At 34.1% G+C, this 144,179-nt stretch overlaps 6 protein-coding genes and 2 pseudogenes across 6 annotated transcripts; 6 read left to right on the top strand and 2 right to left on the bottom strand.

The window, feature by feature from the left end:
* The first annotated feature begins 13,060 nt into the window (after positions 1–13,060).
* Positions 13,061–13,999, top strand: LOC141542764 (olfactory receptor 6C2-like). The gene has a single exon (XM_074267349.1). It carries the CDS (start codon positions 13,061–13,063, stop codon positions 13,997–13,999), a length of 939 nt encoding a protein of 312 aa, XP_074123450.1.
* A 15,267-nt stretch (positions 14,000–29,266) lies between these two features.
* Positions 29,267–143,233, bottom strand: LOC141542762 (olfactory receptor 6C2-like). Its single transcript, XM_074267347.1, has 10 exons — positions 143,111–143,233; positions 142,371–142,700; positions 42,931–43,220; positions 40,207–40,632; positions 39,656–39,733; positions 37,270–37,395; positions 36,274–36,327; positions 32,254–32,374; positions 30,576–30,656; positions 29,267–30,230 (listed from the first exon to the last, which is right to left on the bottom strand). Exon 10 carries the CDS (start codon positions 30,203–30,205, stop codon positions 29,267–29,269), a length of 939 nt encoding a protein of 312 aa, XP_074123448.1. The 5' UTR covers positions 30,206–30,230; positions 30,576–30,656; positions 32,254–32,374; positions 36,274–36,327; positions 37,270–37,395; positions 39,656–39,733; positions 40,207–40,632; positions 42,931–43,220; positions 142,371–142,700; positions 143,111–143,233.
* Positions 39,767–40,704, top strand: LOC141542763 (olfactory receptor 6C2-like; annotated as a pseudogene).
* On the top strand, positions 42,534–43,837 carry CLPTM1 (CLPTM1 regulator of GABA type A receptor forward trafficking). The gene is given in 7 exon segments (XM_074269610.1): positions 42,534–42,672; positions 42,675–42,698; positions 42,701–43,000; positions 43,003–43,532; positions 43,535–43,608; positions 43,610–43,662; positions 43,665–43,837. Coding segments are annotated over 7 exon segments (1,293 nt in total).
* Positions 62,120–63,058, top strand: LOC141542761 (olfactory receptor 6C2-like). The gene has a single exon (XM_074267346.1). It carries the CDS (start codon positions 62,120–62,122, stop codon positions 63,056–63,058), a length of 939 nt encoding a protein of 312 aa, XP_074123447.1.
* LOC141543949 (olfactory receptor 6C2-like) lies at positions 77,942–88,158 on the top strand (annotated as a pseudogene).
* LOC141542760 (olfactory receptor 6C2-like) lies at positions 92,506–93,444 on the bottom strand. The gene has a single exon (XM_074267345.1). The coding sequence runs from the start codon at positions 93,442–93,444 to the stop codon at positions 92,506–92,508; it is 939 nt and encodes a 312-aa protein (XP_074123446.1).
* On the top strand, positions 128,251–129,177 carry LOC141542759 (olfactory receptor 2AP1-like). The gene has a single exon (XM_074267344.1). It carries the CDS (start codon positions 128,251–128,253, stop codon positions 129,175–129,177), a length of 927 nt encoding a protein of 308 aa, XP_074123445.1.
* Positions 143,234–144,179: the final 946 nt, after the last annotated feature.

Below are 144,179 nucleotides of genomic sequence, written 5' to 3'. Positions count from 1 at the left end.
CCAGGAGAAAATAGACCAAAAAATAATTGGAAATTAAATAATCTTATACTAAAGAATGATTGGGTAAAACAGCAAATCATAGACATAATTAATAACTTCACCCAAGAAAATGACAATAATGAGACTTCATACCAAAATGTGTGGGATACAGCCAAAGCAGTAATAAGGGGAAGTTTTATATCTCCAGAGGCCTACTTGCATAAAATAGAGAAAGAGACGGTCAACAAAGTGGGTTACAACTAAAATTGCTAGAAAAAGAACAAATTAAAAAACCCCAGACAAACACGAAACTTGAAATTCTAAAAATAAAAGGTGAGATTAATAAAATTGAAAGTCAAAAAACTATTGAATTAATTAATAAAACTAAGAGTTGGTTCTATGAAAAAAACAACAAAATAGACAAACCCTTAGTAAAACTGATTAAAAAAAGGAAAGAGAAAAAGCAAATTGTTAGTCTTGAAAATGAAAAGGGAGAACTCACCACTAATGAAGAGGAAATTAGAACAATAGTCAGGAGCTACTTTGCTCAACTTTATGCCAATAAATTCGATAACTTAAATGAAATGGAAGAATACCTTCAAAAATATAGCTTGCCCAGATTAACAGAGGAAGAAGTAAGTAGTCTAAAGAGTCCCATCTCAGAAAAAAAAAAAAATAGAACAAGCTATTAACCAACTCCCTAAGAAAAAATCCCCAGGACCAGATGGATTTACATGTGAATTCTACCAAAATTTAAAGAACAACTAATTCCAATGCAATATAAACTATTTGAAAAAATAGGGATTGAAGGAGTCCTACTAAATTCCTTTTATGACACAGACATGGTACTAATACCTAAACCAGGTAGATTGAAAACTGAGAAAGAAAACTATAGACCAATCTCCTTAATGAATATTGATGCTAAAATCTTAAATAAGATATTAGCAAAAAGGCTTCAGAAAATCATCCCCAGGATAATACACTATGATCAAGTGGGATTTATACCAGGAATGCAGGGCTGGTTTAATATTATAAAAACTATTTGTATAATTGACCATATTAATAATCAAATTAATAAAAACCATATGATCATCTCAATAGATGCAGAAAAAGTATTTGATAAAATCCAACATCCATTCCTACTAAAAACACTTGAGAGTATAGGAATAAATGGACTAATCCTTAAAATAATAAGGGGCATATGTTTAAAACCGTCAGTAAACATCATATGTAATGGCGATAAACTGGAACCTTTCCCTGTAAGATCAGGAGTGAAACAAGGTTGCCCACTATCACCATTACTATTCAATATTGTACTAGAAACTCTAACCTCGGCAATAAGAGCCGAGAAAGAGATTCAAGGAATTAGAGAAGGAAATGAGGAAATCAAACTATCACTCTTTGCAGATGACATGATGGTATACTTAGACAACCCAAAAGACTCTGCTAAAAAGCTATTAGAAATAATTCAGAACTTTAGCAAAGTTGCAGGATACAAAATAAATCCATATAAATCCTCAGCATTTTTATACATTACCAACACAATCCAACAGCAAGAGCTACAAAGAGAAATTCCATTCAAAATAATGGTCGATAGTATAAAATATGTGGGAATATATCTACCAAAGGAAAGTCAGGAATTATATGAGCAAAATTACAAAACACTTGCCACAAAAATAAAGTCAGAATTAAATAATTGGAAAGACACTAAGTGCTCTTGGATAGGCTGAGCAAATATTCCCTAAACTAATCTATTTATTTAGTGCTATACCAGTCAGACTTCCAAGAAACTATTTTAATGACCTAGAAAAAATAACAATAAAATTCATATGGAAGAACAAATGGTCGAGAATTTCAAGGGAAGTAATGAAAAAAAAATAAAATGAAAGTGGCCTAGCTGTACCTGATCTAGAACTATATTATAAAGCAGCAGTTACCAAAACCATTTGGTATTGGCTAAAAAAATAGACTAGTTGATCAGTGGAAGTTGATCAGAGCAAGACAGTGAATAAAAACAGCAATCTAGTGTTTGACAAACCCAAAGATCCCAAATTTTGGGATAAGAATTCATTATTTGACAAAAACTGCTGGGAAAACTGGAAACTAAGCATGGACCCACATTTAACACCACATACTAAGATAACATCAAAATGGGCCCATGATTTAGGCATAAATAAGGAGATCATAAATAAATTATAGGAACATAGGATAGTTTTCTGATAAAGGCCTCATGTCCAAAATATACAGAGAATTGACTCTAATTTATTAGAAATCAAGCCATTCTCTAATTGATAAATGGCCAAAAGATATGAACAGACAATTTTCAGATGATGAAATTGAAACTATTTCCACTCATATGAAAGAATGTTCCAAATCACTATTGATCAGAGAAATGACAGGAACAAATAATGATGAATGTTGGAGGATGTTGGGATTACTAGGTGAGAACTCAGGTTGTCTGGACAATTACAAGGTGAGAACTCAGGTTGACTTGACAGTTCTCTGGCTCAGACCTTTGGTTTGGGCCTTTAAAGGGAGTTTACACCTTAGGAATTCTAAGAGGAGCAAGCTCATTGGTTGGAGTACTTCTTCCCAGAAGCCCTTGTATGATCCCATGCCCATACTCTGGGAGGATAAAAGAGGCAACATTGAGCCTGGAGAGCAGTCTGGATTGGGGAAGGACAAGAGCTGGAGGAGATTCAGAGCCAGGATTCAGGAAGAAGAAGAGGCTGGCTGGAGGCTCCAGAAGCCTCCCAAGAAACCTGCTCATAGAGGAAAAGATTATACAGAAAAAAAAACCTCCTCCTCCCAGAGAAGGATTACAATTGAGAGACGACCAGACCCTCACAATTCAGAACATTACAGGAGGGGATGTGGAAAAACTGGGACACTGATGCATTGGTGGTGGAGTTGTGAAAGATTCCAACCATTCTGGAGAGCAATCTGGAATTATGCCCAAAAAGTTATCAAAATGTGCATACCCTTTGACCCAGCAGTGCTACTACTGGGCTTATATCCCAAGGAAATACTAAATAAGGGAAAGAGACCTGTATGTGCCAAAATGTTTGTTGCAGCCCTTTTTGTAATGGCTACAAACTGGAAAATGAATGGATGGCCATCAATTAGAGAATGCTTGGGTAAATTATGGTATATAAATGTTATGGAATATTATTGTTCTGTAAGAAATGACCAACAGGTATTAGGATTATATCCCAAAGAAATACTAAAGAGTAGAAAGGGACCTGTATGTGCCAAAATGTTTGTGGCAGCTCTTTTTGTTGTAGCTAGAAACTGGAAGTTGAATGGATGTCCATCAATTGGAGAATGGTTGGGTAAATTGTGGTATATGAAGGTTATGGAATATTATTGCTCTGTAAGAAATGACCAGCAGGAGGAATACAGAGAGGCTTGGAGAGACATCAACTGATGCTGAGTGAAACAAGCAGAACTAGGAGATCATTATACACTTCAACAATGATACTGTATGAGGATGTATTCTGATGGAAGTGTATATCTTCAACATAGAGAAGAGCTAATCCAATTCCAATTGATCAATGATGGACAGAATCAGCTACACCCAGAAAAGGAACACTGGGAAATGAGTGCAAACTATTAGCATTTTTTGTTTTTCTCCCCAGATTATTTTTGCCTTCCAAATCCAATTCTTCCTTTGCAACAACAACAACAACAACAAAATTCGGCTCTTCATATATATATATATATATATATATATATATATATATATATATATATATATATATATATATATATATATATATATATATATATATATATATATATATATATATATATATATATATATGTATTGTACCTAGGATATACTGTAACATATTTAATATGTATGGAAATGCCTGCCATCTAGGGGAGAGGGTGGAGGGAAGGAGGGGGAAAATTCAGAACAAAAGGGAGTACAAGGGATAATGTTGTAAAAAATTACCTATGCATATGTAGTCAAAAAATATTATAATTATAAAATTAATTTTAAAAGGGGTGGGGAAAGGAATTAAATTGTAATTCCATATCCCCTGGAATCCACTTTCCTCAGGAAGAGTACAGAGAATGAATCAAACTTTGAAACAACAGATCTTTAAACTGGGCATTGAAACAAGATTACCTAGGATGAAATGTTTGCCCCTAGCACTTCTCAGAGTCAGAACAGCCCCTAGGTGCGCTATAGGATTACCATCCTTTGAAATGTTATATGGATTGCCTTTGGGGGGAGAGGGAAAGGAACAGGGCAAGGAGAGGTCACATCCTTTCAGAGGAAGGATAAGTTTCTAAAAGACTATATACTGGAAGTATCCACTTGTCTTTCAGAACTTTAATTGAAAAGTCTCCTTGCTCAGGCTACAACTCTTAAATTCACAACTGGGACTGGCCATTCCAGATTCTGCTAACCAATGAATCTGCTTTAAATAGTGTTGAATTAGGTTGGACTCATTACATCAAAATTCTGAACCAGAAGAATCAGAGGAAATAAAGGAAAACAAAAAACAAATTGTAACTGGGAGGTAATTCCCATAGGAAACCCTCTACAGGTAAGACTAAGAAGGAAGATTTAAAACAGAAAACCTGACTCAAGAACTTCCTTGGATGAATATGTTATTGTTATTAATTTAATATTGTAGTCAATACTTGTTTAGGATATGTGATTCTTGAGAGCTAAATTCACCTGAAGTTTTGATTAATGAGACTTTCTATTTCAGATAAAATCTTTTGGGACTGTAGCTGATATTATTTAGAGGTTTGGATTCAAGTATGATTGTCTAACAAAATCATCAAGGCAGTAATCTACTTTCTGAAAGAAATATGCCACAAACTATTCAGAGGAATGTGATCCTGGATTGTTACAGGTGAATGTTAGTATCTGGGTAAGAGCTAGGATAACAACTTTGATCTCCACTTAAGATGAGATCCTTCTAACTCAGTCTCCCAGTTGAATAAGATTTACCTGATTATTCTTGAGTGGCTGGCTATAAGATGGAATTGTTACTGCATAAATGATTGACAACTGTAAAACAGAGCTAAGGATCCTTTATCCTGTCATGTCTGTTTTTTTCTTCTTATATCAAGCTTCTATAATTAGAGAAAGTGATCAAAAGAAACCATACACATCAAGTATGTAAGATCTTGCAGTCTGCAATCTGAAAATATGTGGTGATTACATCCTAAATAAGTAGGTAATTGAATATTTGGCCTAGTTAATCTGTCTGTTGCTAAATGCATAAATTGGTATGAAATAAAGTCCTTAAGAGTTTATCTTATAGGATGACTCAACTCTACACTCCTTTTCAGTTTGAAGTAGTCATGATTCCTATGGAAGATTAAGATCTCTGGCCTTTGTCCCCAGGATTCCATCTCCCCAAAAGGAATAATGGAGAAGGAGATGGTGAATCTTAGCTGAGGATCTACTCAGAACTATGTACCTATCTAAGGAATGGGGAACATATTATTGTTTATTATCCTCTTATTTGGACCAAGTTTATTATATTCTGTAGAGGCCAGCAACAAACAGATCTCCTAAAAAGCTATGCAGGGGTTAACATACTCTCTGTGCAGCTGTGAATTAATTTGCAATAGGCCCACCACACTTCCATAACCAAAGTTGAGAATAGGACATTCTCATTGCTGGCTGGCTGCTAGCACAAGAATATAATAAATCTGAAAATCACCTATATGAACATGTATGCATCAGGAAAAATGATTTTTTTCTTTGTTTATTATTATCACTATATATTTTTATTGACAAAACATATGCCTGGGTAATTTTCCAACATTTACCCTTGCAAAACCTTCTGTTCCAACTTTTCCCTTCCTTTCCCAAACTCCCTCCCCTAGATGGCAGGTAGTCCCATACATGTTAAATATGTTAAAGTATATATGTATACATATTTATACATTTGTCTTACTGCACAAGAATAATTGGATTTAGAAAGAAGGAAAAAAATAACTGAATTCAGGTATACATATTTATACAGTTGTCTTGCTACACTAGAAAGATCGGATTTAGAAAGAAGGTAAAAAATAACCTGGGAACAAAAACAAAAATGCAAGCAAACAATAACATAAAGAGTCTAATTGATATGTTGTGATCCACTCTCATTTCCCAGTATTCTTTTGCTGGGTATTCTTTTGCTGGGTATACCTTGTTCTGTTCATTACTGATCAATTGGAACTGATTTGGATCCTTTCATTGTTGAAGATAGCCACTTCCATCAGAATTGATCCTCCTTTAGTATTGTTGTTGAAGTGTATAATTATTTCCTGTTTCTGCACACTTCACTTAGCATCAGTTCATGTAAGTCTCTCCAGGCCTTTCTGAAATCATCCTGTTGGTCATTTCTTACAGAACAATAATACTCCATAACATTCATATACTACAATTTACCCAACCATTCTCCAATTGATGGGCATCCATTCAATTTCCAATTTCTAGCTACTACAAAAAGGGCTGCCACAAACATTTTTGCACATACAGGTCCCTTTCCTTTCTCTTTTTTAAGATCTCTTTGGGATATAAGCCCAGTAGTAACACTGCTGGATCAAAGGATATGCACAGTTTGACAACTTTTTAGTATAGTTCCAAATTACTCTCCAGAATGGTTGGATCTGTTCACAACTCCACCAACAATGTATCAGTGTCCCAGTTTCCCCACAACCCCTCCAACATTAGTCATTATTTTCTGTCATTTTAGCCAATCTGAGAGGTATGCAGTGGTATCTCAGAGTTATCTTAATTTGTATTTCTCTGATCAATAATAATTTGGAACACCTTTTCATATAGGTAGAAATAGTTTCAATTTCTTCATCTGAAAATTGTCTGTTCATATCCTTTGACCATTTATCAATTGGAGAATGGCTTGATTTCTTATAAATTTGAGTTAGTTCTCTATATATTTTGGAAATGAGGCCTTTATCAGAACCTTTAACTGTAAAGATAAGGAAAACATGTTTTTAAAGTAACCTTGGTAAGGAATGCATGTAACAGGAACAAGGCATCATAAACTAAACAATTTATGACCATATTGCAGTAAACAGATTGTTATTGCTAGTTATTGCTTAATGTTAATATCTAGTAACAATGTAACCATAGGATATACACTAAGTAACTTAGACATCTGATGTTATTGCAACACTAACATGAAAAGTATATAAACACTTTCTCTAAAATCAGTAAATGACCTTCATTGCCAAAGTATCCACCTGTCCTACAGCATACTTTCTCCTAGGTGAGGCCTTTAAGCTGGTCTCAGTATTCCTTTGTTAGTCTTATTCCTTTCAAGTTACAAGTTTTTAGTTTAAAAAGAAATGTTAAATGAAAATGGCTACTTTTGAGAAAGATCAAAATATAGATGAGGAATGAGAGATGATATTAAAAAGGTTTGAAGAGGCAATAAAAAGATGCAAAAACCAAATCCTTATTAAAAAGGAAATGGGGAAATTGTGAGAAATGCTGAAAAGTTGGGTTTCCACAATGTTAAAAGATTCGAGGTAGTGTGGGATAGTGGGTACCACTGACTAAGAGGTGTAGTGTCCAGACTAGATCTCTGGAAGATCTCTGTATGAGCCTTGGTATTAGGTGGATAAGTGATGAAGGCAGGAGAGTCACCACGAGGATCTCTGTTCTTCTGTCAACTTCTTCTGTGTCTGAGTCCTCTGTGTCTTCTCTATGTCTGTGTCTGTGTCTGAGTCTGAATCTGAATCTGACCTAGACTCCCAGTGTGCAGACTCAGATAACAGTAAATGCACAAATTTACTGACCACGCTGGGGGGGGGGGAGATAATCCATAAACAAAAAATTGGAAATTGTTAAGGACCCTGCCTAGGTGAAGGGGCAGGTCAATTCTCCAAGAGCCTTTACAGCTGTATATCATAACATCTGAAGGAGTTGCAAAGCAATCTTTACTGACACAGGTATTTGCTTGTGGACTGGGAATGAAATAAATTGGAGGCAGAGGGAAGAAGAGAGAGGTCAGAAAACAGCAACTGCCTCTTGGTCTCCTTGTATCATCATCCTCTCACATGAAGATATCCATTCTACAGGTTTCTGAGTTAGACCTCCAGCAGTCACTGGCAGGTGGCTTATTGCAACAAAGAAGTTTTCAGAATGTGAAAGGTTCAGAAAGGTTAAAATTCCATAGAACAAATAAGTGATCAATAGAAGCTTTCAACAAACAAGGATTTGGAGAGTCAGGAAGGCACAAGTGGATTGAGCCAATCAGCAAGAGTCTTGTGTGTTTGAGAGTTTAAGATACCAGCCAATCCAGCTCAAACTGTTTGGAGTTAGTGACTTGACTTGGCCAAATCATTGTTATGCCTGCTTAATAGATTAATTAAATATTAAATAATATACCCTGTAGAAGTTTTCCACCATTTTTAACATAAGATGTATGATGAGGGAAGGGGACATATTTAGGGAAAATCATATAGTGGGCATATCAGAAAGATTGTAACCTTGAAGGAACAGACCAATCTGTTTTCTGAGGGGAAGGGCTGTGCCAGACTAACAACAATAAAGCTTCTCTCACTTCTGTGCTCAGATCTCTCTCTTCCCAAAGAGGAGTGGGGATTACTTCTGGCCAGAAATATTAAGACAATTCCTTAAGAATCTTCCTTAATAAATTTTCTTTGATATCTAATTTTCTGAGTTGAGTATATTTCTAACAACATGTCAGGGGAATTCCCTTTCAGAAGAGATTATGATCATTCAGAACCTTTCTTTGCATCTGTGGTTGCCTAGAGAAATGATTGATCATCAATTTATTAGCTAGCCTAATAAATAAATTGATTGTTAATTACCTAGAAACTGTAGGTTTGGGGTTTTCAAATCATAGAAGATGAGAGGGTATAGGAAAGGTCACAGTTTGCACTATGTGGAATGAGTTAGAGATGCATTGAAATACATACATTGTAGTATGAAGTGGTCTTCAGGGAGAAAGACTGTCTACAACAGAAGATAATGACATATCCCAGAATCTCATGAGACATAGAAAGATTAAGATTCCTCTGAAATCTGTCCTGCTCTAGGGAATTGCAACAGCTTTTCATATACTTTTGGACTAAGAACACCCAAAAACATATGGAAGAATGATGAAATCAAAAGGCTGCAGGACTATATACTTATTGTGGTTGAGCACTATATCTGATGCTATTATGTCACCCTCTGGTGTCTATGGGTATCCACCAAGGCTGATTACATAGGAAGTTCATTATTGCTGTTTAAATCCAAATCCCTAGAGACCATTTTGTTTGTGCACTCATGTTATCCTCATGAGCCTATAACAGGTTAAACAGATAAAACAAATGTTATTGGTTGTCATTCACATTAAATTTATATGGAAACTAGTTTCTCTACCCAAACAAATCAGACTTTCTATTCAGAAATACCAAAAAAAGGATTATGTTATTACCATTTTCTGTGTATGCTTGACTATCTTCCTTTCAGGTATAAGGAATGCAGAGAAATATGATTCACTATTAAAGAGGAAGAGAATATTGGTGTGAATCAGTAAGGGAAGAAATTGGACTAGGAGTCTCGGTTGTTCTGGGAAATGGCTCAGAGTGGTCTTCAATGTAACATTCTGAGTTCTAGAGAAAAAGCAGGGTTGGAAGTTTACATGACATTAGGATTTTAGGATTAATAAAAATTTAGGAATAAAATGCATAGATTATCTCATCTAAACCTTTCAATTATATATAAGGAAACAGGGGTTCATTAAAAGTAAACAACTCAAACAAAGTAACACATCATAAATAGTAGAACTGGGACTCAAAGGTTGCAAAACTACTCATTTTCTCATTACACCATGCTTATACACCGTTACTCAGCATTGAGTCATACTAGGAACCTTTGGGGCTACTCTACCTAATGAAGTTCAAGGACTATCAAAAAAAAAGTAAGTATGGAAATGATTTTACATATCACAAATTTTCATTTCAGATTTGTAAAGATGGAAAGTGTGGAACTGTGTTTGCAAAAATCCCAATATTTAGACAAAAATTATGAATATTTCAGAGAAAGATTCAACAATCATTTCTGAGACTCCACTTTTCCACTGAATAACTTACTATTTGAATTTCACCATCTAATCAAGGGGAATGAGTCAGTTTTAAGGGAATAATGTATTATATTGTATTATACACTTCTATTAAGCAGAAACAACACATAGCTATAAAGTTAAATATAAATTCAAAAATAATTTTTGAGGGCAGGGCACTAGTAACTGAGACATAAAGAGAAGCTTTCTATAGGAGCTGGCAGTGGAGCAGAACTTTGAAAGAATTCAGGGATACCACAGGGTGTAGGAGAGGGGGGAGGGAATTACAGGCAATCTATTCAAAGTCAAAAAATAGCAGCTTGAAATCCATGTATAAGCAAAAGCAAACAGACCTATTTTTCTGGGAAAGAAATAATATGAAAAATAATATACAATAAGCAACTGAGGCCAGATTGGGAAGGACTTTAAAAGCCAAATAGAAGAGACAATATTTTATCCTAAATGCAAAAGAGCGTTACTATATCTTGTTAAGCAGCAAAGTGAGATGGCTCAATGTTTGTTTGATAAATATTATTTTGATAGCTGCATAGAGAATGGATTGAAAATTTGAAGCAATTAAGCCCAAATAGGCTATTGCAATATTCAGTGTCAAAGATGGGAATCTGAATTGGTATTATAGTTAGTTAAGTGGGTGAAATAAAGGGAATAACTATGGCATATAATGGTGATGAAATAAATAAGGGTTAGAAATCTTTTGGGGGGGTTGAGGAGTGGAATGAATTGTGAGGAGTTGATTTATGGATCAAAGAATAGAACAAAAGACCTTCCATAGACAACATCCATGCAAACTGAAACAATTATATATCAATAAAACAATATCAAACAAAGGGCTAAAACATTTGTTTACAGAAAGAGTAGTTCGTATATATGATACAAAATCAGATCATTGCAACTAAAAGCAACAAAAAACAATACTTTTTCTTAATAAATCCAAACTAACTGATCAACACAGACTTGCAAAAAAATAATAAATGGTGGAAACTATAATTCATAACTTCAGGTTGCAAAAATGGAATATCCATTGAATAACCAAAAACAAATTTTCATATGACCAAAATTACACATCTGTCTAAGCTTCACTGAAAATATGGATCTAAGAACAAAATGGTAATAATAAAAACAAGAGCCTGCATTTATCCAGGGAAACTCAAAAGCCTGAGTGTAATTTTAATCTTTTAAATGTTGTGGGGTCCTTTAAATTATGATTGTTATGATTCATCTCATGTTTGGTTTGTGGTTTCTATCTCTTTTTTTCCCCTGAGGCATTTGGGGTTAAGTAACTTGCCCAGGGTCACAAAACTAGGAAATGTTAAGTGTCTGAGACCATATTTGAACTCAGATCCTCCCAACTTCAGAGCTGATGCTCTATCCCCTGCACCAACTAGCTGCCCCTATCTCTCTTTCTTTTGATGCATATAGGATATATTTGCTGCTTAGCATTTTTCAACTGCAAGAGTGGATGAATCATTGAGTCTGAATCATTAGGATCTGAGTCCAAATTTGATTTCAGACACTTGCTAGCTGCATTACCCTGTGAAAACCAGCCTCTGTTTATCTCAGTTTCCTCACCTACAAAATTAGGATAATAATAGCAATCAAATGAGATAACATTGGTATATATTTGTTAAAAATGTTAAAACAGTGCCTGGCATATAGTAGGTGCTGCATAGACATTTATTCACATGCACCTGTACACATACACATGCGTATATCATTTTAATTGCTTATTTATTGCTTTTTTTTTACCTCCTGGAACTAACCAAGAAGATATCCTGATGTTTTCCCAATTAAAACTGCATGAGTCTATTTATCCTATAATATATGAACTCATAGATAAAAGCCTCTAGTTCCTCCTTAAGTTACCTTGAGTAAACTGGGAAACATTCCAATCTCATTCTATTTCATTCCCCTCAATGAATACTATCCCAAAGGTCTCAAAACATATTGTGTATTTAGAGGAAGCAGATCATTCCTTTTATCCCATTAGGCATCCTCCTGAAATCCGGACAAAGAAGGGAACATATCTAACCCAAGTCAAAGATGGGATTTTTTCCTATACAGAAAGGAATTGGTAGGAAATTTTTGATATAAATTGCCACACCATTACATTAATTACCATCTGTACACAGTGGACTCATCTTTGCACACATATGTATGTATAAACATATGCACATTACATGTATGTATGTGTGTGCTATATACAATATTTTTCATATATATACACACACATATATGTAATTCATTAATACATCTCTTTTCTAAAAGTCTCGTGCATTAATATCCACTCTCTCTTCTCTAATGTAGATGCTGAGTTATCACATAATCCATCATTTGGAATTATATTTACCAGTAAGTGAACTAATCTAAATAAGTGAGAGAAACTGACCATGTCACCTCTTTTTAAAATTCCTTAAACTGATCCAGTGAGCATGGCTTTCAACTGTATAATGAGTGACTCTTTAAGTTTTATAAAGTATTTTACTCACAATAATTCTAGGAAGTAAACAATTTAAATATCCCTAACCTCATTTTGCAGATAAGAAAAAAAAAAGCTCCAAGATTGTTCACAATTAAAGAAATAAGCATTTGAATTAGGAATGTGAAACAAGATACACTGACATCATGGGTATGTGGTTAAGGAAAAGAGGGGTGATTAGGTTTTGAGTGAAAGTTAATTAAAATATTTTAAAGGGGGATTGAAATGGAAAATATTACACACACACACACACACACACACACACACACACACACATAGACATAGAGTATAGACAAAGGTGGTATAGAACACTAGTTAAAAAAAAAAACCCTTATTCTCCCTAAAACATAGCTGAGATATGCTCAGGTCAACACTTCAGTGATATTGTTCTGATCAAATAAAATGAAGGTCCAATAATAACTTGTTTGGTTTTTTCTTCAGATTCCCAAGGATAATACATTTCATCACTCTCTCCTCAGATTTAATCTCTCTTTCTTTTTACACACAGGTCCATCAGAAATCAGGGATGAGAAACTATACAGGGATAACATTATTTATCCTTCGAGGACTAACAGATGATCCCCAACTAAAGATTCTGATTTTCATCTTTCTCTTTTCCACATATCTTTCAAGTATAATTGGGAATCTGATTATAATCAGCCTTACTTTGATGGATGCACAACTTAAGACACCCATGTATTTTTTCCTCCGAAATTTTTCTGTTTTAGAAGTGGCATTCACAACTGCCTATATTCCCAGATATCTCTATAGCTTGTCAACTGGGGATAATACTATCACCTATAATGCTTGTATTGCCCAAATATTTTTTGTCATCCTTCTTGGGGCAACAGAATTTTTTCTTCTGGCCACCATGTCCTATGATCGTTATGTGGCTATCTGCAAACCTCTCCACTACACTACTATCATGAACAGCAAAGTCTGTAACCATCTGCTACTGAGTTCTTGGTTGACTGGGTTTATGATCATCCTCCCACCAATTAGTCTGGGCCTTCAGCTGGAATTTTGTGACTCAAATGTCATTGATCATTTTGGCTGTGATGCATTTCCCATGTTAAAGATTGCATGCTCAGACACACAATTCATAGAGAAGATTGTTTTGATCTTTGCTGTGTTGACACTCATTATTACCTTATTCTTAGTGTTTTTGTCCTATGCATACATTATCAAGACAGTTCTCAGATTCCCCTCAGCTCAGCAAAGGAAAAAAGCTTTTTCTACTTGTTCCTCCCATCTGATTGTTGTTTCCATTACTTATGGAAGCTGCATCTTCATCTATATCAAAACATCTGCAAAAGAAGGAGTGGCTTTGAATAAGATAGTATCAGTGCTCACAACTTCAGTTGCCCCTGTTATGAACCCCTTAATTTATGCCCTAAGAAACAAACAAGTGATACAAGCTTTTAAGAATTCAGTCAAAAAGATTTTCTTTCTCTCAAAGCAATAAACAATTATTTACTTAAAGATGTCAAATGCCAAGAAAAATTTTAAATAAAACTTTATCTATCCTGAATTCATTACCCTTTCATTTTTCTTGCTAATCACTCTATAACCATAGTCCAGTCATTGATACCTTCTCAAAATTCCTTTCATTTGAATTGAGAATTCTTCCAAACTCCAGATAATAAAGGTTTCTTTTGCTTCACATCCTCTATTGTCAGATTCTTTTCTAAAATATCACCAGGCTCTTTATTCCAAACTACAAAACCACCATCCTCCCCCTCCAATCTGCAGACATTAAAGCCAATGATTTCCCCTTTCCAACATCAAATATGGGGAGCTTTTATTTGGTAAAATTGTGTAATTACTATTCCCTATTACTTTTGAAAGATCTTTATTAGTCATCTTATATCATACCTTTGGCACTATATCAACTTTCATTCTTCTTGCTATACACCTATAGCCAATATTCTTTATGTCTCTTCTGTTTCTTCATTTTTTGCCCTAATACATAATTCTGTGTTTCCATTCTCTATATATACTTCTTCTTGGTCATATCTAGCCAGTTTTCTGGCCAGGAAGGAGGCCAACATGAGTTTCCAAAATGATCATTAGCCAATTTGAAATTGCTCTTCTAGAACAGCTCAGTGGATAGAGCACCAGCCCTGAAGTCAGGTAGACTTGAGTTCAAATCTGACCTCAGACACTTAACACTTCCTAGCTGTGTAACCCTGGGAAAGTCACTTAACCCCAAATGCCTCAGCAAAAAAAAGAAATTACTCTTCAGATCTCCTATAATTCTGCAATTGTACCTTCCTTATGCAATTAAGTACTCATTTTGTTCTGCCCTTTTCTCCACAATATGATTGGAACCTGGTGAAGGGCAAGGCCTAGGTATTATTCATCTGCAACACAGTGCTTGGTACATGGTAAGTGATTAAAACATTTTGTTGAATTTTATTGGTGAGTGGGAGAAAAGGCTCTCATTTTCATGGATTAGGTAAGAATATAAGACATTCAGAAACAGGAAAGACTAAATGAATAAAAAGTAGTATGTAGGAGATGATACTAGAAAAAGAAATCAGTGATCTCTATTCAGTTGGAGAATTTCAATAACCATAATTCAAAAGCATAAGTTCTGACTTAAAGAAAAATTAAGGAGGAGGAGACTTAATATAAAAGTGTTATATTACTGAAAAGACAAATTAAAAAGCTGTAACTTTACATGTGAGTGGATTATACTTGTGAAACTAATGAGAAATTTATATAAAAAATAAAACCCAGCAATTTAATGAATATAATAAATATTTAAAATAAGGAATGAGAATTAGAAAAAAAGTTTTTGTAATGCAATGTAATTCCAAAATTTCAGCACTTGCATTTATGACTTCAGATTAGATAGCAATAAAAGTTCAGGAAGTCAAGAGAGATAAACTAGAAAATGAAATTATGTCTTAAAACATCTTAATGAAAATTTTTGATTAAATATATGTACCAAGTGGCATGGCATGGACTTCATTAATTAAAATATAACTCAATTGAAAAAAGATACAATTTGTAACACAGTAATTGTAGATGTTAATTTTTTTCTTTAAGAATTGGCTAACAAAAAAAGAAGAAAATAGCTAAATAAAAACATACTTGAAAGACTCATTTTTTCTGAAAAGAATATTAATGATGCCTATTAATGGGTATCACATATGAAATTTCATCAAATAAAAATTATTCTCATAAAAAACAGAATGTATTTTTATACCAAAGTAAATTAAAATAATAATTAATTCATATAACAAATAATAAAAATCTCACAATATCCTAAATAATGAATGGATGATAAAAACAAAATTCACTATGCTTTTATAAAAAAAAAAATTTATAACAATAAAAAAACAAACAAAAAGTTGGAATTCGTAACTAAACTGGATCCAAAAAAAAATTAACTTCATCAATAAATCAATCAGTAAGAATTTATTGAACTCAACAGCCATTTATTAGTCGACTACAACATATCAGATAGCATAGGAGGTACTGTGGACAGAAAGACAAAAATGGAACACTCACTATTCTCAAGAAGCTTACATTCCACATGGGCAAAAAACATTTTCACAGAAAAGCAAATGCAAAATATTTCTTTTAAAAGTATAATTTAGTGGGGTGTTAGGGAGTTCTAACAATTGAGGGAATCAGAAAAGGTTTCTTTCAAGGAAGTAAGCTAAGGTTGAATGGACTATGGGGTCTCTGGAGTCAGATGTAAAAGCAGAGAGCCTTCCAGACATAGGTTTCAGTTTGTATAAAGTTATGAAGTTAGAAGATAGAATGTCATGTATAGAAAATAAAATGCAGATAAGTTTGGCTCTTACATAGAACAGATGGGGGAAAATATGTTTACTTATGCTAGAGAGATAGTTGGAGCTAGATTATATAATACTTTATATGCCAAAAAGAGAAGTTTGTTTGTTTTTTCTATCTTAGCAGTAATAGGGAAACACGGAGTTTTCTACATTAAGAGAATAATATGGTTAAACCTGTGTAATTTTAATTTGGCAGCTATGTATATAATGGATTAGAAAGTAAGGAGGCAGCATACAAGGAGACCAATGGATGGACTATTGAAATAGATCAGGTGAGAGGTAAGAAGGTGCATTAATGTGATATAAATTTATAGAAAAAGGAGGAGGGAAAATATGGAAGTAAAAACTGACAAGGATTGACAACTGAGTCACTATGAGGAATAAGCAAAAGTGGAAAAGTGGACAATTAAGATGTCTCCTAGACTATAAAATTGGGTTTAAAAAAGTGAAGTTGGAAAGAGTGGCTTTGTAATGAAAATTAATAACATCTGTTTTGGAGTTTGTGGTATCTTTAGAACATCCAACTGGAGATGTGAAGCATGCATTTGGACATGTAGAATTTCAAGGTCAAATGAAACATAATGGCTAGATGTGTGTAGAGATGAGAACTTGTAAATCATATATAGCTGATGAGATTACCAGAAGACATACTACAGTATTTAAAAAGAAGAGATTTGGGGGGGGAACATGGGGTATACTTTGGCATTAAGAATAAAATTTGGATGATAATCTTCATAAGGAAAACTAAAAACTAGACATAAACTCAGTGATCATTTCTATGCAACTGATTTTTCAATCCTAACTGCTCTCCTGACTCCTTTCTCATTTGGCCGGAAGTCTCACAGACATCTTAAATTCAACATATCCAGAATTAAACATTACTTTTTCCACCAAACTCTTCCCTCTTCCTAACTTTCCTATTATTGGTGAAGACATTATCATCCTCCCAATCAACCAGTCTTACCTCCTAGATTTCATCCTCCTATACTCATTCTTTCCCACCCATTTAACCTATTGCTAAATCTTGTCCTACTTTCACATTTCTCCTAGCTTCTCTCCTCTGATACTACCAACACTCTAGTGCAGGTGTTCATCATCTTGATTGCTGCAAGAACTGTGGGGTAAGTGTTTCAAGGATGACTAGTACCTCTGTTATGAGGGCTACTGAGCCCTTTTAAAGGGTACTATTCACATTCAATGACTGCCTAATTCACACAATTCTCACCTTTGGCTCCAAGAAACTAGCATTTATAGCAGCCATACCCAAGGAAATCATTTCAGCAGATGGGTTAACCCAAATTGAGGGTAACTGAAGAGTCTCAAACCTTTCAATGATCTAGGAAGATGACTTCCCCTGGTCATGACAATTTTTTCTAATGGCTATGAAGGCCACTTAAGCACTGTGGAGCAATTAGAGCTTGGGTAGGCAAAAAAGACACCAAAGTCATCCACCGCATCCTGAACTATCATCACCCCTTTGGAGTTTGTCTTGTCACAGGACTTTGATGACCCTGAAAGACAGAATGAGGCTTTTCACAATTCTGCCTCATGTAAATCCACTTTATACATAAGTCAAAAAACATCACACATACTATTTTACCATATTTATCTATCTTAAAGTCCTGTGATGACAAGCAAGTGATAAAGCAAAAGATATACTAGGAACTATAGTCACAACCCAGCACAGAGATCATCTGAGCTATAAAGTTATAATCCCACTAGAAGCAGTGGTAGGATTTGGTAGCTCCCTGGTATCTAAATAGACTTTTTAAAGGACCATACTATTCATCTCCTGGGGTGAGGAAAGGCCTAGAAAAGGAACTATAAAATTGTCTGCTTCATCAAATTTTGTTCTGCTTAGTATGGCAGATAGAGCTATCACCCACTGTTTGAAACACACACATACAAAAAATCTGCGAGAACTTTTGTAAGGATGATTCTACTCACCATTGACACTCAGAATGTATGAGTACTTATGGACAACATGAAATCCAGCTCTTGTGAGAGAACTCAACAGTTATTACATTTAAACAAGCTTGGCAAATTAAGGTCAACTTACAAAAGCAAGAGATGGACATATATATTTTTTGGAGTGTTTGCCATTGTTAGGATCTACTGAAGTTAGCATAAATTTTGCAATCAAAACTAAGTCAGGTTTGAGTGCCTATTAAAAAGAGTAAACAACAGAACAAGGTTGCCTCCATTGTCGGTCTCTATAAAAGTAAAGACGATAGATTGTTCCATGACAATCATGAGTGAGTGTTTCTTATCATTGCTGGCAAGTTTCTTGTCAAACTCCTCAATAAAAGGCTAATCCTTCACCTAGAAGCTAGTCAACTTCTAAAGTGACTTTAGAAAGGGCTGAGGAGCTGTTGATATGGTGTTTGCTATACAACAACTCCAGAAGAAGTGTTAGGAGCAAAACAAAGGTCTGCATACAACATTAATAAGGTTGTAATATTTTCAATCATGAGGACTTGTGGAAAATTGTATCAAAATTTAGTTGCCCAGTGAAGTTCCTCATTATTGTACATCAGTTTCATGATGGTGTGCTTCCCCAAGATCTGGATAATAAGAAATGGTCTTGCATTTTCCCATTAACTAGGGGATTGTATGCATGTTCCCATGCTTTTTAGAATGTGTTCTACAATGCCATCAGACACATTTAGTGAGGACAAAAAAAGGCATTAAGGTTAACTATCACATTGACAATAAATTATTTAACTTTAATAGGCTACATGCCAAGACTAAAATAGAGGGACAATTGGAACATGATTTTTTGTTAACTAGTAATTGTGCATTCAGTTTAGCTTCTAAAACTCAGATGCAACAAAATACAGATTGATTCTCCTCTGCTTGTGCTAAATTTGGACTAAAAATACCAGATTCTTCACTAGCCAGTACTACACCACCCATAAGTGTAATAGCAAATGGAGAAATTTTGAGTACTATGGATAAGTTCACTTACCTTGACAGCATACTTTCCACTTCCATCCATTAACTAAGGGATGTCCACTTAGATGATGAAATTGACAAATGCACACATTGCCAGAGCTAGCTCAGTGCTTGAGAGACTTTGTAGAAAAATGTGGGAGAGAAGAGGCATTAGACTGCCTACCAAACTGAATATCTGTAACTATATGCCTATGAAACCTGACAAGTCTACCAGCATCCATGCCAGGAAACTGAATTGCTTCCATTTGAACTGTCTTAGGAAGATTCTGAAGATCTCCCATCAAAATAAGGTGCTAGATACTGTCTTTTCTTGAGCTAAAATGCTAAGTATTCACACTTCTGTATAGTATCCAACTCTGATGGGCTGTGCATATTATTTAAATACCAAATGTACTTTTGCCTAAGAGACTATTTTTTGGAGAACTCAGACAAGGCAGGTATTCACGTGGTTGTCCGAAGTGATATAAGGACACTGTCAGGGTCTCTCTGAAGAATTTTGGAATCAATTTCATGTCATGGGAGACATTGACAAAGGATAACTCAGCATGACATGCCCAAATAAAAGAAGACCTTGTGCTCTATGAGTGACGCAGAATTGTAATCACTCAAAAGAAACATAAGATGAACCAATTTTGAGCCCTATTTATTCCAAATGTTCACATGGCCTATTTGTGCCGGGATGCTCTCAAAAGTTATGAAGATAGAATATAATTGCTTTAATGAGTTCATTGGCCTTTTTTCATCATGATTTATTTCAGTGCTTCCATGGAAGTGAGATTATCATATATACAAAGTTATCCTATCTTAACATTTCCTCTTCCCTATTATCAACCAAACAAATTCTTAATTTTAGCATGCCTCCAATTTTGACAGCCTTGAGGAGGATCACCTGGAATTACATTCATGGCAGTCAAATACACACAAATAATACACACTCAGCCTTCTAGTTGGGCTCATGTAAATCCCAATTCAGAGGTTTTTTTTCCAATTTCTGTACTTGACCCTCATTTCAGCTGTCCATAAAACTTTTACTGCCTTGCTGCTTTATCCTTTAAATAGCCTATCAAACTTGACCAAATAAAATTTAATGTTATATTATCCCCATGTAATAGGAGTTGGAGGTCCAAATTTGTAACATCTTGTTATTCTATTTTTTTCTTTTCTTTTCTTTTTTTGCTGAGGCAATTGGAGTAAAGTGACTTGCCCAGGCTCACAGCTAGGAACTGTTAAGTGATATTTGAACTCAGGTCCTCCTGACTTCAAGACTGGTGCTCTATCTACTGCACCTCCTAGCTGCCCCCTACATCCTGTCCTTCTGTTTTTCTCTAAATTTTTTCTAAATAGAATACTTTCCAGAAGAACAATCTAGTTTCTAGTTTTGAAATTGTTTTCATTTATTGCTCTTTTTTCAAATTGGAGTTCTAATAAAATGTTTTTTTTTAATTTGCTTTGCTTTAGTTTCCCATATGAGTCATTTCCTCTCATATGAATATAAGTATTTAAATTCATAAAATATGTGCATACAGTTATGTATTATATACAATACTGGTATCCATTGATTATCTATGATCCTTCTTTTTCAATTTTTTGATTCTTTCAAAGGCATTTCTTATTGCTCCATTTGTCTTTAATTTTGTGTTGAATTGTTTCATTTTTGTGCTTGGCCCATTGAATATGGTTTCTCATTTTATTATCTATTTGAGATCTTTGTTTTCTAAGGCTCCTTGCCATTCTTTCTTCACTAGATATTTCATTTGATAGCTTTTGCTAGGATCCTATAGGAAATTATTGTGATGACTTTAATAAGTATCCTTAAAACATTACACTTAAAATGCAATGTAAAAATCTGATACAAGAAATGTATGATCAGAAATGGAAGTCAGAGAATTATAGAGAAAAATGTGGGAGTACAAGATGGACAACTGAGTCTAGGGAGATTAAGGTAACCTCTGTTAATAAGAAATGCCAGGCCCACCTGTGCTGCTGAGACATATCCCTGCTTGAAAATGAATTACCACACTCCCTGTGAGTGCAGAAGTAGTGGGGCAGGGAAGATGCTGGCTGCAGGCACTTACAGGAGGGCTAAGTTCTTGGTTTGGGATTCCATATCAGTGGGGAGAACTGTAGTGAAACTAGAGGAAATAGCTCCCCACACACACCCCAAATTAGAGGTGATTACACTAAACAGCTCTTCTCTAAAATAAAATATGAGCAGGTAAAGTAAAAAAAAAAAAAAAAAACCCAGCTATAAAAAATTACTATGGAAATACAGAAGACTGAAGTTCATCTTCAGAGAAGGATGCTGAAGTATAAAAAAGTCTCTGATACCCCAAAAAGTGACATTAAAAGATTACCTAACCTCAAAAGAATTTATAAAAGAATTCAAAAAAGATTTTAAAAATCAAATGAGAAGGACTGAGGAAAAACTAGGCAGACGTATAGATGGATATATAGACAGACAGACGGATGGACAGACAGACAGACAGACAGATAGATAGATAGACAGACAGACAGAGAGACTCTCTGAATATTAGAATTGGGCAAAGGAAAGCCAATAAAGTTATAAAAGACCAAGAAATAATAGGACAAAATATAAAGAATAAAAATAAAGAAGAGAATAAGAAAAACAACAGATCTTGAGAACAAATCAAAAAGAAAATTATTAGACTACCTGAAAGCTATGATAAAAAAAAAAAACCTTAACAATAATACAAGAAATAATTAAAGAAAATTGTACTGAACTGATAGAATAAGAGAATAAAGTAGAAATAGAAAAAAAAATCTACCAATCACTAACTGAAAGAGATCCTACAAGAAAAACTACAGAAACATCATTGTAAAATTTCAAAGTCCTTAGATTAAAAAACAAATTTTTACAAGCAGTAACAACAATAGCAAATCCAAATATGCTAAACCTACATTTATAATCACACAAAACCTGGCAGAGGCTACAATAAGAGAATGTAGAACCTAGAATACTATATATCAACAATCAAAAGAATTAGTGTTGTAACCAAAAATATTGCATCCAGTAACATTAGGTATAATTCTGAATGGAAAAAAAATGGACATTAATTGTACTGTAAGAGTTTCAGGATTTTGCTGCAGACAAAACTGAACTCAATTAACATATAGGAACCGATACCAAAACTACTTTCAAGGAACTCAGAAAATAACTGTTTATGTTTTATACATGGAAGTATAAACCATATGTCTAAGATGTCATGAGCAATGGGATATTCAAAAAAAAAAAAAAAAAAAAGATTGGAGAAAAGCTGTGTATGATATATCTAAAAAGCAAAAACATGTAGGAATTATGTATATGAATGAGGTTCAAGAGCAAGAACTGATAGAGGAATTAGATGGGGAAGAAGGGTTGGTACTTCTGGAATCCTACTCACATTATGACTGGTTAAAGAGAAACAAATGTATTCATTTGTATGCCTAGATTACACTCTCCAAAATCTATGGAGAAATAAGACAGGAAGGGAATACAATAAGGCAAGATATTCTAAAAGTGTATAAATTAAAGGGAGTGGGAGAAGGTATGTAAATTAATATGAAAGGGATAAAGAAGGAGGGAGAAAATATGAGAAGAGTCCTTGGGGCAAGGGTGGGAGAGAAAGGTAAGTAATAACAAGGCAAGCAACAGGTTTAACATAAGAAGAGTCTATTCCCAATAGAATAAGGGATCCAAAGTATGTAATGAAAGGAAATTCTGGATGATTACAGAATAAGGAAAAAACTTAGAACAGGAATACAGGAGACCTTTTGTTTGAAAGAAACAAGTACTATAGTATAACTAAACTGAAGAATATTTAGGATGGGAGTAACAAGCTAAAAAGAAAGCACTGGATTATAAAAGATTATAAAAATACAAAGAAAAGATTTTAATATTTGATTTTTGAAGCAATAGGGAACTTTTCCCTTAAGTTTACTCAAGTCAGTAAAATAGAAGAGTTAGGAGGAATAGGAGACAAGAGAAAATTAGTATGCATGTATGTGTAGGTGTGTGTATACACTCAATAGAATAGCATAGAACTCAATAGAAAAATTAACATATGAAAGCCAATATCAAAACTACTTTCAAGGAACTCAAAAAAGAACAAAGTGTTTGTGTTTTACAACTGGAAGTGTAAACCATATGTCTAAGATGTCATTGGTAATGGGGTATTCAAAAAAATACATACATACATATATATGTATGTGTACATATATACACATATAATACATACATATATTGTGTGTATACATATATATATACATACACATACATAAATATATCTGCTCTTAACTGTAGCCTGCTATGGGGCCAGGGAGGAATAAAGGGATAAAAATAACTAACAAAGTAAAAAGTGCACAACAGAGAACAAAAGAAAATCTACAAGGAAACAAAGATGGACATTCTTGAATACAATGTGTTCTATTAATATATACAGTTACTTGAAATGAAAAATTGTTACATTATTTGAAAACACTCATGTTCTGCTGGGCACATGAAAGTGGGGGGTTCTGGTTCCTTTTTTTAAATTTTCTATTTAAGGTTTAAATTTTTAAAATTTTTAACTAAAAAATAATCATAGAAGATGAAAAGCATGGAAAGTCATGATCTGTGGACAATAGGGAAGCACTGTCCCTACCAAAGAGTTAGAGATCCTTGAAGGACTCATTATTGCATCATGATGTCAGGGGAAAAACTATAATAGAAGATAATGACATATCTCAGAATCCTGTAGGACATAGAATGATTGAGATTTTTCTAATATCTGTCCTGGCCCAGAGAATTCCCAGCAGTTTCTCTCTTGCTTTTTGACTAAGAATCCCTCTGATAACATTCAAAGAAGAGTAATAGTATAAAAGCCCTGTTTTATTGTGTGTTTATCATTGTTGAGCATTATATTCCATATTATTATTTTATTCTCTGGTCTCTGTGGTCACCAGACAAAGTTGATTACATGGAAGATTAATTAGTGCTGCTTAACCCTGAATCCCTTAGGATTGCTTTGCTTGTACATTCATGGCATCCTCATGCATTTATAGAAGAGTAAGCAGATAAAACTAATGTTTGTTATTGTTCATGTTAAATTTATAAAGAAATTTTTAACCACCCAGAAAGATCAGAATCTCTATTCTGAAACACAAAGAAACAAATTTTGATATTACTTTTTTTTACACAAAGCTTTTCTTCCTTTCAGGTACAAAGAATAAAGAGAAATATGTCCCACTGTCAAAAGTAGAAATGAATCTGTGGGGTAATATTCACTTAGAATAAATGAGGGGGACAATTGGGCCAGGAATCTTGTAAGTTCTAAGAAATGGGAAATATTCACAAAGCAGCTTATAAATGTAAACAATCTGGGTTCTAGGAACAAAGTGTGGTCAGAAATGCCCTTATTGTTAAAAATTTAGGATTAAAACTAGAAAAGAACTCAGAGATAATCTCACCCAAATCTTTCACCTACAAATAAGGAAACTGGGGCTCATTGAAGAAAAGCAGTTTGCCCAAGGAAACACATTAGGAGCAAAGCTGGGCCTCAGATTCCACATTTATTTATTTCTTTTGTAATGCCATGCTGTCTCTTCTCACACATGGTTTTCAGCATTGAGCTCAGGACCTTTTGATTGCTACTCTCCCCAGTGAAGTCCAACTATCAGAAAAGTAAGTTTGGGAATGGTTTTTTCCATGTCATAAATTTTCATTTTGGATTTATGAGAATAGATAGTCATCTGAAACTATTGCAGAGAGGACATAAATATAATAACAACAAACCAGAAAATTCAGTTAAATTAAGCAGATCCCTATGTTACTATAGGGAGATCTCCTTTCAGGTGTGTATACTATGAAATATGCATGGCTTTTGCAGAAACAAAATAATATTATCTTTTCTCTCTTGCAAAACAAAGAGCAAGATCATTTAATTATGTTGCATATTTTTGGTGTCTTTGGTTACAAACTTCCTTGTGCCTCTGAGGGAAAAATAAACATAATTCAGTATCTTCAAAAACAAAGAAATTGAGTTCAAGAAAGAGATATCATTTTGGTTTGGACTTTCATCAGAGTTATATCTACCTTATGCATAAAAAAATTAGCCATAATTTTGCGATTTTAGGAGTTCTACCCATACCACTATATTTACCTTATTCTCAAATAATGTCAATTCACATCCCAAATATTTATATAAAAGCACTCCATCATTTCTTAAGTATTCCTATTGGAGGATGGAGCCAAGATGGTAGAGAGTACACATGCCTCTTTCTGAGCTTTCCTGATACCCTCAAGCTATTTATAAAAACTCAGCCTCTGAATTAGTGTTGGACTGTCAGAATCCATGAATATTGGGAGTGCAACACATTACCAACAGAAGATAATTTTGAGGATCACCAGAAAAGGTCTGTTTTGATCCCAGGGGAGGAAGCCAGGCACCAGCATGGGCAGGCAGGCGAGCACATGCTGAGCAGACCAAGCGGAGTGTGATCTCTAAGGGTGGAAAATCTATGGGGAGGGCTCTACCACAGTATTGGCTACTTTGCTCTGGTTGCAAGTCAATAGATTGCAGAGTAGTTGTAAAATTTCCAACATAAACAGAGAGGGTAAAGAGTGAACCACAAAGTGCCAGAGTCTCACAGATTGAAATCCCAGCGCAGCCACTGTCACTTTATTGCCACTTCCTGTTGCCTGTTGAGGAAGCTTGAAAAGCCCTCATTGCCCCAAAAGCAGACCTCAATATTTTGTTTTTAAAAAATTAGTAAGAAATGCAAATTAAGACAACTCTGAGATACCACTACACACCTGTCAGATTCGCTAAGATGAATAATGATGAATGTTGGAGGGGATATGGGAAAACTGGGACACTGATGCATTGTTGGTGGAGTTGTGAAAGAATCTAACCATTCTGGAGAGCAATCTGGAATTATGCCCAAAAAGTTATCAAACTGTGCATACCCTTTGATCCAGCAGTTCTACTACTGGGCTTATATCCCAAGGAAATACTAAAGAAGGGAAAGAGACCTGTATGTGCCAAAATGTTTGTGGCAGCCCTTTTTGTAGTGGCTACAAACTGGAAAATGAATGGATGCCCATCAATTGGAGAATGGTTGGGTAAATTATGGTATATGAATGTTATGGAATATTATTGTTCTGTAAGAAATGACCAGCAGGATGAATACAGAGAGGCTTGGAGAGACTTACATCAACTGATGCTGAGTGAAATGAGCAGAACCAGGAGATCATTATACACTTCAACAACAATACTATATGAGGATGTATTCTGATGGAAGTGGATATCTTCAACATAGAGAAGCGTTAATCCAATTCCAATTGATCAATGATGGACAGAATCAGCTATACCCAGAGAAAGAACACTGGGAAATGAGTGTAAACTGTTAGCATTTTTTGTTTTTCTCCCCAGGTTATTTTTACCTTCCGAATCCAATTCTTCCTTTGCAACAAGAACAACAACAACAAAATTCAGTTCTGCACATATATATTGTACCTAGGATATACTATAATATATTTAATATGTATGGAAATGCCTGCCATCTAGGGGAGGGGGTGGAGGGAAGGAGGCAAAAAAATTGGAACAGAAGGGAGTACAAGGGATAATGTTGTAAAAAAAAAATTACCTATGCATATGTACTGTCAAAAAAATGTTATAATTATAAAATTAATAAAAAAATTTTTTAATAATTAGTAAAAAGGCAAAGCGGGCTCTAACTATAGATAGCTTCTATAGTGAAAGAGAACAGATTTCAAACTCTGAGGAGACTAAAAGCAGATTTTTCTCTAGATGAAGCCCCAAAGGGGGATATAATCTGGTCCCCTCCATGCAAGATTCTCCTAGAAGAAATTTTAAAAGATCTTTAAAAACAGCTAGAAGAAGAATGGGGTAAGGAAAGGAAAACTCTGTAAGAGTGTTTGGAAAATGAATATAACTCATTAAAAGAAAGATTTGTTAAAGTGGGAAAAGAAAATAACTCCATGAAATATGAAACAGAAAAGGTAAAGAACTCCCAGGAAAACTGAATTTGTGAATTTCAAAAAGAAAATAACTTGTTATTTAAAAATGGTTAAATTCTTACCGTGCAACAAGAAATTTGGTTTTACACACATATATTGTATCTAGGATATACTGTAACACATTTATTATATATGGGATTGCCTGTCATCGAAGGGAGGGAGTAGAGGGAGGCAGGGGAAAATTTGGAAAAGTGAATACAAGGGATAATGTTGTAAATTAATTTTTTTTAATTGGTTAAATGGAAAAAAAATCCATAGAGCAAAACAACTCATTTAAAAACTCAAATGGACAAAAACAAAAAGAAATAAAGTAAATGAAGAAAATAATTCACTAAAAATCAGAACTGAACAAATAGAAATGAATGACTAAATGAGACATCAGTCAAGCAGTGAAAAAAATGAAAAAATAGAAAAAATTGTTAAATCTAGCTTGAAAACATTGGTGTGAGGATGCTCTTCCCTCCACTAGTTCACAAGCCACATGCTATTGCAGTTTTTGAGGCAAAACTGACATCCACTGTCTGGAGTAAGGTTGCCTCCTCTTTTAAATTTCTTGTATATAGGCCTTAACAAAATCATGAAAGGCAACTGATGCAAGGAAACCACCACTTTCATGAGCATACCAGTGGTGGGATGTTAGCTCCTTTTTACACTTGCTGCAGAAACATCTTTGGTGTCAGACCAGCCACAAGGCAAATTGAAGGAAAAGTAAATGCCTTCTTGCCTTTAATTAGGCTCTACTCTGTGAGGGTGAAATAAGAAGTCCTGTTACAATTGACCCAATAAGACCTCTCACATGCTACCAATCCTTACATAGTTCTTTGTTGCTTAGCATTGCCCTATAAGTGAAACAGTAAAACTGTTTCTTGCTTCATTCATGTCTATTTTAGGTACCCTTTTTTCCTCCCCTACCCCAGTCATTCTGGATAACTAACCAGGAGGGTCCTTTAGATAGAGCCCATCATAAATTTGTTCATCATGAATATCAAGACAGGTGTAAAATTATAACAATAGAAGCCTGGTTTCCCTATAGGCAACCTCTGAAGAATGAAAAATACCCCAAATGTATGTTTCCTGTGCTTTGTGTACTCAATGCTTATACACAATACAGGTATCTATAGCTCCTATTTCATGAATAGTTTAAATTTTTTCAGTGTGGAATGTTATACTTTCATCAATATGTCATGTTAGTGTATCTGTTTTCACAAGATTCCCCTCACACTACTTTATTATCTTTATTAACTTGGTAGATATGTCATGACTTCACAGTCATATGAAATTACATTTGTTTTATTATTTGTGAACTGGAGTTCAATGGTTTTTGTTCAGCTGCATTTCTATTCCTCATCCCAGGGTTTCTATTGGCAACCTCAGAATTTGGCTCTTGTTTTGTCATTTAGAGAAAAAGAAAAGGAATCCCTCTTCTATCATTCAAATACAAACAAGCTAAATACATTTTTAAAAAAGAGAGAGTTTCTATTCTATTACACAGAAAACACGGGTCAATAAAAAAGCAAGATAATTCTCATGTCCACTCTACTTTTCTCAGGTAAAGGAAATGGATTTAAGATATATGGAAGGATAAAGTCTCATTCTTCAAATAATACTATATCCCTGCAGAAACAGGTACAAAATAATAGATTTGAAGCTTCATAGGTTAAGAAGTGGAAGAAACATTATAAGCCAGTTAGTCCACCCATTTCCATTTTGTAGGTAGTAAAGATCCTCCAAAAGAATGACATATTTGGGATTTTTATCAAAGTCCTATATAGACTGCATAACTCCCTATATTATCAGCAGGGGAGAAGGAGGCTACTGCCTGAACAGCAAAATGAGTTAGCATAAAATTAAACTTTGCTGATTATAGCAAAGGATAATAAGCAAGAAAAATTACAATGAGTTGTAGAATAATAGGCCACCTTTCTTTTGACATTTGACAATCTTCCATCTTTTAGTGCTTTATGAAAATTGCAATCTTTTTAACTAATTCCTTAAAGGCTTGTTTGACCTGTTTATTTCTCAAAGTATAAATAAAGGGGTTCATCACAGGGGCAACAGATGTCATGAGAACTGATACCACCTTGTTCAAAGCAACCATTTCATTTGCAGAAGATTTGACATACATGAAGATGCAGCTTCCATAAGAGATAGAGACAACAATCATGTGGGATGAACAAGTGGAAAAGGCCTTTTGCCTTTGCTGGGCAGAGGGGAATTTCAGAATAGTTCTGACAATGGAGGCATAAGACCAAATCACAAACAGTAAGGTGATGATGAGTGTTAATATTGCGTCAATCAAAGCTATCTTCTCTATGAACTTTGTATCTGTGCATGAAATCTCTAGCACAGGAAATGCATCACAGGCAAAATGGTCAATAATATTTGAGTCACAGAAATCCAATTGGAGACCCAAGCTTAGTGGAGGGAGAATAATCATTAATCCAGACAGCCAAGAACTCAGCAGGAGCTGATTACACACTTTGTTATTCATGATAGTAGTATAATGTAAAGGTTTACAAATGGCCACATAACGGTCATAGGACATGGTAGCTAAAAGGAAGAACTCTGCTGCTCCAAGAAAAATTACAGAAAATAGTTGCATGGCACAAGCATTATAAGAAATTGTGTTGTCCCCAGTTGATATGCTGTAGAGGTATCTGGGAATACAAGAAGTTGTGAATGAGACTTCTAAGAAGGAAAAGTTTCTAAGGAAAAAATACATAGGAGTTTTTAGGTGAGGATCCACCAAGGTGAGAGTGATGATAGTCAGGTTCCCAATTATACTCAACATATAATTGAGGAACAGAAATATAAAAAGCAAAACCTGCAGTTGTGGGTCATCTGTCAGTCCCCGCAGGATGAATAAAGTTATTCCTGTGTGATTTCTCATTCCTTATTTCTGAATTCTGATGGATCTGCACATGAAAAAGAAGAATGTTGGCCACAAAATGAGGATAGTGATGGGAGGTGGTGAGAAAAGAAACATAAGTAATTTCTACCCTTCTAGCAAATCTCTCTGCCAACCTTTCAATATCTCTTGGGAATTAATATATTTTGCACTCCCTTATATGGTCTTCTGTCAAAATTTTCTATGTTATCCATATTCACACAAAGCCCTTCCTTCAGTCTTTTTTTCCTTGACATTCTAAAGCACTGAACATGGAATCAGGATAATAATGAATAATGGTTATAATTATTATAACCATATTATAATTATTATTATAATAATTAAAAAACAATAGCTAACATTTATGTAATACCTGTAGCTATGTGGCAAGTGGAAGTCATTCAACTCCTCTTCTGCTAAACGAAGTATTTTCAAGACTTACTGCCTCACCCTGCTGTGAAGAAAGTACACACTGAATTTTGTATGTTAGCCATGCTTATTTTAATTATGATTCAATGCTAATTGGAATTCCCTCTTCTGCTTCCCACATCTCGACTTTGCCTATCCATCTATGCTCTCCAGTATTTATTTTCCCCAGTTATCTTTTTCTAGGAGACTACTTCAAGGAAGAGTTAGGAACATCTGATTTCAGAGGATAAGCAGGGCTGGCCACATGAGAAATATTGTGCAGAAGAAACAGATTGTCTTTGGTATGCTTCTGCTTCCCTCTCCATGTACATTTCACTGTTGTTTCATGTTTCCAATTCTTTCAATCTCCTGAGGTTTTCTCCTTTCTGTCCTAGGCCTCAAAAGATCTTGGATGTAGAAAGACCTTTGCCCAATTTTTCTGATAAAATTTTTGGAAGCTGAATTTCTGCAAGAATCTACTCTCTGGGAGCTAAAATTTCTGGAAAGATCTCCATTACAAACCAGAAAACTGTTTCAAAATCAGTCTCTGCTCCTTAAAAATTATTACCTTATACAAGGCATTGTATCTGGAACAGTCTCAGTTTCTTTGTCTATTAAATGGGGTGATTGTTCTCTAAATGATTCCTAAATTCCTTTCTAACATTAAACCCTTTAATCCTTTGACAAGTGAACTGACAATAAGATCTGAATAGCTGAATAGTGGGTTCTTTCTAGGGATATTTTTATGTTGGCTTGTGAATGACATGATAATCTTCATGGAAGATGCTGGAACTCTTTCTCTCAACACATGAATGTGTTGAGTTATTTTATGGTATACTGAATATATTTTCATAAAGTGTCTTGCTTTTGTGATTTAAGTCACTTATTATGTTTCCATTTTTCCCTCTCTTGAATAGTCACATTAGTTCTTTTTTCCTCAAACACAAGTTTTACAATGAGTTCATTTTGTTGTGTAATTTGCTTCAAAGTAGGAGTTCTCAAAATCTTTGTGTCTTGTATACCTTTGGAAGTTTGGTGAATCCATCTCAGAGTAATGTTTTTAAATACATATGACTGCACAGACAATTAAATTTTAGTATTGAAATAATTATCAAAATTATCAAATTATCAAAATAATCAAAATATTTTTTTCTTAATTGACATTCACTTTAAAAATCCCATCATATAGGATTAACCTCAAAGTTCTATGCTTTTTTCTTGCTTTTTTCATCCCAAAATGGAATTACCTTACAACTGTGGGATTCTGGCAGTATTTATGAATGGTTTCTTTCCTAAGAGGTGTTTTCCCAATTTTCTGCAGATCACATAAGGGAACACATAATACACTCTTCCTAAAGTTATACTCATGACCTCACTAGGACAAGAATGTAAAATGTAAGCAAATACTCATTTTCTAAAAGTTGGGACATCTCATATATAACTATTGGTTCTGTCTCTGAAATTTTTAAAGTAATTTCATCAGGGATTTTTGAGGGTTTTTCCTAATTTAACTTTTTTTTTTTACATTTGGAGTAGACTGATTGATCACTATGCTCTTGTATGGAGGAAATAGACAAGCAAATAGGATCTTCATAGAAACAAAATAAGAAAATGTGTGATATGAAAGCTATTTTCATACTTACTTTTCTGACAGTGATTCATAGAGATCAGTGGATAGAATAACCCCAAAGACACTTGATCACATACAGGTAGGTGACAGGACAGGCAGTACAGGCAGGTGGCAGAAACATTGTGAACTATTGCCTAAATCAAAACATCCCATGGAATGGTTAACCTATGAATTAAGTCTGTCAGGAAAATCACACTGAGTCCCTAGGAAGCTCAACTAGAATTAAATTATAGCCATTGCTTATAATCTTACTTCAAGATCCCAATTCTTTGGATATATGAGGACACACCCTAAATCTGGTTTCTAGAATCTCAAATTTAAAAGTATTTCTGTGATTGATTTCCATCTCCAAAGCTACTTAGTGGTACTAGGCCACCATTCTATCTCCTAACTTCTGACTAAAACTTAGAAATCTTGCCCTAGAACTAAAAGGAATCTAGGATTCTGGGAATAGAAAGCAATATACACACATCTGTTTTTGTAAAGTTTTACAGGAAACAGTCTGACAGTTCTGAGTAAGGAGAAAGGTTTTTCTTCCTACTTTTTTTTATCCACTCAGTCTTTTAAAGGTGTTTGGTAATCAAATGGGAGAACAAATAATAGATTCCTTTGGGACTGAAGTTCAAAATAATTAACGAATTTACTATATAATCAACATTAATTTTTTTAATGTTAGAAAAACAGCTATGGGAACTATGTCCACAGAGAAAAGAAGGTGCCATCACAGAATTAGAAATAGTGCCCAAGAAAAAAAGATGAGTACTCAAATACTGAGAGTCTTACAATAGAAAAGGCCCCTATTACTTTTATTTACTTTATTTTATTCACTTACATGACCTAAAGGAAGGCTGTGATACTTAACAGGGGAGAAATTCTATGGGGGGTTCCTTGGGACTTCCGCTTTTTAATATTTCAGGGGGATCAGTGCAACATTTAGACTGATCACCTGTGACACTACATGACAATGCCACTTCCTTTTTTGGCCATTTATTTCCTCAGTCCTGTCTTGCATACTGCTTCTTACCTTACATCTACTTTAACCTCATCTTTTTTCCTCATTATTCTTTGGTTTGCCCATATATTTTATTTTTGATACATCGTGGAGTTCTACAAGAATGTACTATGCTTGGCTATAAAGATTGATAGCAGTTAAAAAACCAACAGGAGACATTCAAACACATGTTATCTTTCTATTTTCATTCCATTCAATTTTTGGCTCAGCTCATTGTAAATCTGTAAAACCTAACTAATGCAAATTCACTTATAGATTCAATGTGTGGGTCTTCCATTCCTTAGGATATAATAACCTAGGCAATAGATGGTTAAGTATATTGTTTTAGTTCCAGGTGGATTATTAGGTTCATCTATTTTGTATTGATATAAATCTGTTGAAGGAACCATTGTGATATTCTAGAGTTTCTTACTGGAAGTCTAATATTGTCTGTTAATATAAATCTTCAGCCTCATTCAGACAGAATAATGACATAGATTTGTTCTATAAGAATATTTCTTTAGAACCTACATGGAGAATGAATAACAAATGGGAGATCCTTATTTAAATCATTGTTTAACATGTCCTTATTCCTTGATTATATAATACATTACTTGTTTAGTGTACCCATTAACTATTACATCAATCCTATTGTCTTCCTTTTAATAATACTTTCATAATCATTATATCAAAACATCATACCCCATATCATACCTTTCCCTGAAAACTTAATCCTACTTCTAGGTTCAAATACCTAAATTACAACTCAGCCCTCCATACACTATTTTGAAAGGAAGTAGTTTGCTCATTTGTTTAAGCCACATAGGGTATAACCAAATTTATAACAATTCCTAGTGGTTTCATGTCACACTTAGTTGAAATATTTTTGATTTATAGATTAAGTGGAATTGTCTAAGCCTTGTTCACAATGAATTAATAATCAGTATAATAATCAGAATGGAATGGAATGGCTGGTGTTGCTGGAAGTCTAAGGGCTCTGTTAGCTTATCTGGTACTCAGCTAGAGGCCTAGAAATGGTATCAGGATATACTGAGGTTAGTAAGGTGTTTCTGCATTTTGTCAGGGCTACATTGAATAAGTGGTGGTGTGGCTACTAGAAGCTAGCTATCTGCTCATGATTATGCTGAAGCATATGGAAATCTACTGAAGCACATGATAATTCTCAGAGCTTAAGTCTGCCCATTGCCCTGGCTATATTGAGGGCTATAGAGAGTCCTGATAGTAGAATTTGCCTTATTCACTACACTGGGGTTCAGGACCTACTGCCAATTTGCTGAATTGGGACTTGCTGGAAAGCTCTGCGCTCCCCTTTAGTCAGGTGAGATGTATTTTTCCCACTGATCTTCTAGGTTTCTTGGGCTCCAAGATTAGTTTCACTCTGTCTTTTGCTGGTTCTGTTGTTCCAGGATTTGTTTGAGGACAGTATTTTACAGTTGTTTGGGAGTGAATATGGGAAAATTACAATGATTTACTTTTTACTTGGTCATCTTGACTCTCAGGCTTTCTATTACTATTTTATATAGTTCTAGGAATGCTAGCAATAATGCTGCTAGTGTTATTGACAAGAGAAAGAAATTAAAAGTATAAAGTTAGATCAAGAAAAAATAACACTAGCTCTATCTGATCATAATACAATGGTATACTTGTAATATCTGTAAGAATCAGCAAAGATACTACTTGAGACAATTAATATCCTTCAACAAAAATGAAGACCTCAGGTTTCCATAAAAGAGCTCAAATGAAAAAAGAAAATATGGGATTCTTGGATGGGGAAAACAGAAACAAAATCTGGCCAATTCTGCTACCATCCATTATTTCTTTTTTTTTACAATGCCTGCTTTTGCCTGACTTCAGTTTTTGAGTTTCATACAGTCAGCTCTTCTCCAGTTTTGTTCATCTTCTACTGAACTCATCAAGAGGTGCTTCCTCTTTTTTCATCTAATTCTATTTGGATAAACTTTTAAGGAGACTCAAGAGACTTGGTCAATCATTGTTATTTCTATACCATTTTCCAGTTTCTCCAGGAAACCTCATTTAGCATTGCAAAACAGAAGTACTTGGTATGGCTTCATTTTCACAGTTTAACACAATAACTCTTGATCTGATATCTAAAGAATTATTTGTAAATGATAAATAAACAATATTTAATATTGATAGAGGTTGAGGTCCCTTTAAGATTCCTTTCTGATTGCCCAACCCCCATGGCTGACCTTGATTCACAAATCCTGATCAAAAGTACCCTTTTGAATATCGGGGCCCAGCCCCCCACTCTCAGCTCAGCTTCTCCCAGCCCCCACTGGATCTGAGCTAACTGAAAAGCCCGCCAAGAACTTGAGGTACCGCCCACAAAACCCCTTCTAGGTATAAAAGAGCAGAGCCGGAGCTCTCTCTTTGCAGGAGCCCTTCCCCCCAACACATGGTATCCTTCAGGCCATGTAAGGGTTCCTGCCCGCCCAGCGGCCACTTCTGGCCCTGGCGTCTTTGTAACTGAATTTTACTTCCAAATTTCTACAATAAATTTTTTTTATCAATCTAGGTTTTCGGGCCTGTAAATTCATTTACAGGGACACTACGCCTCATGGGATCTTTGCACCGAAAACAGGGTTCCCCCTTTCCTTTCCCTCATCAACATAATTTGTTTTTTATAATTCTATATACTTTATTTTATTTGAAAATATGATTCTTAGAAGAGGTTCATAGATGTCACCTGCCAAAAGGGACCATAGTATAAACAATAATGTTTAAGAATCTAGTTTAGTACCTCATCATAATATCCTTTTCTAGAACTCTTAGGCTTTCAAGGGTCAACTTCATTACATGAATACCAAATTATAAAACACATAAGTTTATAATGAAAAATTAACTCTTTATTATTTTAATAAATAGAGCTGTCTGGAAATAGAACTGGATTCCTTTAGATTAAAGGCTAGAAGGCAGATAGATGATAAAATGGTTAGAGTATCAGGCCTAAAATTAGGAAGACTCATCTTCCCAAATTCAAATCTGGCATCAGGCACTTACCGACTGTGTGAACCTGGACAAGTCATCTAACCGAGTTTGCTTCAGTTTCCTCATCTGTAAAATGAGTTGAAGGAGAAAATGGCAAATCATTCTAGTATCTTCAATAAGAAAACCCCAAATGGGATCACAAAGAGTTATATATGACTGAAAACCAGCTGAACAACAAGAAAGAATAGAGGCTAAGAGTAGAACACTAATTTTTAATATTTCTGCATAAATATATTCATCTCTGAATTACCCATGGGAGACCCAGGACAAGATTCCCACAGAATAAGAAGGCATAGAAGTCACAGGCTGCATTGGTGGAAAAAGTAACCAAGGCGTGTGATTACAAATCAGTTGAAATATAAATGTAGCACCATGGAATTACATTTAGCAGAGAAAGAGTGAAAGAAGGAATAGAACACCTCTGTATTCCCTAGGATATAAGATGATTGGGGTTCCTTTGGCATTTGACCTCTCCAGAGAAAACCCTAAAGATTTTCTTCTGAATTGACTTCAAAATGATTCCGTACATCAGTGGTCTCAAACTCAAGAAGAAAAGGGGAACATTAATCTCTATATAATGATCCAAATGGGACAACATATTGATTTAATTATACAATATATCTGTATTTTGCTGTATTTTTATTAATCTTGTTAAAAATTTCCCAATTACATTGTTATCTGGTTTTGACTGTCCCTTTTGTACTTAACACGGGTGCCTTAAATGATATGGACAGGAACATGGACATACCAGAGACCTGTTCTTTTCAGGATCCTCACCTTTTGAATACTGTATTTAAGTGGTGATGACACCTTCCTGTCTTTGTGAATACAGGCCCCATAGCTGCTTTTTAATGTGTTTTTTAATTTAATGCTGATAATATAGTAGATTCATTAGTACTTTTGAACCTTATTCCCCAAGGAAACTTTTGTTTGTTCTCTCATTGATTTCCCCAAACACCTTCAATAGATAGAGCAAATAAAATTTAGAAGGAAAGCACATCTCCTTACCTAGGTATGTCAGGCTTTTTCCTCTGAAATCCACAGTCAAGTCTAAACATTGCATTTCTTTTCCAGGAGTCTAAGCTTCCTTTTAGCTGCATGGCAAGACTTTGGGCATTTAACATGAGAACAGATCTGTGATACAAAATCATTTTGTAATTATTTAGGAAACAAAAAATGTCCCTAAAGCATAAAATATCCTGGAATATGAGAATCAGCCAGAACTATTTGTGAATATAACATTCTAGGAATAAGAGTATGACCAAAAATATGCATAGAATTAGAATCTTTGAATTAAAGCTACAACAAATATTAGAGATTATCTGATCCAACTTCCTTATTTAAAGGTGAGGAAACTTTGATTTAGGGTTATCAAGGTCTCAGAGAATATAAGTAACAACTGGAATTCAAGTCTAGATGAGCTTCCTTGGAACTCATTGCAAATATACTGATAAATTCAGTTAATAGGCTAAGCATTCCAAAAGATATATCATGACCTAGGAAATAGCTTCATTATGCTCCTGCCACTTGTTTGTACTGCTGTTCCTCTGTGAGCCCTACCAAGGATCTCTGGAGTTATTCTAACCACTTGTACTATCTATGAAGCACAAATGTAAGTATGAGAAGATTTTTCACATTGTGAATTTTCTCATTTTATTTCCATGAAGATTACATTTGCTTTTCATTATTTCCCCTATAAAAATTATAGTGGACAGATTTATCCAGTTCAGACATCAAAAACTTATAATATTGCATTGGTTATTTCAGGGAGAGAATCAATAACCATTTCTGAGATGTCATTTTTTTATTAGAATAACATTGAAACTTCACACTCTTATCACACTAGATTATTATAGTGTCAGTTTTGGTTGAGACTAGATTATGTGTGCCCTTCTGCCATCTGAAGGGGGTGGAGAAGTCCCTCTTAGGGAAGATACCACTCTCAAATGGCCCGTTACAGAAATTCTACAATTGAAGTTAAATTCATTTCATGATGAAAATCTCTTATTTAAAAATCATGGACCCCTGACAGGGATAATGCTTTAACAGAGTGGTTCTTAAGCTATTTTCCATGAATTTATTTTTTGTAATATTTTAAAACCATATTTCAACAGAATTTTTTTTGTAACTCTACGTATTTCATTTTGTGCACTTAAACTATTACTCTGAGAAGTATAGGTTTGTTTCACAATGTTGCCAATGCTGTTGTTTGCTACCAAACAAAAAAAAAATTAAAAATCCTTGCTTTAAGAGGTTATTGTTCAATTCCACAGAAATATGACCAATTGCAACTTTTCTATCTGAAAAATTATCTCATGACAGAGACAGACAGACATAGATACAAAGACAGAAAACAGAAAAACATAACAAGTTACTTGAATCATTACAATAGGAAACTTTCTGAGAAGCTTTTTAGTACTAAGAGAAAGAATTGAAGTACTTTCCACAAAAATAACAAGTCATTCACCAATTAAAACAAAAATATTCCTTGGGAGAAAACAATATTAGCTATTCAAACCTCATTGTTAATCCATTTATCAAAGGTTTAAGGATTGTAGACATAAAGAATCTTAAAGATCTTCTAGAGAATAATCACCCCATTTTAGAGATAATGAAACTGAAACCCTGAGATATAAAATAGTTTACATGACACAATTTTTAAGGAGCAGTCAAAAGCAGGTCTTCTGGCAGCTCCTTAAGAGCAAGTATTTCCATATTAAAACTCATCTCAGAAGATATTGGACAGAGATTCACAGAGATCTTGAAATCTTTGACAGAAAGAGGGAAAACTCAGGTGGCCTAAGTCACAAAAGAATTTGGAAAAATAACTAGTAGGGGAAGTACATGGAAAGGGTAACAGGAGGACTCCAAAGACAATTTTCATCTTCTGCACAATATTTCTCATGGCCAACCCTCCTTACTTTCCGAAGTCAGATGTTCCTAACTCTGCCTTGAGGGAGTCTCCTAGAAAAATATATTAAGAAAAATAACAGATATGAGAAATAATAGATATAAAAGCAAAGGCATGATGTGGGGATCAGATGAAGGAATACCAATTACCACAAAATAATAATAAAAATCAGCATAATTCATATTAAAATTTAAAAAGTGTTTTGTTTTCAGCAGCAGGTGGTAAGTGCCGCAAGTATTAGAAACCCCCATTTAACATAAAAGAAAAGTTGAGTTCTGAAAAACTGAGACATATGAAATTAGATCTCTTGACTCCATATCCAGTGCTATAGGCTGTGCTAAGGAAAGAAAAGATAAAAGGCTCTGTGAAAAGGATGAAATAAAAGATTTTGACAAGGGGCCATATTTGAGAGCAAAGCATATTGAGACATTGAAGCAATTGTTATGGGCAGAAACTCTGGGCAAGTGTAAGTTACTTGCTTACCTTCTTCCTCTAATTTTCATTGCTTTCATTACTTTCTCTCCAACCTATTCCCTAGATCCAAATTCTTCCTCTTTTTTTCTGTGCAGGTTCATAAAAATTCAGAAGTCAGGAATGAAAAATCACTCTGGGATTACAATATTCATCTTGAGGGGACTGACAGATGATCCACAGTTACAAGTTTTACGTTTTATCTTTCTATTTCTCAACTACATGTTGTGTATCATTGGGAACCTGACCATCATCACCCTCACCTTGGTGGTTGCCCATTTAAAAATTCCCATGTACTTTTTTCTCAGAAATTTTCTGTATTAGAAATCTCACTCACAACTTCTTGTATCCCCAGATACTTCTACAGTATATCAACTGGGGACAATACAATTTCTTATAGTGCCTGTGCCATACAACTTTTTATTCTTAATTTTCTTGGGGCAGCAGAATTCTTTCTTCTGGCCACCATGTCCTATGATCGCTATGTGGCCATCTGCAAGCTTCTGCATTACACAACTATCATGAATAGCAAAGTCTGTAACCAGCTCCTGATGGGTTCTTACCTGGCTGGACTGATGATCATTCTCCCACCTCTTAGCCTGGGCCTCCAGTTGGACTTCTGTGATTCTAATGTCATTGATCATTTTGACTGTGATGCATTTCCTGTTCTAGAGATTTCATGTACAGACACACATTTCATAGAAAAGATAGCTTTGGTTGATGCTATATTAACACTCATTATTACGTTACTCTTAGTGGTTCTGTCTTATGTCTCCATTGTTAGAACTATTCTGAAATTCCCCTCTGCCCAGCAAAGAAAAAAGGCATTTTCTACTTGTTCATCCCACATGATTGTTGTCTCTATCTCATATGGAAGCTGCATCTTCATGTATGTCAAATCTTCAGGAAATGAAAAAGTGGATTTGAACAAGGCAGTGTCAGTTCTCATGACCTCTGTTGCTCCAGTGATGAATCCCTTTATTTATGCCCTGAGAAACAAATAAGTCATACAAGCCTTTAAAAACTCAGTCAAAAAGATTGAAATTCTCATAAAACAATAAAAGATGCCATATTATAAAACTAAAATTCAGTATGCCAAGTGTTTAAAAAAAAAACTGTTGAGGATTCTGAAATCTTGGGTAATTTTTCTTGTAAATCAGCTTATCTTTAGGCTATAGTTTAATCTTAACACAGACCATTTCCTCATATAGTAAAAAAACATATGTAAATATACTCCCATGTATATAAAATCATATCCACACACATGTGAAAATGGGGAAATATATTATGAATGTATATTAAAATGTCTTCCCTCCATTTTTGTAAGAATTTATAATGCTTTCTGGCATTTCATTCACTTTTCCAGTCCCTATTGCTCAATCCAACTTCTTTCCTAACCCAGGGACTACTCACTGAAACTCTCAGACAGATAAGAGTGGTTGGAAAAGGATTTTCCATTTCTACATCACTGACAAGTCACCAGAAGGGATCTTAAAGCCCATATAGTCCAACCTTCTCATTTTATAAATAAAGACACCAAGGCCCAGAAGTTTTTTTAATAACCTGTCCAATTTTATACAAGGCATAAGAGGAAAGTTTCCAAGCTCAGGGACTCTGCCTGCAAATCTAGTGTTTATCTTTTCTGGATTATGCAATCTCTCACTGCTCATAACAAGAAATATAATCTAGCCAATTTTGATATTGCCATTGAAAAAGCTATTCCTTTATGGTTTCTATAATTATCCTTTTGACTTTTCATATCAAAACATCCCTCCCTGGCCACCACTCCCATTTGTAATTTGCCTTTGTTCAATATTACTTCCTTCAGATCTGAGATTATCCTATTTTATGTTGTGTATTTTGTATATTTTTGTGTCTCAACTTTTAAGCACAGTACTTGGTATAGACTAGGTGTTTGCTAAATGCTTTTTCATTCATTCATTCACTGGAAATTAATACATTCTATAAAGGTTCTATGGAGGGGGAGTTCACTTTCTAGCAATCTCTGTTTTCCATCTTTAGGAACCTTAACTATCTACAAAATGGAATAAGGGAAGAGGATTAAATGGTCTATAATGTTCCTTTCACTGTGATACTATAATTCTGTAATTTTATGACTTTTCTGCTCTCTGAAAAATGAAAATTCATTTCTCTAGATAATTCAACTACAACTTCCTAGGGGTAGTAGTGTGGTCAGAAGAACTAACTTGCCTTCTTATTGACACAGGATTAGTGTTTTCTGCTTGTATTTTCTGTGTTGTGAAATAAAGGACATCCTTTAAAACATCATATATAATTGTTCTTTAACTTTTTTATAGCAGCCAATACAAATGTCTGAGGCTGCCAGTAGAAAGAGGGGAAAAAATTAATAACAGGATAAAATCAAGGACAAAAGTGATAGGAAGTTAAGTAAAACTAGGGGAAAGCATAACAAATGGAAGGACAATTGTGGAAGGAGGAAAGTGAGGAGAAAAAAGCTAGTTGACATAGGGCTGCCCTAAAGATTAAGCTAAAATATAGAAGAGATTTAGGACTGCATTTATAGATTAAAAGAGAAAATTGCAAATATGAATAAAAGTACAATATTAGGGGCAAATGGAGAAAATATAAACAATTCTCGTAACTTTAAAAATGAATTGATTAAACAATACAGTAAAAGATAAAAGTGATAAAAATGTACTTTTCAAAGAGCTCACTTTTTTGCTTATAAGAAACAATTTACAAAATAAAAACAAACATAGAATAAAAATAAGAGACTGGAAACAAATTTTACTATACATTAGGTAAGTCCCCAAAATCAGAAGTCATAATAATACTATCAGACAAACAAAAATAAAAAATCCACCACTTTGTAACAAGTGCCTCGCCCCTCATTCTCAAAGGTATGAGAATGATCAATAAGTATAAACAATGACAACTTTAGAAGACCAAGGACCTGTTGACAGGCAAAAGGGAAACAGATGCAGAGATGATTAAGTGAGCAGAAGACTTTGGCCCAGTGGAGGTCATATTTCATTGACATCTGAACCTCAAAATGACCACGTGCCCTGGGAGAAGGGCCACCACTGCACCAGTAAGTGCAGTTCAATGCAGTCACTGGGGATAACTACCCCATCATCTACTTCAATGACCACTGGAACCTGCAGAGAGACTACTACCCCATCAACAACATACTGGCCAACCTGCCACTGTGCCTCTCCTTCTGTCCCCTGTCCCTTTGGCGCTGGCAGCTCTACACAATCCAGATCATTGCCACCCCTCTCCCCTGGAACTCCCTGGGTGAGTACCTGTATGAGTAGTTGGACAAGGAGCAAGATTTTGTCAAGGTGGCCCTCCTGGAGATGAACCCTTACATCCTGACCTCACCATCATCATCTCCATCATCCACAGCATCTTTGAGTTCCTGGCATTCAAGAATGACATCCTGTTCTGGAACAGCCATTAGTCCCTGGAGGGCCACTCCATCAGCTCAGTCTTCTTTGGTGTGTTCCAGTCCCTCCTGCTCCTTCTCTATATCTTTGACAATGATAAAAACTTTCTGGTCCAGGTCATTTTCTTCACTGGCATCCTGATTGACCTGTAGAAGACAACTAAGGTCATGGATGTCCAGTTGGACCAAGAGAACAAGGTGGCTGGTATCCAAAGCCAAAATTTATGGTGATATGATGTTCTATACTTGTCATAGATCCTGTTCCCCTTGCTGGGTTGATATGCTGTGCATAGAGTCCTGTACATGGAGCACAAAGGTTGGTAGTGATCTTAGCATGATCTATGCTTCCTGCTGAGCTTTGGCTTCCTCATGACATCCCAGCTCTTTATCAATTATCAGCTCAAGTCTGTGGCCCATCTACCCTGCTGCATGCTAATTTATAAAATCCTCAGTGCTTTCATATCAATAACTTGTTTGTCTTTGTCATCAAGATGCCCACAATGTACCATATTGGTCTTCTTCATCCATCTTTAGTGGTGGATATACCAGGTAGCTCCCACACAGGTGAATGAGTTTGACCTGAATCCCCATAGACAATGGAGGCAGCCCTGATGAAGCCAGCAACAACCAGTGGGGATGGTCCCCTCCTTGGCCAGGACCAGAGGCCTGCCCCCAAGCCAGCTGAGAACAAGAAGGATTGGCTTCTTACTCCTGGTAAGAAGGCCATTGACATGCTTCCCATCTCCTACCCCAGCTCACTGTGACCCCATCCCCCTACCCAGCACAGATAGGGAGGGATCAGGAATATGTCCCCATTGTGATGGGGGAGAGGGAGAAAGTTGAGGTTGAGCACAAGCAGGGATGACCCTGTCTGTCTGTCTGTCCTTACATCAGTTTCAAAACCATCTGTAATTATAAGCCATTGCTTCATAGTGAGGAGGTGAAATGGAAGGGGGCTGAGGCCTCAGAGTTTTCCTGCGAACCCACATCCATCTCATATTCCTTCCCATGTCCCTTCTCCCTCAACATAGACTTTGGATTTAATAAATTCATATGTGGGTGTTTAACTTAAAAAAAAAGAAGAAAGAAAAGAAAATTATAAGACTTAGAGTGTAATATATGGAATTGCTACCAAATATACATATTTCTCAACACCGCATTAAATTGTTGGGTTTTTTAATTAATCATAATATTAGGAACCAAAATACAAAAAGACAAAAATAATACATATATCCTTTACAGACCACAATGCAATAAAATTAATAATCAGTTGAGCAATCATAAAAAACAGACCAAATGAGTACTTAACCATGTAATCTTAAATACTGAATCAAAGAGCAAGTCATAAATATCATAATTTTGCGAAAGAAATTAATAATGAGGTAACAACATACCAAAATTTCTGGTCTGCAACTAAAATAGTTCTTGGGGGGGAATCCATCCAAATACATATTTTTTAAACCATAAAAGATTAATACTGACAAACTAAATATACATTTTAAATGAGAAATTCAACAAATAATCTTAAAAAATACAAAGGAAGAATACTAAAAATTAGAGGAGCAAATAGATAAGTTAGAAATTTTAAAAAACAACTAATCAAGGAATTTAAAATCTAGTGCTTTGGGATTTTAAACCTTTAGTAAATATTATACAAAGAATGTCAGAATATCAAATTAACAAAATAGCAAATTAAAAAAAAAAGTGAAATCACAACAAATCCAGAAATTTTTTTACTTTACAACACAAAAGAAATAGAAAGACCTTCAAAAATCACGTTCAAACTAACAGAAAATTAAATAGTGGTGTCAAGTAAATCTCAGAAGATGAAATGCAACTATCAATAAAGGAATTAACAAACTGAAAAATATCTAGTCCTGATTCGAAGAAGTCTATTACAATTTTAGACAACAATTACTGCCAGTAATCCATAGAGTATTCTCACAAATTGAGAATGCATCCCTACAGATTTAGATTATAGCCCTAATACTTGAACCATAGAGAATAAAGCACAGGAAAAGTATACCTCAATATTATTAATGAATATCGATTCAAAAATTATAAATAAAATCATACCATACTAGAGTAACTTATTCAAGAAATCATTCATCATAACCAAATTGGATTTGAACTAGGAATACAAGATGGGATGCTCATTCCTTATGATTACTTGATATAGTTCTGAAAATGCTAACAATAGCACTGAAGCAAGAGAAAAATTAAAGCTGTAAAGGCAAAAGGCTAATATAATGTTTTACTTAGAAAATGCTTAGGGAATCAGCACAGATGCAAATTAGAGCAATTAATATCTTCAGGAAAGTTGAAGACTGCAAAATAAATCCTGCAAAATCATTAACATTATATATGATGACAAAATCCAAAACAATGATGAAAAAGGAAATTGCTTTCCAATTCACTATAAAGTATATAAAGTATCTGGGAATCAAGTTGCCAAAGCACACAAAATATTTTTACAAATTCAATTACAAAGTGTTTCTTGCAGAAAAATACTTGAAAGAATATTCAATGCAGATTTTGGCCATGACAATATAATAAAAATGACAATGCTATCAAAGTTAATTTATATTTTATTTGCTATACCAAATTAAGAAAGAGATAACAGAATTGATCTGGAAAAATGAAAGAATTAAGTATCAAGAGAAATACTGAAAAAAAGGTAGGTAATAAAGGAGGAATAATACTTCTAATCATCAAATGATATTATAAAGCAGCAGTCATGAAAAACAACTAGTGAATAAAATAGAGGCATAGCATTGGAACTGACTCAACAAGAGAGAATCAGAGGGGAAAATGAAACTCAACAACACAGTGTTCAGTAAAACAAAAAAGGAAACAGAAAAAAAAATAAATTATTTAAGAAAGAACTTTAGAAGAGGCAAAGTCAAGATGCCAGAGAAAAGGCACAATCTACTCTAAGCTCTGCCCCAACCAAATACCTCTAAATAATTACTTTAAACAAATCTTCGAGCATAAGAACCCACAAAAAGTCATAGTGGAACAATTTTCCAGTTAAAGATAATTTGCATTGTCAGCAGGATAATCTATTGCACCAGAGTGGAAGATCACTGCAGTACTAGTATAAGCCAGGCCAGCACAGCTGCAGCAAGAGGCCTTGGAGATTCTGAATGAACAGAAACAGAGTCAGTCTCCAGAACTTTCAGCCCACATATGCCAAGGACTATTTGTAAAGTTTTCAAGAAAAGTTTGTCACACTAGAGAGAATGAGTGGAGGAAATACAGTTAGCAATAGTAATTGTAAAAAAAAAGTATTCAAAGCAATTTTCTCAGAGGAATATTATTGTTTTGTTGGAAATGATAAGCATGAAACTCTCAGTGGAAAAAACCTGGAAAGTACTCAATGAACAAAGTGTAACATACTGTATACAAAGCAATAGCAATGTTCTGGGATGGCCAGGTATAAATGACTTTATTATTCTATGTAGTATAATCATGCACAATTACTTTGAAGGCCTTATGATGAAAAATCATATCCATATCCAGAGAAGGAAATTAACTTAAAACTAACAATTTTTCTTGAGGGTTTTTATTTTCATTGTGAGTAGGAATAAGGGAGAGAATCTAGCATTCAAAAAAAAATTTTTTAAAACAAATATAAAAAATTGTTTTGAATATAACTGGGGGAAAACATTAAATAAATATATAATTTTAAAAAGAAAAAATCAACTGATTTGGAAAAAATACAGGAGAGATCATTTAATAATTATTGGTCTACCTGGAAGCTGTTATCAAAAGTAGATCTAAGACATCATCTTGCAAGAAATTATCAAGAAAAACTGTGCTTGTATTCTAGAAACAGAGAGTAAAATAGAAGTTTAAAGAATCCTTCAATCATCTCCTATAAGAGATCCCAAGATGAAAACTCTAAGCCAAATTCTGAAACTCCCATGTCAATGAGAAAATACTGCAAACATCGAGAAATAAATAATCCAAGTACAGTGAAGCCACAGGCAGGATAATACAAGACTTAGCAGCTTCTAAAGTAATGAATTGGAGGGTTTGAACTCAGCAAAAATGAGTATAATCCTTCAGGGAAATGGTGGATATTCAATAAAATGGAGGATTTCCAAGCATTCATGATAAAAAAGACCAGTGCTGAATAGAAAATTTGACTTTCAGTAGGGTTCCAGGGGCAGAGCCAAGATGGCAGAGTGAAACCAGGCTGCTAAAGCTTTCCCATTTTCCCTCAAAAGCCATATGAAACCAAGCCTCTAAGCAGAGTCTGATGGAATGACATTACTCTCCACTTCAAGCTAGATTAGAAGGACTTCAAGAAAAGTCAGTCTCACTGAAAAGAAAGGGTGTTCAGTCTAACTCAGACAGTGTCAATCTGACAAATTTTCAGTCCAGGAAACAAGGTTGTTGCCTGGAGAGAGCAGGTAGGGCTACTCCCTGCTGTGAACACAAGGGGCCCTTGTGGTCAAAGCCAAGGCTCAGGCTGCACAAGAAGCTTGGAACAGTAACCCTACTTCACTCTAAGAATAGAACATGACTATAAAAGTCACAAAATGGGGGAGGGAGGGAGAGAGAGAAAGAAAGAAAATGAGTAAAAACAGAAAAGAAACAACCATAGAAAGTTACTTTGATGACAGAGAAGTCCAAAACACCAACTCAGATGAGGACAAAATGGTCATATGGGAAATCTCAAAAAGTGATATATATTAGTCTCAGGCCCAAATAGGCTTCTTGAAAGCATTCATAAAATATTTTAAAAGGTAAATGAGAAAGATAGAAGAAAAATTGGGGAAAGAAACAAGAAGTATGCAAGACAAAGTCAACAGCTTGAAAAAGGAAAACAATTCCTTAAAAAAATATAATTGCTAAATGCAAAATCAATCAACTAAAGAAAACAACTTCTTAAAAAGTAGAATTAGCCAAATGCAAAAAGAGATACAAATGCTACTTGAAGAAAATCACACATGGCAGACTAGAACTGGGCAAATGGAAACACAGCAGAATCCTATAATATGTTGTGTATGAGAAACAAATTTGGAAAAAGAGAGATACATACAGCCAAAGCAAAAAAAAAAAAAAAAAAAAAAAGCATAGGTAGCAAATCTGATCTCAGATAAAGCAAAAGCAAAAATACATCTAATTAAAAGAGATAAAGAAGGAAACTAGATTTTATTAAAGAGCACCATAGGCAATGAATTAGTATTGTTCTTAAATGTATACACACTAAGTGATACAGCACTAAATTCTTATAAAAGAAGTTAAGCCAGTTATAGGAAGAAATAGACAACAAAACCTTAATAGAGGGGGAACCTCAACCTCCCCCTCTCAGATTTAGGAAAATCTAATAACAAAATAAATAAGAAAGAAACTAAGAAGACTAATAGAATCTTAGGGAAAGTTATATATGATAGACCTCTGAAGAAAATTGAATAAGAGATAGAAATGAATATATTTTTTCTCAGCAGTACGTGATAGTTATACAAAAATTGACCATATATTCGGGCACAAAAATCTCACAATCGAGTACAGAAAGGCAAAAATAGTGAATACTTCCTTTTCAGATCACAATCAAAAAAAAATTGCATTCAGTGAAGGGCCAGGGAAAGATAGACTAAAAACCAATTCAAAACCAAATAATCTAATTATAAAGAATAAGTGGGTCAAACAAGTCATAGAAACAATAATTTCATCTAAAAGACTGAAAACAATGGGAAAACATATCGACAATGATGGGGTTCAGCCAAAAGCAGTTCTTAGGGGAAATTTTATATCTCTAGATTGTTACAGGAATAAAACAGAAAAAGAAAAGATCAATGAATTGGGCATGCAACTAAAAATGTCAGAAAAAGAACAAATTAAAAACCACAATTAAATACCAAACAAAAAGTTCTGAAAATCAATGGAGAGATAATAAAATTGAAAGTAAGAAAACTATTGAACTGATTAATAAAACTAGAATTGGTTTTATGAACAAAATAGATAAACCTTTGATTAATTTGATTCATAAAGGGAAAGATAAAACCAAATTACCAGCAACAAAAATGAAAAGAGTGAACTTACCAATGAAGAAATTAAAGCAATAATTAGGAGCTACTTTGTCCAACTGTATGCCAATAAATCTGACAATCTATTGGATGAATATTTACAAAAATGTAAATTTCCCTGAAGAAGAAATAAAATATTTAAATAAATTAAACTTTGAAAAAAAAAATTGAACAAGCTATCAATGGACTCTCTAAGAAAAAGTCTCCTGAGCCAAGTGGATTTACAAGTAAATTCATTTCAATATTATGTAAACTATTTGGAAAAATAAGTAAAGACATCCTGTCAAATTTCCTCCATGACATATATATGGTACTGATATCTATACCAGGAAGAGTTAAAACAGAGAAAGAAATTTACAGACCAATTTCCCTAATGAATACTGATGTAAAAATTTTAAATAAAATATTAACAAAGAGATTACAACTTATCAGCAAGATAGTACACTATAACCAAATGGGATTTATATCAAGAACATAGGGTTGTTTCAATATCAAGAAAATGACTGACATAATTAACCATATCAATAACAAAATTAACAGAAATCACATGATAATCTCAATAGATGCAACAACAAAAAAAAGATTTTGACAAAGCACAATACCCATTTCTCTTAAAAACACTAGGGAGCAGAGGGGAAAAAATGAAGTTTTCCTTAAAGTGATAAGCATTATTTATCTAAAACCATTAGCAAGCATTATTGTAATGGGGAAAAGCTAGAAACATTTCCAGTAAGATCAGGGATGAAATAAGGATGTCCATTTTCACCACTATTGTTCAATATTGTAGTAGAACTGTTGACTTTAGCAATAAGAAAAGAAAAAGAAATTAAAAGAATTAAAATAGGCAATGAAGAGATACAATTATCACTCTTTGCAGATGATATGATGGTATACTTAGGGAATCCTAGAGAATCATCCAAAAACTTACTTGAAACGATTAAAAGTTTTATCGATGTTGCAGGAAATAAAATAAATCCACACAAATCATTATCATTTCTATATATTGCTAATAATATCTAACAGCAAAAGATAGAAAGAGAAATTTTGTTTAAAATAACTGTAGTCACTTAGGAACTATATGAACACAATTACAAAACACTTTTCACACAATCTAAACAATTGGAAAAATATCAATTGCTCCTGGGGAGGTCAAGCTAATATAATAAAAATGAAAATTGTACTTAAATTGGTCTACTTGTAAGTGCCATGCCAATCAAACTGCCAAAAAATTATTTTATAAAGCTAGAAAAAATAATAATAAAATTCAGCTGTAAGAAAAAAGCTCAAGAAAATCAAAGGAATTACTGAAAAAAGAATACAAAGATGGTGGCCTAGTAGCATCAGACTTTAAATTCCATTATAAAGCAGTAATAATCAAAAACATATGGTACTGGCTAAGAAAGAGTGTGGTGGATCAATGGAATAGGTCCAAAGTACATGACATAATAATGAATATAATAATCTAGTGTTTGATTAACCCTAAAACTCCTATTTCACAAAAATTGCTAGGAAAACTAGAAAATAATGTCAGAAACTCAATATAGATCTATATATCACATCCAACATCAAAATAAGGTCAAAATGGTTGCATGATTTAGACATGAAGGATGATACTGTAAGTAAATTAGGAGAGCAAGGAATAGCTTACTTATATCTTTGGAGAAGGGAGGAATTTATGGCCAAAGAAGAACTAGAGAAAATTATAAAATTCAAAATAAGCAACTTTAATTACATTAAATTAAAGAGTTTTTGTACAAAGAAAACCAGCATAGTCAAGATTAGAAGGAAAGTACAAAGTGGAAGGGGGGATTTATTAAATAAAAATCAAACAAAATTTGTTAAATAAATAATAAATAAAATTTTATTAAATTTGTTAAATAAATATAAGTAAATAAGGCCAATAAAATAAAGACCTCATTTCAAAAACATATAAAGAACTGTGTCAAATTTATAAGTATACAAGACATTTCAGCAATTGATAAATGGTCATAGGATATGAACAGACAATTTTCAGATGAAGAAATTAAAGTCATTTTTAGTCATAAGAAAAAATGCTCTAAATAACTATTCATTAGGCAAATGCAAATTAAAACAATTATGGTGCACTCCTCACATCTTTCAGATTGGCTAAGATAATTATAAATATTGTATTGAAGTGGAAAAGCACCCCAAATGGAACTGTGAGAAACATAATCTTGAATCTTTGTAGTTAGAGGTTTATTACTAGTTCTTCACTCCCTAATGCAGATGGTATTTTTAACAACCCAGATGTACTGTCCTAAGAGACCTGAGACCTTCACAACCTGATAAGCTTGCTGCTGCCTGAGAATGACTCCCTTAGAGTGATAATTTTTTATTGCTTCCTGTTTAGAATAGAAATTCCTTTATTATGACAAACATATCAAGAAGCATTTTGATGTCTCTTTCTTCTTCCTATAAACATATGGCCGTGAGGCCACTCATTACTGGCCCCTCCAATCTTGGTGTGGGGAATCAGTCCTGGCCAGTAATAAAGTGCTCTTAAAACTTCATTATTTTGGCTGCCCTATTTTTCTCTCACCTGGGCACGTCAACCCAAAAGCTATGGTAAAAAGCTTTATTGTTAAAGAAAACATCAAGAGGGACTCTCTTGGCCAGCAAATCATTCTCAAGAAAGAAGTGATCTGCAAAGAGACATTTTCTGAAGACCCATTTTATGCATGAGTCTAAGGGAAGTCTGGAGTGGATGTGAAATCTTGCTGGGGATCATGATTTCCTCCAAGAAAGCTTATTTTGCTCCAAGAGGATGCAAGACCATTTGGGTTTGTAGATCAAAGGAGACATTTTGTTGGTGATTTTACATAATTTTACAGGGCTGACTCAGATCAAGCAGAGTTTTACTCTCATCAAGTAGATGCCCATCAGGTGGAAAATGGCTGAATAAGTTATGGTATATGAATGTTGTGGAATATTATTGTTCTGTAAGAAATGATCAGGAGGATGATTTTAGAGAGGCCTAAAGAGATTTACATGAACTGATGCAAAGTGAAATGAGCAGAACCAGAAGATTATTGCCCACAACAACATCAATATTATATTATGATCAATTCTGATGAACATGACTCTTTCCAAAAATAAGATGATGCCAGTTCCAATGATCTTCTGAAGAAGAGAGCCATCTACATCCAGACACCAGATGGTAGGAACTGATGGTGCAAAATAATATAACATTCTCACTCTTTTTTGTTGTTGTTCACTTACATTTTGTTTTCTTACTCATTTACTTTCTTTTTTGATTCGATGTCTCTTGTGCAGCAAGAGAATTGTATATGTTTATATATATATATATATATATATATATATATATATATATATTGGATTTAACATATTTTAACATGTTTAACATATATTAAATTGCTTGCCATCTAAGGGACAGGGTGGGGGTGATGAGGAAATCCCAAAACTCTTAAAAGAGAAAACCTCCTTGGACTCTGCCTCAGGGAGGGGACTCTACCCCAAGCACAAACAGTTCCATCCTTATCTGGCTCAGTCCCAAAACCCATTGAACTCAATTCTAATTCTAACCCTGGCTGAAACCTATCAGAAGCCAACCTGGGACCACCCACAAGCCCCTTCAGCTTGCAGCCAAAACCCCCTATTATAAAAGAGCCAAGTTGAAGTCCTCTCTTTGCACAGGTCCCAAGGATTTCTGTCCACTAGAACCATTCTGGCTCTGGTGAATTCCTTTCTCTACCTAACACCTTTTAACCTTACTTCTAAACCCCATAATAAACCTTTTTTATCAATCTAGGTTTTCTGGTCTGTAAATTCCTTTACAGGGGACTCTTGTGCCGCTATTAGGCCTCATTTAACTCTGTATCGTTGCGCCGAATCCAAAGGGGTTGCAGGGGAGCTCCATTTGACTTCCTGTACCCCGAACCTGCCACTAGACCTCAATTAAACCTAATTTCATTTACGTACCCCTTATCTAGTTCTCATCAGGGGCAAGGAGGAGAAAATTTGAAACACAGGGCTATGCAAGGGTCAATGTTGTCAAATTGTCCATGCATATGTTTTGAAAATAAAAAGCTTTCAAAATAAATAAACATATGTGTATTATGTATATATACATACATATATAATACATACATATGTATATTAACCAATTACATGCTACTTTTATTTATGTAAGAAAATTCATAATTGTATGTATTATTCCTGTATATCTTTATAAGTTGACTCCTATGTATTTGATGTTTTTGTTGTCTTAATATATACTTTTATTTCAAAAAAGGCATCAATAAATATGTTTCAGTAGAAAAATAATAAGAAGAACTGGTCAGAAGGAGATTTCAGGGCTCTCTTTATAGCTTTAAGTCTGGGTCCTGTTACTTAGGCCATATTTGATCCAGGTCATAATCCTGGTTTATCAATCCCGGAGTGAACAAGAGCACTATCACTGCAGAAATTGCATCAATAGAGCAGGGATCCTTGTCTCAATTCCAAAACAGTAAAAGTATTTATGTTCACTCACAGATAAAACCCCAGGCCAGAGCAAGAGTAAACATACTTCTCCTTAAAATAATCCCAAATTGGAAGAACTGAAAAGTTACACATCATTAGAAGTTTCTTTGAAAATCCTTGGGACAGGTAACGCTCTACTCTAGAAGCAGAACCAGACTTTAACAATTAAAAAGCCAAGTAAGAAACTAGGGGAATGGGCAAACAATAGGAAAAGATTCTGATCATAGAAATTTACTGTTATGACCAAGAAAATCAAAGTACACACTCAGAAAATAACAAAGTCAAAGCTCCAACATCCAAAGCCCCCCAAGAAAATTACGAATTGGCCTCAGACCATGGGGGAAAAAAAGGATTTTGAAAATCAAATAAGAGAAGTAGAAGAAAAATAGAGAAATGAGAGTGGTACAAGAAAATCATGAAAAGGAAGTCAAAAGCTTTTGTAAGGTACACACACACACACACACACACACACACACACACACACACACACACACCTGAAGAAAATAATATCTTAAAATACAGACTAGGAGGGACAGCACTAACATCAGGAGAACCTGAGTTCAACTCTGATCTCAGATACTTAATACTTCCTACGTGTGTGATCCTGGGCAAGTCACTTAACCCCAAATGCCTCAGGGGAAAAAAAATTAGGCCAAATAGTAATGGAAGTATAAAAAGCCAATGAAGAGGAAAATGTGTTAAAGGGAGAACTGTCCAAATGGAAAGGGAGGCAAAAAAAATTCACTGAAGATGAAAACTACTTTAAAAATATACCAAATTCTAGGAGGGAATTCATTCTGGAAAAAAATCCTTCAAAGTATAATTGGACTAATAGAAAACGAGGTGTAAAAGTGCATGGAAAAAATGTCATAAAATTAGAAATGAGCAAATAGAAACTGACTTTTTGAGAAATTGAGAAATAATTAAAGAAAAACAAAATTAAGTTGAAAAATAAAACCAAGTCAAAAATTTAAAAAAATATTACATTACATATATATCTGGCCCACTATCATAACTCTACACATTCTTCTATACTCCACCTTATCTTTTATCACCTGACCATTAATCTAAGACTTTGTCCCACAATTTTAATTCTACCCCAACATCCTATTCCCTCTACAACTCTTTATAGATTTTAGAGGATGCTATACCCTTCATGATGTGTTTGTGTGTGTGTTTATGTATTCCCTATTTAACCCATTCCAGATGTGCATAGGTTTTCACAACTATAAATCCTCCCCCCACCCACAAAACCTTTTTTGTCTGTTCTTCCTCTGCACTTTATTTGTATAACATAATTACTATTATTACCTTTTTCTAAATAGTTTTGTTTTTTGGACTCAGATCATACTCAATTCTGTCCAATCCTTTTGAGCTACTCAATTTTTTATGTCAATCTTAAACATAGAGTATATTGCCATGTAAAAGAAAATTGTAATTTTTCAAATAAATTATTTTCTTCTTTAAGACTCTGTATCTCCTTTTCTAGTTGTCTAACTTTTCACATTTTTTTTCCTGTCTTGAAAATGGAGGCAGTAAGGGAAGGAAGAAGAAAAAAACTTGAACTCAAAATCTTACAAAAATAAATCTTGAAAACTATCTTTTTATGTAATTGGAAAAAATAAAATAATGAATGGAAAATTTGACTTTCAAGTATAAGAATCTAACAAATTTTAGAATACAACATTCCAGGAAAAGAACATCATAAGGAAATTAACAAGGTTAATTTTTTTTCATTCCTACATGGGAAGATGGTATTTATAACTCATAAAAGCTTTTTCATTATTAAGACAGTTAAAATAGGTAGGATTTTAATGTTATCCATCTCTCAATTCTGTGACTTTGCACTGGGATTCCCCCTAGCCTGGAACATAGTTCTTTCTTGACCTCCATCTCTTAGTTTCCCCATATAAAGTTCAAATCCCACCTTCAGCAAGAAGCCTTTTCTGGTCCTAAGTCAACTTCTCTATCCAAATGCTTTCCCTCTTAGTTTGCTTTCTATCTCCTCTACATATATGTTATATGCAGAGTTATTTACATGTTGTCTCCTCCATCAAAATGTAGATTAGAACAGGGATGATGTTTTTGTTCTCTTTTTTAAATCCAACAGTCAGCCTTGTGCCTGAGGCCTCATACACTAAGCATTTAATTACTGCAAGTTGACTAATTGATTACCTAATACATTAATAAAATAGTTCATTTCATAATATATAAATGTGGATGTGTGTTTGGAAGACATACCCATGTTTTAACTTATGCAAGTGGAAGTGGAAGATTCATTAATTTTGAAGATCACAATCTTAAACAATGTGGGGAGGAGCAATGAGATGTCATTCTTCCTCCATCACCTGTCTCACTATCTGTTTCTGAGCTATTTCTACTTCTTCCATTCTCTATGGGTACTGATTCCACAATTGCCTGTTTTAAGTCTTTTGCCCAAGTTGATTACAATAGTGATTCATTAGTGACTTTTGAACTTGGGTTCCCCAAGGGGCCTTTTCTTTGTGGACTCTTTTGATCCCCAGGAACCTGCAGTTCATTAGATAGATGAAACAGATATCCACTATTTTAGAGTATAAATGTATATCCTGCCCAGACAGGTGAGATTAGGGGATCCAAACAAAGGGAGAACCTCAAAGATCTTCCAAAGGGTTCTCTCTTTTTTTTTCAGCCAGCAACACACAGCAGCATAAATAACATATTTTCTTCATTTAAAACAGGACATGCTTAATGCTGCATCATTTTAAAGTTAGTGATCAGAAAGAAAGAATTGATGTATTCTAGAAGATGGGAACCTAGGAAAACTCTTTTCTATCTATTAGGATCAGGTCATGGATTTGTGAGATAATGTGGCCAAAAATGATTATATGCTTTTCTACTAATTGTTTAATACTCAGCTTTTGAGTCTTTCCAGAGACTTTTAGGCTAAAACTGCTCACTACAACCTAAAGTATGGCTAGAAAGGTAAATAAGAAATTTTTTTCTTTTTTTTAAGCTGTGGGAATAGAATAGATGTGGCTGATAGGAACACAGAAATCAAAAAGTTTATTTTTAAAATGCGACAAGACCCATGTTCAGAATAATCCAGAAGCTCTTTCTGAAATCTTCTGAATTACATCATCATTGACTTCTGCCCATTAATGGAAGTGGAGTCAGAATCAGAACTTCATACATAGGTGAGTTATCTGTGTGATCTCAGGGGTACAGGAAACTTTCTTTTTTACCATGTGCTGCATATTGGTTGAGCCTCCTTTTTTCTTTGAATGAAAGTTTCCTTACATAAAATGAAAGAAACCCTAAGAAAATTGACATATGAAAGGACAATTTTTCAAGCTTGACTGTGTATGTTACTGTTGAAGGAAGAAGGAAGAGTAATACTTCAGATGACAAAAGGAATTAAGGTAGCAGAGTGGGCCATAGGTGTCAGGGAAGGGAGGTTCTCACGAAGAAAAATTCAGAGACAAGTTCCTATAAGGCCACAATTCTAACTCAAGAAGTCACTTTATATGGAATTTTTTTCCATAAAACCTAAACAAAGGAAAAATTGCTTCTCCAATAGACATGTATCCAAGAAACTAAAATCATTGTTCCTTGTCTTTAATGCTGTGTGTGACACAAGATTCTGCACTGAGAAAATGATAATTCTTAATTGCAGCATTCTCACTTCTCAAGATCCAGGAAGAATTCCCCTTAAGGGTGATTGTAGGGAATATTTTACAGCAACCAAGCAAAATCCATTCTTAAAACCAATTGAATTTTCCTAGGACGCCTAAACCAGGGGAGTATGGACAAAAAAAAAAAATGAATGCAGATGGAAAACATTTGTGTAGTTACTAAATACAATTAGCCAGTGATTGGTGAAAAACTATTTTGACCATATCCTGCTCAAAGCAATTTAATTACCTGTCCTTTAACCTTAGAACACAGGGATGGAGTGAGCAGATTAAGATGATATCTAGAAAGATGCAAAGTATCACTGGCAATAGGTGATAATGAACGATGAATATCTCATTGAGATTCACCCCTGTGATGTGGTACATGAGCTGTTTCTGTCTGAAATTAAGTTAGGATATGCAATGATCAGAATAATGATTCTGAAATAGAAAGGGAATTCCATCAGAAACCTTGTCACTACATACAAGCTGCTACCTTTATGTAGGGGAACAGAAATTTTCTTTTTTTTCCCCTGAGGCAATTGGCATTAAGTGACTTGCCCAGGGTCACACAGCTAGGAAGTGTTAAGTGTCTGAAGCCAGATTTGAACTCAGGTCCTCCTGACTTCAGGTCTGATGCTTTATCCACTGAACTACCTAGCTGCCCTGGAACAGAAAATTTCAAGTGTCATTCTCCACTATCCAGAGCCTAGGCAGAAATAATTCCACCTCTAGAGAACTATAGAGGCTAAATGCAGATAGAACTATACTATTTTTTTCATTTTTTTCTTTCTCATGGATCTTCCCTTTTGTTCTGATTTTTCCTTCACAACATGACTAATATGAAAATATATTTAAATGATTGTACATTTATAAACCTATATTATATTTCTTGCTCTCAGGTTTAGGAAAAGGAAGGGAAAGGAAGGTAGAAAAAATTGGAATTCAAAATCTTATAGAAATTAATGTTGAAAACTATCTCTACAATTAAGTAGAATAAAAAAGGGGAAACCACATTATACTAAAAGGCATCCTAGATAATAAATAAACAAATAAATAAAACCAATTATATGTAAAAAGAAAGGAAGGAAGGAGTAAGAAAGGAAAGAAAGAAAAAAAGAGGAAGGAAGGAAAGAAAGAAAAAAGGAGAGAAGGAAGGAAGATAGAAGGAAAGAAGGAAGGAAGGGTGGGAGGGAGAAAGGGAGGGAGAAACCTATCTTAACCTTCCTGCCCTATTCCCTATGTCATTTGTTTCTGTCTCTGAATGTGGCTTCCATCATTGTACATAGAAACTGTTAAACATTGCTGTTACCTTAAAAGATAGGAAAAAGGAAAACAGGGTAGAAATGTCAGCCAATATTCCCCATTCAAGTCATTTTTCTGTAGAAGCAAAGTAGATAATAGCCTTCATGATGCAGTTACATACTTTATCGTCACTTTCAAAAATTCCCCTGCAATTTCTGAATAATAAGAATAAGAATAAATCCCCTTTTAAAAGTTAAACTCTTCTTTGGAAAAATACATTCTCAGCTATTCATTGCTTACTATGGATTCCTGTATTAGTTTTTGTTACATTTCAGAAAGAAGCAATTAAAAAGGAATTCAAGTTCCAAGGTGTAGTAGGGGTTGTAAATCAGATTAAAGAGTGAAAAAGCATTAGAAACAGAGAGAAAGCATTAGGGGCCAGTTTGAAAAACTCTAATGACAACCTATTGTAATTGAAATTTCCTTAAACTAAATTTTCCCATCTCTTCTTTGAAAGATGTCACAAATGAAATGACCAAAAGGCATCCAGGAAGTACAGAAAAGAGCAGTCACTGAGCTAAGATAATAGAGTTGCCATTCAGTCTTGTTCAGCTCTTCAGGACCAATGGACCATCCTGAGTTGTAAAAGAAACTGGAATGATTTCATCATTTCTTTCCCTAATGGATCCTTTTGTCAAGCAAGCAGAGGTTAAGGGACTTTTCCAGGGCCATAGCTGACAAGAAGTGATTTTGGATTTAATCTCAGCTTTTCTGACTCCAGAAACAGCCCTCTATGCACTGAAACACCAGCTGGCTCTAAGGTAAGAAAGGAACATTCAGAAAAGTTGGTTCATGATCAAAAAAAATATGGCAAATACAAAAGAAGCAAAGGAACTGAGGATTAGTTAAGGCTGAAGATTTGCGGCTCTAGGTGGAGATGAAATAATGTTATGTTTTTCAGAAAAGAATAAATTTTTTCACTTCCAATACAAGTTGGAACAAAGGTGGCAAGTGGTTATGGAGGCCCTGTGAATACAACTGAGAGTGAAGAAATGGTTTCTGAGCAGAGGCTTACTTAAAATGAATGGCTGAGGGCAAATGGAATTGTGCCCTTAGATGTGTTCATCTGGGATTGTGTGGAGGGAATATGTGTACTCCCTCCCTCTCTAGGAAATTGTGTATCCTCCCTTCACAGTTTCTGTTCCCAAGCATCACTTTGTATTTCTCAAGCAACATGATGCTCATCTGTTCATCTACTTCCTCACTCCTATTAACACTGTCCACCTCTGCTAAGTATTCTTCCCTCCCCCAATTCAAAATAACCTAATTTCCAACGCTGTTGATTATCTCACCTTCTACGGGAATATTTCCTCCCTGCCTTCACATTAGTACCTATGGTTGCATTGTGTCTGCTCCACTCCCACCCTTTCCTATTAAAAAAAAAATTGCACCAGACACCTTAATAGTTTACTTCCCATTATGGACCCAGAGGATTGATTTCCTCTAAGTGTGCTTATTAATCTGGAACTGTAAGGCAGTGTCTTAATGAAGTATTTTTTAAAAACCATGTGGTCAGAAATAATAAAATGGAACTAAGAGATTAGTGCTTTTAGATATTAGATATGGTAGCCATGAGTATGGATACAGAATAGTGAATGATAGATTTAGTCAGATGAGAGTGGCTTCAGAGAGTGATACCCATTGGACTTTAACTCCATTAGTTCTATGCATTTAAAGGATATAGGGATGTGGATAAGTGGCTCCTGGGGCTGGTGGGAACTGCTGTGTTCCACAAAGAGTTCAATCTCCTCACTTATTGCTTCTCAGAGGGAGAATCTGATTTGTCTTTTCATTACCTCCCTTTCCCCCATCAAGTTCAGCATTGCCTTGTTAATCACAGTTAAACTATGCACAGAGAAGATATCAGATATCAGTGATGCTCTATTTCAAGTTCTGACATCTTAGGAAGATACAACCTGCTCCATGACAAGGTACAATGATCTAAAGCAATATAAAGGATATGTAGTCTGATTTTATAGGAGCTTGATTTTATAACAGAGAAAAGAGCCCAGAGGTGGTGAAAAGTTAAAGAGGAGCACCTTCCACTAAAATCAACTTATACCCACACCCTCTGTCCATGCATACTCCTTCTAACTGCCCTAATAAAAGATACAGTTCTCAAAAGTTACAAATATCATCTTGTCTTGTAGGGATGTAAACAGTTTAACATTTAGAACTTGCTTGTTTTTTTCTTTCCTATTTATTTGAGTCCTATATTTGAAGATCATATATTCTGTTTAATTCTAGTCTTTCTTTCAGAAGTGACTGAAAATCCCTTATTTCATTGAAGAGCCATCTTCTCTCCTGAAAGATTATTATTCTCAGTCCTGTAGGGTAGTTGATTCTTGCATGTAATCCAAGCTCTTTTGCCCTCCAGAATATGACCCCTTGTGTTTGGTGACTTGCTCACAGCACTGGAAGGATCCAATCTAATCCCACCTTTTGTTGCCTTGTTTCCAGGGTTGGCACTTTGCCTTTTGTGATGGCACTGAAGGCTTCTTCACTGATTTGCTATGTTTAGTTGCCGGTCCATGCTATGATTAGGACCCTCCCTCTGACTTGCTTAGATACTGTCTAATCCAGGCTGCATTTCCTTTTCACTCTAGTGAGACTGACCTTTCCTGAGTCCTTTCAAGCTTTCTTAAGCTGGAAAATTCTTTCACTCCCTCTCTTTGTAAGTACTGTTGTTGCAGAATCTGTTCAGAAGCTTACTTTCATGTAGTTTGTGAGGAAAACTGGAAGAACTCAACCAACTTCCTGACTTCACTCTGTACCCACTAGAAATGATGTAAGGACTAGTCAAAATTATCCATAAATTAATTTGAAATTTTCTGAGAAAAGTGGCACAACTATTCATACTCTTTGAGCCAGTGATATCATTACTGAGTAGATACCTAAAGAAGGTCACAGATAGAAAGACAGATCACATATATACTAAAAGATCATTGATATTTTCTGTGATCACAACAAAGTGATTTCAAATTGAGTGTCACAGTTGGGAAATGGCAGAAAACTTGCTATGTGAACACTATTATAGATGTTCACTATATTCATCTTGATTTTTTTTTTCTAGGTTACAAAAAGATTCAATGAAAGATGTGTATCTGAAACTGACCACGGTGGGAAGACAAAAGTGACCTTTATAGACAAACATTTACAGATAAAATGAATTGAAGTTAATAATGGAATAAATAAGGTAAAAGCAAAAATTCAGAAGAAGTAAAGAAGGCAAAGAAGATTGGGAACATAAATCTTTACAAAAATGCTATGCTAAGTAGCTAATACAAAGCTCAAAGTCATTGAGGAATAATACAATGCTGTCATGCTTTTTATTAAGTCAGTGAAAGAAAAAATTGTCCAAGAATAATATCTAAGCATTTATATCCAGACTGTATTACTGACATTTTATGGTCATCTCTCTCACTTTTGCTCTCTCTGTCTGTCTCTCTGTCTCTCTGTCTCCCTATCTTTCTCTGTCTCTCTGTCTCTCTGTCTCTCTGTTTCTCTCTCTCTCCTGCCCCACCCCATCAAAAGACAGAATTCAGAAATGAGAAACCACACAGGAATAACTTTATTCATTCTTCGGGGATTGACAGATGATCCACAGCTGAAGATTCTGCTTTTTATCTTTCTGTTTCTGTCCTACATCCTGAGTGTAACTGGGAACTTGACCATCATCACCCTCACTTCAGTGGATCTGCACCTTAAAAATCCCATGTATTTTTTCCTTAGGAACTTTTCCTTCTTAGAATTGTCATTTACAACTGTCTGTATTCCCAAATTCCTATACAACATGTCAACTGGGGACTACACTGTGACCTATAATGCATGTTTCACTCAGTTATTTTTTGGTATCCAATTTGGGGCCTCAGAGTTTTTTCTCTTGGCAGCAATGTCTTATGACCGCTATGTAGCTATCTGCAAACCTTTGCACTATGCAACAATCATAAACAATAGAGTCTGTAACCAGCTCCTCCTGGGTTGTTGGGTGTCTGGGTTGATGATCCTGCTTCCACCATTTGGTATGGCTCTTCAACTAGAATTTTGTGACTCCAATATCATTGACCATTTTGTCTGTGATATATCACCATTACTGGAGATCACATGCTCTGATACGCAATTCCTAGAAAGGATGATTTTAGCCTTTGCTGTGTTCACCCTCATCATCACCTTAGTGTTAGTGGTCCTGTCTTATGCCTATATTGTCAGGACTATTCTGAGATTCCCCTCAGTTGAGCAAAGAAAAAAAGCTTTTTCCACTTGTTCCTCTCACTTGATTGTTGTCTCCATGACTTATGGAACCTGCATCTTCATTTATATCAAACCTTCTGAAAAAGAAGGAGTAGCTTTGAATAAGGTAGTGTCATTACTTGCAACCTCAGTGGCACCAGTAATGAATCCATTTATTTATACCCTGAGGAATAAACAAGTGATACAAGCTTTTAAAGACACATTGAAAAGGATTGTATTGATTTCAAAGCTATGAGACAATTGATGTTCAAGAGCAATATTAGTAAAAAAGAAAATCTGACTATTTTTGAATTCTCTGTTCTGGCTCCTATGACTCAATTTTTTCTCTTACTAATTTCCCTTTAATCACAGACCAAAATTTCAGAGTTTCTTTTCTTTCCAACCCAGAAATTATCACTAATTGAGAATTTCTACTCTCTTTCTAAGGATTTCATTTGCATTCAAACACCTCAATCCCACACTTCATTTCTCTAAAATTCAATGAATATTTAGGAACAACTATGTATAAAACCCCCTAATATCAAAGATTTTCTAGCCCCCTACTTAATAGTCAATAGGCATTTCTGAATGCCTGTTATGTTCCAGGCACTGTGCTAAGCACCAATGTGAAAAAAGCAAGCCAAATTTTGCCACACAAAAAGTTAAAATATAATTAGAAACAACACACACACAAAAGCTAAAAAGTGGGAAGAGGAGAGGTACTCTGCATGAGGGTATGTGGAGAAGTCAGTCAAAGAAGTTCAAAAGAAGTTCAGTAAGATGAGAAATGAGGCAATGTTTGAACTCAGCTTTCATATTAACTCGATGTTTAGAATTTATGGCTCCACCATTCAACCAGAGTAAGAGAGTCCTGAAAGATCACCAAAGCTGACGAGACTAAACAGGATTATTAAATCTTCCCAAAAATTAGTTTTCTGAAGCATATCAATCAGAGAATACTCACAGCAGGGCAGGAAGTGAGAAATCAATTTTACACATTGATCCATAAAAATCTCAAATATTGAGATCTCCTTGTGAATTTCCATATTGGATTTTGAGCTTAAAACATTGGAAGGTAAAAGCCAAAGTGCTTGAAAATAAAGACATCTTCAAGACTCAAAATCTAAATGTTGTTCTGAAATAATATATCACATGTTAATGATGAGGGTAGGGTGGTAAAGGAGAAGTGTGTCAGGGATGGGTGTGCGATCCTCTTCTCCAAGGCTCTGGCAGGCTCCTAGGGAAGGACATTCGATTACTAAAAGGCTGTAATAAATAATTATTTGAGGAAAAAATTGACTAGATTCCTGGCATTACATTTATATAGCATTTACAGGAATCTATACAATCTAGAAAGTGAAATCCCTGACTTAAGTTGTACCATAGAAGGAAATATTTTATTTCTAATTTTCTTTCTATTCTATCTCATTAAATGCCTCTGCTTTGAACTAATTATATCTTTTACCTCACTAATAAGTTAAACACATGGTGGCAGGATTCATGATCTGTTATTTTTTTTGAATAAGGGTATATTCACTGTGTAGGTAACTAGAGGTACCCCCCTCCAACTAACAGGCTAACTTAGGTATGAGATACTCTCAAAGTTTGCAACCACCCAACACCATTATTCTCTAGCTTCCACCAATATATTTAGTTTTATTATTCAACTAGAGAATACAATTAATTCAAATCAAAAATATTTTAAAAGATACCCCATTAATAAAAATATTAATAAAACATTCAATTAAACTAAACTGATTGATAATGTAGAAAAGGAAAGTGAGAAACACTTCACATAATTAATATGGGAAGAGGAAAGAAAAAAACCTTAGGAAAATTAGTATTTCTAGGAGGAGATGGCCAACTATGTCAGATATTGAAGTGATGTTAAGAAGGATGAGGACTAAAATAAGGCCAGTAGTTCACCATTGAAAAGGTCATTTAAAGAGACGGCCAAATGATAGATGACAAGAGTACAATTCTATTTTATTAATAAGAACATTGAAACTTGGCAGTGCTTTGTGAATAGAAGGAAATGAAAATAAGAAGAAAGAACAGAAAAAAATCATAATTAAGACTAAACAGAAATTGATTATACCTTATAAATTTTTAAAACATCTTACATCATGATAAGGTTTTATTTAGAAAGGGTTGAAGAATTGTTGCAATATTAGGAAAACTACAAATATAATAAATCATTTAGATAAAAAAAATCAAAAGATTATGGCAGGAAAATGCTTTTGTGAAAATACAAAATCTATTTCAGCAGAAAAAATTATAAGTCATAGGAATAAATGGAATGTTTATTCCTATAAAACATAGTATTTATTTAAAACCAAGAGGAAATATACATAATGGAGAAATGCAAAAAGACTTTCCAAAAACTCAGGTATAAAGCAATTAATCATTATTATTAAATTATCATTATTATTATTTGACTTAATTTTTAAAATTCTGGCTGTAGCAATATAATGAAAAGAAATTGAGGGAATAATTAGCTAACATAGAAATAAAATTGTCATATTTTACGGATATGATGATCTACTTAAAGAACAAAATGGGAGAAAATATAAGGAACCCACAAATTTACCAACTTTTTTCTACATTAACAACAAAATGCAATATGAATATAAAGAAAAATTCTAATTAAAATATATACAAAATGTATGATATATTTGAGAGTCTATTCATCAAAAATCAAGCTGTGAATATATCTGCAAAATATTCTTCACAAAAATAGAGAGACATTCATTGTGATGTTTGGGTCATGCCAATGTAATTATAATGTAATATTTCCAAAATTAATTTACTTATTCAATTGCATAGCAATCAAGTTAAACAATGATTCCTTTATCCTTAAAACCTTAAAATAATAACAATAATAAAATTGATCTAGAAAAACAAAAAATCAAAATCTCAAGGTAAATGATGAAAAATTGGAAAAAAAGCATGCAAATAAACACTTATAATTCAAGGAAGTAAGCATGAAAACCACTTGATACTTGATACTGGATAAAAGTTAGAAAAAACTGATCAGTAGAATAGATTATTTATATGATATACAAATATGTTTATATGATAATACAAAATGATATACAAATGCAAATCCTTAGAGTAACATAAGATCATGGAGGACCAGAGCCAATTCTGTCAGACACACTTAGTAGGGCAAAAAAGGCATTAAGGTTAACTATCACATTGACAATAAATTATTTAACTTTAATAGGCTACATGCCAAGACTAAAGTAGAGGGATAGTTGGAACATGATTTTTTTGTTAACTAGTAATTATTCATTCAGTTTTGCCTCTAAAACTCAGATGCAAAAAAACACAGATTGATTCTCCTCTACTTGTGTTAAATTTGGACTAAAAATACCAAGAAAACACAGATCCTTCACTAGCCAGTACTATACCATCCATGAGTGTAATAGCAAATGGAGAAATTTTGAGTACTATGGATAAGTTCACTTACCTTGACAGCATACTTTCCACTTCCATCCATTAACTAAGGGATGTCCACTTAGATGATGAAATTGACAAATGCACACATTGCCAGAGCTAGCTCAGTGCTTGAGAAACTTTGTAGGAAAGTGTGGGAGAGAAGAGGCATTAGACTGCCTACCAAACTGAATATCTATGCCTATGAAACCTGACAAGTCTACCAGCATCATGCCAGGAAACTGAATTGCTTCCATTTGAACTGTCTTAGGAAGATTCTGAAGATCTCCCATCAAAATAAGGTGCTAGATACTGTCTTTTCTTGAGCTAAAATGCTAAGCATTCACACTTCTGTATAGTATCCAACTCTGATGGGCTGTACATTTTATTTAAATATCAAATGTACTTTTGCCTAAGAGACTATTTTTTTGGAGAACTCAGACAAGGCAGACATTCATGTGATTGTCAGAAGTGATACAAGGACACTGTCAAGGTCTCTCTGAAGAATTTTGGAATCAATTTCATGTCATGGGAGACAGTGGCAAAGGATAACTCAGCATGACATGCCCAAATAAAAGAACACCTTGTGCTTTACGAGTGAAGCAGAATTGTAATCACTCAAAAGAAACATAAGATGAACCAATTTTGAGCCCTATTTATTCCAAATGTTCACATGGCCTATTTGTGCCGGGATGCTCTCAAAGGTTATGAAGATAGAATATACTTGCTTTAATGAGTTCTATACTTGCCTTTTTTCATCATGATTTACTGTAGTGCTTTGATGGCAGTGAGGTTATAATATACAAAGTTGCCTGTCTTAACACTTTCTCTTCCCCTTTATCAACCAAACAGGATACAAATCCTTAATTTTACTGAAGCATGCATCCAATTTTGACAGCATTGAGGAAGATCATCTGCAATTATATTCATGGAAGTAAGATACACACAAATACACACTCAAACTTCTAGCTGGGCTCATGTAAGTCCAAGTCCAGTTTTTTCCAATTTCTGCATTTGACCCTCATTTCAGCTATCCATCCAACTTTTATTGCCTCTCTGTTTTATCCTTTACTTAGTCTATCAAACTTGATTAAATAAAATTCAATGCCACATTATACCCATGTAATAGGAGTTATCCAACAAATTTAGCACATCCTGTCCTTTTATCAAATTAATGAAATAAATGCTATTTTTATAGCTAGAATATTTTCCAGAAGAACAATTTAGTTTCTAATTGTGTGATTGTTTTCATTTATTTCTCTTTTTCAAATTTGGAGTTCTCAATAAAGTTTTTTAAATTTGCTTTGCTTTAGTTTCCCCTATGAGATAACTCCTTTCACAGGAATATAATTATTTGAATTCATAAAATGATTATATTTGCATACAGTTATGTATTATATATAATGTTGGTGTCCATTACTTACCTATAGTTGTTCTTTTTTCAAACTTTTGATTCTTTCAAAAAAATTTCTTGTTGCTCCATTTGTCCATCATTTTGTATTGAATTGTGTTTCACTTTTGTGTTTGGCCCCATTGCATATTTGAGGTCTTTATTTTCTAAAGCTGACAATTCTCTTTGCCATTCTTTCCTCCCTAGATATTTCATTTGATATCTCTTGCTTCATCTCTTAAAGCATTCTTTTAAGTCTTTGTGGTCAGAAGTTTTGTTTTTTTAAAAATCTAAGTTTCTACTTGGAATTATGTGGATATACTGTCAGACATGATAATTTTTTTGTTTCTATTTTGAAAGACTTTATGCTATAGGGTAGAATCTTATGGGAAATTACTGTGATGGCTTTAATAAGTATCCTTAGAACATTACACTTAAAAAGCAACATAAAGCTCTGATAGAAGAAATATATGATCAGAAATGGAAGTCACAGAATCATAGAGAAAATGTGGAAGTACAAGTTGGACAATCCAAATCTTGTCCTGGGTAGTTGAAATGTTGAAGGACTCAAGAAATACCTCCAATTCATTCTAATAAATCTTTCATGAAGGATTTGTGGAAGAATCACACAATATGAAAGGATACAGAAGGATGCCAATCTCTCCCATAATGCAGTTATTTAAAAAAAAATCATAGATGGAGGATTCTGAGAAAATGGCATATAAATCAAAAAATTCCAAGTTCTCCAGATTTACCTCACAAACAAAACAAGCTGAAGATTTGGCCAGTGTGAAGTAAAGAAAACTCTAGGCTAGTTCTGCTGAACCCATAAGTCGAGAGTCCTAGGGCTAGTTGGGTTCAGAAGGAGCCTTAGCTTCAACCATAGAAACTTTATGAAGAGTTTAGGCACTGAGTCTGAGAAGATTAAGGGAACCTCTGCTAATAAGAAATGCCAGGCCCACCTGTGCTGCTGAGATATATAGTCCTGCTTGAGAATGTATAGATGTATAGATAGACAGACAGATAGACCGATGGATGTATAGATAGATAGATAGATAGCCAGACATACAGAGAGACTCTTTGAATATTAGAATTGGGCAAAGGGAAGCCAGTAAAGTTATAACAGACCAAGAAATAATGGGACAAAATATAAAGAATAAAAATAAAGAAGAGAATAAGAAAAACAACAGATCTAAAGAACAGATCAAGGAGGGAATGATGGACTACCTGAAAGCTATGATAAAAAAAAAAACCTTAAGCACGAGAATACAATAAAGAAAATTGTACTAAACTAATAGCATAAGACAGTAAAATAGAAATAGAAAAAAATCTACTAATTACCAACTGAAAGAGATCCTATAAGAAAAACTACAGAAATATCATTGCCAAATTTCAAAGCCCTTAGATCAAAGACAAATTTTTCCAAGCTATAACAACAATAGCAAATCCAAATATGTTGTAACTACAGTTGTAATAACACAAGATCTGTCAATGGCTGCAATAAAAGAATGTATAACCTAGAATATTATATATCAACAATCAAAAGAACTAGTGTTGTGACCAAAAATTTTGCATCCAGAAAAATTAGGTGTAATACTGAATGAAAAAAAAAAGGATATTAATTATACTGTCAGAGTTTAAGGATTTTGCTGCAGACAAAACTTGAACTCAATAGAAAAATTAACAAATAACACCAATACCAAAACTACTTTCAAAGAACTAAGAAAAGAACAAAGTGTAAACCATATGTCTAAGATGTCATGAGCAATTATTCAAAAAAAAAAAAGATTGGGAAAGAGCTGTGTATGATGTGATTCTAAAAAGCAAAACCATGTAGAAATTATACTATATGAATGAGGTTCAAGAGCAAGAACTGATAGGGGAATTATATGGGGAAGAAGGATTGGTAGTTCTGGAATCCTGCTCACATTGGGAATGGGTTAAAGAGAAACAATACATTTGTATGCCTAGAAGATTACACCCTCTAAAATCTATAAAGAAATAAGAGGGGGAGAGAATACAATAAGGCAAGGTAGTCTAGAAATATATAGATTAAAGGGAGTAGGAGAAGGTGTGTAAATTATTAGGAAAAGAATAAAGAAGGAGGGAAAGGGGGGAGAGAATATGAGAGAGTCCTTGGGGCAAAGGTTGATGAGAATTAGGAAAGGGGGAATCACTTTTGGGTAAGTGCAAGGATAGTCCAGTGATGGCGCAGAGTCCCCTTTAAAGGAATTTACAGGCCCAAAAACCTAGATTGATTAAAAAAAAAAAAAAGTTTATTTGGGGTTTGGAAGTAAGAGTAAAAGTAGAAAGACACCAGGGCCAGAGGTGGTCAGTGGGGATACAGGAACCCTTAAATGGCCATAAGGATACCATGTTTGGGAGGGCTCCTGCAAAGAGTGGCCTCGAAGGGTTTCCCTTTTTATAAACTTGAAGGTGGGTGGAGTCACAAGCTCCTGGCAGGTTTTCAGCCAGGGTCAGCATTGAATAGAATTCAATGGGTTATTAGATAAGGAAGAAATTGTTTGTGAGAGTTAGGAAAACCCAAATTAGCTCAGATCTGGTGGGGGCTGGGGAAACCCCGGATATCATTGGAATTCAAAAGGGTGCTTTTTAACCAGGATTTGTGAATCAAAAGCTCCTAGCTTAAAGAGACCTCAACCCCCATCAAGGTAAGAAAGTTAAGTAACAACAAGGCAAGCAACAGGTTTGCCATAAGAAGAGTCTATTCCCAATAGAATAAAAGATCCAAAGTGAGTAATAAAAGGGAGGATGATTCCAGGAATAAGGAACAAAGATAGAATAGGAACACAAGAGGCTTGTTGTTTGAAAGAAACAAGTACTATGGTATAGCTGAATTGAAGAATATTCAGGATAGGAGTAACAAGCTAAAAAGAAATAAAGTGCTGGATTATAAAAGACTGTAAAATACAGAGAAAAGATTTTAATATTTGATTTTTGATGCAATAGGGAACTTTTCCCTTAAGTTTACTTAATTTAGTAAAACAGGAGAGTTAGGAAGGATAGAAAATGAGAAAATTAGTATGCATGTATGTGTAGGTATATGTATACACTCAATAGAATAGAATAGAACTCAATAGAAAAATTAACATATAAAAGCCAATATCAAAACTATTTTCAAGGAACTAAAAAAAACTGTATTTTATACATAGAAGTGTAAATCATATATCTAAGATGTCATTAGTAATGAGGTATTCAAAAAATACATATATATATGTATATATATGTATGTATATATGTATAAATGTATATAAATGTATCTGGTTTTAACTGTAGCCTGATGGTGGGGGCCAGGGAGGAATATAGGGAGAAAAATAACTAACAAAGTAAAAAGTGCTCAGCAGCAAACAAAAGAAAATCTACAAGGAAATAAAGATGGATAGTTCTGAGATATAATGTATTGAATACAATATATACAGTTACTTGAAGTGAAAAATTATTGTTAACATTATTTGGATCCTCTCAAGTTCTGCTGGGCACAGGACAGTGGGGGGTTTTGTTCCTTTTTTAAAATTTTCTATTTAAGATTTAAATTTTAAATTTTTTAAATAAAAAATAATTATAGAAGATGAGAAACATAGAAGGTCATGATGTGTGGACAACGTAGAGGCACTACCCCTACCAAAGAGTTAGAAATCCTTGAAGGACTCATTATTGCACCATGATGTCAGGAAGAAAAACTACAATAGAAGATGATGACATATCTCAAAATCCTGTAGGACATAAAGTGATTGAGATTCCTCTGAAATCTGTCCTGGTCTAGGGAATTCCCAATAGCTTCTTTCTTGCTTTTTGACTAAGAATCCCTCTGATAATACACACTATCAAGCACTGTTTGTATGTCTATCTATTGTTGAATACTATATTCAATATTATTCTTTTATTCTCTGGTCTCTGAGGGCACCAGACAAAGGTGATTACATGGAAGATTAATTAATGCTGCTTAACGCTGAATCCCTTAGGATTGCTTTGTTTGTACATTCATAGCATCCTCATGCACCTACAGCAGAGTAAGCAGACTAAAAAACACTATGAAATATGCATGGCTTTTGCAGAAACAAATTAATATGATCTTCTCTCTCTTGCAAAACAAACAACAAGATCATTAATTATATTGCATATTTTTTGTGTCTTTGGTTACAAGTTTCCTTGTTTCCCCTGAGGGAAAAATAAGCATAACTCAGTACCTTCAAAAACAAAGAAATTGAGGTCAAGGAAGTGATAACATTTGGTTTGGACCTTCATCAGAGTTATATCTACTTTATGCATAGAAGAAAATGAGCCACAGTTTTGTAATTTTAGGAGTTGTATACCACTATACCTACTTTATTCTCAAACATCATCATGTCACATCCCAGATGTTTATATAAAAGTTCTCCATCATTTCTTAAGTATTCCTATCTTCCAGGAACTGTAATAAGTGCTGAAGATTCAAGGACAAAGACAAAATAGTCCATTGTCTTCAAAAAAACTTATATTCTATATTAAAGGAATAAAACACACAGAAATTTAAATATAAAATATATCTAAAATAATTTCTGGGGACAGGACACTAGCAACAGAGGAATCAAGAGAAGCTTAGAGATGACATGGAAATTGAGCTTTGAAGGAAGCTAGGGATACCACAGGATTGAGGAGAGAAGGGAATGCATTCAGGCATGGGAAACAACCTATTCAAAGACCTAGAGATGGTAACTTAAATGCCCTATATAGAGAATAACAAGCAGACCAATTTTTTCTGGAATAGAAAGAATATGAAAGAGATTAATATGTAATAAGACTAGAAATCTGAAGCTCGATTGAGAAAGGATTTAAAAGTCAAATAAATGAGCTAATATTTTATTCTAGAAGCAGGAGAAAATCACTATAATTTTTTAACAAGGAAAGTGACATGATCCAATCCCTTTGCTAGACAAAAATCACTTTGATAACTGCATGGAAAATGGAGTAGAGAATAGGAAAATCTGAGGGATTAAATGGAATGAGAGTGAAGAAAAATAATATGAAGAGGCTGATAAAGTAAGAAATTCATTCTGAGAAGAGATTAGAAGTAGATTTTAGTTCCTAAGATTAAGGAAAGAAGGTTTTATCAGAAGGACTTTGTATAAGCTACTAAATGTATTTGGGAAAATAAAATTATGTAGGTTTGAAAAAGAAATAGGTTAGGAGACATGAGGCCTTGGGAAATTAAATTATTATGAACAGCTAAATTAATTTTAGAGTTTATACACATAGAAGTGGAATACTTATAACTAATGACAGGATCATGTATAGCTAATATAGAGAGAGGAATATATCATAAAAATTACATATATTAAAGTAATGAGAGATTATGATATTTGAGAGAATGTAATTATGTATATTGAAATTGTCTAGTATGAGGACCAGAGTTGTGGTAAACAGAAAGACTCTAAGACAAGTACTGAACTCATTGAGGAAGGAAGACTCATGCTCTGGAAATCAATTAAACATGACTACCAAAACCTAGGTTGGGTGACAAATTTAAATAGCATGAATCTCAAAGGAAAAGCTGCTAAATTATGGTAGTGATAAAAGAATCTGGAAATGGTGATTAAGAAAAAGGATATTTCAAATCTCTCACCATGAGTCAAGGAGTTTTCTTGATGAGAAAATTCTATCAATAGAGATGAGGTGTGTGCCTGAAAGTAAAATTGACACTGCCCAGTGTGAGTCAAGCAAATATATATATATATATATATATATATATATATATATATATATATATATTTTTTTTTTTTTTTAAAGAGTAAAGGTTCAATGAGGACCAGAAAATAAAAAGTGAAAAAAAAAATGACTTTGATGAGAGTTAGGAAAGGGGGAACCCCTTTTGGTTTGGTGCAAGGATAAGTCTAGTGACAACACAGAGTCCCCTGTAAAGGAATTTACAGGCCTAAAAGCCTAGATTGATTAAAAAAAAAAAAAAAAAAAAAAAAAAAAAGTTTATTGTAGGGTTTGGAAGTAAGATTAAAAGGTAGGAAAACACCAGAGCTAGGGTGGCTCTGGTGGGCAGAAATCCTTGACATGACCAGCGTAAGGATGCCATGTTTGGGACCTCTGCAAAGAGTAGACTCCAGTCTGGATCTTTTTATAATAGGGGGGCTTTGGACAATCTGAAGGGGCCCATGGGTAGAGTCCCAGGCTGGCCTCCAGCCTGAGCTTCAGCCAGGGTTAGAATTTGAATAGAATTCAATGGGTCCTTAGATAAGGAAGAAGCTGTTTGTGGGGGTTGGGGAAATCTGAGCAGATAGTGGGGGACTAAGAAAGCCCAAGCTAGCTCAGATCCGGTGGGGGCTGGGAAAGCCCGGATATCATTGGAATTCAAAAAGGGTGCTTTTGACCAGGATTTGTGAGTCAAAGATCCTAGCTTCTTCAGCCATGGGGGGTTGGGAATCAGAAAGGAATCTTAAAGGGACCTTAACCCCCATCAACTTAAGATAAATTTAAGATAAATGTGATACTGAGCAAATATTACAGAGAACACAGCAAAAGGGAGAGGTTGAATCTGACTAGGATGCTGGGCATGAGGGGATCAAAGTTGAAGAAATTTGAGGGAAATAGAAATAAGGGAGTGGAAAACTGAGGACAAAGTATGGAGTTTATACTTGAATAGACAAGGATTCAGTGTCACTGTGATGGGGAAAGTCTTAGGGAGTGGGAATATGCTATTATAATATGAAGTTATATATGGAAATCATGCAAAGCATATTTTATATAAGCAATGTTGAAAAAAAAAGAAAAAGAAAAAAAATTGTACTTCAACATGCACTCAAAGTTCATCAGCTCTTTTCTTTTAGGTGAATGGCATTTTTTATCACAAGTCCTTGGTAATTTTATTTAATCACAGTATTTTTCAGAGTAGCTAAATCTGCTACAAGTGATTATCATTACAATATTGCTGTTACTGTGTGCTGCTCACTCTTTCTGCTCATTTCATTTTTATTATTTCTTATAGCACAATAGTTGTAAAGTCCGGGTTAGCCCTCTGGAGGCCCCCGAATCACCCAGATTCATGATAAGCAAGTCTTTGGTCTTTAGGGGGAGAAGTGAAGGGGATGAACAAAACCTGCCACAAACTTTCCACCAACCTCCCTCTTCATTGTCCTCCTTCAAAGTGACTCTGGCTTGTCTCACTCCACCCCCCTAATCCCTCCTTACAATTCTCTTAACCCCAAGTATTGAGCTAGCATTAACTGTGAGAAGAAAAATTCCAAACATAATAAAAGAGTTATTGTCCAATAGGTAATTAACCTTAAGTGCTTGGTTGTCTGATTCAAATGCACCTATTCAGAGTTTCAGCCTTTTATAAATAGTATTCCATCACAAACATATACCACAACTTGTTTAGTAATTCACAATTGATAGGCACTCTCTAATTTTCAATTCTTTGACACCATAAAAAAACAACCACTTTAAATATTTTTGTACATATAAGTCCTTTTCCTTTTTTAAAAAATTATTTGGGAAACAGACCTAGTAGTGATGAAAAGTTTTAAAGCCCATTGGGTATTGTTCCAACTTGTTCTCCAGAATGGTTAGGCCAATTCATACTTTCACCAACAGAGCATTAATGTCCTGATTTTCCCACATTACCTTCAACATTTGTCATTTTTCTCTCTGTCATCTTAGCCGATCTGATATGCATAAGGTAGTATCTCAGAGTTGTTTTAATTTGCATTTTTCCTAATCAATAGCAATTCAAAACATGTTTCACTGTAGATAGCTTTGATTTCTCCTTGTGAAAACTGTCCCATTACATTCTTTGACCATTTATCAATTAAGGCAAAGCTTCCTAAACTGTGGTTTATAATCTGTTGTGGATCATGTAATGAATATGTGGGTCATTGAAACTGTGATTTATTATCAATAAATGTTTGATTTGTATGCTTATTTTATATACCTGTATCTATAGGGTTACATTTTTTAAATTGAGTAAAATGGACTCACGAGTCCTCAATTTTTAAAATGGCTCTTATTTTCATAAATTTAACTCAGTTACCTATATAATTAAGAAATGAGGTCTTTATCAAAAAAATCTACTATATAAATTTTTTCCTCACTTTTTTTGCTTTTCTTCAAATCTTAGCAGCATTAGCTTTATTTGTGCAAAAACTTTTTAATTTCATGCAATTAAATTATTCTTTTATTTTGCATGATTATTTCCATATTTTAGTCATGAGTTCTTCTCTTAATAGATCTGGCAATTAAAATTTTCTATGCTCCCATAATTTACTCATAATCTCACCATTTATGTGTAAATCACATGCCTATTTTGACCTTATCTTGGTAAACAGTATGATATGTTGGTCTAATTTTTATCAAAGACCTTTTCTGTCTTCCCAAAATTGCCCGAAATTTCAGATTCTTGTGTTTTATTTTCAAATATTAAATTGCTATGATCACATATTATTGTGTATTTTATACATAATCTATTCCACTGATCCACCACTGTATTAGCCAATATCAAACTGTTAGATTGTTTTTTGTTGGTTGGGTTTTTGGGTTTTTTGAGATGAAAAAAGAAATGAAATTTAATGGAGGAAAAAAAATACTTGTTATAATCCTACATGTGAACAGATTAAGCTCCTCAGTACAAGGAAAGACAATGACAAAATGAATTTAAAAACAAAACCCATTTTTTTGCTGCATACAAGAAATAAATTTAAATCATAATGATACTGAAGCAAAATGAGATGTGGAACAAAATTACTTTCAGATAGCAATGAACAATATATTATTTATTATATTATATATGTAAATATACATATTTAAAACAAACTAAATTTAGAAAAATACATAAACTATATAAATATGTAATAATATATTAACTATATGTTCATCGAATGGCATAGCATGTAGCATCTCATTCTTAAGAAGGAAAAAATTACCAGATTACAAAATACACTAATATTCTTGACATTTCATTCTTCCAGATGAATTTTTATTACTTTTAGCTCTATAAAATAATGCTTTTTAAGTTTTTAAGTAAATCAATTTAGGTAGAATTATTATTTCAATTATATGGACTTGACCTACTCATGAACAATTCATAATTCTCCAGTTATTTTTATGAAAAGGCTTTTGTGATTGTGTTAATATAGTATCTGGGTTTTTCTTGGCAAATAAACTTCCAAGTGTTTTATATTGTTTGCAGCTATTTTAAATAGAATTTTCCTTGATATCTCTTCCTACTAGACTTTTTTTCAGAATACACAGAAATGTTAATGATTTATCTGGATCTATTGCATATGCTGCAGTTTTTCCAAAGTTGTTCATTGTTTTAACTAATTTTGGAAAAATCTTCTATTTTATCCCAAATACAGGTAATATTGATATTAATTTTAGTTATATACTACTTGTCATTTCAAGGAGAGGTCCATTTTGTCCTAAGACTTCCAGTTTTTAGTAGAAATGGTTGTTGTATTTTATCAAAAACATTTTCTGCATCTCCTGTTATAACTATGATTTTTGTAATTTTTTTATTGATGTGGTCAATTATGCCTATAATTTTCCCAATATTAAAACAGTCCTGCATTCCTGGTATAAATCCTACATAGTCATAACATATACTCTTTCTGATATATTGCTGTAATCTCTTTTATTGAATATATATATAATTTATATTATATGTGTACTTTATTTAATATTTTGCTTCAATATTCATTAGGGAAATTGGTTTTTAGTTTTCTTTTTAGCTTTTCATGATGCATGCCTGAAATCCACATTTGTGTTATAGAAGCAATTTGTTAGGGCCCCATTTTTGCCTATTTTTCTAAATAGTTTGTAGTATATTGAAACTATTTATTCTTTAAATAGTTAAGAGAATTCAACTCTATATCCATCTGTATTCCATCCTGGGGTGAGGGGGGGGTTCTTAGGGAGATTGTTTCTTGCATCTTCAATTTCTTTTTCTGAAAAAGGAATTGTTTAGGTATTCAGTAGTTAGTAATAAGATTTTTAAGGTGATTGAAATGCAAATTATTAGTTATAATAGCCATAAAGAAAGGTGGGATGAATGAATGTAGATAATGTTCAGACAAAAGTGGGACAGAACACTGCTAAAAAAAAATCTATAAACAAACCCATTACTAAATCTCCCTAGGTTATAGCTGAGAGATATCCAAGTCAACACATTAGTGATATTGTTTTTAAAGTACAGTAATAATTTGCATCGATTTTCCATCTGGTTCCCAAAGCTAATACATTTTGTCACCCTCCTCTTCAGGTCTAATCCCTCTCTTCTTTTATACATAGGTCTATCAGAAATCAAGTATGAGAAATCATATAGGGATTACATTATTTATCCTTCAAGGACTAACATGATCCCCAACTAAAGATTCTGATTTTCATCTTTCTTTTTTTTCACATATCTTTCAAGTATAATTGAAGTATAATTATTCTTACCTTAATGGATACACAATTTAAGATACAGGTGTATTTTTTCCTCTGAAATTTTTCTGTTTTAGAAGTGGCATTCCCAACAGTCCATATTCCCAGATATTTCTATAGTTTGTCAACTGGGGACAATAGTATTACCTATCATGGTTGCTTTGCCCAAATGTTTTTGTCATCCTTCTTAGGGCAACAGAATTTTTTCTTCAAGCCACCATGTCTTATGATCATTATATAGCTGTCTGCAATCCTCTGCACTACACAACCATCATGAACAGCAAACTCTATAGCCAGCTGCTAGTGAGTTCTTGGTTGGCTGGGTTCATGATCATCCTCCCACCAATTAGTCTGGGTCTTTGGGTGGAATTTTGTAACTCCAATGTCATTGATCATTTTGGCTGTGATGCATTTCCCATGTTAAATATTGCATGCTCAGACACAATTTATAGAGAGGATGGTTTCGATCTTTGCTGGGGTAACACTCATTATCACCTTATTCTTAGTGGGTTTTGTCCTATGCATTCATTATTAGGACAGTTCTTAGATTTCCCTCAGCTCAGGAAAGGAAAAAGGCCTTTTCCACATGTTCCTCCCAGATGATTGTTGTCTCCATTACTTATGGAAGCTGCATCTTTATCTATATCAAACCATCTGCAAAAGAAGGAGTGGCTTTGAATAAGGTGGTGTCAGTACTCACAACTTCAATTGCCACTGTTATGAACCCCTCAATTTATGTCCTAAGAAACAAGCAAGTGATACAAACTCTTTTTTTTTTCTTTTTCTTTTTTTTTTTTTTTTTTTGTTTTTTTAGGCAATTGGGGTTAAGTGACTTGCCCAAGGTCACACAACCAGGAAGTGTTAAGTGTCTGAGACCAGATTTGAACTCTGGTCCTCCTGACTTCAGGGCTGGTACTCTATCCACTATGCCACCTGGCTGCCCCGTGATACAAACTCTTAAGGACTCTAGAAAAAAAATTTTTTTTTTCTTCTCAAAGCAATAAAGAACTAAAAATAAAACAAAACAAAACAAAACAAAACAAAAAACCTGACTCCAAATAATAAAAGAAAATCTGACTAACTTTTAACCATCTGTCTTGTATTCCATTACCCTTTTTTATTTCCCTTGAAATTTAATTCTTTATCCACAATCCATTCACTGTAACCTTTTCACATTTCCTTTCTCTTATATTGAGAATTGATCATACACCCAAGTAGTAAAAGTTTATTTTTTCATTCTTCTCCCTTTCTTTGTCAAATTCTCTCATGATATATTATCTTCTTAACTACTCCCACTCGCAAAACCATCACCATCACACCTAGAAGCACTAAAACAAATTCTATCACCCTCCCAAAATCATATATAAGGAATTCCTGTATGAGATAGGCATGGAATAATCAGTTCTACTACTTTAAAATAACCATAAAAGTCATTTAGTTCAACAAGCTTTATTCTCTCTGCTAATATCCCAAACTGTTGCCTATATTTTGTATCTCTCCTTATTCTTCTTCCTTGTCTGCTCTCTATATATAACGTCTTTATTCGCACTGCCTGATTATATATGACTAATTTCCTGCCTATGAAGAACACCAATATGATTTTCAAAAATGATCATTGATCCCAATCAAAATAGAAATAACCTGCATCTCTTTAAATCTTCTATAATACTGTATTTGTACCTTGTACCTCTTCTGTGCATTTAAACACATTTTATTCTAGTTTGTATTAGCATTCTTGGTATATCTACCTTTTTCTCCCAACTTTATTGGAAGCTGCTAGGTGATAGGGAAAAAGTATCATTCATCTTCAGCATAATACTTTGTACATAATAATTCTTTGCACATATAAAAGAGTTTGTTGAATTTCATTGATTTAATGGGAGGAAAGATATAATTTAAGGACTGTCAACCACAAGTAGAAACACAAAACATTCAGAAGCTGAGAGAGATTAAATAAAAATATTAGTATGTAGGTACTGATTTTGGAAAAACAAATTCAAAAGCTCTATGCAATAAAACAAATTAAATAACCTCTTGTATACAACCAATGCTTCAAGAGACTAAAACCAAATTCTGATTTAAAGAAAAATAAAGGGGATGGGCTCTTAATGCAAAAGTATCATATTGAAGAAAACACAAACTAGATAATTATAATTTCATATATGAATGGATTAAACTCATCATTGAAATGAAAGATAATGAGAAAAAGCATAAGAAAATAAAATCCAACAATTTTCTGCATGCAAGGAAAAAAGAAAAAGAAAATAAAGAACTGGAGAAAAAATATCTCAAGATAATAAAACTCCAAAATTTCTGCAGTTGTAGATAACTTTAGATAACAACAAAAATTCATGAGGTCAAAATCATAAATAAGAAAAATAGATTATGTTTTAAGGCATCACAAAGAATTTTATTAAATGCATATTGATAAGTGGCATAGTGCTAACATCATAAATGAAAACTAACTCAATGGAAAAACTATATAAATTGTAAGATAATAATTGTACACTTTAATATTTTTTGAGAAACAAATAAATCTAGATAATGAGAAAGATAATAGCTAAAAAAAATTAGTCTGGAAAAATTCCTGTTATCTTCTGAAGAGGAATAATAAAAATGATACCTATTAAGTACCATTTACCAAAATTGATCAGTTAAAAGAAATCATTCATGTAAAAAGCCAGAAACAATAAACATTTGTATACAAAAATCCAAAAAAAATTAATTTAAGGAATATAAACAGTAAAGAACTCATAACTTCCTAAATAAAGAATGTATCATAGAAACAAACTTACTTTTTATTATAAAAAGAAAAAATTGGGTTATAAGTCAACTGGATCTCTGAAGAAAATTAAATTCACTAATCTATCACTAAGCATTTATTTAATTTTTTATTTATTTAATATCTTTATTTTCCCCAGTTACATGTAAAACCATTTTTACATTTGTTTTTAAAACTTTGAACACTAGATTCTCTTCTTATCTCCCCAACCCAAATCCCTATTAAGTTGTAAAGTTATGCAAAACACTTCTATAAAATTCATGTTGCAAAAGAAAATGTAAATTTCCCCCCTCAAAAAAAAACCCTCAAGAAAAATAAAGTTTAAAAAAGTATGCTTTAATCTCTATTCAAACACAATTATTTCTTTCTTTGGGTATGGATAGGATTTTTCATCATAAGTCTTTCAGAGTAGTATTGGATCATGTACTGCTGAGAATAGCAAAGTAATTTACAGCTGATCATCCCACAACATTGCTATTGATGCATAGTACATTTCACTTTGCTTGAGTTCATGGAGGATTTTCCAGGTTTTTCTGATAGCATCCTGATCATCATTTCACATAAAACAATAATATCCTATCATAGTCACATACCACAATTTATTTAACCATTCTCCAATTAATGGGCATTCCCTCAATTTCTAATTCTTTGCCCTAATAAAAGAGTTGCTATAAATATTTTTGTACATATAAGTCCTTTTCTTTTTTAAACCAATTTTGGGGGTTTATGTTGAGTATCAAATGATATTCATGATTTTATTAGGCCTTCATCAGAGAAATTTCCTTCAAAATTCTTTTCGCAGTTACTATTGCTACCTGCCCCACATATTCTATTCTTTTTACTCTGTGTCTTCTCAAAAGTGTTTTGCTTTTAATCACCCTCTCCCCAATATGCTCTCTTTTATTACCCTCCCTCCTTCCCATATGCCCTTCCCCTCTTACATATCTGTAGGATAAGATAGATTGTGTGCCCTTATTAGGGTATGTATGTTATTTCCTCTGAGCCAGTTCTGATGAGAGTAAGGTTCACAACTTCTGAGAATGGAGTCAAGATGGTGGAGTGAAGCCAAGAAGTTGCTTGAGCTCACCCCATTTCCCTTGAAAACTGTATGACATCAAGTTTTTGAACAAAGTTTGATGGAATGAAATCATTCTCCAGTCCAAGATAGACTAGAAAAATTTCAAGAAAGATCAGTCTTATGGCAGTGAAAAGGATATTCAGCCCAAGTCAGACAGACTCTGAGTCTTAATCATAGCAAATCAGCAACTGAGATCCTCAGTCTTGGCTCAGTAGTGCAGCAAATCAGTGGGGCAGCCTCTAGTATCAGCCCAGAAAACAAACTTCGGAAAACTAAACTGTTTCCTGAAAATATCAGGCAAAGCTACCCCCTGCAAACACAAGGGGCCCCTATGCTCAAAGCCAAAGCTCAGAGCTGCACAGGAAGCTTGGGACACCATCTTATCTCAGGAGCAGAGCTCAACCATAAGTTTAAAAAAAAAAAAAAAAAAAAAAGAAGAAGGAATATCCAAAGAAAAGGAAAGAAAATGAGCAAGAAATAGAAAAGAATTTTGACCATAGAAAGCTACTGTGGTGAAAAAGAAAACCAAAACACCAAATCAGATGAAGGCAAAATGTCCATAGAGGAAATCTCAAAGAATGTTTTTTCTTGCCACTTTTATGGTAAATAATTTACACCATTGTGCCTATTTTTCATTTTCTATTAGTACATTCTTTTCTGGCCCCTTAATTTTAATTTTTTAGATGTTATCTCATCATACTCAACTCACATGTGTGCCTTCTGTCTACATATATTCTAACTGATATAATAAAGATAAAGCTCTTATGTATCAAAAGTATCATCCTCCCATGTAGGAATGTAAGCAGATAAACCTTATTAAGTTCCTTATGATTTCCTTTTCCTGATTACCTTCTTATGCTTCTGAGTCCTGTATTTAAAAGTCGAATTTTCTATTCAGCTCTGATATTTATATCATGAATGCTTGAAAGTTCTCTGTTTCATTGAATATCCACCTTTTCCTCTGAAGGATTATACTCTGTTTTGGGTTCGGGAAGTGATTCTTGATTGTAGTCCTAGCTCCATTGCTCTCCAAATAACATTCCTACCTCTCTGATCCTTCAATGTAAATCTTGTGTCACTCTGACTGAGGTTTTGCTATATTTTAATTGTTTCTTTCTGTATGTTTGCAATATTTCCTCCTTGATGTAGAAGTCTCAGAATTTGGCTACAATATTTCTGGGAATTTTCATCTTGAGATCTCTTTCAGGAGGTGATTGGTGGATTCTTTCAACTTCTATTTAACCCTCTATTTCTAGAACAGGACTAGTTGTTTATTTGTTTGTTTTTTGGTTTTTTTTTGTGTTGTGTGTGTGTGTGTGTTTTTTGATAACTTTTCAAAAGATGAAATCAAGCCTCTTTTTGGATCATGGTTTTTAGGTGGACTATTAATCTTAAGATTATTTCTCTTGGGTCTACTTTCCAGGTCAATTATTTTTTCAATGAGATATTTCACATTGTTTTCTATGTTTTCATTCTTTTTTTTCCCTGAGGCAATTGGGATTAAGTCACAAAGGTCACACAGCTAGGATGGATTAAATGTCTGAAAATGGATTTGAACTTAAGTGCTCCTGACTTCAGGGCCAATGCTTTATCCACGGAGCCATCTAGTTGCCCCTATTTTTTCATTCTTTTAGTTTTGTTTTATTGTTTCTTGATTTCTCATAAAATCATTAGCTTCTATTTGCTCAATTTAATTTTTAAGGAATTACTTTCCTCAGTAAACTTTTGCATTTCATTTCCTATTTGTTCAATTTAGCTTTTTAAGACATTCTTTTCATTGGTTTTTTGTATTGCTTTTTCCATCACTCTAATTTCTCTGCCCAATTTTTCCTTTAGTTCTCTTACTTGACTTTCAAAATCGCTTTTGATCTCTCATGGCCTGAGACTAATTCTTTTTTGTGGGGGAGACTTTGGATGTGTAAGCTTTGACTCTGTTATCTTCTTATGAGTGTGAATTTTGATTTTCCTTATCACCATACTAATTTTTATGGGTTTCTGTTTTTCTCATTTTCCCACTCTATTATTCAGTTTTAGCTCCTCATTAAAGTAGGACTCTGTTTTCAGGGTAAAAGGTATAATGTCCCAAGCTTCAGGGATTTTGTGCAGCTATGTTCAGAGATCCTTCTAGGGACCTATAAGTTCTTCTAGGGACCAAATAGTTCTTGAACCATGTTATGATCCTAGGAGAAGTGTATTTGAATGATCACAAGCACTCTTTGCTGCCCTGCAACTGTGAGGAGGGTCCCCACTTCACCTTACATTCCAGTATACTAAAGCAACAGAGTCTTTCCTCAGTGCTAGTAAAGAGATTTCCTTCTGACCAGTTGTTCAACTACTTTATTATCTCTGAGCTGAGGTGGAAGAAGTTGCCATTGCCTCTGCCATCACTTTCGTTTGTTACATTCCCAAGACCTTCTCACCCTATTGAGACAAATCTTTCCTACCAATTGATTCTGGTACCTCTGGGCCAAGAGCTCTGGAAACTGTCAACACTCCCATTTATTCAGATGCCGAAAGGCCCTCTCCTGCTTTGCTGACACCCAAAAGGGACAGGGGCTATCCTGGATACCCATCCTGGTACAGCATACCTTTCCTACTACCCTTCTAAGTTTACTCTGGCTGGAAAATTGTTTCACTCTGCATTTTTATGTGTTCTGATGCTCTAAAATTTGTTTAGTCATTATTTAAAGATATTTGGAGGGGGTTGCTGGAGAACTCAAAAAAATCCATCTTTACTCTGTCATCTTGATTCTGTCCCCTTCATAGGCATTTCTTAAGCAACTACAAGATTCCAGAATGAGATAGATTTGGGGAATGCAAAAACAAAAATGAAATAGTACATGTTTTCCTCAAGGAGCTTACATTCTACCTGGGGAAGCAATATGCACATTAAAAAAAAAAGAAATATAATGTAATTATAGGGAAGGGACAGCTAGGTGGTGCAATGGATAGAGCATTGGGCTTTAAATGAGGAAGAGTCATCTTCATGAGTTCATGGTTCAGACAATTTCTAGCAATGTGACCCTGAGTAAGTAACTAAACCCTTTTTACCTCTAGTATTCATCTATAAATGAGCTAGAGAAAAAAATGGCAAATCATTCAAGGTAAAAATATGGTCACAAAAATATGAAATGACTGAAATAATTCAACATCAGAAAGAAAAACCATGGGAAGAGAGTACTAACAATTAAGGGAATAAAAAAGGTCCTTCATAGAATGTTGACACTATAGCTGAATGAAGGATGAGGCCCTAAGAGTCAGCGATGAAGCTGAAGAGCAGTATGATATGTCAGTTTGTGCAAAGGTATGAGGTTGGAGATAGAATGGCATATATAGGATATAAAGCAGACCAGTTTGTTTGGACTATAGAGTAAATGAAAATGAATCTTGTGTAATACTACTAAAAATACAGACTACAGACAGAATATGAATGTCTTTCCATGCTAAAAAGAGAAAATTATTATTTATTAAGGTAAATAGAGACACCATTTTCTTCATCAGGACTGATGTTATCTAACCTGGAGAATGTTGGTTTGAAAGTTATATGGATAATGAATTGAAGAGAGGAAAGACTGCATAGAAGGAGAACAGTTAATTGGGTATCTATTTAAATAGACCAAGTGAGAAGTAATAAGAATCTGAAAGAAGGCAATTGTGGTATGAGTAGATAGAAAGAGATAGAGGCGAATAATGTTATAGAAATAAAAACTATCAAGAACTGACAAGTGATTAGATATGGGTTATGACTAAAAATGAAGAGTTGAAAATGCTCTTTGGTTATAAACCTGGGTGACTGTAATAAAAGAGATGAACTTTGATAGAAACAGAGAACTTAAGGAAAGGGATAGTTTTGTAATTAAAGTTAATAAATTCTATTTGGAACAAATTAAATTTGTGATGTCTGTAGGAGATTGGAGTTATTCAATATCAGTTGGAAATATTCATCATCCAATGGGAGATTGGGATTCAAGATCAGGTGAAATAGAATAATTGGGTTGTGCATATATATATATATATAAAAGACATCTGCATATAAAATTGATACTTTAATATATGTTTGATGAGATTGTACAGTGTAGTTATTAAAAAGGAGGCACCCTAGGAAAGAACCAAAGGGAACATCTGACATGATTTGGGTCATAATCTTAAAAAGGAAACTGAGGGCAGCTAGTTGGTACAGTAGATAGAGCATCAGCCCTGAAGTCAGGAGAACCTGAGTTCAAATCTGACCCCAAACACTTAACACTTCCTAACTGTATGACCCTGGGCAAATCATTTAACCCCAATTGCCTCAGAAAGAAAAAAAGGAAACTGAAAATTAGACAGGGATTCAATGCATGCTGATTTATTCAGTCCAAACTTCTCTTCTGATCTCTATATTCTCATATCTCCAGCGAAAGAACACCTCAAACTGGATATCCCATAGACTGTCTATCTACCTTCACACAATACTTCTATATATCTCTTCTCTCCTCTGATACTATTAACACCTTGATACAAGCCATCATTCTATGCACCATTACAATTGCCTTTTGATTATTCTCCCTACTTCAAGACTCTGGTCCCATGGTTCCCTATAATCCCAGGATCAAATATAAACCCTCTGTTTGAATTTTAAATCTCTTCACTTTAACCTTCCTAACTTTCTATTCTTACACTTTATTCCCCATTACTGACTCTTAGATCCAGTGACACTGGCTTCCATGCTGTTTTTCTCACAAAGTACTCCATCTCCCAACTCCATTTTCACTGACTGTCTATTTGAGAACAGGCAATATTTTTGCCTTTTTTTCATGTCCTCAGAGCTTATCAGTATCTGGCACATGTTAAGTTCTTAATAAGTGCATGTTGACTTGAAAAGCAATGACTAGGCACCAAGCATTGTACTGCTGAGGATTCAAAGAAAAGAAGAAAATAACCCTTACTCTCCAGCTCTAATTCTTATTCTAATAAGACAATATGCAAATAAATGGGTACAAATAAGATATATGTGGGAGAGACTAAAACTAACCTTAGATAGAAAGATTCTGTCATCTAAAAGAACTAGGAAAGTTTAAAAAAAAAAAAAAAAAAAAAAAAACATTGAGTTTGAGGAATCCTGAAGAAAGCCAGAGATTCTAAAGAGACAGTACTAAGTAAAAAGAATATTCCAGGCATGAGAGACAATTTAGTTAGTTCTATCCAAAAGACCCTCAGTACAGGTATAATAAATAAAGAGATTGTTCTTCACTATTTGTGACCTTTGAGAAGCTACAGAAGAGCCATCTCAAGTGAAAACAAAAAACTAAGGTCTTTCCTAAATGTAACTTTCTGGTAACAAATATTTGAAGGTTTAGAAGAGAAAATTTCCCACTTTTGAAAGGTAGCTGATTGTTCAGTGGGTAGAGTGCTCAGAATGGAATTAGGGAGATGAGCTGATCCAAACTCAGGAAATTCCTAGCTCTGTTATCCCAAGCAAGTTATTTTAACAGCTCTCAGCTCAGCTTACTGAACTGCAAACTGGTGCTTCTAATAAGATTTAGCAGGCTTGCTGTGATGCTCCATTGAAATAAATATGTAAAACCAGAAATCATATAAAGGCTTATTCCTTTCCTCTTTCCCTTTTTGATCCTGGGATACAGACATATTCCATCAGGTTTGCTTTGGGGACTTTTGTTTAAGTTATTTTTTTTCATTTGTCAGCATTTTGATAGGTCTAATTGGAGCTATGAGCTAATAAGACAAAGAGAGAAGGAAGGAGAGAAGTGAGGGGAAAGGAAAAAGAAGATGGAAAGGGAGAAGAGGGAAGGAAGGCCCAGAGGGAGTACAAGGAGAAGTCGGAGTAGGAGAAGTGTCAGTGCTATATCACCATCCTTCTAAAATGACTCATTGTTTTTGACCTACCTAATCCTCCCCTTTTCTGAAACTCCTTGATTTACAGCCTTGGAAATTTCCTTATTCCTCATTCTCCCACATCCAGTCAATTACCAAATCTTGTCATTTCTATATCCAAAATATCTGTCAAATGTTTGCCCTTTCTTCTTGCCTAGATACAAAATCTTCTGATCTTTAAAGCCCTTCTGAACCTGGTTACAACTTACCTGTACATTATTATAGGTGACCTGTTGATTTTATTTTTTGAAAAGAAAAATGTAATGACTTTTCAATCATCCATGCTGATATAGGTGAGTAAAGCAATGCTAATCCAAAATAGATAATTAATTAATTTGCATTTGCTTTTAATTTTAGGGATCTGGCTAGAAAGACATTCTGAGAAAGTCTCTGTGCCCCTTAGAAAGGAAAGGAAAATTTCAGTTAATATTGCTCAGAAATTACAATTGATGAATCCTATTTTTAAGTATTAAATAGAAGAAAATATATCTAAATCTTCATCTGCTATATGCTTTCTATGAGACTTCCCTGAATAGTCTTGTTTAAGAACTTAAAAGAGTCTCATTTTTAGGCCTTATTCTTAACATAAATGCAAAGAAAAGCTTTAATTCAGTAGAAAGAACATGAAACAGGAAGTCAAGAAAATAAATAGCTGAGGTCACAGTGAAGCCACTTCCTTTCTGCCTGGTCACAATCCTACCTGTAATATGAGAGTTGGATAGGATATCTAAGTCCCTTTTAATTCTATGATTCCATTGCTGCTAATTTTGTCTGTTTGACTTTTCAGTTTTTTAAAGCACCTAGCAAAGGTATCCTCAGTAATCAATTAACAGTGTCCTCTTGACAAATAGAAAGATATCTAATGTCTTTGACTTTTCTGGAGTTAAGGAGTTCCAACATGTATCCAAAAATATTGATAACTTCTATATGTTCTTTCCCTACTCTTCCAGAGAGCTATTCCATATCAAAATAGTATTTTAAAAGATGAGAAAGAAGAATGAAAAACAACATAACTAATCACTAAATTTTTTAAAAGCCTGAAAATAAATGCCTCTACAAAGGGGTAGAGTAAAAGTGTCTTTGGGGGGTTGTTATATTCTTGTAGCTATTGTGTATATTGTGGTTGCTATATTGTTGATTATAGTTTGCTGTTGGTTATATTGTAGTAGTTATATTATTGTAGTAATTATTGTATTATATATACAATATTAATATTAATACTACAATATATTGTAGTATTATTGTAGTAATTGTGTATGTTGTTTTCTTTGTCTCTACTTATTTTCCTCTGCATCAGTTCATGTGGCTTTGTCCCTGTATTTGTCACAAAATTTATTGAACAATTCCCTAGTGGTTTGACATGTACTTTGTTCCTAATTCTTTTCTATCATAAAAAAAATGCTGCTATAAATATTTTGCTATATATGGGGAACTTTTTATTTCAATTAAGCCCTTGAATTATGTCAAAGGGGTAACCACATTCTAATTACTTTATTTGTATAATTCCAAATTACTTTCCAAAATAGACATACTGATTCCCAGTGCTATTAAGAATACATCAGTATACATAACTTTGCATAATTTTTCCAATATTAACTATTGCCATATTTTCCCATCTTTGCTAATTTGCAGAATATGAAGTGAAACATTAGGTCTGTTTTGATTTGCATTTCTCTTGCTATTAGTAATTTGGAGCAGTCTTTCATGTGGTTGGTAATATATTACAATTCTTTTAAAATCTATTTATTCATATCTTTTGACCACTCAGATATTGAGAAATTACTAAGACATAACTATTGATATAGATGTGGAGAGAGAGAGAGAGAGAGAGAGAGAGAGAAAGAGAGAGAGAGAGAGAGAGAGAGAGAGAGAGAGAGAGAGAGAGAGAGAGAGAGAGAGATTTGTGAATATATATATGGTTGTTTCAGTTAATTATGTATCTTGGATATCAGATTCTTATCAAAGAAATTAGAATCTTTTGTAAAGTTATCTATCTTGTTCAGGTGACCTGAAAGCAGCAATTCTACTACTTTACACTTTTTTCTAGACATTTTTAACCATATAAAAATGCATTATTATCAATATGGTATACTCTGACCTAATAAAATGGATGCTATTAATTTTATTTTTCAAAAAGAAAAATGTAATGATTTTTCAACTATCCATGCTAATGTAGGTGAGTAAAGCAACGGCTAATCCAAAACAATAGATAATTAATTAATTTGTATTTACTCTGAAATGTTTTTAGGACTTGGCTAGACACACATTCTGAGAAACTCCCCAACTTCAGAATATACAAAAATATATAATTTCTTGTCACAAGGATATTTTTGGTTACTGAGCAGTACTCTGGATATCCTAAAAGGGCAATTACTACTCTTCAAACCTTTGTCTTGCTGATCTTGAAGTATAAAGAGATTCTCCAGCTTGAGAGAATTGGTGGAGGGATCCTCTTCCATAAGCCACATGCTATTCCTTTTTTTTTTTTTTTTTGGCTGAGGCAATTGGGGTTAAGTGACTTGCCCAGGATCACACAGTTAGATTTGAACTCAAGGTCCTTCTGACTTCAGTGATGCTACTGTATCCACTGCAACACCTAGCTGCCCCCATGCTATTGCATTTTTGAGGCAAAACAAACAGGCACCAATGTCTGAGATAAGGTCTCCTCTTTTTAATTTCTTGTGCATATGCCTTACAAAATTGCAGGAAACCACAACTTTCATGAATATACCAGTGATGGCATGTAAATTCCATTCACAGTTGCTGCAAAAACATCTTTAGTGTCAGACCAGCCACAAGACAAATTGAAGGAAAAGATAATGCCTTCTTGGCTTTGATTAGGCTCTAGTCTGTGAGGGTGAAATGTAAAATACCTAACAAGAAGTCCACCTAAAATTGACCCAATAAGATCTCTCAACTGCTAACAATCCTTACATAGTTCTTTGTTGCTTAGCATTGCCCTGTAAGTGAAACAGTAAAACTGTTTCTTGCTTCATTCATATCTATTTTAGGTACTCTTTTTTCCTCCCCTATCCCAGTCCTTCTGGATAACTAACCAGGAGGGTCCTTTAGATAGAGGCCATCACAAATTTGTTCTTCATGAATATCAGACAAGTGTAAAATTATGACAATAGGAGCCTGGTTTCCCTATAGGCAACCTCTGAAGAATGAAAAATACCCCAAATGTATGTTTCCTGTGCTTTGTGTACTCAATGCTTATACACAATACAGGTATCTATAGCTCCTATTTCATGAACAGTTTAAATTTTTTCAGTGTGGAATGTTATACTTTCATCAATATGTCATGTTAGTGTATCTGTTTTCACAAGATTCCCCTCACACTACTTTATTATCTTTATTAACTTGGTAGATATGTCATGACTTCACAGTCATATGAAATTACATTTGTTTTATTATTTGTGAACTGGAGTTCAATGGTTTTTGTTCAGCTGCATTTCTATTCCTCATCCCAGGATTTCTATTGGCAACCTCAAAATTTGGCTCTTGTTTTGTCATTTACAGAAAAAGAAAAGGAATCCCTCTTCTATCATTCAAATACAAACAAGCTAAATACATTTTTTAAAAAGAGAGAGTTTCTATTCTATTACACAGAAAACACGGGTCAATAAAAAAGCAAGATAATTCTCATGTCTACTCTACTTTCCTCAGGTAAAGGAAATGGATTTAAGATCTATAGAAGGATAAAGTCTCATTCTTCAGATAATACTATATCCCTGCAGAAACAGGTACAAAATAACAGATTTGAAGCTTCATAGATTAAGAAGTGGAAGAAACATTACAAGCCAGTTAGTCCACCCATTTCCATTTTGCAGGTAGTAAAGATCCTCCAAAAGAATGACATATTTAGGATTTTTATTAAAGTCCTATATAGACTGTATAACTCCCTATAAAGTACTATGTACTGCTGTGGTGAGAATTGACGTACTAATAGGAAAAACAAAAAACCAGGATAGATCCTGCTCTCAAAGAGCTTATATTCTAACAGTGAAGAAATAACACATATAGAGGGATGGTAGCCACAGAGAAATACGTTTATGTAGAAAGTACAAGGGGGTGAAGAGTATAACTCGAAGACTATAGGTGGACAAAATTTTTCCTTCTGCAATGTCAGAGTTGGCTTGATTATGGTTCCAGGGATAGAAAAAGATAGTTTACAACAGTGAAAAACAAAATTGGCTTTGAAGTCAGAAGCCTTTGTTGAAATGTCATCTCTGTCATTTATTACCTTGGATAACCTTGGACAAGTCCATAGAATGCCCATAAAATTAGAGAGAATGACTATATATCACCAAAAGTCTCTTACTCATCAAAATCTATGATCCTGTGACTTGGCAAGGTCCCAGAGATAGTAAATTTCTGAAGAAAAATTCTAATCTAGAACTTCCTGATTTTAAGTCCAGCTTTTCATCCATCATATTAATCTGTCTGAGAGTGTAGGTGAGTGTGGGAGGAGCAGCAGAGACTAGAGGAAAAGTGAATGAGATACCAGAAAGCATTATAAATGCCAGCAAAATGGGAGACAGTGAGATGGTTATCAGCAGGGGAGAAGGAGGCTACTGCCCACACAGCGAAATGAGTTAGCATAAAATTAAACTTTGCTGATTATAGCAAAGGATAATAAGCAAGAAAAATTACAATGAGTTGTAGAATAATAGGCCACCTTTCTTTTTTTGACATTTGACAATCTTCCATCTTTTAGTGCTTTATGAAAATTGCAATCTTTTTAACTAATTCCTTAAAGGCTTGTTTGACCTGTTTATTCCTCAAAGTATAAATAAAGGGGTTCATCACAGGGGCAACAGATGTCATAAGAACTGATACCACCTTGTTCATAGCTACCATTTCATTTGCAGAAGATTTGACATACATGAAGATGCAGCTTCCATAAGAGATAGAGACAACAATCATGTGGGATGAACAAGTGGAAAAGGCCTTTTGCCTTTGCTGGGCAGTGGGGAATTTCAGAATAGTTCTGACAATGGAGCCATAAGACCAACTCACAAACAGTAAGGTGATGATGAGTGTTAATATTGCGTCAATCAAAGCTATCTTCTCTATGAACTTTGTATTTGTGCATGAAATCTCTAGCACAGGAAATGCATCACAGGTAAAATGGTCAATAATATTTGAGTCACAGAAATCCAATTGGAGACCCAAGATTAATGGAGGGAGAATAATCATTAATCCAGACAGCCAAGAACTCAGCAGGAGCTGGTTACACACTTTGTTATTCATGATAGTAGTATAATGTAAAGGTTTACAAATGGCCACATAACGGTCATAGGACATGGTAGCTAAAAGGAAGAACTCTGCTGCTCCAAGAAAGATTACAGAAAATAGTTGCATGGCACAAGCATTATAAGAAATTGTGTTGTCCCCAGTTGATATGCTGTAGAGGTATCTGGGAATACAAGAAGTTGTGAATGAGACTTCTAAGAAGGAAAAGTTTCTAAGGAAAAAATACATAGGAGTTTTCAGGTGAGGATCCACCAGGGTGAGAGTGATGATAGTCAGGTTCCCAATTATACTCAATATATAATTGAGGAACAGAAATATAAAAAGAAAAACCCGTAGTTGTGGGTCATCTGTCAGTCCCCGCAGGATGAATAAAGTTATTCCTGTGTGATTTCTCATTCCTTATTTCTGAATTCTGATGGATCTGCACATGAAAAAGAAGAATGTTGGCCACAAAATGAGGATAGTGATGGGAGGTGATGGGAAAAAGAAGACAAGTAATTTCCACCCTTCTAGCATCTCTCTCTGCCAGCCTTTCAATATCTCTTAGGAATTAATATTTTTTGCACTCCTATATTTGGTCTCCTGTCAAAATCTTCTATTTTATCCTTATTCACACAAAGTTCTTCCTTCAGTTCTCCTTTCCTTAGCCAGTCTAGAGCATTGAACTTAGAATCAGGATAACAATGAATAACAGTTATAATAATAATAATTAACAAAATAATAGCTAACATTTATGTAGCACTTGAAGCTATGTGGCAAAGTGGAAGTCATTCAGCTCCTCTTTTTACTAAATGAAATATTTTCAAGACTTACTTCCTAGCCCTGCTCTGAAGAAAGTACTTCCTGAATTCTCTATGCTAGCCATGCTTATTTTAATTATGATTCAATGATCATTGGAATTCCCTCTTCTGCTACCCACACTTAGACTTTGCCTATCCATCTATGCTCTTCACTACATATTTACAAAATTTATCTTTTTCTAGGAGACTCCTTCAAGGAAGAGTTAGAAATATCTGATTTCAGAGGATAAGCAGGGCTGGCCACATGAGAAATATTGGGCAGAAGATATAAATTGTCTTTAGCATCCTTCTGCTTCCCTTTCCATGTTCTTTTCACTGTTGTTTTATATCTCTAATTCTTTCAGTCACCTTGGCTCCTGAGTTTTTCTCCTTTCTGTCCTAGTTCTCAAAAGACCGTGAACATAGAGAGATCTTTGCCCAATTTTTCTGACAAAATTTTTGGAAGCTGAGTTTCTTTCTGCAGGAATCTGCTCTTTGGGAGCTAATATTTCTGGAAAGATCTCCATTAGAAACCAGGAAAATGTTTCAAAATCAGACTCTGCTCCTTAAAAATTGTCATTGCATCTGGCACAGTCTCAGTTTCTTTGTCTCTTAAATGGTGTAATTGTTCTCTAGATGATTCCTAAGTTCCTTTCTAACATTAAACCCTTTAATCCTTTGACAAGTAAACTGGCAATAAGGTCTAAATAGCTGAATGATGGGTTCTTTCTGGGAGTATTTTTATGTTCATTTGTGAATGACATTATATTTTTAGGGAAGATACTGGAACTCTTTCTCCCTAAATGGTTGTGTTGAGTTATTTTATGGTATACTGAACATATGTTCACAAAGTGGCTTGCTCTTGTGATTTGTCACCTGTTATGTTTCTGTTTCTCCCTCTCCAGAATAGTCACATGAGTTCTTTTTTTCCTCAGACACAAGTTTTACAATTATTTCATTTTATTGTGTAATTTGTTTCAAAGTAGAAGTTCTTAAAATTTTTATGTCTTGGATACCTTTGGTGATAGTTATGGAACCCATTTCAGAGTGTTTTTAAATATATAATACCACATAGACACTTAAACTTTAATATTAAAATAACTATCAAAATAATTGTTCTTAATTAGCATTAATTTTTAAAATCCCATAATAAAGCATTAATTTCAAAGCATTTTGCTTGAGGGAGTTTCATCCCAAAATGGAATTACTTTACAATTGTGTAATTCCTGGCAGTATTTATGAATGGTATCTTTCCTAAGAGGTGTTTTCCCAATATTCTGCAGATCACAGAAGGGAATACAAAATTCATTCTTCCTAAAGTTATATCTGACTTCACTAGAACAAGGGTGTAAAATGTAATCAAGTACTCATTTTCTAAAAGTTGGGACATTTCATATATAATTGTTGGTTCTCTATATGAAATTGTTAAAGTAATTTCATAAGGGACTTTTGAGGGTTTTTTTTCTAATTTCACATTTTTTATATTTAGAGTAGGTTGGTTGATCACTATGCTCTTGTATGGAGGAAATAGGCAAGCAAGTAGGATCTTCATAGAAACAAATTAAGAAAATGTGTGATGTGAAAGTTATTTTCATACTTAACTTTTCTGACAGTGCTTCATAGAGATCAGTAGGTAGAATAACCCCAGAGAAATTTGATCATGTACAGATAAGTGGCAGGACAGGCAGTACAGGCAGGTGGCAGAAACATTGTGAACTATTGCCTAAATCAAGATATCCCATGGAATGGTCAGTCTATGAATTCAGTCTGTCAGGAAAATTGCACTGAGTTCCTAAGAAGCTCAACTAGAATTGAATTATAGCCTTTGCTTACGTTCTCTGTGACTGTGGTATCTTTGAGTCTCGATTTCTTCACCTCTAAATTTAAAAAAAAAATTGTACTAAATAATCTTTGATGTCCCTTTAAGATTTACTTTAAGATCCCAATTCTATGGACATTTGGGGACACACCCTAAATCTAGTCCCTAGAACCTCAAACTCAAAAGTATTGCTGTGACTAATTCCCATCTCCAAAGCCAGTTAGTGGGACTGAGTCACCTTTCTGTCTCTTAACTTCTGACTAAAACTTAGAAATATTGCCCTAGAACGAAAAGATTCTGGGAATGGAAAGCAATATACAGACCTGTCTTTGTGAGTTTTACAAGAAAAAGTCTGACAGTTCTGGGTAAAGTGAAGAGTTTTTCTTCCTAATTATTTTATCAGCTCAGTCTCTTAAAGGGGCTTGGGGAGCAAATGGGAGAACAAATAATAGATTCCTTTGGGATTGAAGTTCAAAATAATTAACGAATTTACTATGTAAACAAAATTATTTTTTTAATGTTAGATAAACAGCTATGGGGTTTTTGTCCACAGAGACAAGAAGGTGATGAGGTAAATACCTAATGATGAGGTTTATACCTCAATAAAATTAGGTTTAATTGAGGTCTAGTGGCAGGATTGGGGTTCAGGGAGTCACATGGAGCTCCCCTGCAACCCCTTTGGACTTGGCGCAAGGATACAAAGTTAAATGAGGTCTAGTGGCAGCCAGAAAACCTAGATTGATAAAAAGAGGTTTATTGTAGGGTTTGGAAGTAAGGTTAAAGTCTGGTTAGTGAAAGGCATTAGATAATAGGGAAGGAAATACACCCCAAGCAGTGGGACAGAGAGTCTCTGATGCAAAGCATGGTTGCCTGGCATGTTTCAACTCTCTGCCAAGGGATGATTCCAACTTGGCTCTTTTATTTGCTTCAAGGAGCCTAGGGCAGTGGCCAAATTCTTGGCATGCTTTTCAGATAAGGAAGAAACTGTTTTGGGGAAACCTGAGCAGATAGTTCGGGGTTGTGAAAATCCAAGCCAGCTCAGATCCGTTGGGGGCCCAAACTGGCTTAGATACAGATCTCTCCCCATGGAACTTAAAAGGGTGGTTTTGACCAGATCTTGTAAATCAAAGGTCAGTCCCAAAGGAAGTTAGAAATCAGACAAGGAATCTTAAAGGGGCTATCACCCCCATCAAAGGTACCATCACAGAATTAGAAACAATACTCAAGAAAAAGAAAAAAAAAAAAAAGCTAGAATGTTTAAATGATTACTGAGAGTCCTACAATAGAACAGGCCCTGGCTACTTTTATTTACTTTTTTTATTCATTTATATGACCTAAAGAAAGGGTGTGGTGCTTAACTGGGGAGAAATTCTATGAAGGGTTTCTTGAGATAGGTCAAATATTAGGGGAATTCCAGTCAACATAAAATCCAAAAGATTTTGATATGTTCTGCCCCTTTCAAGTTTGCTTCCATGGATAGAGATGTAGAAATATAGATATAGATATAGATATATATAATTTTAATCTAATTCATAGGACATTCCTTTCACCAGGGAAGCCTAGGATTCCTCTACATGTGCTAATCCTTTAGGAATCTTGTCCATGGGCTCCCAAATGTCACCCAAACTTGAAATACCCACTGCACTAGAGTTCCTTTCCCATGCTTTTTACCATTTCATGGGAATCAGTGCAACATTTAGACTGCCCACCTGTGACCTTTAGCTCTCACTACATGACCATCCCACTTCTTTTTCTGGCCTTTTATTTCCTCAGTCCTGTCTTGTATTCTACTTCTTGCCTTATAGCTACTTTAGCCTCCCTCTTTTTTCCCCATGTCCCTTTGTTTTGCCCATATGCTTGAATTTTGATATACCATGGAATTCTATAGGAATGTAGCACAAGCTAAATTATAATTGGCTATAAAGATGAGTAACAGTTAAAAAAAAAAAACAGGAGACATTCAAACACTTGCTATCTTTCTATCTTCATTGCATTCAATTATTATCTCAGCTCATTGTAAATCTGCAAAACCTAACCAATGCAAATTCACTTACAGATTCAATGTGTAGGCCTTCCATTCATTGGGATATCATAGCCTAGCAATACATAGTTAAGGAGAGCCTTTGTTTTAGTTCCAGGTGTATTATTTTGTATAAATCTCTTGAAGGAGACATTGTGGTATTCTGGAGTTTCTTATTGGAAATTTAATATTGTCTATTAATATAATTTCAGACTCATTCAAGCAAAATAATGACATATATCTGTTCTATAAGAATATAGCTTTAGAACCTAAATGAAGAAAGGATTACAAAGGAAATCCTTGTTTAATTCATTATTTCATATGTCATTCCTTGATTATGTAATACATTACTTATTTAATATACCCATTAACTACTACAGCAATTCTATTGTCTTCCTCTTACTATTAGAAATCCTGTCATAATCATTATATTAAAACATTGTACCCATATCCTGCCTTTCCCTGAAAACTTGATCCTACTTCTAGGTTCAAGTATCTAAATTACAACTCAGCACACCATACACTATTTTGAAAAGTAGTTTGATCATTTGTTTAAGACACATAGGGATCAAATCTATAGTAATTCCTAGTAGTTTCTTATCACACTTAGTTGAAATATTTTTGATTTATAGATTAAGTGAAATTGTCTAGGCCTTGTTCACAATGGATTAATAACTAATTTTAAAAATTATGAAATGGGAGCAGGCACACTTGTTTTTGGAGCACTTTCAAGAAAAGACTATGCCTGACAGCAGAAAATGAAGTAGTAATCACATTTTAATTAGGCACACAGGGTGGGAAGAGACAAAAGTAAAGAAAGTGCTGAGACAAATGGTGAAAGGAATGCAAAGGCAAACAGCTTGGGGACATAAAATGGTTGATGAAAGTAAACAGTAGGAGGAAGAGTTTGGAAAGGGAAAGAAACAAAGAGTATTACTCACACAGACATGGATTAGAATTAGAATCACTGGGCAGTATGGATCTAATAGAGATGAAAAAATGCTCATGGAGAAGAGTAGGAATTTGAGTTCTAATTTGAGTTTTGGGAGGAAAAACACTAATTCTCACCTGTGCCACTTTCATTCATTATTATGTTAGTTAATTAGTTAGTTAGTTCTTTAATATATCCACATCACTTCAAAGTTGTCGGTAAAACGTTAAAGTTAATATATCCACTTTATCTTAAAATTATCAGCAGCATTTGGTGATCTACTAATTATTAATTTGGAGAGCTGAAATCTGCCTGGAATCAGAAAACCAAAAGGTCTTAACCATGAACCCTATATTATTTTCCCTGATTAAGCACACATTGCAACATTGGTGGGTTGTGAACTAATCCAACCATGCTGAAGAGCAATTTGGAACTATGCTCAAAGGGTTATAAAACTACATACCTTTTAATTCATCAATACCACTATTGTTTCTGTATCCTAAAGAGATCATGAAAAAAGGAAAAAGACATATATGAACAAAAATATTTATATCAGTTCTTTTGATGGTGGCAAAGAGTTGAAAACTGAGAAGGATATCCATCAGTTGAAGAATGGCTGAGCAAGTTGTAGCTATACTTAATAAAATACTGTTGTTCTATAATAAATGATGCACAAGTGGATTTTAGAAAAACCTGGAAAGACTTACATGAACTGATGCTGAGTAAAGTGAACAGAACCAGAAAAACACTGTAAACAGTAACAGCAACATTAACTATGTAATCATTAACTATGACAGATTAAAGTCTTTTCATCAACAAAATGATCCAAGACAATTTTACCAGGCTCATGATGAAAAATACTGTCCACTTCCAAAGAAAAAACTATGAAAGCTGAAGGCAGACCAAAACATACTATTTTCACTTTTTTGTTGTCTTTTTCTTTATTTGGTTTTTCCCTTCTGTGCTGACTATTCTTTCAAAAGATAACTAATGTAGAAATGCTTAATGTGATTGTATATGTAAAAAAAAAAAAAAAGCTCCCCTTTTGCTCTATGACTTGATTCTAAAAATATAATGTTGCTACAGTGGTTGCTCAGACATTTCAGTCATGCTCAGCTCTTCTTGAACATATACAGGGTTTTCTAGGCAAAAATATTAGAATGGTTTGCCATTTCTGTCTACAATTTGTTTTTATAGGTGAGAAACTGAGGCAAACAGGTTTAAGTGTTTTGCTCAGTATCATACAGCTAATTGTCTGATGCTGGATTAAATATAAATCCTACTTGGTCATAGTAAATTATCCTGGGGTTGACTTTCTATAATCTCTTTGCTAATATTTTTTAAGATGTTTGCATCGATATTCATTAGAAAAATTAGTCTATAATTTTCTTTCTCTGTTTTGGCCCTTCTTGGTTTAGGTATCAGCACCATATCTGTGTTATAAAAGGAATTTGGTAGGACTCCTTCTTCCACTATTTTTCCAAATACTTTCCACAGTATTGGAATTAATTGTTCTTTAAATGTTTGGTAGAATAAACTTGTAAATCCATCTGACCCTGAGGTTTTTTTTCCTTAGCAAGTCCATTAATAGTTTGTTCAATTTATTTTTATAAAATGTGACAATATAAGTAATTTATTTCATCTTCTGTTAATCTGGGCAATCTATATTTTTGTAAGCATTCATTTTTCTTAAATTATCCAATTTATTGGCTTACTATTTTTTATGTCTGGACTAGCTCTCTGGAGAATCTCAGTACCAGCCCAAGTCCTTGGACTTAGAAAAAAAGTGAAGAGGTGGGACTCACATGGATTTATTTCAAATTCTCTCAGCCTTATATACCCTAATATTTTTGTATAACCATATACTGCACATGTGGGACCACATACACAACTTGTTATTGTATGTAGATGACTCTGCCACTTGGTATCACTCTGCTTTAATTACAACACAGGTTGTCACTGCCCCCTGACTTCTCAAGAAGACTGAGAGCCCTTAGGGGAGATGGGGAGCTGAACCAGATTTTGTCAGCAGGTTCCCTCTGGGTTGAAGGGTTCCCCCACTATCTTTGGCCCTCTACAGTATTAGGCAAAATAGCTCCTAATTATTGTTTTAATTTCATCTTCATTTATGGTAAGTTCACCCTTTTCACTTTTGATACTAGTAGTTTTGTTTCTTTCTTTCCTTTTTCTAATCAAATTAATTAAAAGTTTACCTATTTTATTGATTTTTTCATACAACCAAATCTTAGTTTTATTTATTAGTTCAATAGTTTTTTTTTTACTTTCAGTTTTATTAATCTCTCCTTTTATTTTCAGAATTTCAAATTTGGTATTTAATAGGGGGTTTTAATTGTTCTTTTTCTAGCTTTTTAAATTGCCTGCTCAATTCATTAATTTTCTTTTTATCTATTTTGTTTGTGTAAGCATCTAGAGATATAAAATTTTCCCTAAGAAATGCTTTAGCTGCATCCCATAAATTTTGGTATGTTGTCTCATTACTGTCATTCTCTTGAACGAAATTATCAATTGCTTTTATGCTTGGTTGTTTCATCCACTCATTCTTTAGAATTAGATTATTTACTTTTGAATTAATGTTTGGTCTGTTTTTTCACAGTCCTTTATTATATTAATTTTTATTGCAGCATGATTTGAAAAGGATGCATTTACTATTTCTGCCTTTCTGCATTTGATTGTGAGGTTTTTATGCCCTAATATATGGTCAATTTTTGTGTAGGTTCCATGTATCACTGAGAAAAATAGCATATTCCTTTCTGTTCCCAATTTTCTCCAAAGGTCTATCATATTAACTTTTCTAAAATTCTATCTACCTCCTTAGTTTCTTGATTATTTATTTTATGGTTCAATTTATCTAGTTTTGATAAAGGGAGGTTGAGATCCTAAGGAAAAAATTTCCCTAGAATCAGATGAATTCACAAGTGCATTCTACCAAACATTTAAAAAACAATAAAATCCAATACATTTGAAAAAAATAAGCAGTCCTACTAACTTCCTCTTATTACCCAAATATGGTGCTGATACCTAAAGCAGGAAGAGCAAAACACAGAAAGAACATTATAGATCAATTTCCCTAATGGATATTGGTGCAAAATTTTAAATAATATGATAGCAGGGACATTACAGCAATATATCACAAGGAGTATAAGATATAACCACGTGGGAATTTTACCCCAAATTCATGAATTTATACCAGACATGCAGGACTAGTTCAGTATTAGGAAACTTATCAACATAATTAACTATATCAATAATAAAATCAACAGAAATCATATGATTACATTGCTAGATGCAGAAAAAGCCTTTGAAAAAATACAATGCCCATTCCTGTTAAAAAACAAAACACTAGAGAGCATAGGAGCATACCTTAAAATGATAAGTAACATTTATCTAAAATCAACAGCAAGAATTATCTGTAATGGAAATAAGCTAGAAGCATTCCCTATACACTCAGGATTAAAGCAAGAGTGTCCATTTTCACTGCCATTATTCAATATTTTACTAGAAAATACAGTCATTATTATCAACTGCCAAATGTATATTTTCAACCTGTTGTCCTTCCAAATTCAACATCCAACTTTAAAACTTTTCTCTATCAAGAGTAGCCTCATCTTTTCGTTTATTCAGATATAAAATCTAAAAGTCCTATTAAACTTCTCATTCTCCCCAACTGTACATGTTTAGTTAGGTATCAGCTATTGTTTAACCTACCTGCAGAAAATCACTTACCTCTGACCCTTTCCATTAATTTGTACAATTGCCACAAAATTTTATGTCCTCATCACCTCATATCTACCTTATTGACATAAGTTTGATAATTATTCTCTATTCATTTGGGTCCTCTCCCTATTCCACTCTTCAGTAGCTTCAAAAGTGGTATTGCTGAAGCACAGGTCTGACCATGTCCTGCCTAATAAACTCCAGAGACTCTCATTTATTTGGCTAAAAAACAAAAACTTCTTTTTTTGTCATTTAAGCCCTTCACAAACTGTGCCAAATGACCTTTCCAAGATTATTCTCCTTCATGGCCTTTTAGCTATTCTTCAAACATAGGATTTCATTATTCACCTCTGTGTCTTTGCACAGATTGTGCCTGTATCCTAAATATATTTCTTCCTCACCTTCACTATTTAGAATCTCCATTTCCTTTACAAACTCACCTCAGCATGTTCAGCTTACATGAAGACTTCTCTGATACCTATCTATACCTACTTAAAGTCATTTTGCATAAATTTTTTGTATTTTCTATAAACTTACATTGTCTCTCCAGAGGCCATGGAATAGCAATTGACACATAGTAGATGCATCATAAAGAGTTACTGGTTCATTGAAGTTAAAGTTGCTTAACAAATTACATCAAGGTACTAATAAATGGTCTCAGTAATAATAAATAATAATAATAATGAAGGTTCCTCATGAAAACAAAGGTCTAGCAAACCAAAGGAACCTAATAATTCACATTGGAATTAACCAAGGGATCTTTGACCACATATTTCTTACATGCTATCCTTTGAAATGTTTAGACCAAAGTCACTTAGGTAGACAGCCTGAATAGTGCACTGTTCCCCATCAAATGTTAAAAAGAATGGGAAACAGGGCAGGTAGGTGACACAATGACTAGAACACCAGCCCTGAAGTCAGGAGGACCTGAGTTCAAATCTGGCCTCAGATACTTAACACTTCCTAGCTGTGTGACCCTTGGTCAAGTTGGTCAAGTCACTTAACCCCAATTGCCTCAGAGGAAAAAAAAGAAAAAGGAAAGAATGGGATAATAACTTGAGTGCATTGGGCTTTTTATATGTTATAGAGTAATGGAAGCCCAAAACCAAGATTACCTCAGGATGAGAAGACATAAAGGAATTCCAGATTGCACTGGTACAGAAGGAATGCAATTTAAATTTCATAAAAATGTAGATATGGCCCCAGGAAATTAAACATGGGGAAGATAGAAAGTCAGAAGGAACAGAACACCTCAAAATCTCCCTGGATGTAGGGTGATTGGAATTTCCCTAACATCTGATCTATCCTAGGAAATGTATCAAAGATTTTTCTTTTGAAAAAGGAATCAGAATATTTCCCTAGCTAATGTGGAGAGGACCCAGTGAGACGTCAGTGGACTGCTCAGTCACAAGACTCATGGTTTTACCATTGTACCTAACGCTGTGAAGGCACTTTCCTTATCTCCATGGACACATACCTCATAGTTGTCTCTTTAAAACTAATTTTTTATGTTCATTAAATGATAGATTCATTTGTTATTTTGAACCTCAGTCATCAAGGAAACAACTTTGTTTTCAAAGATAGGGACAGAGACAGAGAGACAGAGACAGAGTAGATAGATAAATGAAAGAATAAATAAATTCTAGTGTCACAACATAAATGAAAGAATAAATATATTATAAATTAAAGAATAAAAGGCAAGAAGAGGAAAAGAAAGAGAAAGAGGGAAAAGAGAAGATAAATAGTAAAGAAAAGAAAAGAAAGTAACTTAAATGAATCCCAAAAAAGTATTCTGACTATGAGATGGGAAAGAAAACCTGTTGGAACAAGGTTGTATGAAAGTGGAATAAGAGATGGAAATTGAAATGACAAAGTATTAATTTTGAAAAAGAAGAGGAATGTAAAATACTATTTTTTTCATAATTCTAGAAATGCGAATTAAGGAAAATACAAACCTAACTCATACCCATAAATACAAATGGATGAAACACTCCAATTTTTTAAAAAGAAAAGAAAAGAAAAAGAGTGACAGATTGGGGGGGGGGGGAAACAATATACAAAATTCACGAACTATCAAACACTAAATGGCAACATCAAACAGTGCAAGCTTAGAAAAAGATATAGAACCCATTGCAGGGGAAAGGAAAAAGATTCATTCTTTGTGAACTGGATTCACAGGATAATTTTATAAAACAAGGAGTACCCTTGTTACAAAAAGTATTCTTCAAAATTGAAAAAGAAAGCACTTTACCAGATTCTTTTTGTGGAATAAATGTAATCCCAATACCTAAATTCATCAAGAACAAAGCAACAGACTGATGTCATCAGTGAATATTGATTCACAGTTTTTAAATAAAATCCTACCAAACAGAATGTAGTGATTCATTCAAGAAGTCATTAATCAAGACCAAATTATATGTATGCCAGAAAAGTAAGAATAGTTCAATATTAGAGAAGCAATTAACATAATAAGCATTAAAACCCAAATATCAAAGACTACATGATTATCTGAGATGATGCAGAAAAATATTTGAAAAAGTACAATGCTCATTTATACTAAAAAGAAAATTCTATAAAGTGTAAGCACAGGCCATTTTAATTTTGTAAAAAAAAAAATTATCTAAAATCAAAAACAAGCATCATATATAATTGGGAAATACTAGGAACTTTTCCAATAAATATTATAATATGGAAAGAATGCTTATTCTCTCAATTATTCTTTTTCCCTCCCAGAAAATCTTTTTCAGTTTTATTTTTATTGCACTGAATACAAAATAAGAAAAAAAATTGAAAAAAAAAGACATAAAAGACAAATTTTAAAAACAATACAGAACAGATCAGAATATTGTCAAGTGTCCACCAGCACATTAGGAAAGGGTTCAAAATATATAGCAATAAATTTCCATTTCAAGAAAATATATGTAATAATAGAAGAAATTATATTTATGAGTGTCGATCTTTTCTTTGCTTACTTGTACATTATTCTTTGTTCTCTGCTACACACTTATTTTTACTTTATTCTTTCTTTTCCCTTTCATTCCTGCTCACTTCCCCCAAGCAGGCTACAGTTAAGCATACATACACACACACACACACACACACACACACACACACACACACACACACACAAAAATATATTTGTGGTTGTCTTATAATGTAGATTTCTCTCTTGATTGAATCTTTATACATAGCATTGTTTAAGACCAATGATTACTAGTTCTACTTTTTTCTAACAAATTCTACTTGTGATCCTTGTTATATTATTAGTGTATATCACTTATTTCCTATCCTTGCTAATTTAATGCTACTCCTTAATTTGCCTTGATGATAATTTAATACTACTCCTTAATTTGCCTTGATGATACTTAATACTACTCCTTAATTTGCCTTGATGATACTTAACCACTCTGATCCAAGGATTCCTTCATTGTCTTCTACCCATACTCTTTCCTTCCCTCTTTATCCCTTGTCCATTTATCCTAGACTTTCCCTCCTTCCTGCTTTATATATTTTGGAGAGTACTATATCCTTCATGGTATATATGTTTATATAGAGAGAGAGAGAGAGAGATGAATGTGTATATATAGTGCTCCCTGTTTAATTCATTCCTGATGTGAATAGCTTTTCAGAACTATGAATCCTACTACCCTCTTACATTCCTCTGTATTGGTGTTTCCTCTGCATCTCATTTGTATATAATATACATATATAAATAACCATTTTTATCTTTTTTCCTAGATAATATTGCTTTTGGACTTCCAGGAGCAGAGCCAAGATGATGGAGACAACATTGTTTTTCTCTGACCTTCTCTACAACTCACAGACTAATTAACAAATCCAGCCTCTGAATTAGCTCTGGACCAGCAGAACTCACAAATGTTGGGAGGGCAACAAATTATTAGCAGAAGATAATTTCAAAGATCACCAGAAAAGGTATGTTTCAATTGGAAACAAGAAGGAGGCAGCCAATCACAATGCTGAGCACAAATGCTAGCACAGACAGCACAAGTCCCGGGGTAATGCACTTTCCATGTAGCAGAGAATGTAAGGGGAAAAAACAGTCCAGAAAAGGTCTTTTTCAATCAGAAACAGAATGGAGGCAACAAAGCACAAGCTGCAAAGCTCAAAACTGCAAAGTCCCAGGGCATGCAGCCTCTGCATGATGATGCAGATTCCACATGGCAGAGTATCTAAGGGGAAGAAACAGATCAGAAAAAGGTCTGTTTCAATCAAAAATGGGAGAGAGGATGAGCAAAAATACCAGTGCAAACAGCACAGAGTCATAGTGGTGCAGACTCTGGGAGTGATGTGGACTCTCCAGAACAATGTGCACTATGTGGGGTGATATGGATTCCACATGGGGAGGAATTTATGCAATCTACAGCAGTATTGGCCACTCTGCAAGCCAGTAGATTGTCAGAGAAGGTATAAAACATTCAACACAAACACAAAAGATCAATAATGAACTTTGAAATGCCAGAATCTCTTGGGACCTGGCCATGCCCACCCAGCACTGGGAAGTGAATTAGCACTTTCCAGCATAGCTGCTTATAGAGAAAGCTGCTGCTTGTAGAGGAAGCTCCCCCACCCTAAGAGCAGACCTTAACTTTAAAAAAAAAAAAGAGTAAAAAAGTAAAGAGAACTGTGATGATAGATAGCTTTTATGGTGACTAAAGGTGACTAAAGGCAGATTGTCTTCAGATGAAGACCCAAAAGGTGATATAATCTGGCCCCCACAAGACTCTCATAGAATTAAAAAGGATCTTAAAAGAAAAGAAGAAAAATGGGGAAAGGAAATGAAAGCTTTACAACAAGGTTTGGGAAAGGCATATAATTCATTAAGAGTTAAATTTGATAAAATAGAAAAAGAAAGCAACTCCCAGAAAAACAGAATTTGTAAAACAGAAAAAGAAAATAACTTTTTAAAAATAGAATTTGTGAAATAGAAAAAAGAAAATAACTCCTTAAAAAACAGAATTTGTGAAATAGAAAAAAAATACAAAGAACAAAACAACTCATTTAAAAATTCAATTGGACAAATACAAAAAGAAGTTTAAAAAGTAAATTTAGAAAATAATTCATTACAATTCAGAACTGAACAAATGGAAATGAGTGATTCTATGAGACAACAAGAATCAGTCAAGCAAAACCAAAAAAAAAAAAAAAAAGAAAGAAAGAAAGAAAAGAAAAGAAAAAACAGAAAAAAAAAATGTAAAATACCTAAATGGGAAAACAACCAACCTGGAAAATAAATCTCGGAGAGAAATTCTAAGGATTATTGGACTCCCTGAAATTACATGATGAAAAAAAGATGCTAGACACTATCTTTCAGGAAATCATCAAAGAGAACTGCCCAGATATTACAGAATCAGAAGGTAAAATGACTACTGAAAAAATTCACCAAATACCTCCTCTAAGAGACCCCCAAATTAAAACTCAATATCATGATTAAATTTCAGAATTATCAGACCAAGAAAAAAATATTACAAGCAGCTAGAAAGAAACAATTCAAATACTGAGGAGCCACAATAAGGATTACTCAGGACTTAGCAGCTTCCACTTTAAAGGTTCGAAGGGCAATCACAAAATAAAGAAAGAAGTTAGAGAGGCAAAAAGAATACTAGAAAAACTAGATATGATAGCTCTTTGGAAAAAATTGAATAAAGACAGAAAGGAGTACATTTTCATTTTTGCAGTTCACAGAATCTATACAAAAATTGACCATATGTTAAGACATAAAGACCTCAAAATCAAATGCAGAAAGGCAGAAATAGTAAATTCACTTTTTTTAGATCACCATGAAATAAAAATTATATTCAATAAAAGGCCAAGGGAAAATAGACCAAAAATAAATTGGAAAATTGTAACATGTCCTCCTGGCAGTTACAATTACTAGTCTGCTCTAGGCCCAACAGAGTGCCTTTGACCACTGACCTTTGCAGTGTCAACTCTATCCGGTTTGCCTCCTCTGAAGCCTTCAAGGTCTTCCATCTCTTGAATAGTAGTTTAATAACCGGTACCACGCTCAAGGACAGCCACATGTAATCTTAAAAACCTTTATTATACCCACTCACATAATGCCCTGACTTGATGCCCTGACTTGTTGGTTTCCTAGTGAACACCTGGTCAGAAGACCCACGTGTTCACTATCAAACTCCTTACCTCTCTGGGCTATCCATCCGCTTGGCTTGGCTACCCCAAGTTAGGGAGCCAGATTAAAGAGAGTGACTGCTCTCTGCAGTGGGCTTATAAAGGGCCTGTGAGATTACTTCCAGGCCACTCAATCTCCTGTTGAGCTGTGACGCCACCCATTTAAAGGGCCCTTACAGAAACTAAACAATCTTATTCTAAAGAATGAATGGGTGTCATAGACACAATCAGTAATTTCATCCAAAAGAATGACAATAAGGAGACAACATACCAAAATTTGTGGGATGCAACCAAAGTGGTAATAAGGGGAAATTTTATATCTCTAGATGCTTACTTGCATAAAACAGAGAAAGAAAAGATCAACAAATTGGGCTTGCAACTAAAAAAACTAGAAAAAGAACAAATTAAAAACCCCCAAATACCAGACTTAAAATTCTAAAATTAAAACAGAGATCAATAAAATTGAAACTAAAAAAATCTATTGAATTAATAAATAAAACTAAGAGTTGGTTTTATGAAATAATGAACAAAATAGATAAATCTTTAATAAATTTGATTAGCAAAAGGAAAGAGGAAAATCAAATTGTTAGTCAAAAATGAAAAGGGAGAATTATCTACCAATGAAGAGAAAATTAGAGCAATTATTAGGAGTTACTTTGCCCAACTTCATGCCAATAAATTTGACAACCTAAATAAAATGGAAGAAGACCTACAAAAATATAGCTTGCCCAGATTGACAGAAGAGGAAATAAATTATTTAAATAGTCCTATTTTAGAAAAGAAGTAGAACAAGCTATTAATCAACACCCTAAGAAAAAATCCCCATGGATTTACATGTGAATTCTACCAAACATTTAAAGAATAATTAACTCCAATACTATATAAACTATTTGAAAAAATAGGGAATGAAGGACTCCTACCAAACTCCTTTTATGACAAAGACATGGTACTAATACCTAAACTAGCTAGGATGAAAACAGAGAAAGAAAATTATAGAACAATCTCCCTAATGAATATTGGTGCAAAAATCTTAAACAAAATATTAGCAAAGAGATTACAAAAATCATCCCCAGGATGATACACTGTGACCAACTAGGATTTATACCAGGAATCCAAGGCTGGTTCAATATTTAAAAATAAAAAACTATTAGCATAATTAACTATATCAATAACCAAATTAACAAAAACCATATGATTATCTCAATAGATACAGAAAAAGCATTTGATAAAAACAAATACCCATTCCATTAACAACACTAGAGAGCTTAGGAATAAAAGGATTTTTCCTTAAAACAGTCAGTAGCATCTATTTAAAATCACCAGCAAGCTTCATATATAATGGGGATAAATTACCACCATTCCCAATAAGATCAGGGGTGAAACAAAATTGCCCACTATCACTATTACTATTCAATATTGTATTAGAAATGCTAGCTTTAGCAATAAGAGAAGAAAAAGAGATTAAAGGAATTATAGCAGGTCATGAGAAAACCAAATTATCATTCTTTGCAGATGATATGATGGTACACTTAGAGAGCCCCAGAGAATCAACTAAAAAGCTATTAGAAGTAATCCACAACTTAAATAGCAAAGTTGCAGGATACAAAATAAATCCACATAAATTATCAGCATTCTTACACATCACTAACAAAATCCAAAAGAAAGATTTATAAAGAGAAATTCCATTTAAAATAACTGTTGATGATATAAAATATAAAATATTTCTCTGCCAAGGGAAAGTCAGGAACTATATAAGCAAGTCAGATCTAAGCAATTAGAAAACTATCAAATGCTTGTGGATAGTTCAAGCAAATGTAATAAAAATGACAATACTCCCTAAACTAATCTATTTATTTAGTGCTAGACCAATCAAATTCCCAAGAAACTATTTTACTGATCTAGAAAAAATAAAAACAAAATTCATCTGGAAGAACCAAAGGGCAAGAATTTCAAAGGAATTTATGAAGAGAAAAGCAAATGAAGGTGGTCTAGCTGTACAAGATCTAAAACTATATTATAAAGCAGCAGTCATCGAAACCATTTGGTTTCACATACTGCTTCATTTTTTCATTCTTTTTCATTCATTCATTAATTTTTTGTCTTGTTACTTCTTGGCCTCTTATAGCTTCACTGCCTTACCCTTGCCTAATTCTAATTTTCAAAGAATTTTCTTCTTTAAGACTCTATATCTCCTTTACTGGTTGGTTAACTTTTTTTCACAATCTTCCTATTTTCTTGATTTTTTTTAAACTTTTTTCTCAATCTCTCTAACTTGATTTTTAAAGTCTTTCCTGAATTCTTCTACAAATTCTTCCTGGACAAGTAGCCATTTAACTGTATTCTTTGGGGTAGAAAAGGTTTTTTTTTCCTACTTCATTGTCATCTTTTGAAGATGAATCCTAGTCTTCCCTAATCCCATAGTATGTTTTTATAATTGGGTTCTCCCTTTTTTTGCCTGTTCATTTTGTTTTAAAATAAGAAGTATTAGTGTAAGCACTTCTCATCCTGGGGTACAGGATGGTGCCTCTAGTTTCACTTCAGCTCTCCCCTTTGACCTGGGTCCCCAAATCAAAAGTTCCACACAATTGCAAGTGCTGCCAGCCAGCAGTTTTTCTGCTCCATTGCCTCTGCACTCACTGCGTGTGCTTGTTCCTTCTCACCCATAGCTACATCTCACAATACAGCTGAATCTTGATGTTCCTAATCAGCTGAAGTCCCTCAGTCTTCCCACACTCAGACCCTTTCCATTCACTTCCCCACCCCACCTCCACTCCTCACTCCAGCTTTACAAGCTGTCCAGGAGGTGAACGTTTTGATGGTTTGGGTTGAGGTTCCCACCAGAACCAGCTAGCCCCAGGTTCCCACTGGCTGTTTCTGTGGAGCTGGGCTATAGGTGTTTGCACTTTACATTAATTAAGCCCTGCTCTGGTGCTTTGAATTATATCTCAGGAGGACCTCTATTCTTCCCCAAGTCTTTTTTTTTTTCTTTTTCATCAGTCCATGTTTGCCCTGACGTGCAAATTTATTCTTTTGGGGGCAGGGATCTGAGAGGCTTGAAATCTTCTCAGAATTCTCCCCCTCAATTGTTCTTTGATATAGTTCTGGCAATTTTTATGTGAAATATTATATGAAAAGAGAAAGAAATTAAAAGTGTAAAAATAATTCAAGAAGAGATAATACTAGTTCCATATGATGATGTTATATGATACACTTGCAATATACTAAAGAATCAGCAAAGATTCTAATTAGATATTTAATGCCTTTCAGTAAAGATATAGATTATTTTTAAAAAGCTATAAAATCTAATTATATTTCTATAAACAGTTATGTTTTGAGTATAGTTTAAGCACACAGGATACAAAAGGGGGCAAAAAACTATTCCTGACTTCTATGGAGTTTACTATGTATTGGGAAGACAACATGCAAAAATATATAGTCAACTACATAAAAGATCTAGGCATAGATAGGCAAATAATGAGATGATAAATAAATTAGAAGAATATAGGATAGTTTGCCTCTCAGACCTGTGGAGAAAGAAGAAATTTGTGACCAAAGAAGAACTGGAAATCATTATTGATCATTATTGATCACAAAATACAAAATTTTGATAATATCAAGTTTTTGTACAAACAAAACTAATGCAGACAAGATTAGAAGAATCTGGGAAACTGGGAAAACATTTTTACAATCAAAGGATCTGACAAAGGCCTCATTTCCAAAATATATAGGGAATTGACTCTAATTTATAAGAAATCAAGCCATTCTCCAATTGATAGTCAAAGGATATGAACAATTTTTAGATTAAGAAATTGAAACTATTTCTAGCCATATGAAAAGATATGTCAAATCATTATTGATCAGAGAAATGCAAATTAAGACAACTCTGAGATACTACTACACACCTCTCAGATTGGTAGAATGACAGGAAAAGATAATGAAGAATGTTGGAGGGAATATGGGAAAACTGGGGCACTGATACATCATTGGTGGAATTGTCAATACATCCAACCATTCTGGAGACCAATTTGGAACTATGCTCAAAAAATTGTCAAACTATGCATATTCTTTAATCCAGCAATGTTACTACTGGCTTTATATCCCAAAGAGATTTTAAAGAAGGGAAGGGGCCCATATATGCAAAAATGTTTGTGGCAGCCCTCTTTGTAGTGGCTAGAAAGTGGAAATTGAATATATGCCCATCAATTGGAGAATGGCTGAATAATTTGTGGTATAAGAATGTTATGGAATATTATTGTTCTGTAAGAAATTACCAGCAGGATGATTTCAGAAAGGCCTGGAGAGACTTACATGAACTGATGCTAAGTGAAATGAGCAGAACCAGGAGATTATTATACACTTCAACAACAATTTTATATGATGATCAATTCTGATGGTCATGGCTCTCTTCAACAATGCGATGTTCCAATTGTTCAATAATGAAGAGAACCATCTACACCCTATGGGAAATGAGTGAGGAACACAACATAGCATTTCCACTTCTTCTTTTACTGATCACTTACATTTTTGTTTTTCTTCTCAGGTTATTTTTATCTTATTTCTAAGTCTGATTTTTCTTGTGCAGCAAGATAGCTATATGTTAAGAAATATAAATATATATACATATATTGCATTTAACATATACTGTAACATATTTAACATGTATTGGTCTACCTGCCATCTAGGGGAGGGGGTAGGGGGAGGAGGGGAAAAGTTGAAACAGAAGGTTTTGCAAGGGTCAATGCTGAAAAATTATCCATGCATATGTCTTGTTAATAAAAACCTATAATAAAAAAAATAAAAAAGTTTACTTTGTTTTTTAAAATTTCATTTGACTTCTCCTTTATGTATTTAGATACTAGGCCAAATGGTGTTTACATATTTTAAACTGGTATTAATTTATTATTTACGGTACTTTTCACTAAAATGGAATTTATATGTTTTATCTATTTTAATTTCATCATTTTTATAATTGCTATGATTGAGATATCACAGTTTTTACTTCAGCTAAAGCATAAAAAAATTCTTCTCCATTCTCCTATTTTTTAAATTTTGTGTAAATCTTAATGTTTTGAGTGTTTGATATATATATATATATATATCACTGATTTTTGCTTTCTAATCCATTCTTCTATCTTCTTCTTCAATTTTTTTTATTTTACAAGCAAATTTGGCCCAGTTATGACCTTTTAATTGCATCATCCTATTTTTCTTATATTTTTCCTTTTTTCTTGTCAATTTTTTTTATCTATATTATGCTTCTGTTTGTACTATACTCCAAACATCAAACATTTGGGTAATGCATGAACAAAGAGCAATTAAAATAGGTGCAGGATACTACCAAAAATTATTTGTGGGCAAAGAGTAGTTTAAAATATAGCATAAAGGAAATTATTAAAGAAAGTGGTAAGGTTGACATGAAGGAAAGTAAACAGTCACAAATGGGCAGTCTAAGTTCTTCACTGGTATCTACAAAATTTTGAAAGATATGGGAAAAGGCCTAAAGGTGCTGGGTAGATGGGGGATCTGTGTCATCACATGGATAGGAATTATACAGGATAGTAAGGCATCGATGAAGCTGTATAAGTGGAAGTCATGTCCCATGAATAAAATTAAATTTCTATTAACATCTAGATGTGGCACTATGAAAGAAAAAGAGAAAGTAGAAAAAAAAGAAAAAAGAAAGAAACAGAGGATCTCAAAGTTCTCTGGGGTATAAAGTGATTGAGAATCTTAGAAAAATTTGTTGTCCCTCAGGATGCCTTTCATAGCTTCTCCCCAGAGTTCAAATTTAGGTCCTTTAGATAATATATCAAGGAATAGGAAGACATAAGATGCCTCTCCCATCTTACTATATAAGAACTATATTTGATACTCTCAGTGCACTTTCCTGCCTCTGTGGACATCAACCCCACTACTATGTATTTAAATTTTAGGATTGCTGTTGGAGTTTGTTTTATTTTGTTGTCTAATGCTGATTACATGGTAGATTCATTACTTATTTTGAATTTTGATCCCCAAGGAATCTTTGTGCACTTGCTTAGTTCCCCAAACACCTTTTGCAGACTGAACAGATAAAATGAGAGGAAGTCATCTCCCTGATCAGACATGTCACCCCTTCTCATCTAAAGGAAACAAAAGCAAATGTTAACATTACTTTCCTTTTTCAGAAGACCTGGCTTCCTTTCAGCTTCATGGCAAGATTTCTGAATTTTAAAAAGGTACAGGATCTCTAATTAATCAGTTTAGAGTTAGATATGAAAGAGATTAGTCCAGGAGTTCCATATCCTGGGAAATGGAAATCACATAGTTGTCTATAAAGTAACATCCTGGAGTCCAGAAATAGTATGAAAAAAAAATATCCTCAGAGTTGGGATCTGCAAATTAAACCTGTGGGGATTATCTAATCTAACTTCCTTACTTGCAGGCAAGGAACTTGGGACTCAAAGAGATCAAGAGAAATTTTTAAGGTCACATAAGTCATAAGAATAGCTCGAACTTTTCAAATTTGTTAGCACCAATTTCTTCCACTCTGTTTGCAGCTTTGAGTCGCAGCTGGGACTTTTGGGGTTAGTCTGGTCACCTACAAAGCACTGTAAGAAATGTAAGTATTGTGCAGCATGATAAATGTGGAAATATGTATAGAAGAACTGTACATGTTTAACATATATGAGATTGCTTGCCGTCTAGGGGAGGGTTGGGGAAGAGAGAAAAATTTGGCACACAGGATTTTGAAAGAGTGAATGTTGAAAAATATGTTTGCATGTATTTTGAAAATAAAAACTATTATGAAAATTTTTAAAATAAAAAATAAAGTAAAATCTGAAGGGACTACATAAAAAAGAAAGTGTGACAATAATTTATAAGGTCACATATTTTACATTTTGGGGGGTCTAGCATGCTCAAATTTATATGACTGTTTCCCCTCTCAAAAGGCATTTGGTTAATGTGTAGATAAAGACAGAGTCAAGATCTAAGTTTAAATCTATGTTCAGAGGCAGGTAGGTGGCACAGTAGATAGAACACCAATTCTAGAGTCAAGAGGATCTGAGTCAAATATGGCTTCAGATATATGACACTGGATGTGTGACCTGGGACAAGTCACTCTGCCCAAATTCCTCATCAAAAACTAAAATTGTGCTCAGACTGTATGTCTTTGAATAAATCATTTTAGTTTGCTCCAAGTTCCTCAACAGTGAAATGAGGATAATAACACATTACCTCCTAAGGTCCTTGAAAGAACCAAATGAGATCATATTTGTAAAACAATTAGCATATGACCTGATGTATAACTGGTGTACAATATATCTTTATTCCCTTCTTCCCTACAAAAGCAAAAATATTTCCAATTTTCTATACTTTAGGAATTACTAGGGCTATTACATGAAAATATTCAACCAATATTCAAATCAATTTTGAAATGATGTTTTTCATGCAATAGGAAGACCTTCAAATTTAATGTTCTCATTGGAACTGCATCACAAAGGCAGCTGCACACACAGAGCATTATATATTTGCTTTTTTGATTTGGGCAGTGTTAGAAAAGCTTCCCCTTTTCTCAAAAAATCCCTTTAAAAACATCGGGATGCCATCTATTACCAAAATTTACAAAACTGAAGGTATTTCCTATGACAAAAATTTCACTGTTTAAAAATACATATAGGGGCAGCTGGATGCTACAATGGATAGAGCACCAGCCCTGAAGTCAGGAGGACCTGAGTTCAAATCTGGTCCCAGATACTTAACACTTCCTAGCTGTATGACCCTAGCCAAGTCACTTAACCCCAATTGCCAAAGCAAAAAAAAAAAAAAAAAAAAAAAAAAAAAATGTAACCGTGAGTTAGTTGCTTTAAAAAAAAAAAAAAACTATCTCAAATTGTTCATTTAACTACACCAGAGAGAACACATAATATAATAAGCAATTTGAGTAAAAAAAGTAAGACATTTTATCAGAGATTTTTCAATAAACTCTGAAACATCTTATCACATCTCTCTAGGGAGAAGAATTCAAGGTTTTTCTAGGAAATTAGCAACTCATTTACCATTTGAAATGAAATTATCCCCTTAGAAGAAACCATTGTTTACATATTATTGTGAACTCATTTCTATAGGATTATGGAATTTAGATATGGAGAGAACCCAAAGAATAATTGTGGTACAGTCTACCCAGGTAATAGATGAAGAGACTGTAGCAATAAGAAAGGAAGAAAAATTTTAAGAACAAGCTGAATTTAGAATTAGGTCAGTGCATATCTTTCAATCGTGACAGATACAAAAAGTAGGTGCCTGCAGAAAAAGACTCATGTCACACTTAATAAAATAAGTGATACAGAAGACCAAAACTAGGACATATTTGAGACAGTAAGGAAAAAAACCTCAGGTGGACTATGTGCCAAGGAGAACTGAAAGCATGAATATTAGTGAGAGGAAGCCTGGAGGGCCCCACAATGTTTCTCAAGATCAGTCTGTTTCTCATCTTAGATAGGAGATTTCTAACTCTTTCTTGAAAGACTATATTAGACAAAGATGCCAAGAAAAAATTTCACCTATAGGGGAGTAGAGAAAAAAGGTGAGGTGATGATTTGAGAGTTATAAGAAGTAATTTTCAATAAGCCCAACATAACAACAACAATAATAACTCCCATTTAAAGTTCAGAAAGTTTATATTTTTGTTTTTGTTTTACAAAATATCCCTGAGCAGTAAGCAGTACAAATGTTGTAATCTCCATTTTACATTGGTTCCAGAGAATCACTCACATCATGGCACCAGTAGATGTCATCTCCAGAATTAGAAACAAGGTCTCCTGACTCTAGTATGTGGTTAAGGAGAAGAGGGAGTGTAGAGCTTTGAGTAAAAATATATGAAATAGAAAATTTTGAAAAAAGACAATGTTTGAAAAGGTAGAAAAAATGTTCATTCTAAAAATAAATGGAAGCAATCAATCTTGATATAAACTAGAAAAAACTAGAATATAACAAAGTGACAATATAAAGTTACATGAGCTCCTGGCTGCCTCTTTCTTCCCAATTCGTATGATTATGATTTTGTCTCTATTCTCATCTTCAGACTGAATCTCTTCATCCATATTCTGTGTACAGGTCCATCAAGAATTCAAAAGGCAAAGATGAGAAATCACACAGGGATTACATTATTCATTCTGCAGGGACTGACAGATGACCCACAGCTTCAAGTTCTGCTTTTTGTCTTTCTCTTTCTCAACTACATATTAAGCATAATTGGTAACCTGACCATCATCATCCTCACCTTGCTGAATCCCCACCTTAAAACTCCCATGTATTTTTTTCTCAGAAACTTCTCCTTCTTAGAAGTATCACTTACTTCTGCCTGTATTCCCAGGTACCTTTATAGCATGTCAACAGGTGACAATACCATTTCCCGTGATGCTTGCTTTACTCAAATATTTTTTGTCATCTTTTTTGGCGCAGTAGAGTTCTTTCTCCTGGCCACCATGTCCTATGATCGCTATGTGGTATTGTTTTGCAAGAAATGACCAGCAGGATGATTTCAGAAAGATCTGGAGAGACTTACATGAACTGATGCTGAGTGAAATGAATAGGACTAGGAGATCATTATATACTTCAACAACAATACTGTATGATGATCAATTCTGATGGATGTGGCTCTCTCCAACAATGAGATGAACCAAATCAGTTCCAATAGAGCAGTAATGAACTGAACCAGCTACACCCAGCGAAAGAACTCTGGGAGATGACTATGAACCACTACATAGAATTCACAATCCCTCTAATTTTGTCCGCCTGCATTTTGGATTTCCTTCACAGGCTAAATGTACACTATTTCAAAGTCCGATTCTTTTTGTACAGCAAAATAACTATTTGGACATGTATACATATATTGTATTTAATTTATACTTTAACATATTTAACATGTATTGGTCAACCTGCCATCTGGGGGAAGGGGTGAGGGGAAGCAGGGGAAAAGTTGGAACAAAAGGTTTTGCAATTGTCAATGCTGAAAAATTACCTATGCATATATATCTTGTAAATAAAAAGCTATAATAAAAAAAGAATCAGCAAATAAGTCATTTTGACAAATAAAATTGACACAATAGCTATAAAAGACATATGAAGAAAGATACTCTCTGCATCTAGAGAAAGAACTTAAAAAAGAAATATGTATAAAATAATATTGCATATATGTTCATTTGTGTCTAGTGGACTTCATCTCTAGGACAAGGGAGAGGATGACGAAATAAAGAAAAAATTTATATGACAACTTTATTATACATTTAAAAGAAATAGCAGGTTATACATAATAGATTAGTAGTTCCATGTGCAAGTATATTTTTATTATATTGTAACAGAAATGCTTGTTTTTTTCCATTAAATTACAACAATTTTTAATTGACAATTTACATTCTTATAGACCCTAAGAGATTAAATGACTACAACTAGTATGTCAGAGGCAAGACTGGAGCTTAGATGTTCCTGACCCAAGACTAATCCTCTATCCAGTAAGTCATATCATATATCTAAAATGATTAAGCAAAAGAAAAAAAGTATCAAACTAAGGACAGATAATAATAAGTCATTCAGGTTTTCCTGGAACATTCGCCATATCAATCTCAGTAGCATCTCACTCATCTAAGAAGAATATAATCCTTTTTACTGAGTCCTTTAAAGCTTGGATCACTTGCTTATTCCTCAAAGAATATATAAAAGGGTTCACACTGGAAATGACAGATGCTGGGATCATAGTTAACACCTTATTCAAAGCCATTCTATCATTAGTGGACAGTTTGATATATTGGAAGATACAGCTGCCATAAGTCCTAGAAACAACAATCATGTGAGAGGAACAGGTGGAAAAGATCTTTTTCCTTTTTTGCACTGAAGGAAATCTCAGAATTTTCCTGATGATATAGCCACAGGACAGAAGCAATAAGAGTAAGGTGATAATGAGTGTAAACACAGCAAAAAAGAGAGCTATCTTTTCTATGAATTTTGTGTCTGAACACATAATCTTCAGCAGAGGAAATACATCACAGCCAAAATGATCACTGACATTGGAGTCACAGAAATCCAACTGAAGGTCCAGTCTAACTGGTGGGAGAATGATCATCAGCCCAGACAGGCAACAACCCAAGAAGAGATGGTTACAGACTCTGTTATTCATGATGCTTGTGCAATGCAAGGGTTTGCAGATGGCCACATAGAAGTCCTATGACATGATAGACAAAAGAAAAAAGTCCGTTGTCCAAGAAAAATGACAAAAAAATATTTGGGTGAAGCAAGCATCAAGGGAAATGCTATTATCCCCAGTTGACATGCTATAGAGGTATCTAGGAATATAAGCATTTGTGAATGAGAATCCTAAGAAAGAAAGATTTTGAAGGAAAAAATTCATGGGAGTCCAAAGGTGGGGAGCCATCAAGGTGAGGGTAATAATGGTAAGATTGCCAATGACACTCAACATATAGGTAAGAAAAAGAAATATAATAATCAGGATCGGTAGCTGTGGGTCATCTATCAGTCCCTGCAGAATGAATAATGAGATCCCTATGTGGTTTTGTATCTCTCACTTATGACTTCAGATTGTCCTGTATGTAGCAAGAAAGAAAGAAATTGAAACAGGACTAGAGGGTGACAATTAGTAAAGTGAGTAAATAAGAAAAAGGAAGCTAGATGTTCACATATAAATACATAATATAATATTATTAATGGCAATACTCGCATTACTCCTTTGAGTTATATGCCAAAGTATAAGCAAGGCACCTGTTTCCACAGAAACATACAATCTCAAGATTGGAAGATGCCTAGGATTCATTTATCCCAAAACACACCCAAACAGAAATCCTTACTGGGAATCTCTGACAAGGGTTTATTTCTCCTTCTCTTCAGTGGTAAGAATCCAGTTGCCTCCTAAGCCAACACAGTCCTTGTCCTATCACCAAGAGCCATCCAGATGTAGGAAGCTCCCTCCTTTCTATTATTTAGAGGAGTCCTAAAGTGGACTGCTTCTTGAATTATTCTGTTCTTTTTTCCTAGAAAGTGAATTAAGGACTTCTTGTGAATGTTATAGAAGTTTTCCTTTTCTTACCAGGAGTGACTCAATTGTCAAATTTTCAGTGTGAACATTTATTTGTACCTCAGAAATGTACAAACACTATGAATCAGGGCTTGATTTAGTGCTTTATTGATTGTCTAGATTTTTAAAATAAAGGCAAAAATGTTACTAATACTGATGTTACTAATACTAAACTTCAAAGTGTGTCATGCTACAGAAATTATTACACATTTACTAACACACTGTAGACCCATTATCATTGTGTATCCCTGGTTATCATTAAATATTTGGTGTTGCATTTCTGACGGGGAGAAGGAAGGTTAAGTTTTACCCCATGAAATATTCTCTGTACTAGACAACGAAACGAAGTATTATCATCAGTGCAGATGAACGTCCATATGAGATTGTTGTATAAAAAAGATGACTCTTTTGTACTTTGTATAATTTGGATTGCAAACAGAAACAGAAATTGGAAGCATGCAAAAAATAATAGCTAACATTTATATAAATCCATAAGGCACTTTCCACCAAATATCTCATTTAATAAATTAAATTTCTTTTCTTTCTGTTTCAGGGCTGAGTAAGTTATTATGGTGGTTATTTTTTTCGAACCTGTAGGATATCTGGTGATAAAATTCAGAATTCTCTTTTTCCTACATGACTTTGGTGGACAGTTAGAAGGGATAAAGTTAAGGTTATTCAAGGAGATTACATTCTTAGCATTCAAGACAGCCTATTCTTTTAAATGTTTTTGTTTTTCAAAAGTGTCAGATAAAAAGCAAGCATTTGTCCCAACAATATGTTTTTGCTAGGAGACAGTAATACTCAAGTATTCCCTTCTTCTGGTGTGGGCATCTCTTTGCTGTCTGTCCAAATGATTTTTAAAGTCAAAAAGCAGGTATTCTAGTACTCTGTTTGGGGTAGTATCTACCTGAATTGCTCCTTAAAAATTATAAGTTATAAGGGATCTTAAATTTGGGGGGAACATACAAGCTTTTGACAGTCTGATAAAGTTCATGGACCCTTTGTTAGAATAACGTTTTAGGGAAAGCTAATTGGTGTACTGGCTAGAACACCAGCCCTGAAGTTAGGAGGACCAGAGTTCAAATATGACCTCAGATACTTTAACACTTCCTGTGTGACCTAACCCCAATTGCCTGGAGGGGAGGGATAAGGGGAGAATAGTGTGTTAAAGTAAATAAAAATATGTTTATTTTCAGTTAAAAAACAAACATGGATTTTTTCCCATGTGAGTTCATAGATGCCCAGATATCTTATGGATGCCAGATTAAGTATTCTCTCCATAGACTATTGAAATAGCTTCCTAACTAATCTCCTTATCTCAAGTCTTAACTTCTCAAAATCCAGCCTTTAATCCATCATATAACTGTGCAAAATAAATCTTCCTAATGCAATGTCTTCTATCATTTTACTTCTCAAAAACTTTTGATATCTCACTATTTTCTATAGCAACAACTACAGATTATTTGTGCTGGCATTGAAGGTCTTCTACAATCTAAGGCCAGCTTACTTTTCCCACCTTATTTTACATTTATTTCCTTCACACTTTCTATGTTCCAATTAATCTAGACATCTATTCATTCCCAAACTTATTAGCATGTCATTTACTATGTCCTATCTTTCATAAATTGTCTTCAAGACAATTTAGTTTCTACCTCCTTTCTAAAATCTTCCTTGATTCTCCCAAATGAAAATTTTCTTGGAAAACTTTCTCAGAGTTTCTCCTTTTCTTTCCAATATAATGCATTGTGTTTATCTGCTAATGCAAAGATGAAAAAATTCTCTATCCACAAAGACCTTATATTCTCACAATTTATATATTGTGAACTTATGTATGATACAGGTTTTAATTGCAAAATATGCATGTGTATGTGTGTATTTTATATGCTGATAATTATTTCAACATCATTTATTTCCTTTCTTATCATGTATATTGTATATTTTATGCATTTATTATCTAAACCTGAGAAGAGATTCATGGGTTTCATCAGACTACCAAAGGAATCCATGATACATAAAAGACCAAGAATATCTGTTTTACCATGACTACATTTCTTTGGGCCAAAATATAAGTTTCTTGTGAGCAGGATTTTATCTTTTTTTAGTCTTTGCAATTCCAGCACCCCAAAGCAGAATAGTTCACACAACATAAGCCTTTCAAGAAGAGTATAGCATGAACATGAAAAAGAAGTTGAGCAAGCAGAAGTCTCCTATATGCTTGATAAGATTTGTAATTGCCATATACAAAAGCTGGCCCCAAAAAAGCTACTCTGATCTAAGAAAAAAAGTGAAAAGCAGGTAATGAGAAAAAACAGTACATCTCATATATGTTTACTCTCTTCAATGAAAAATTCATTCATTCTCAAAGATTAAGATTTGGGGGCAGCAAAGAGCTATAAATTCATGCATATCCTTTGATTTAACAACACCCACTACTAGGCATGAGTATCAAAAAAGATTTGGGGAGAAAAAGGAAAATGATCTATCTGTACCAAAAAAATATTCATTAGCAGCTCTCTTTTCAGGGCAAAAAAATATGGAAATTGAGTGGATGCCCATCAATTGAGGAATGGCTCAATAAACTGCAGTACGTGTTTTGGTGGAATATTGTTGTTCTATGGGAAATGATGAGCAGGATGCTCTCAGGAAAAAAAATTCAGAAAGTCCTAGATGAACTCAAGCAAAGTGAAATGTACTATATACAAAGTAATAGCAATTTTTTGGAATGACTAGCTCTAAATATTATTCTCAATAGTACAATCATCCATGACTACTCTGAAGTACTTATGATGAAAAATCCTATCTATAGCCAGAGAAGGAACTGTTTGTGTCTGAATACAGATTAAAACATTCTCTTTTTTTCTCTCTTTCTTTTTAATTTAATTTTTCTGAAGGGTTTTTTATTTTAATTGGGATGGGAGGTTTATGTTTTTATTTCACAACTTGAGCTTTAGGGAAAAGTTTTACAGAACTTCACATGTAGTTTCTTAATTGTGGATGAGGAAAAAGGAAAGGACCTAAAACTCAAAAATTTTAAAAAAACAAATGTAAAATAAACTTTTATTTTGAATGTAAGTGGAAGAAAATGTTAAATAAATAAAAGAAATACCTGTGTCTAGATATGAGGGGGAAAACAATGCATGTTCTACTACCACAGAAACTGGGTACATACCAATATCTTGCAAGATAAGGCCAAAATGAATACATGATAGATATAAACAGAGAGATTTCAAGAAAAGTAGAAGATCATAAAACACATTATCAGACTTATGGATAGGTGTACAATTTCTGAATAAACAAGAGATAGAGAGCAAAGTTAATTGTAAAATGAATCATGTAGATTGCATTAAATGTTTTAAAGTTTAGTACAAATAAAACAAATGTAGTCAAGATCAGAAGGAAAGCAAAAAACTAGATGGAGGCAGAGCAGGGAAATACACAGACAGTTTTTAATATAAAAATCTCATATGTCAAGTATATCAAGAATATTGTCAAATCTATAATAATATGAATCATTTCCTAATTGACTAGAGAAATGCAAGTTAATTAAAACAAGCTTGAGATATCATTTTATGCCTACAGATTGATTATACAGATAAAAGGGGAAACCAACTAATCTTGGAGGGAATATGGAAAAATTCGAACACTAATTCATATTTTATTACATGGAAAACGGATCCAACTATTTTGGAGACCTGAAATTATGTCCAAATGATTATTAAGCTGTGTATACTTTAGGGGTATAATGTATTGATTTCTTTTTTTTTCTTCTGCCTCTCTCCTTCCTCCTCAAGACCTGCTTATATTTTTCAACCCAGCAATCCCACTACTAGTTCTATTTCCAAATATAATTTGAACTAATTATACTAATTTGTTTATGCCAGATATCTTTATTATGGAAAAGAAGTTGAAATTGCAAGGGATAGCTATCATTGAGTAATACCAAGCAAGTACATGATCGTGATGGAATACTATTTTTGCTACAAGAAATTATGATCTTAGTAATCTTAAAAAACATGAAAAGACTTGTGTGAGATAATGAACAGTGAAATGAACAGAACCAAGAGAACACTGTATATAGTAATAGCAATATTGTTTTGAAAACTACTTTAAACAATTAAGTAATTTTGATTATTATAAATAGCCAAATTAATTATAAAGGGCACATCTGTTTCCAGAAGAAGAACTGTTACGTAAATGTCTATAAAAACTTTACCTGTGTGTATGTATGCTTATTTATATCTAATGGTAGCCATTTTTAGGACAAGTTACAGCATAAAAAAGCAGAAAAAGAAATTAATATATGATAAAATTATATATTTAAAAGGAATACTAGATTGTACATAACAGATTTGAAGTTTCACATGCAATCATTTTTTATTATACTGTTATGGAAATGTTTATTTTATTCCATAAATTAAAAATAAAATAAATTTTAAAAAAGAAAATTTGTCCTTCACTTTAGTTACCTGGTGGAAGCTGGAATGAAGGAATGATTAGAAACACTGGGCATAAAATTGAAGACTTTAAAAGTGCGAATGGTATTTTCATAAATACTACCATTTAAAGGTATTGAATTCCTTCAAAAAGAAACAAATAAAAAAGGAAAATATATCATAGCTTAAATGTATTTACAAAATAATAGATGATTTAGATTTCTGAAACAGGAATATGAATAACTGTTTTTGGCTAGGGGTGGGCAGCTAGAAGTGCTAGTTCCAGAGCTGGAAGACTTTAATTCAAAAACAGTCTCTAACACTTCTTAGCTGTACAAGTCACCTGATCACTGTTTACCACTGTTTCCCATCTGTAAAATAAACACAATATTAGCGCTTGCCAGGGTGTTGTGAGGATCAAATAAAATAAAAATTTCAAAGTACTTAACAAAGTGTCTGGCACATACAAAGTAACCATTACATAAATTATTGTTCTAGTATATACTTGTCTTTTATATTTTGGTATATGTTTAATTTTTATTTGTTCAATTAAATGGAGTGTCACTAATGAGGTCTGGTAAGAATACATATTTGTCTCAAGTTTTGGGACTGAAAATAGGAGGGCAAGTGTTTCTTTTCCCATTTAATCACTCATCATGTCTAATAACAAAGGGGAAACAGGGGTCACACAGCTAGTAAGTGTATGAGACCAGACTAGAACTTGTTTCTTGATATGACACTTTATCTATACTACTAAATTTCCTGAACAAGTCTAACTAGGCCAGTTGGATGTCTCACTTTAAAACTGAAACAAAATAAGGTAATCATACTCCATAAAATATTTAAAGAAAGGAGACTTACTTAGCTATAACAGAGAAAGGACTTTTAGTGCAGAGAAATTATGTCCAAAATAATAATAATAACTAACATCTCTATAGTGCTTACTATATTCTAGGAATGCTAAGTACTTTACAATTATTATCTCATTTGATTCTCACAACATTCCTGGAAGGTAGGTAGTTTTCTCATCACATCTTGCCTTTTAGAGAAATAGCTATCCCTTGAAACTTCCTGAAATCTAACACATGGAAATTCCCTAAACTATATTCAACCAGGAATCCAAACTAATTCCCTCTGCCTCCTTGCCTATAATATTGGAGATGGGAATTTTCATTCCCTGGAACCACTGTCCCATTGGCACACAAGTTTGGTATGGAAATGGCTAGGTCCCATTCTTTATGCAATATGGTAGCTTGCTCCTGCAAACCAGGAATGAGATTTTTACATTTTTATAGGGAGAGTTAAGGTCTTTCTCAGCTGTGTGCAGTTCCAGAGGGCAGCCTCTTGCAGCAGCATCAACTCCTTTACTCTTCCTGCGGTACCTGAAGTTCTTTGCACCTGAGACACAGTGATTCCAGGAAATGGAAATACTGGATTTGAAATCAGAGGACCTGAGTCCAAATTCATTTCTATATTCCCTGTACAAACCTGAACAAATCACATAATATCTGGGCTTGTTTCTTTATTATTTTTAATTTTAAAAATAAGGTTTAGACTGGGAAAGTTCTAATATTCCTTTCTCCCTCTAAATTCTATTATAAATTACTCTTTGGTATTTCCCTAGGACCATAGTAAATACCCCAGAGATGGTTTAATTTTAAAACAATTCCAATCCTAAATGAGATGATGCAAGTTTGGAACCCTGTCATTCATGCTATTTTCAGACTCCAGACCTGTGAATAATGCTTTCATGGTATTTTAACCCTTGCTCTCCCAACCTTCAGCTCTTAGCCTGTGTATAGTATGTTTTCAAAATTGTCATCAAAGAAGCTCATTAAACTCCCTAGGGTATCTTTGTTTGTTCCTACACTTGATTCCCCAGTGTCTGTTCTGAAGCAAGCATATCAGCCTTTCTGGTTAGCGTGAATCCTGCCAGAGTCCATGGACTGCTTTTAAACGTCGTCAACATCATTCTTCTGGAATACAAAAACCAAGGTATAGTGTAACCCTTTACAATCTTTTCTCTTTCCTTCTAATTGAACTGATTTGTCTCTTTCAGTAGGACCTATTCTTCCATGATCTTAGAGTCATTTCTATATTGCATAAATATGGAGACCAGAAAGAGGATTCAGACCCACAAGATTGGCATGGAACTAGAAAAGGTTGTACTTCTTGCTTTATTTCGAAACCTTTTTTTAGCAATAAAATTATACATGTCCAGGACTACACAATGGAGGAGGAGAGGAGGTTCATGGAGTTCATGGAAAATATATCATATGTTTTACATATATGTTTGGGTTATAATATTATATATATAATTCCTTGGATTAGTACTTTGTCTCCAATTCATGAACCTAAGTATCATCCACCTCTCCTAATATTTAGGCTTAAAAACCTAAATCAATATAAATAGGGTTTTAGGAATGTATGTCCCTCCCTGGCAACCCATAGTCTCCAAATACTTTTCTTCTTTCTATAAGTATGAATCAAGAAATTAATGTGTATGTAAAGTCTCTGAAGAAAAGATTGCTGGAGACTGATGGTCAAAAATTGATGATCATATTGAGCAGAGAAACTATGGATATACAATCAAACAAACAAAAAATATTTCCTGAAAGCCCAAGTTTATTTGACTAAGGACTATCACAGTCATGGAGAAGGAATCAACAATAAAACTACAGTTTGGGAGAGAGAGGGGAGTGGTTCCACATAGAAAGGGAGGGGACACGGATGATATACCCTTTGTTTTGGAGATGCTACAGAATCAGGAAAGAATGAAAATGACAGAAGGATACTGGCTTATAGGACACATTATCTGAAGCCCCAAAACTCTGCTAGAAAGGTTATTAATCCAATGATATGTGTGCCTCTTTCCCTGGATTTTGAGTTGGCACTTTTTGTTGCATAGAGAGGGACTCTTATCATGCAGAACTGTTCTCTAGCAAAGCTTCTTCAGGTAACCAAAAGTACCTACTAGTGTGGAATCTTGCTACTCCTACTATCTAGATCATTCTCATCTGCATGTGCTCCAGTTTATCAATATCCATCTACAAATAAGCTACATGGCAATGTTGGCTTGGGGAAGTCTTGAAAAGGACTTTCGAGATAAACTGTCTTCACCCAAAAACAAAGTTTATGGGGAGCATGATCAGAAATGTACATGTTCATGTATTGATTTCATTGACACTCCTAGCCTGAATCTCACCTCTTCTATCTTCAACACTGATTTCTCTTTTATTCAACTTCAGATCCAGCCAAGGTCACAATGAAAAACCTCACCACATTAACTGAGTTCATCCTGTTGGGTTTGACAGATGTTCCTGAATTACAGGTTGTACTTTTCCTCTTTCTCTTTTTCACCTACCTGTTTAGCATTATTGGCAACCTGACCATCATCATTCTCACACTGTTGGATTCCCACCTCCAGACCCCCATGTATTTTTTCCTTCGGAATTTTTCCATCTTAGAAATTTTCTTCACATCTGTTTTTACTCCCAGACTGCTACTCAGTATCTCAACAGGAAACAAAGCTATCAGTTTTATCGGCTGCTTCCTTCAGTATTTTTTGGCCATATTTCTGGGGGCCACTGAGTTTTTCCTCCTTGCTGCCATGTCCTATGACAGGTATGTTGCCATCTGCAAGCCTCTACATTACACAACCATCATGAGCAGCAAAGTCTGCATCCTGTTAATTCTCTGTACTTTGCTGGCTGGCTTATTGATTTCTGGTCTAGCAATTTTCATGGCAAGTCAGCTGAATTTCTGTTCACTCAATACCATAGATCATTATTACTGTGACACTGCTCCACTTTTGAAGCTTTCCTGTTCAGACACGAGACTGGCAGAGCTAGTGGATACTCTCTTAGCTTCATTAACACTTTTGATCACACTAGGGCTGGTCATTGTCTCCTATACAAACATCATCCAAACAATTCTTAGATTTCCTTCTGCTCAACAAAAGAAAAAGGCCTTTTCTACTTGTTCCTCTCACATGATTGTCATTTCTCTCTCTTATGGCAGCTGCATGTTTATGTATATTAATCTCTCAGCAAAAGATGTCAGCTTCCATAAGGGTGTAGGTATTCTCCAAACCTCAGTTGCTCCCCTGCTAAATCCCTTCATTTATACCCTAAGGAACAAACAAGTGATTCAAGCCTTTAAGGACTTAATCCAAAAGATCACAAATCACTGATAAATTAGTAGAACTCAAGCCTGGGTTGAAATTAAGATGAAAAGAGTGGATAAATTCAGTTTAAATCAATTCAATAAACATTAATATTTGTTTCTACTATATATAAGATGCTATGCCAGACATTGAGGACAAAGACAAAAAGGAATACAACCTTGTCCCTGGGATACTTATATTTTACTGCAAGAATAGAATATATATACAAATAAGTAAATATAAAGTAATTTCAAAGGGGATAGAGTATTATCCCCTTTGTGGGAGGAGGGAAGAGTCAGAAAAAGCTTTATTTAGGAAGAGACAATTAAGCTGAACTTAGAAAGATGCTAGAGATTCTAAGAGGCAAGAGTCCAGACATGGTAAATTGGTCTTTCAAGCACAGAGTGTGGAGCTGGAATGTATTATATAAGAAACAACTAGCAGAACATTCTGATGGAAAATAGAAACTAATATCAAATATAAATTGGAATGGAGGACTTTAAAAACTAGATTGAAGATTTTTGAATTATATATTCTAGAGACAATATGTAACTGCTGAAAAAATTTGAGATGACTAAAAATCTGGTATAAATAGATCAAATGTGATTAATTTTTTTATTTAGCCTAGGGGAAAGACAACTCGGAAGGAAACAGGAAGACTGCTTTCAAATATTTTAATGGTTAATATAAGGAAGATACCATATAAATTTGGGATCTCTTCTCTTAAGAATCTCTTCCTACCCAGTTCACTTACTGCCTACTGTATGTTACCCTTTTGCTCTTTGAGTGACCTGGAACTTATCAATTGTAAAATGTAAACAACTTGGGAGCAATAGGGAATAGCTGAAAAAATATTGGTCTGGGGGCAGCTAGGTGGCACAGTGGATAGAGCACCAGCCCTGAAATCAGGAGGACCTGAGTTCAAATATGGTCTCAGACACTTAACACTTCCTAGCTGTGTGACCCTGGGCAAGTCACTTAATCCCAATTGCCTCAGCAGAAGGAAGGAAGGGAAGAAGGGAGGAAGGGAGGGAGGAAAGAGGAACGAAGGAAGGAACGAAGGAAATCCCTTAGAACTTATTAAATCTATCATCCAATAAATTTTTATCTCTTTTTTTAACATATTTACACATATTAAATACATGTTTTAGGGGTGAAAGGGCTATCTTGATTTCAGGAAGGCACTGGACAACACCTCTTTTTGTGGACAAGATCATGAAATGGACATTTGGTCTGAATATAATTAACAGATCAATACATGACTGCCATAAAGTTGGATTAATTGATTGATGACCACTTGGGAGGTACCAAGGTCAAACCAAACCAATCTTTGCTGAAATTCAGTCTATATAGCACAGGAAGAAGAATAAGAGCAGGACATGTCCCAAAGGCTCTATCCCAATCCAAAATCACAGAAGAGTGCCACAAATCTGAAAGGCATGACCAACAGTCTGGATAACTGAAAGAAGATTCAAAAGTTCTCTCTATACTAGAAAAATGGATTTTAAAATTTGATGTTTACTTCAATGAATAATAAATTAATTTTTTTTCTATATGTGCATTTCTTCAACCAGAGCATATTTCACTCTACTCACAGCTCCTCATTGTGTTCAGTCCTTGTCTATTTGTAAATCTTCATAGAGAATCTGTAAGCATAAAGGGAAATCACATACATGACAGGGAGAAATAAACATAACCTTATGAGACTGCCTAGAAAGGGGGATGAAGTGATTACAATTCTACAAATTATTTTGTGATTAATGAGGTGCTGGTGGATAGAATGCTGGGACTGGAGTCAGGACTACCTGAGTTCAAATCTGCCCTCAAACACTAACTGTGTGACCCTGGGCAAGTCAATTAACCCTATTTGCCTCAATTTATCATCTATAAAATGAGTTGAAAAGGAAACTACAAACCACTCTAGTACCTTTGCCAAGAAAATCTCAAATAGAGTCATGAAGAATCATATGCAACTGAAAAATAACTGAACAAAAATCAGGAAATAGAAAGACTTCTGCCATATAATAGGGGACTGTCCAGGGTACTGAGTTTGCTAAAGTGGAAAAAAAGAAGCAGTCAGTGTGGTCTTAGTTATCAGAGAGTGATTGCTAAAGGTAGAATTCCCATGATGTCATAGTGTTCCAATAAATGTACTTCCTTTATATGGTCATTGTGATGTATATACATGTGTACCTCAATTAGGTTTTGAGACTTGATTGCTAGCAACACCCAGATGCAGGCACACACACACACATGCACACATACATGCACACACATATACCCACATACACACTCATACATAATGTAAACAGGTACAGAGTAAATGAATTCAATTCCTTGAAGACAAGGACTATTTCACTATTATGTCTCTATTCCCTGCAAGAAGCAGCACCAGACAGTATAAGAGGTACCTAATAAAAGCTTAATCAGTCTCATCAAATCAATAAATTTTAAATCTCATCAAAACTTAATTTCATAAATCAAATTAATTGATGAGAAAGTTTAATATTAGACACTGTCTGATATAGCTTTATAGAGAAGGAATGGCAAATCATTCCAGTCCCTTTGTCCTCCCCCCCAAAAAAAACCGTCAAATGGGGTTGCAAAAAAACTACCACAATACAACTTTATCCAGAGCAAATTTTTCTCTGGATTCCCATTGAAAAAGGAATAAATCAGAGTACTGCTTAAGCTAACAACAAACACCCAATTTGCTAAAAAGCCTTCCACTGGATCATTGAATGTTTTCTTTGATTGTCAGTGTAACATTTAGCCTAAGCCATCTATTATGTGTCCCCACTTCATGACCTGCCAACCTCCTTTTTCATGATGTCCCTTCTACCTCCTATTTTTATGTAATTTTCATATACATTTTCATAAATGATAGCATGAAGCCAAACTAATAATATTAACATTTAGTATTTATTTAGAGGCAGCAAGGTGATGCAATGGATAGAATATCAGGACTAGTGTGAGGAATATGAGGAAATGTGAAGAAGTGTGAGAAAGACTCATCTTCCTGAGTTCAGATCCAGCCTTAGATACTTACTAGCTGTGTGACTTGGGCAAATCACTTAACCCTGTTTGTCTCAGTTTCTTCATCTATAAAAAGAATTAAAGAAGGAAATGGCAAACCACTTAGTGGCCAAATAAGGTCATTGTGCAAGGGAGAGCTAGAGAAATTATGAGATCAAGAAATAAAACATAAAGAAGGAAAAAGTAGAAGAGAATATGAGACAGCAGGCAATTGATCTGAAGAACATATCAAGAAAATATAAGAATAATCAGACTACTGAAAATTATGATTTTAAAAAATCTTCATACAATAATACAAGAAATAATTTTTAAAATTGTCCTGAAGTTTTAGAATAAAAATTTAAGAATAGAAAAAATCCACCAAACACCTAAAAGATATCCTACAAGGAAAACCTACAGGAACGTCATAGTCAAATTCCAAAATCCTTAGGTCAAAGAGAAAAATTTGGAGCAACAAGTAAAAAAACTACTGAAATATAGTGGAATCATAATTAGAATCATACAAGACCAAGAAGAAGTCACTTTAAAAGATCACGAGTCTTGGAACACTATAGATAGAAGAGCAAAAGAACCCAGAAAAGTTAAGCATAATCCTGAATGAGGGGGGAAATGGATATATAACTGAATTGTCTGACTTTGAGGATTTATTGCAAAAAGACCTGAACTTAATAAAAAATTTGATATACCAGATCCAAGAGAAGTACAAAGTAAATATCAAAGACTAATTAGATAGGATTCAATAAGGACAAACTGATTTACACATGGAAAATGTAAAAAAATACTTATGATTATTAGTATAAAATGTTCTGCTGATGTTGTAGAAGTTCAAGTTCAAAGTTCAAAAATTAAAAATTCAAAAGAAAGATTGGAATAGAGCTGAGTATGGTATGATTCTAAAAAGCAAAACTATGTAGGAAAAGAATACTTATACAAATGAAGTGTGAGAGGAAAAACTGACAGAGAAATTAGATGGGATTGGAAGGCTGGTAGTTTTGTAACCTTACTGTCATCGGGAATAGGTTAAAGAGGGAACAATACATATATAGAGATAGAGATATTCACATATATATGTATATATACACATATACATATATATATACACATAATCACATACATAAACACATATATGTGGATATTAAAAGTCTCCTAAATTCAGGGACAGCTAGATGATGCAGTGGATAGAGCAGCAGGCCTGAAGTCAGGAGGACCCGAGTTCAAATCTGACCTCAGACACTTAACACTTCCAGCTGTGTGACCCTGGGCAAGTCACTTAACTCCAATTGCCTAAGTTTTCTAAATTCAAAAATAAATAAATAAATAAAAGGATAAGGGAGAGGATAAGGGAAGAATTTTTAGAGGGAATTCTACTCACATCAGGTCAGGATTAAAGAGAAAACAACATATATATTTAGAAGTGAATAAATGTTTTTTAAATTTATAAAGAAGTAAGAGTATGAGGGAATAGGATAAAAGGAGGGTATAAAAGAACATGTAAGTTAACAGGAATGGAATAAGGTATATGGATCAATGGGAATGGGATAAAGAGGGATGAAGGGGAAAGGAGGAATTTGGGGGGTTATTAAAACTTTTTATTTTTAAAACATATTCATGGATAATTTTTCAACACTGACCTTCACAAAACCTTGTGTTCCATATTTTCTCCTTCTTCTTCCCACTCCTTCCTCTAAATGGTGAGTAATCCAATATATATTAAATATGTTAAAAATAAATGTTAAAAGCAATATATGTATACATATTTATACAATAATCTTGCTGCACAAGAAAAATCAGATCAAAAAGGAAAAAATGAAAAAGAAAACAAAATGCAAGCAAACAATTAAAAAAAAGTGAAAATGCTATATTGTGATCCACACTCAGTTCCCACAGTCCTCTCTCTGGGTGTAGATGGCTCTCTTCATCACAAGATCATTGGAACTGAAATCATCTCATTTTTGGAAAGAATCACACTCATCAATCAGTCATTGTATAATCTTGTAGACATGTATAATGATCTCCTGGTTCTGCTCATTTCACTTAGCATCAGTTCTTGTAAAGGAGGAATTTTTGGATGGGTAAGTTAAGTAAAAGGAGGGCAAAGCAGAAGAAAGAAACAAAGTAGAGGAGTCAGGAAAGGTAGGGAAAAAGAGATACATAGAAACATAAAATACAAGACCTGAGTGAAATTTATTATATTAAAAAAATCATGATTTCAAAGTTATAGCTAAAATAGCTTCAATCAAAAGCTAAAAACAGAAAAACAATATTATATGTCAGCCATATTTGTCAATTTATTTTAAACTATTTAAAATAACTAGATAGTATAAGTTTGAAAGGTGGGTTAGTGGATTAAGGAAGATGAGTTAGGAAAAAATATGGAAAAACTTGGACCTAGGAAGAAAGATACTATCCACTGTTAAGGGACAGGTCAATTCTTGGACAGCCTCCACAGCTGTGGACCATAACATCTAAAGAAATTGCAGAGCAGTCTTTGCTGACAAAGGTGTTGGGGATGTGAAATGAGATAAATTGGAGGGAGAGGGAAGAGGAGAGAAGTCAGACAACACAATGTCCTCTCAGTTAAAGATGTCAGAGAAGAGCAACTGCCTCTCAGTCTCCTTGTATCATCCTTTCACAAGAGGAGATCCATTCTGGATTGAATCTCCTGCAACCACTATCAGGTGGCTCTCATGTATTTCAACAGCTCTCCTGTGTATTCCAAAATAGGAAAAGAAAAAAATTGCCATGTACACATCAGAATTTAAGAGAGAATTCAAAAAATAAAGTAAAAAATTTCCATTTCAAGAAAGCCTATATAAAAAATAATATACATTGTGTTGAATGCAGAAATACACACACATATTTGCATGTGTATGTATGTAAACACACAAATGCACATTTATTCATATATACATGTGCATGTATATACACACAAACATATATGTACATATACATAGATAACTGTAACCATAAACATACATATTTATATGCATATAGATACATATAAGATTGTACTATGTTTGTTCTATTTTCCTGAAAACAGAGAACAAGCATAGTACAATTTTTTCTCTTCCTATTTTCTATTTAAGTTTAAAATATATAAAAATTTTAAAGTTTTTTAAAAAGAAAATTAATACAAAAATTATAAAAAGAAAAAAAAAGCTATCTTAATTGCCAAACCTAATGGCCTTTTTACTATCCTCATCCTTCCCCCCTCTATGATCTTTGACACTGTTGATTACCCTCTTCTCCTTTATGCTCTAGTATTTTATGATCTAATCATTTCTTACTCTGCCTTGGTGGATCTTCACCCTGGTCATACTTGCTAATTATGGGTATCCCAGAAGGCACCATTTCCTGGGCCTCCTTCTCTATACTCACTTTGTACTATTTCACTTAGTGATCTTATTAACTTCCAGGGATTCCATTATACTCTCTGATGATAATTCTCATATCTACATATCCAGGTCTAACCTTTCTCCTGTTCTCCAGTTTGTCATCAATGGAATTCTCAAACTGGATTTCCTATAGACATAAAACCTGAAATGATTACCTTGCCCCTGTCCCAAATCCTTCCATCCTTCTAACTTCCCTATTACTGCCAAGACTACCACCATCCTCTCCATAACCTAGGCTTTCAACCTAGTAGTCATCCTTGAATGTAACTCTATTTCACCTCTATATCCAATCTGTTGACAAGGTCTCTCCTGTAAACCATTTCTGTGTTCTGACACTGCCACCAACATCTCATATCTAGACTATTGCAATAGCATAGATTAATTAACTGATTAGTTAGCTTTACACAAATAGTGCTCATTCCAGTCTATCTTCTATTCAGCTATTAAAGTGATCTATCTCAAATGTATGTTTCACTGTCATTCTTTATTCAAGCAATACGAGGACTTTTTAAAATATCCTCAAGATAAAATAAAAAATAATCTGTTTTAGTATTTGTTGTTCAAATTTAATCCCTTCCTACCTTCTCTGCCTTTTTATATCATATGCCTCCTTTCCATATTCTCTGCATTTGACTACCACTGGTCCCTTACAATCCTTTGAACAAAGAACTTTATCCCCAACTGGAGCATTTTCACTGTCTTCCACATTCACAGTGCTTTTCCTCATCTCTGCCTAAAATCTCACCCGCTTGGAAACCTTTTTCTAGCCCATGTAATGCTGGGCCTGTTTCTCTGTTAATTATCATCAATTTATCTTGTGTATATCTTGGCTAAACATATTGTTTTCATGTAGCATCCCTATGTGAACTCCTTAAGACTCAGGACTGCTTTTTGTCTTTCTTTGAATCTCAAGTACTTAGCATAGCTTCTAGCACATAGTGGGAGTTTAATAATTTTTTTGACTCTCTGACTAATTGCTGTTCTTTTGGGACAACCTTTGTCTCTCCGGACTCTCTCTTCAAGAAAGCACTTCAAAGTGCTAATTAAGATGTTCACTAATATCTCCAGAATGTGTCCCCAGAGGACCTTTATATGATTCTCTCAAATGAAACTTGAATGGGGCCACACTGAACAGATAATATAAAACCTAAGTGATTCTTGTTAGTGTAGAACTTGCTAAGGAGATCCTATCAAGATTGCAGAAGTCATCAGCATTATTCCTTTGAGAGCAGATTCTGATTTCAATACCACTTATTTGATTGAATGGACCTCCTAAAATAAGGCTAGCTTTCCCATAATATTTGAATCAATTTGATGTTGTATTAAGGTGGACAACAAAGAAGTGATGAACGCTCACAAGATGGACATGGGTAGAGGTTAGCTGATGATTTCTGTTGCTTGGGTAATGGTTTATGCTTTTATGAGAGTATGAATAGCAGTTCTTCATGATAAGTTCAGAAAAAATGTATTATAATGCAATACTACTTTATCATCAATATATGAACTCTCCATGTTTTATTCACCCTTCAGAACATTTAAGATTGAAAACCTCCATTAATCTATCTGGATATTTAGACATGTGAGATCCATATCAGTTCCAGTTCCAGTTAGGTAATACAGCTCCCTCCTTCTCGCCTTCATACCTTCTGTCCTTTCTTCTTTCCTCTGTTTCCTTCCTTGCTCCTTTTCTCTCTCCCTCTTCTCCCTCTGTTCACTATAATCATTCTGCCAAAGAATATAAATCTTGATTCCTGAAAATTCACAAAATATCTTGGGATTTAGGGGCTAGATTTCTTTCTTTCTTAAGGACCATGCTTTAAATCCCAATTACTCTGGCTCTCATTGATTGGCCTACAATAAGTCCCAGGACTTACAAAAGGTAATACTAGATATTATGTTAATTTCTGAAAATCAAAGGCCAAAGATGAGTGATCAGAAAGAGAAGTCCTGGGAATCTCTCCAGCTCTCACCTTCTTCCATTCTGTGATTCTTAGATTCTGGATATTTGGATAAAGGGATTATATTAATTATTTCTTAATAGACCATATTTTTAGGCTAAGAATCATGGAAAGGAAAGCAACAAAATTTTCTAGTCCTGAAATCAGTTAAGAAACTGAAAAGTAGCTACTGATGGTGTCAATAAGGCATCCCTTCAAACATACAGGGAAATAATACCATGGAAGGATTGCTGGCAGTTGAGGAGAGAGAGAAATCTTTGTGTGCCCCCTCCTAATATCTTCCTAATATCCTATCTTGAAGGAATTCTCTCTGATTTCTAGTGGTGAGATAGAAAGGAATGATAGGCAATGACAAGTAGGCATGGGAAATTTTACACACATACACACGTATGTGGACTTTATATATACACAGAGAAAGACAAGAGACAGAAAAAGAGGGAGGGATAGATGTCCCAAATGACTTAATGAAGTTCTAAGTTTTAACAGCTTAAATGAAACAATTAATTACTAAAGTTTAAAACTACAATAAGACTTTTGGAACATACTATATATATACATAAGTATAAGTATTCACATACACACACACATACACACAAACAAACAAGGCATATAAAAATACTCAATAATGGGAAAGGAAAGAAAAGAAGATACAAACCTAAAAAAGACATGACTACATGAATGGATTGGGATCAAAGAAAAATTGTAAGTGGAAATGGGAAATTAATAATAAAATATTATGTGTATATATGATCTACAAAATAACAGAGTAAAGACTCTCACAAAAGTTCCAAGAGATTTCAAAAATCATCTAGTAGAACCCCTACCTAAAAAAAAAAAAAAATGCTACTTACAAAATGCCCAACAATTGGTCATTCAACCCTCACAGGAGTATTTTCCATGTAAGTGGAAGTATGACCTCCTATGACCTCCTAAGAAACCTCATCCTCCTTCTGCCATCAGTAGGAAGTTTGTTCTCACATTTGACCTAAATCAATCATTCTGTACCTATTAGCTAGTATTCCTACTTCTGTCCACTAGAGGGGTGAATTAGGATTCTTAACCCGAGGTTTAGGAATTTTTTCCTTTCTCTTTGTTTGAAGTATTACAGTAACATATTTTTATACAATTGGCTTCCTTTGTAATATTACATATTTTATTTTTTGCACTTAAAAACATGATCCTGAGAAGAGATCTATAGGCTTCCCCAGAGTGCTAGAGACACATTACACAAAAAAAATGTTAAAAGTCCAACAAAATTATCCCACTTTCACATCAAATCACTTAAAATACTCAAAGACAATTTCCCAGGTATTCTCTCAGTAAACATTACCACCTTTGGCTTATTCAACTAATCTTAAAAATCAGTCAGGAGAGTGTCTAAGAAGAGGAAGGTAATAACATATAAGAATCTTTAGAGTGGTAAAGTAGAATAGGGACTAAGAAAAATTCATTGAATTTTAAGAATTTAAAATTCAATATTTCAATATTAAAATTCGATATTTTCTGAGGCAAATAGGGAAAAACATTGATAGGATTATAAGTGGACACTTTTGATTTTGTTTAGGTCTTTTGTTCTTCATTGTTTTTATTAATTTTATAATTATAACATTTTTTGACAGTACATATGCATAGGTAATTTTTTACAACATCATCCCTTGTACTCCCTTCTGTTCCGAATTTTCCTCTCCTTCCGTCCACACCTTCCCCTAGATGGCAGGCTTTCCCATACATATTAAATATGTTATAGTATATCCTAAGTACAATATATGTGAGCAGAACCGAATTTTATTGATGTTGTTGTTGCAAAGGAAGAATTGGATTCGGAAGGTAAGGTCTTTTGTTCTTAAGTAGACCTTTTATTCAAGTGGACTTTTGTCCCACCCCAAGTGGTGATCTCTAGTAACTCTACCTAACTGTAATCCAATCAGAAAGCAAATTATGGTGTCAAACCCCTGAGGTTGTATTTCCCCATAAAAGATCAGTTCCTACTATAGATTTTTGCTAACTTTTTTTTTAGGGTACTAAATCCTTTTTGGGGGTTGGCCCATCATGGCATAATCCCCTTCCCCTTCTAATCCCCTTTGGAAATAATCTGCTAACTTCCCTATGAATTTAGCCCATCAATCAATGGCCTTCTTTCTTATAGAGTCCTTCCTTTAAAGATATCTTCTTCCTGGCTAATTGAGTTCTACTAGGGAACTCAATTTTCCCTTATTAATTGCTAAAAACCCCTTTCTTTGCTAATTTCTCTTGGAATTTAGCTTATTCTTAGCAGCATAATAAAATGAAGATTTACCCCTTGATTTGGAATTTTGTATTAACAAATTCTTTTAGGATGTCTCAGAACATTTTTGTAGTCCTAAACCATCTTTCTGGTGACCTGTTATGGAAAGAATTTGACTGCACTCCATAACCTCAACAGTAGGATCATTGAGAAAAACAAAATAAGTCTTAAAGAACAGACATTTCCTATATAACAACCCTTGCCTTATTTCCACTTAATTGTGATTTGTTTTGGTTGTTGTTCTGTTAAAAAAAAAAAAAATACATTTGCCTGATTTTATATTCTGGTATTGAATGCTGTCCATTTGTTTACATCATTAGGATTCAATGGGAGCCACCAAGTGGAGTGAGTTTACTAGCACAGGATTAGCTGCTCAGCAACCAGTCTATTATTACAGCTTTGCTCTATAACTGGGGATATAAGCATAAGCCACTTTATAACTATATGAAAGGGGAACATTTCCAGACCTCAAAAAATGATATAAAGCAACAATCATCAAAATTAGTTGATATTTAAATCAATATAACAGACTAGAGAAAGGAAAATTAGAAACAATAAAACTCAAACCACCCAATTTTCAACTGGAAAATATAAATTACTTGAAAAAGAGCTCCTATTTCACAAAAACTGAGAAAACTAGAAAGCAATTAGGCTTTGACTCCCTACTTCATACTGCATTCCACAGTATATTCTGAATAAAGTGTCCTTTATAGTAAAGATCAAAATATAAAAATAGTAAAAGACAATAGATCATATACCTTCTAAAGCTATGAATAGATATATTATCAATCAAACAAAGTATAGAGGTATATATAAAAATAAAATAAATAACTGATTATGTGAAATTATAATAAGTCCAAAGCGCACTGTTTAACCCTCTAGCTTGTAAATTATTATAATGCCAATAATTTATGATGAATGTGTGTGAGTCAAAAAGAATCTTATGGTTTGGGGAAAAACCAATAGCTAATCCAACTCAAACTGGTTGGGGTCAATGACCTGACTTAACCAAATCACTAGTGTGCTTACTTAATAGGCTTATTGAATATTAAATAACATTCCCCATAAGAAGAGTTTTCTGCCATTTTTGAACATGGGATACATGACAACGGAGAGGGGACATGCTTATACATATTTAGGGGAAACATACAGTGATTATATCACAAAGACTGTAACCTGGAAGGGAATAGACCAATCCGGTCACTGAAGGGAGGGACTGTTCCCTGAGCTATTAAGTATAAAGCTTCTCTTAATTCTGTATTTGAATTTCCCTATTTTCAAAGAGGAGTAGAACCCACTTCCCGTCAGAAATGTTAAGATGATTCTCTAAAATTCTTCTTTAATTTTCCTCATTATCTGATTTTCACTATTAAGTATGTTTCTAATACCTTCCAGTTCTGAAACTGAAACTCTGATTCTCTGAAATACCCTAGAGATCCTGAAATGGTCTGGCAAACTAAAAAAAAGTCATTGATGATTATTATTTATTAATGATTTGACTCAAGCCATGAAAAAGGGAAAACCTGTAAGACAAAATACTTGCAAACATAAAGTGAAATAGCATCATGCAGGCCTCTCTTGAAATGCTCTTGGAAAGAAAGCTAAAGAAAGGGAAAGGATTACTACATACTCCCCAATACCTTCCTCATATTCTGTCTTAGAGAAGATTTATCTTATTTCTATTTCCTAGGAAGGAATGACATACAACATCATAAATTATACACATATATTTCTATGTACATACAGAGTCCTAAAAGTTAGTGTACCTTTAAGTTATAATAGGATGAAGCTGCCCTAAAACTTTTAGCATACTCTATATGTACATATATGTGTATTTATACCCATATTCTTCCCTGCCTCATAATGGAGAGACCAAAAAAAAAAAAAGAGAGAGAGAGAGAGAGAGAGAGACATAGACAGACAGAAAGCAATAACTAAAGAAAATGGATGGATCAAAGGAGATTAGTGATCCTCAGACATGTGAGACATGACAAAAGAATGAAAATAAGAAATAATTAAGAAAAAAATCAGATGGAAATGTCACATATGAAATGATAAAATCAAGGAATCGTATAAAGGTGCAAGAAAGTTCAAAAACTACTTGGAATAACCTAACCTTTTACAAATTATCCAATAAGCAGTCATCTAGCAAATATTTCATGAGAGAATCTTCCATGAGATGAACTCCTGAGCTACTTCACCTTTATTCTAACAACCAGTAAAAAAGTTGTTCTTATATTTAACCTGCATCATTCTTTACCCAAATTTTATCTATTGTTCCTACTTCTGCTCATTAGAAGATAAAAGACAATTATTAACCTGCTATCCAAGAACTTGTTCTTTTTAAAGTTTTTTTTAAATATATCATTTTTGCTTTTTTACATCATCATAGTAGCCCCCAGTATTCCTACTTCTACCACTTCCCAAAGAGCCATCCATGTAACAAATAATATTTTTAAAGATAAAAAAATAGAAAAAGAAAATGAAACAGCAAAAACACCCATATATCCCAAAAGAAAAGTCTGAAGTTATTTGTAAAGGACTCACCTAACAAAAGAAGAATGAAGAATGTCTCCTCATATAATTTTTTCAAGTCATACCTGTTCTTTATAATTTTGCAACATTCACTTTTGACTTTTGTTTCTGTGTGGTTGTTGTTTCCATTTGCATCATTGTAGTTGCTGTGTATGTTTTCTTGACTTTGCTTACTTAATTCTGGATCATAATTTTTTACAGCACAGAAATTTTCCGTTGTACTAATATACCACAGTCTGTTCAGTCAACTCCAATTGATGGGCATCTACTTTGTTTATAATTTCTTTGTAATACAAAAAAATGTTGCATAAAAATTTTCTTCTTTTCTTAGCTTATGTCCCTCTTGGAGAAAAATGGAAAGAATAGGACAAATGTGAGATAAATGATGCAGGCAAAATCAGTATTTGGAAAATGATAAGATATAGAGGAGAAGGTGGAAGAAGATCCAAGAATGACCTCAAATTCTAAACTGAAAGAATCATGCAGCCTTAAACACAAAAGGCAGGTGAGGAAGGCGAGACAGATATAATAAGATAGCATAATGCAGACCTATTTGGACATGTTGAGTTTGAGATGCCTGTCCACATGAATGTATCTCTAGGATATAATATAGGACTAGATGTTTAGATCTGAAAAGCATTTGCTTAAAAATTATAATTGAACTGAAAGGAATTAATGAGATTATCAGTGGAGTAAGTATAGAAGAAAAGGACCTAATACAAAACCTTAGGGTTAAGGCGCAGGGAACAAACCTTAATAGACAACAACAGGTTGATAAAAACAAAAAGAACCTGAGAAAAGACAGGCACAAGGAGACACCAAAGGAGATGAGGGTCTTCTAAAATCCAGTGAGGAGAAAGACAATAATGGTCTTAGAATTAATAAAGTGGTCAAATAGAATGGAGACTGAGAAAAAGGCATTGGATTTCAGATAAAATTTCCTTGGCAACCTTGGAATGCACAGGAGTAGGATGAGAAAAAATGGCAAAAGGCTAAGAAGAGAGTGGATCATGAAGTGGAAGAACAAATATACTTAGTTCTTTTTTTTTTTTTAATTTAGCTAATTAAACAGAGCAGAGAGTAAACAGCAACAACTTGAGAGAATGGCAGAGTCAAATAAAATTTCTTTTTTCAAGAATATTTGTAGATTTCAGAGAATGAACTAGTGGTTAAAGAGAGTTTGATGATGAGAGTGTAATAATCTCTTGCAAGGAGTTGACTGGCTATGAAAATCTTGAGATTTTTAGTCTTTCCAAGATGTAAAGAGAGGAAATTCTTCTCAAATAGGATGGGAGAGTAGATATTTTTTTCCTTGTCCAACTAAAGGCAGGAGTTTGGGACTCTGAAGGTGAAAAGAAGAGGAGATAGCCTACTCATGGTGGCAGGATAACTGTAGCAACAATAGACATCTATCACATCCACATTTCCCTTCTTCATATCCAGGAAAGATTAGTTCTCCTTGGATAAGTAGAAAGGGGTATAATCTGTATTTTCATTTGCCTGCTGATCCAGGAGCAAGAATACTGAAAAAAATAAAACAAGCCTTGAGGGACAGGGATTCCCTATCTAATAACTCCCTCCCCCCATTTAATTGTGATATTTTTGATCTATTAAAATTATATATATATATATATGTTTTTTCTGATTTTATGCTCTGGTAAATACTTGTAGTTAATCCTATTCTTATGATGTCTGGTGGCCCTTTGTTTGCTGCCATGGGAAAATTTGGCCAACATCAGAAGAAAGATCACCAAAAAGAGGATCATATTTAACAATTTGAATAGAAGTACAAAGGAAAGATAAAATGAAATATGGCCAATT

This window comes from Sminthopsis crassicaudata, chromosome 5 (assembly GCF_048593235.1).
Source record: "Sminthopsis crassicaudata isolate SCR6 chromosome 5, ASM4859323v1, whole genome shotgun sequence".
NCBI classification, from domain to species: domain Eukaryota; kingdom Metazoa; phylum Chordata; class Mammalia; order Dasyuromorphia; family Dasyuridae; genus Sminthopsis; species Sminthopsis crassicaudata.
Note: the sequence above shows the minus strand (reverse complement) of the source record. Positions and strands in the feature narration are given on the sequence as shown.

Coding starts and splice junctions, on each gene's coding strand:
- LOC141542762 (XM_074267347.1), bottom strand. CDS start 30,205: ATGAGAAATCACACAGGAATAACTTTATTCATCCTGCGGGGACTGACA.
- LOC141542759 (XM_074267344.1), top strand. CDS start 128,251: ATGAAAAACCTCACCACATTAACTGAGTTCATCCTGTTGGGTTTGACA.
- LOC141542764 (XM_074267349.1), top strand. CDS start 13,061: ATGAGAAACTATACAGGGATAACATTATTTATCCTTCGAGGACTAACA.
- LOC141542760 (XM_074267345.1), bottom strand. CDS start 93,444: ATGAGAAATCACACAGGAATAACTTTATTCATCCTGCGGGGACTGACA.
- LOC141542761 (XM_074267346.1), top strand. CDS start 62,120: ATGAGAAACCACACAGGAATAACTTTATTCATTCTTCGGGGATTGACA.